Source organism: Odocoileus virginianus, chromosome 3, assembly GCF_023699985.2.
Source record: "Odocoileus virginianus isolate 20LAN1187 ecotype Illinois chromosome 3, Ovbor_1.2, whole genome shotgun sequence".
Classification (NCBI taxonomy): Eukaryota; Metazoa; Chordata; class Mammalia; order Artiodactyla; family Cervidae; genus Odocoileus; species Odocoileus virginianus.
Genome location: NC_069676.1, coordinates 93,659,236 through 93,781,131, shown reverse-complemented (window position 1 = coordinate 93,781,131; position 121,896 = coordinate 93,659,236). Strand labels below are relative to the sequence as shown.

At 38.5% G+C, this 121,896-nt stretch overlaps 2 long non-coding RNA genes across 2 annotated transcripts; one reads left to right on the top strand and one right to left on the bottom strand.

Moving 5' to 3' along the window:
• Window positions 1-303: 303 nt before the first annotated feature.
• LOC139032555 (uncharacterized) lies at window positions 304-10,471 on the bottom strand. Its single transcript, XR_011485078.1, has 3 exons — window positions 10,392-10,471; window positions 1,899-1,993; window positions 304-635 (listed from the first exon to the last, which is right to left on the bottom strand). It is a non-coding gene; the product is annotated as an uncharacterized lncRNA (long non-coding RNA).
• A 66-nt stretch (window positions 10,472-10,537) lies between these two features.
• LOC110134753 (uncharacterized) lies at window positions 10,538-86,102 on the top strand. Its single transcript, XR_011485077.1, has 3 exons — window positions 10,538-10,632; window positions 40,446-40,577; window positions 85,901-86,102. It is a non-coding gene; the product is annotated as an uncharacterized lncRNA (long non-coding RNA).
• Window positions 86,103-121,896: the final 35,794 nt, after the last annotated feature.

Below are 121,896 nucleotides of genomic sequence, written 5' to 3'. Positions count from 1 at the left end.
CAACCTGATGAGCCCACTTGAAGTCAACTGCCCAGGTAAGCGGCCATCTCCCCTGCCTCCAGGAGCAAAGTCTGCCTCCATGCCTTGCCCGCTGTCTGCCGCACGAGGTGGAGGGCTGCTCCAGGAACTTTCTTCAGACTTGTAAGCTGACCATCCATTAAACCACTGATGTCTCCGTCACTGACTCAAGGCCTTTTCTTGGGTCTTGAAGCTGGGCAGGCAGAGCGTTTAAGGGCCTTTAGAGTACAGCCCAACATGCTCCTTATGTTCTCCGGAATGTAGGATGCAATCGTGTTTTTCTATTATCTCTTTCTCTGGGAAGGCAATTAGTTCCAAGAGCTAAGCAGTTAGTGGGGAAAAAAATGAAGGTGCCCCCACCTACTCCTAATTAAGATTAAGAGAATTCCTTGTCATGTTAAGTGTACTTAGGCATAAAATTACAATCATCATGACATTAAATTCTCATTACTGTATTTCCCATGTGCTCTTTTTACATACATCCGTTGAACTGCGGACTGATAACAATCTTTTTCAAAGCCATTTCCTTGTTAACTTTTTCTCCTTACCTCTACTTCCTGCTTCCCAATGCCAACACCCCGTCTCTTCCGTTATGAAGTTTGAAACTCAAGAAGTAACTGAAAGCAAAAGAAGTCCAGGTTATTTCCCCACTAGTTTATATAGAAGCTCCCCTGGTGGCTCAGATGGTAAAGAATCTGCCTGCAATGCATGGAGACCCGGGTTCAATCCCTGGGTCGGGAAGATCCCCTGGAGAAGGGCATGGCAACCCACTGCAGTTCTTGCCTGGAGAATCCATGGACAGAGGAGCCTGGTGGGCTACAGTCCATGGGGTCGCCAAGGATCAGACCCAATGGAGCAATTAACATTTTTATGTAAGAAGAAAAGCCAAGACAGGAAAGAATTGTAAAATCACTCTCACACCAAACAGCTTTCTGGGAGTCTATTTACAGTGTGGGGAGGCCACAGTGACGGCGGAAGAGGCGTGTGCATGGCCGATGGGAGGAGCCTGGTAGGTAGTGACTCCAGAGTTATTCTGTGCAGACCCAGCAGGGGGAATCCAGGAAAGGGCCCAGAGGTTGAGACCTGCCAACCTCCCACCTGCAGCTCAGGTGAGCTCTGAAGCCTGGGAGGGCTGCAGAAGGCCTCCCGAGTCGGCCGAGGCCAGCTTCCTGACAATGTCCTGAGAGCCTGCTGCTTTCTGCTACACACAGTGCCCTTGAACTCTGCCGCCCTTTGCTCTCTGGAAAGGCTGACTTGCACCGCCTTGGACAATGGAGCCTAAAAGGAGGCATGCTGGCTTCTTTGTCTCTTTTAAAAGTCCCTTCCAAAGTAAGTCAGTCCGCAATATCATTGAGGCTCCCTCTAGGACCGTATGACAGGGTCAGCCCTGTGACAGAGTTCTGCACTGGAGACAGCAGAGAAAGATAAGAATATTTGACTTCAAACCTCCTGGTGATTTTCATTAAAAGATAAATCTGCCTCAATCTATTTTGAGCCTGGGTTTTTATAACACAATAATAAAAGGGGCAGTAGGAAAAAGACTTCATTTCATCCACCACCTTTTTCCTCGTGATTGTTCTCTGTCTATAAATGCATTTAGCAAGTCTAAAGGCAATTGGAAAGTGTGAGCATATGGTCGCTTTGCAGGCAGGTAAAATATTGTTCAATCAAGTTAGAAAATTCAAGACCTGACTCTCCCAGAGAGAGACAGCAAAAGTCAACTTACTCTCCAGCGTAGTTTCTTCATGGGAAGTGACAACATGATCAAGGGCTGCATTGTGAGCAAACACAATAAGCCGCAGAATGTCACCTACCATTTCAAAGTTATACTTCAGGGCACCTGGGAGTCTGAGAACAGGTAATTCAGTGCAGAAACCTACCGTCAGTAGGTGAAGTGTCTCTGACCCCAACGCTTAGTGATTCTTTAGGGACAGACTTCTTGCAGCAGAAGGCCTTCTGCTGTGTAGAGTCAGATCTGAAAAAGTAATAGCTCAGTGATAAAAGAATCCACCTGCCAATGCTGGAGACTTGGGTTCAGTTCCTGGGTTGGGAAGTTCCCCTGGAGGAGGGCATGGCAACCCACTCCAGTACTCTCCTCTGGAGAATCCATGGACAGAGGAGGCTGACGGCTATAGTTCATGGGGTCACAGAGTCGGACGTGACCAAGCACAACACAATAGGCCAGCCATTTCCTGGATTGACATAAAAAAAAAAAAAGCCTGACAGCATTTAAATATTAGTGTGTTTCTAACATTTTAAAAGACTAAATGCAATATGAATTATGGCTAATATTTATTGCCACGAAGCACTGGATTCCAACTAAATAAATATTTGTTGTTAGGATGATGATATCAAATCATTAAAGTATGGATAGCCTCAGAGTCACCCTGGATAGGCTGGCCAGGAAATACAAACTGACAATAGGGCATTCTTACAGCTCCGGGCATACTGGCTCTATTTTCAACAGAGTAGCTACTCTTGAAGCTTGAAGACAGGAGAAGAGGACGACAGAGGATGAGATGGTTGGATGGCATCACTGACTCAATGCACATGAGTTTGAGTAAACTCCGGGAGTTGGTGATGGACAGGGAGGCCTGGTATGCTGCGGTCCATGGGGTCGCAAAGAGTCAGACAGGACTGAGCAACTGAACTGAACTGAACTCTTGAAGCATGGATTGTTTGGCCATCGAGGATATGCTAAACTTCCCAGACAGATTCACAGCTCCAGATATACCAACGTCTTGGAACTAATTTATCCCCACCCCCATTTGAGCCTAGTACCCATTTGTTCTGTTCTAGGGGCCAGGGTTTAAGGAGGCGGAATTTAGGTCATTCAGCATATCCAGCAGACCATATCATACCCTCATATCTTCCCAAAATTTAACAGTTATGGCTTTTATTGAACATTTGAGCCACTGACTCCACTACCTACCTACTATTAATCATATGAAAACTATGTCTGTTATGCCACAAATATCCATATTTGTTTACTTAATCACTTCTGAACTCAGCCTGTAAATTCCTACTTTGAATTTTATATAATCTTTCAAAGGGTGTATAAAATTTGGCTGAACCTCCGGGTATTTTATAGATATATTTCTTTGAAAGAAAGTCATCTGAATTACATCATAGGCAACTATAATTGACTTTTTCAAGATTCCAATAATTAGACTCACAAAGTCCTGTATCTGCTGAAAATTACTAATAACGTTAAAACAAAAATAGAGCATATTCATAGTTTGCTAATAATTATTAAGATATCTGAAACAGTATATGCTGTGTGGGAAACATATTTTTTAAATATGACATGTCAGTACAATATTCCTAAATCCTCATGTGGCACCAGGTGTATCAGAGATGAAAGCATTTATTAAGTGAGTGAATGAAGCAGCAGTTCCTCTCTCTAGGAGGTTCTAGGTGGGAACATGAAAGAATGAAAGCTCAAGGTAGCTTTCATCTTAATAAGCCAAGTGTATTAGAGAAAGACAACATTGAGGGAGGTGGTATTTCAACAAGGATGAATTTTATGTGACATACATCTGATTTTAAAGCCCTCCTCCATTACTGGCAGGTTCTGTGACTTTGGGCTTATCATTTTTCTTTTTAAGCCTTATATTGCACATCTGAAAAATGGGTATAATCAAAACCTATAGCTTGCCATCGCATTGCTACTTTAAAAACAAATAAAACTTGAAAGCTAGTGGAAATCAGGGAAGAGATGAAGAAGGAGTGAACTGTAAACTTGGATTTTAAGAAATGGATAAAATCTTAGATATGTGAAAAAAATGAAGGTTGATTCCAGTTGCAGTTAAAAATAAAAGTAGAAAAAAATAAATGCTTATGTGCATAAAATAGTCAGGAAGCTATGTGGTGATATTTGGAAAGACACTGGTAGGTTTGAATAAACCAACAGTGATGATAGAACTGTGATGATTGGGCTGAGTCATGGATAATCCCCATGTCATGGTTTGTGACACGCGATGGGGAGGGATACATTTCATTGAGGAGAAGGGCATTAGGAAAGGATCAAATTGAGAAGGTGGTAAGTGAAGGGCTCCGTGTGCAAGCTGAATCACTAGAATTTTTTGACTTTAACATGCAGCTCTTAAGAGTCAGTTGAAGATATTGAATGTATTGATCTGGAGCCTAGAGGTTTTAGTTAGAGGGGTGATTGGTATTTAGGGTCAGAACATGGAGACAAATGCAACTGAGGAAGACAGAGTCCCCAAGCCCTACACGGTCAGAAAGGTCTGGGTGCCCAGAATATTACAGATAGGACAGGGTATTACATAGGATATGATTATGTCCTATGTCCTATTATGGGGTAGGATATTCCATAGGATAATATTATGCCCATATTATAAGTATTACATAGGCTACACAAATGAATTTTATGGATGGGGAGCTGAAATTAGAACTGGAACCATAAGAGATCTGCTGCTGAAGATATGCTCAACTTAGTAGTAAAATTTGAAGCCATAGAGTTTATAAAAAGTATGAGGGAGAAAGCATAGACAAAGAATGGAGACTTGACAGAAGCTCCAAATTATGTAGCAGAATGGGGAAGAGAAGCTGAAACAGGAAATAAAGAAGGCATGAGTCAACAGAGAAAACTAAGCTTAACTTCATAGGAACTGAAGGAAGAGAGTTTTAAGAAAAGCCTGTGAACGGTTACAAGACACAGCCCATGAAATTGGCAATTTTATCACAATTGAAGGCAGTGATGGAGGCTAGACAATTTGGCAGGAGTTTATAAAGTCTGTAGGTACGTTTCAAAATATTTACTGACTTTTTTCTGAAGGATCCAACATTTTTCTAACCATTAATATTCTTTTATCTTTGGGTTCAACATGAGAATATCAGAAAAACAAAGTATTTAACTTTTAATTTTGCCATTACAGTTTGCACATGAAAATGTGTTACAGATATGTATATATAAGGTTAGTTATAAATGTTAACAATTCTCTGAATTACATAAAAACTAGTATCTCCATTTCCAGCTATTCTGCTGCCAAGGAGATAATAAATGACTTGTCATATTTATTCCAGTAAATCAGAGACCAAATGGCTCTATCACTTTATATGAATAGCATTTGAAATACCTTCCAATTTGCCTAAAATAAGATATTCACTGTTCCTGCATTATTCCACAATTTATTTTTAAATAAACTATAGCAAAGAAAAACTGTGGCATGTTAAGTATAATTGCATGCAAAAAAATTGCCTCCAAGCTTATTTAAAGCATTATTCTCTCCTTTTTTTTTATTTTTTATTTTTTATTTTTTGGCTGTGCTATGCAGCTTGTGGGATCTTACTACAAGGACGGCAGAGTAAATCTGTGCCCTTGGCAGTGAAAGCGCAGAATCCTAACCACTGAACTACCAGGGAATTCCCCTCTTTTCTTCTTTAAATCAATGCTGACATAAGATTCTGAAAAGGAGAAAAAGTTCTTTCGTATATCTTGGTACCACGTGACTCAGAATAAACTCATTCCTGTGGGAATCTTAGTTTATAGATGTATAAATGCATATATATATGTATGTAGGTGTTAGTCACTCAGTCGTGTCTGACTCTTTGCAACCCCTTGGACTGTAGCCCGCCAGGCTCCTCTGTTCATGGGATTATCCCAGGGAGAATACTGGAGTTGTAGCTATTCCCTTCTCCAGGGCATCTTCCCAACCCAGGGATCAAACCTGGGTCTCCTGCATTGTAGGTGGATTCTTCACCATCTGTGCCACCAGGGAAGCCCCAAACATATATAAACATCTTTATGAATACATGTATAAATGGTGTTATGAATGTCCAATGCATATATATAAATATATGCAAACAGTTTAAAAAATCATTTAAACCATAGGTAGAATTGTGATAGGGAAAAACCTGTACTTCATTACCCAGGCCAGTACTTTCTGAAGAAAAAAAGTAACCTAAATATAAATGTTAAAATATGTCACATGAGTTGAACTAATTTCCTCATCTCCATGCTTATCGGTGGATGGATTGTTCTCTGATGAAAAAATGGTGTGACCTTCTACCCTGGGGATTTTTGCAGTAGTTTAGAAGAGCAATGCTGAGGTTAAAAAGAATTCTCTTTGAATTTTGAGAATGTTTTAAACAGTAACCACACTCATCCTCACATTCATTTGTAAGTAGTTATCAGATTTTTCAGGCTTTAGCATCCAGTGGCTTCGACTGTAGCTCAAGATGTCGCTCTGCGTGCCTCAAGGTCACTGCAGAAGTGAGCCTACTGGAAGTGAGGGCCTGTCCGTTGCTATGAGAAGTCAAGTGTTTGACTCCTGGTTCTAGCAACAATTGGAGAAGGAAATGGCAACCCACTCCAGTGCTCTTGCCTGGAAAATCTCATGGACAGAGGAGCCTGGCAGGCTACAGTCCATGGGGTCACAAAGAGTCGGACACGACTGGGCGACTTCACCTCACCTCTAGCAATAATATTTCCATTGTTACCAAGACTTTGCAAATTTTAACATTATCAATAAAATGTAACAGTATGTTTGTTGCAAAAATGCAGTAATTTTTATACTGGGTTTTCTTGGATCAACTTGAAGCTTTCCCACATCTCCTATTTAGCTCATTTCTCTGAACTTTGTGATTATTTGTTGTACTGTAGCCTATTTTCTCCATCTTCTTTTCCTTTACTACAACTGCCATCCTGACCTCTTCCCTTTCCCTCACATGCATCCCTTGAAATCTGATTAGCTGTGCCTTACATGTTATTCTCAGAAACTTCCCTCAATATGCCTCATCTAAGAGACCAAGTAGCAGGCCATAACAATAAAAAAAATAATAATACAGTATACTAACACATATATATGGACTTTAGAAAGATGGTAACGATAACCCTATATGCAAAACAGAAAAAGAAAAAAAAAAATAATAAATAACCCTTTCAAATGGCCCACCTTTTTGTAGTTAAATGTTCTAACATTGATTTCTAACATATTCTTGAAGACGCAGAAGGAATTCTTCTATCTCCACATCTCCATGATACAAACGGCTTTCTTTCCACAGTACAATTTCCAGGCACTAGACTGGAATGTTGACTTCATTCTCTCACCCCTGCCCTGACCTCAAAAGGCCAAGCTGATACTGCCTTCCCGGTAACTAATGAGAACAGAAGGGAGTTATTCAATATATTTCATCAAGGCCACTTAAAGAAAAATTTCTACTTGGTATCAGTATATTTCAAGGTTGGGGTTGATATTTTTTTGCTGCTTTCCAATTTTCTCTCCATGGATTTGGTACTCTTTAAACTGCATGCTTGCTCTTGGGATGAAAAGTTATGACCAACTTAGCATGTTAAAGAGCACAGTTGTTACTTTGCCAACAAAGGTCTATCTAGTCAAGGCTATGGTTTTTCCAGTAGTCATGTATGGATGTGAGAGTTGGACCATAAAGAAAGCTGAGTGCCAAAGAATTGATGCTTTTCAATTTTGGTGTTGGAGAAGACTCTTGAAGGTCCTTTGGACAACAAGGAAATCCAACCAGTCCATCCTAAAGGAAATCAGTCCTGAATATTCATTGAAAGGACTGATTCTGAAGCTGAAACTCCAATACTCTGGCCACCTGATGGGAAGAAGTGACTCATTGGAAAAGACCCTGATTATGGGAAAGATTGAGGCAGGAAGAGAAGGGGATAACAGAGTCTGAGATGGTTGAATGGTACCACCGACTCCATGGACGTGAGTTTGAGTAAGCTCTGGGAGTTGGTGATGGACAGGGAGGCCTGGTGTACTGCAGTCCATGGGGTCACAAAGAGTGGGACATGACTGAGCGACTGAACTGAACTGAAACTGCATGAGATGTAAAGTATATGGGAAATAAGAAGAAATTATATTTCATATAGAGAAGCAATAAATTTAAAAATATCAACCCCAAGCTGCTGCTGCTGCTAAGTCGCTTCAGTCGTGTCCAACTCTGTGCGACCCCATAGACGGCAGCTCACCAGGCTCCCCCATTCCTTGGGTTCTCCAGGCAAGAACACTGGAGTGGGTTGCCGTTTCCTTCTCCAGTGATCAACCCCAAGAGGTGGTCCTAAAACATAAATTAATTCTAAAAAGGTCTGGATGCCTCTATAAAGTATGGAACCATAACTGGGAATGAAAAGAAGGTGTGAGTGTTGCACCGCATCTCATTTGATGCGTGTGTGACCCACTTGAGCAAGCTTTTCAGAGCATGACCCTCAGAAATCCTCTTGGCAGCATGATGCAAAACAAGATGGCAGATGAAAATGGCCCTTCATTGGCTTCCCGCTTTCACTGCACTGCTGGTGAAAATAGACTTGCTAAATCACTTCAGGACAGTCGTTTAATTCCATCCTGATCAAATTTTACAGGTCTGTGATTTAAATTATCCCACGTTGTCAGCTGCAAGACTTCATCAGGAATGAATTTGTTCTGCTTGGAATCCTTAGTATTCGAGGAAGACCTCTGTGATTAGCCAAATCAAAACCTTTTAACGGCAGCCACAGTCACATTCAGACTGAATCTCTGCAGCTGACTTTTCAAACAAAACATTATCTTCTCTCTAATCAAGTCCTAAAACACATGATTTTGTTTCTAACTTTCAGTAAATAACTGGAACTGTTAGCTAGCTGCAAAATCTGAAGGAGCTAAGTGTCACACACCAACTTCCCGAGGTAAGTGAGGTGCCCCCTTTTAAAGCCACTCCTATGGCCATCCTAGGATGGGTCCTCTCATCCTAGTTGGACACTGAAAATGAAATAAGTGAGACCTTTTAGAATCCTTTTGCCAAGGGGAGCAGTGGAGGCCAAGCAACTCACGTCTGCATGAAAAATCCCAACAGGCGCACAAGAGGGAAGTCTTTGCCTGACCAAACAAAGACACATCCACCCCACTTAGCAGCTGAATCTGCTTTGAGTTAATTACCCTGCTTATTGCAGGAAGCTCCTTTCCCAGACCCTCCAAGAACCATAGCTTCTCTCCAATACCTAAAGCACTGGGCACATTTCCCTAAATCTTGATGAAGACTCTAAACGCCATCTTGCAGTTAGTTGCCTCCGTCTTTTTTTTTTTTTTTTTTAAAGCTCGTTGACTGGCATCTCCCCTAGCTTAAGCATGCATACAAGTAGAAAATTCTGATTTCTTGTTTCATGCATGGTTAGCTGTTTATTGTTATCATTTGCTGGTTGGCTAAGCTCTTTGATGACTGTAGAAGGCAAGTAAGTACCTCCAGTTTACAGCTGAGTACCTTGGTTGGCATGGAGCTGTGCTGGATGCAGGCTTGAGAGACTGGTGTTTGTTCCCAGTTTTCTGATGCTCTTACTTCTGCTTCAGAAACAGCAATTAAACAAGACATCTGACCAGTCCTCCTGGATTGTGATAGAACATCTTATGGCCCAGAATCAGCTGCCCCAGCCCCAAACAGAGTACTATTCAGTAATATTGCAGGAGACGTATTTTAAGGATGATCCTCATGGCAACTCTACTTGTAACTTATCTTTTTTTTTTTTTTTCATTAAATCTTCATATTCTCAGCCTTATTCTTATTGTAATAAACGTCTATTGGGCAACGAGATGTCAAAGGTTGTTTTTGACCATCAGAAAGGATAATAATGATACTAGTTAAGCAGTTTCTTTATTCTTTTTTTAAAAAATAATTTTATTTATTTTTGGCTGCAGTGGGTCTTTGTTGCTGTGCAGGCTTTCTCTAGTTTTGGGGAGCAGGGGCTACTCTCTAGCTGCAGCCTGCAGACTTCTCACTGTGGCGGCTTCTCCTGTTGCCAAGCATGGGCTCTAGGGCGCTCGGGCTTCAGTAGTTGTGGCAAGTGGGCTCGGTAGTTAATGGTTTCTGGGGCTTCTGGGAGCAGGAAGAGCAGTTGTGGCACACGAGCTCAGCGGCTCTGCAGCACGTGGGATCCTCCCGGACCAAGGGTCTATCTGGGGTCTCCTGCACCGGCTGGTGGATTCACCACCACGGCGCCCCCAGCCTGCGTGTCTGCATGCTCAGTCGTGTCCCAGTTTTAGCAACTCCATCGACTGTGTAGTCCGCCAGGCTCCTCTGTCCGTGGAATTATCCAAGGAAGCCCAGAAACTTTGGCTTTGAGGAGGAATATCAAAATTAAGAACTAGGAGGATCCCCTACCCTCCCAAACTAGAGGAAAATTCTGCCAGCTTGGCTGTCTGCGTATGTGCAGTGGAGTGGGAAACAAAGAAAGAAAATTTTAAAGATGGATGTGGTGCTGAACTGAGGGTCTTGCTTCCTGTAGAAAATGAAGGACATCTTAATTTGTTGTAACCCTGGGCTGTGCGTGGGACCATGAACAGCCCAGGTGAGTGTACAGTCAGGACAGCCAAGGTGGCCGTCCTCTTATTCTCTGGGTGCCCCCTACTCACCTCACTGATCTCCCGACACACTTGCCCACCGTCCAGCTCATGCCTCTTCTGATCAAAGAGACCACGAGGGGAGAGCCCCGCCCCCTGCTGGTTTCCCTGGTAACCCGGTGCGTCAACGTGACATCATTTCCTCCTTCAACTGGGACCCGCCCCTTGCACCCAGAGCAAGCCTGCTGCCATGTTTTGTCTGCCATTTGGCTGCACACCATGAGGTGTCACTCCAGGACCCTGCTTCAGACATGTAAGCTCCCCACCCATTAAACCAACGGTCTGCACCATTTCTGGCACCAGGGACCAGTTTTGTGGAAGACAGTTCTTACACAGACCAGGGGAGCCATGGGACAGTTTCAGTTTCGCCCATCACTATATTCGTGTCATGTAGCCTGGTTCCTAACAGGCCACAGACTGGTACTGGTCCTTGGCCCAGGGGTAGGGGACCCCTGCATTAAACCACTGATGTCTACCACTGATTCCAGGCTCTTTTTATTCAGTCTGGAAGCTGGACAAGCCCAGGCCTTACAGGTCCACTGGGAACAAGCCAACAATGTGATTCCCACATTAGAGGTGACAGACACATGCCTCTGCAAGTCATATTTGAAAGAGCTGTTGTTTAGGTGCTCAGTCGTGTCTGACTCTCTTGAGACCTCATGGACTGTAGCCCAGCAGGCTCCTCTGTCCATGGGATTTCCCAGCAAGAATACTGGAGTGGGTTGCCATTTCCTTCTCCAGGGGATTTTCGCGAGGGATGGAACTTGGTTCTCCTGTGTCTCCCTTGCCTCCTGCATTGGCAGGTGGGTTCTTTACAACTGAGCCATCAGGAAAGCCCCATTTGAAAGAGGAAGTGGATGATTTTGTGTGAACAAGATGTATGTTAGATTATCATTTCATGTTTGTAAAATTAGTGTGGTAAGGTTGGTGGGAAAGTGAATTTTAATTTAGAAATACTGAGTTTGTGGTGGCAAGCAGGGCATCAGAATGAGACATCTAAAAAGCAAATTGGAAATGTAGTGTTACCAAGTCCAAGCTCATTCTGCTTGCTGCACAACAGGCCAATGAATCAGGAGAGGGAGTGGTTGGGTAAAGGAATAAAGACTTTATTCAGAAAACTAGGAGCCTGAGAGATATTGGACTCATGTCCAAGAGAACCACCTCGGGTCTGGATGCTGGTTTCTTTTATAGAACAAAGATGGGGGAGTGAGGAGGTAAAATAAAAAGGCCATAAATTGTTCAGCTTGACTCCGCGAGTGTGCATTTCTTCTTCCCTGCAGCTATTCACAAGTGGGTTTGGTCAGATGTTTCCTGTGAGCTGACCAAATGTATTTTGGTTCCACCATTCACTCATGGGGGGGTGCAGGGACAGTGTTCTCGAAAAGGGGCCATTATGTTTACTTTCAGCTATAGGTAACATCCTTTTAGCAATTAACTTCTAGCAAAGCAATAGAATGCAAAGGTTAAAGTAAAAGAAACAGATTTGTTCTTCCCTGTTACAGTAGTACTGAGAATTAGGAGAGATCTATACTAAGGATATAATTTAAGAGTTAAGCATAAAGATGTGTGGTTAAAGCCATGAAATGTGATCACTGAACAGGCATTTAATACCAGTGTCAGTCATGTTCCAGTCATTTTTGTATTCCCAGTTCCTTAATACCTAGCACGTTGCTGATTGGCCTCATTGGATTAATGTACAAAAGAGTAGTTGAAGAGAGACAGGGAAGGTAGTCAGATACAGGGGGAGAAAAATTGGGTGCGTCATCTGGCTAGAAATTGAAGCCTTTGAAAAGGATTGAAATCTCATTCATCAAAATAATCTTTACATGAAAGGATACAGATTATTTCAGAGGTTGTAAACCTGGCTGTGTATTCCTATCACCTAGGGAACTTTATAAAATAATAAAAGAAAAGAGTGCCTGGTCAGATCACTTAAATTCAAATCCCTTGCAGTCAATTAGGCTTCTCTCATAGCTCAGTTGGTAAAGAATCTGCCTGTAATGCAGGTCAACCCCAGCTCAATCCCTGGGTTAGGAAGCTCCCCTGGAGAAGGGAAAGGCTACCACTCCAGTATTCTGGCCTGGAGAATTCCATGGACTGTATAGTCCATGGGTTTGCAAAAAGTCAGACATGACCGAGTGGCTTTCGCTTTTCACTTTGCAGTGGATTACAAATCAAGATTTTAAAAATACTGCTCCTCCTCTGATTCTAGGTTTCAACCAGAGGTGAGAACTACTCAATTAGATGATTTTTATGATCTCTTAAATCATGAGCATTACAACTTTTGGCAAAGCTACATTTTTTAATCTCGACTTTCCGAAATCGTCTTTGTCTACACATTTCTTTTAAATGTGTCGTCATCCTTGCAGTGTCCAGAGTCATTTTGACCCTTGTTTCTCCCTCATCGCCTACATCCCACCAGGTCAGATCCCACTGTGGCTTTCCCACAACTTATCCTTGCATTGTGTTTTGTTTGCATTTTCTTTGCTGTAGTGTGGTTCACCTCTACACTTTCTCATGCCATAGTGTCAGTTTGGGACATGATCTTGTACTTGAGTTTCTTGGCTCTGCATTCCATTACTTTCTTCCCCACCAAACTTACCTTCCCAAGCACAGGTTAGATGGTGCCACTACCTGGCTTTTGTGAATTCCTGTTACCTAGAGGATAAGAGTCCAGACTCCTTAAGCTTGCGTCTGAAGCCCTCCATGGACTAACTTCAGCCTCGCATTCCAGCCTCATCTCCTGCTGCCTCCTCCGTCCCTCCCAGGGTTCTAAACTTCAGAATGCTCTGTGTTCAAGTCTCTCTGTACACATGACCTCCTGTATGTCATCAAGGTTGCTTCTTTCCTTTATCAAAATCTGAATTTCTATAAAAGAGTTAGGCCCCAAGTCACTTTCAGTAACCTTTTTCCTTGCCTACTCAGAACTAATTCATCCTTTGCTCTGCTCTCCTGTCACATAGCATCTGTATTACAGCACTTAACACATTATGTCTTACTTTATGGTTAATTGCTTTAAACTTCTTTCTCCCACACTAGCTGGTGATCCCTCAGAGGCCAGCTGCCAAGTCTCAGTAGCTACTCCTTCATTTCATCTAGTGCTGTGCGTTATAAAGAGTTCTTAATATGGCTTACTTTTCTGGCCTGCACTGAATTGACTAGAATTATGGCAAAACTAATTTTATCTAAAAGTTTAAAAAAAAAATGCCCTAGTAACCTAGTAAACACTTTTCCTTAAGAGGCATGCACTGAGCTATAATACAGCTGATACAACTCCATTTTAAACATTTATTATTAATTTACAGTTATGAGAAGAATAAACAAATCCATCAAGTTTTTTTTTTTTTTTTTTTACTTTGACCCTGTTTATCTGTTAAAAAAGAAGCAATTAACAAAACAGATCTGAGAGAAAGTACAGTTCATCTAACCACATTGCCTTTGTTCTTTGGGGACTTAAGGTAAACCATGTTTGTGAAGTAATCAATTTGGATTTAGCCCATCTCTTTGTTAGCTAATGGATTTCTTTTTCTATTTAATAGTTATGGTAATTCTGTTATTTCTGAATAACTATGCGATTAAAGTTTTTGAAATATGACAACTCTTGAAGCCTTGCTTTTTCCCCCTTTTGTTTGTAAAATGAAAGTCAAAATTGCTCCCATTGTATTGCCTAGGTTGTACCATGCATTAAGGAAATGTTCTACTAGAAAAAATAGTAAATGACTTTCCTAGTCACATGCTTTCTGCTTAACTAATGACCCGTTTAGAGGAGCCCTAATCAATTCTTCCTTCCCTAGGCATATAGGTGATACAATGCATGGATGGAAGCTGTAGTTATAGCCTTCATTTTTTATTTTTCCAATGATTTATGGAAAATCACCTTCCTAACCTGCCTGCAAAAATACTTTTAATGAGGCTCTCTAAAGCCGTATTATAATCTGTATTAAAGAAAAATGTCAAACAATGTCTGTTATTTTTCCCTCCATATTAGAGTTTCTGTATCAGTTTGCTAGTTTCTCTGTTGTCTTGTCCAAGGACACTCATGCTGTTTGAATACAATAACTAAAAAGTAACAGTGTTACTGCCTGTGAATGAATATGTACCTCATTTGGTGAATCAAATATTCAAACATATGCTGCCATTTTAGAAGACAGAAATCTATTTTTTAATATGAATTATAACTGATCATAACAAATCATACACGGTTTTTGTTGGTAGGAGAAAGGAATCTTGAAATGTAATAATGTCTGCAGAAAGGGCATTATTTTTTTATAGCTAAATGCTGCAAACCAGAGGCAATTGAAACACTATTTGAATAGTCACACTTATTCATAAATCTATTCTTATAAAAACTCTTTAAGTTTTATATTAAACAAAATAATGTAACATTGGTAATATTTGTCTGTGTTTGGGTGGGGAGTGAAAAGAAGTGAAAGTCCCTCAATTGTGTCCAACTCTTTGAGACCCCATAGTCCATGGGATTCTCCAGGCCAGAATACTGGAGTGGGTAGCCGTTCCCTTCTCCTAGGGAACTTCCCAACCCAGGGATCGAACCCAGGTCTCCTGCACTGCAGGCAGATTCTTTACCGCCTGAGACAACATAGAGGGGAGGGAAGGGGGTTCTTTATTTGTAGCTTGCTTGTCCATTACTGTCTCAAGTAGCTACAAAAGTGAAAGCTGTATCAAGGACACTTGTCTTAGTCTGTTTGAAGTCTGCTCACACATCTGTCTTTCCTATATACTCACCTATTTCTTCATTAGTAGCCTCTCTACCCTGTCAAGGAACCATTTTCATGATTATCCTGATGTAAAACAGCACCTTTTCTCTCTACCATATTAACTTCTTTTATTTCTCTTCCTACAATTTAGCATTATATATTACATTATATATTTTAAATTTTGTATCTGTTATTCACCCACCCAAGTTACATAAGAGTAAAGTTTTTTTTTTTTTTTTCAGTCATGTTCACCACTGAGTCCTTTGTGTCTAGAACAGTACCTGACACAGTGCAGGTGCTATTTAAATTTATATGGAGTTTTGCAAAGACCTACTGTATTTGACAGGGAACTCCACTCATTGTTATGTGGTAGCCTGGATGGGAAGGGAGTTTGGGGGAAATGGATGCATTTGTATATATGACTGAGTCCTTTTGTTGTCCGCTTGAAACTATCACAACCTTGTTAATTGTCTATACTCCAATATAAAGTAAAAAAGTCTTAAAAAAAATATATTTGAGATTTTAATTGAATGAATACTAGTTATTGCTTTCAACTCTGAAAAAAAAAATAGTCACACATTCAACCAATTTTGTAAACTCTAAAAGATTTCAACTCTCAAAAAGAAGATGGCTCATAGTCCGAGAAAATGTTATTAACATATTAGGAGCATTAATATTAGAGATTATAGAAAGGGTTATGCAACACCTCTTCATGATTGTTAAATTCAGAAGCATACAGGTGCTTATTATGGCCATTTTTTACACTAGATTCTGGAGATATAAAATGTTTAAAATATATTGTTTCTTCTTGTGAAGAATATATCTCCTCAGGAAAATCATAATCAAATGAAGAAGTAAGATAGGTAAAAAAAAAAACTCAGTCCTCTGATTAAAGAAAAAAATAAAAGTAAGAGAAATATAAGGTTGGGTGATGGTACAGTCGGAGGTATGAATGCCCGTTTTGGGAGAGTTATCAGAGAAATATAACTGTAGGCAAGGCTAAGCTGGAGCTTAACATGTAGTTTCTTCTACTTCTGAAACTCTTTCTGAGAGAATTAAAAAGAAAAAAGGATAATTTTCAAGTTACTGTGAAGGAGACCACTGATGTTGAAAATGAATCTTGCCTATCCTCACTGAGAGTTGATCCAGGTATTTAAAACCTTCACTTAAAATTAATGAGCCCATTCACAGAGAAACAATTGTAATTTTGATCAATATCATAACATAGAGTAGATTTCTATTTCACTACCACTTAACCATTCACAGTTTTAAAAAGTTTCTCAGCTGAAACTTAGTATCTTAGTCAATAAAGTTATTGCTAATATATATTGAGCAAGTTAGATAACATATTAAAAAGCAGAGGCATTACTTTGCTGACATAGGTCCCTCTAGTCAAAGCTAAGGTTTTTCCAGTAGTCATATATGGATGTGAGAGTTGGACTATAAAGAAAGCTGAGCACCAAAGAATTGATGCTTTTGAACTGTGGTGTTGGAGAAGACTCTTGATAGTCCCTTGGACTGCAAGGAGATCCAACCAGTCTATCCTAAAGGAAATCAGTCCTGAATATTCATTGGAAGGACTGATGCTGAAGCTGAAATTCCAATACTCTGGCCACCTGATGGGAAGAACTGAAAAGACCCTGATGCTGGGAAAGATTGAAGGTGGGAGGAGAAGGGGATGACCGAGGATGAGATGGTTGGATGGCATCACCGACTCCATGGTCACGAGTTTCAGCAAGCTCTGGGAGTTGGTGATGGACAGAGAGGCCTGGTGTGATGCAGTCCATGGGATCGCAAAGAGTCAGACATGACTGAGCCACTGAACTGAACTGAATGAACAAGGGTTCAAGTTGCCATCTGCCCAATAAGTAGCTGGCTGTGTTTTCAATGGCTTTAATGTCTGTCACTGCAAATATTTGTTGTGACGAGACAAATAACCGAGGAGCATACACTCGCCTGACATCTATGGTGCCGTGACTCGGGTTTAACCTGGCTGAAACAACCTCCGCGCAGAACAAGCAAAGGAAAGCAGGAGCCCAACTCAGTGAAGCTCCCGCGGTAGAAGCGGACCACAAAGAAAACCCAGCACAGGAGACTCAAGCAGAAAGATCATGCGGCTCAGCCTCGGATTCCAGAAGACCTCCAGTTAAGGTAGGAGGTCCTCGCTCCTATGGCTGGAGGGACATGCCTAACGAAACTTTAATTCCTTTACAATGTCTCATTTCTTGTTTCCCTGAAACCCCTGTAAACCGGCGTGCAGCAGTGGGTGCAACTGAGGGACTCTGGAGAGGCTACTCTTTGGTATGTCCCAAAGGCACTGCTGGGCTTCCCTGGAGGCTTAGATGGTAAAGCGTCTGCCCGCAATGCGGGAGACCTGAGATCAATACTAGGGTTGGAAAGATCCCCTGGAGAAGGAGATGGCAACCCACTCCAGTATCTTGCCTGGAAAATCCCATGGACAGAGGAGCATAGAGAGTCTCATGGTCACACAGAGTAGGACATGACTGAGCGACTTCACTTCACTTCATGCTTTCAACCAATTAAGTTCAATTTATCTCTTCCTATTTGGTTCAGACTGTGGCCATGACTGCCGCTGCAAGCAACTAGGTGGCCAGACACTTCATAGGTTCTATTTTTTTTTTTCCATTAATCTACTGTGAATCCCTAGGAAAAAATAGTAATATCCATGAATTCTATTTATTGTGCAAGGGAAAGAGAACAGCCTTCTACTCTGTAAGATGATTCTGCATGACAATCAGGACTCAAATTCTTCCCACTCCCATGAGAGAAGTGTATTACCATGGCCCCATCTTTGCCTCAGTACTGCATCTTGGCTAAACAATGCCTATTTAATTTTAAAGCACTTAAAATAATGAAAGCATGTATTAGAATTTTGTTGTTGTTGTTGTTTATGATGAAAATAACTAGTCTCTCTGAAATTTTCTCTATTCAGGCAATTTTGGGTATCCAGTAGACAGTATATGTTTTAATAATGAGGATAGATGATTGATTTCCAGAATCTTATGGCCACTATTTTGTACTAACAATGAGAAGTCATAAAGAGTTTTAATTAGGATAATAAGTGAAGTGAAAGTGAAGGTGTTCAGTCATGTTCAACTCTTTGAGACCCCATGGACTGTAGCCTACCAGGCCCCTCTGTCCATGGGGTTCTCCAGGCAAGAATACTGGAGTGGCTTGCCATTTCCTTCTCCAGGGTATCTTCCTGATGCAGGATCGAACCAGGGTCTCCCGCATTGCAGGCAGACGCTTTACCCTCTGAGTCACCAGGGAAGTCTACTCAGGATAATGAGGTTAAGGCTAAATCAGACATCGCCAAATGAAGGAAGGATGAGCCAAGTTTAGGGTGCAGAAACCCAGCTGATAAAAACAAAAGTTTGGATGAGGAGATTGGTAGTAAAAAATTGAGAAGCATAATGGCTTTGAGGTAGATTCAATAGGAATTTGAAATTGATTGAGCAGGATAAAGAGAAGCAAGAAAGAGAGAAATCAAGAATACCCGCGGGGCTGACTTGAGGAAAACCAAGAGAAAACTGGTTTGAAGCAAGAAACAATGATTTAAATTTTGAAGTTGCCAAACATTAGTTGTCTTAGAGTCATTCAAATGAGAGTAATTAGTAAATAACTAATAAATCACTCTAAAACTCAGCTGTGATAAATATACAAGTTGGGAAATAAATATGACATTATGTGAAACCTTGGGAAATACTAAATGATCTGAATAGAAAACATCTAACTGGATGAGAGCTTACCTGCAGCATAACCCCAAAGAACACCCTGCACAAGTATCAAAACAGAAAGAAGAATTGCTTTAGAATATTTTGGAGTGGAGTACTAAAGAAATTCAAGAGAAAGGAATTGAAAAAACAAAAAACTGGGCATGTTCAACAGCATCATAAGCTATTGGGAGGTCAAGTAAATATGGCTTTGAAAATGTGCCTTATATTGATCAACAAGGAGACAGTAAGCATGGAATTTCAGTGTCCACTGGGTCCTGAACAGTGGAGATAAAGGCAGACTGAGGAAGGTTCATGTAATAGAGTCCTGGCTCCTTTGTGAAATTTGTCAGTGGAAAAATAGAAGGTTGCCGAGAGGAAATGTGGGCACATCACGTGTAATTTTGGATTAAAAAGACTAGGGCATGTCCCCATGTCAGTAGAAATGAGACATTCAAGAGGAGAGGTGGAGTGGTAATAGTTTTGTGATAATGTTCCTTGATTCACATTCTAAGTCTGGATAATGCTGCATAATCTGCTCCCCTTTGAAACATTCATTGTATGTAATGGTATTTTAATAAAGCCATTATGAATTTTGTGGTAAACCTATTGGATTTTATGTATCCCAGAATTTCCCCACACGAATTTGATCAAAGAGCTTTTTTTTTTTTTTTCCTACACAGTACCTGTAAATTATCTAAAGAAACAGAATTCCTTAAGAGCTTTGTGGTAAGATAGAGTTCCTGAGAGGAAAGAAAGTAATGAGATTCTGTGCTCAAGTGGAGGGATTCATCTTAGAGTAGGATGAACCCTCCTAGTGTGACAAGGTGTGAAAAAAAAAAAGTATGATATGCTCGGATTATAAGCTTGATGGTGATACATTGATAGCTACTGTTTCTCTCAAAAGTTTAAGATAATATCATAGTAACACACACAGAAATAAACTCAGAAACATACAAACTGAACTAAGCACATGGAAACCCACATAGATGTACACAAACATATGCAACATGTATATAAACTCACAAACACTGGCCCTCAAATATATATGAATCAAAAAGTGGAGATAACATAGAGCTCAGATATAGTAGAATTGTATTTTATGAAAAGGAGAAGAGTAGTGAAACAGCGCAGATGCTGGAGCCATGAGCTGCGAGCAGTGGCATGGGCACTGGAGTTACCCCACATCCAAGGTCAGGGGCAGCAGCCAGGAGGAGATACCCCATGCCCATGGTAAGGAGCAGCGGCTACACTTTGCTGGGGCAGTGGTGAAGAGATAACCCACGTCCAAGGTAAGAGAAATGCCAATAAGACACTAGGCACTGAGGGCATCAGAGGGCAGACAGGTTGAAACCACATTCACAGAAAACTAGCCAATCTGATCACATGGACCACAGCCTTGTCTAACTCAATGAAACTAAGCCATGCCCTGTGGGGCCACCCAAGATGGATGGGTCATGGTGGAGAGGTCTGACAGAATGTGGTCCACTGGACAAGGGAATGGCAAACCACTTTACTATTCTTGCCTTGAGAACCCCATGAACAGTATGAAAAGGCAAAAAGCTAGGACACTGAAAGATGAACTCCCCAGGTCGGCAGGTGCCCAATATGCTACTGAAATTGGTGGAGAACTAACTCCAGAAAGATGAAGGGACTGAGCCAAGGCAAAAACAACACCCACTAGTGGATGTGGCTGGTGACAGAAGCAAGGTCCAATGCTATAAAAAGCAATATTGCATAAGAACCTGGGATGTTAGGTCTATGAATCAAGGCAAATTGGATGTGGTTAAACAGGAGATGTCAAGAGTGAAAGTTGACATTCTAGAAATCAGCAAACTAAAATGGACTGGTGAATTTCACTCAGATGACCATTATATCTACTACTGTGGGCAGGAATCCCTTAGCAGAAATGGAGTAGCCATCATGGTCAACAAAAGAGTCCGAAGTGTAGTACTTGGATACATTCTCAAAAACAGCAGAATGATCTCTGTTCCTTTCCAAGGCAAACCAATCAATATCATGGTAATCCAAGTCTATGCCCTGACCAGTAATGCTGAAGAAGCTGAAGTTGAATGGTTCTATGAAGATCTACAAGACCTTTTAGAACTAACACTCCCATAAAAGATGTCCTTTTCATTATAGGGGACTGGAATGCAAAAGTAGAAAGTCAAGAAACACCTGGACTTACTGCATTGTGGTCAGAAAAGATGACTGGAATGATTTCAGTTTTTTTGAATTTACCAAGACTAGATTTATGGCCTAGGATGTGATCTATTCTGGAGAAGGTTCCCTGTGCATTTGAGAAAAAGGTGAAATTGATTGTTTTGGGGTGAAATGTCCTATAGATATCAATTAGGTCTAGCTGGTCCATTGTGTCATTTAAAGTTTGTGTTTCCTTGTTAATTTTCTGTTTAGTTGATCTATCCATAGTTGTGAGTGGGGTATTAAAGTCTCCCACTATTATTGTATTATTGTTAATTTCCCCTTTCATGCTTGTTAGCATTTGCTTCACATATTGCGGTGCTACTATGTTGGGTGCATATATATTTGTAATTGTTATATCTTCTTCTTGGATTGATACTTTGATCATTATGTAGTGTCCTTCTTTGTCTCTTTTCACAGCCTTTATTTTAAAGTCTATTTTATCTGATATGAGTATTGCAACTCCTGCTTTCTTTTGGTCTCCATTTGCATGCTAGAGCTAATCAATGAATATAGTAAAGTTGCAGGATATAAAATTGACACATAGAAATCCCTTGCATTCTTATGCACTAACAATGAGAAAACAGAAAGAGAAATTAAGGACACAGTGCCATTCACCATTGCAACAAAAAGCATATAATACTTAGGAGTATATCTACCTAAAGAAACAAAAGACCTATACATAGAAACCTATAAAACACTGATGAAAGAAATCAAAGAGGACACAAATAGATGGAGAAATACACCGTGTTCATGGATTGGAAGAATCAATATTGTGAAAATGACTATACTACCCAAAGCAATCTATAGATTCAATGCAATCCCTATCAAGCTACCAATGGTATTTTTCACAGAACTAGAACAAATAATTTCACAATTTGTATGGAAATACAAAAAACCTCGAATAGCCAAAGCAGTCTTGAGAAAGAAGAATGGAAATGGAGGAATCAACCTGCCTGACTTCAGACTCTACTACAAAGCCACAGTCATCAAGACAGCATGGTACTGGTACAAAGACAGAAATATACATCATTGGAACAGAATAGAAAGCCCAGAGATAAATCCACGAACCTATGGAGACCTTATCTTCGACAAAGGAGGCAAGGATATACAATGGAAAAAAGACAACATCTTTAACGAGTGGTGCTGGGAAAACTGGTCAACCACTTGTAAAAGAATGAAACTAGAACACTTTCTAACACCATACACAAAAATAAACTCAAAATGGATTAAAGATCTAGATATAAGACCAGAAACTATAAAACTCCTAGAGGAGAACATAGGCAAAACACTCTCCAACATAAATCACAGCAGGATCGTCTATGACCCACCTCCCAGAATATTGAAAATAAAAGCAAAAATAAACAAATTGGGACCTAATTAAACTTAAAAGCTTTTGCACAACAAAGGAAACTATAAGCAAGGTGAAAAGACAGCCTTCAGAATGGGAGAAAATAATAGCAAATGAAGCAATAAACGATCAATTTCAAAAATATACAAGCAACTACTGTAGCTCAATTCCAGAAAAATAAATGGCCAAATCAAAAAATGGGCCAAAGATCTAAAAAGACATTTCTCCAAAGAAGACATACAAATGGCTAACAAACACATGAAAAGATGCGAGAAATTCAAATCAAAACCTCAATGAGGTACCATTACATGCCAGTCAGAATGGCTGCTATCCAAAAGTCTGCAAGCAATAAATGCTGGAGAGGGTGTGGAGCAAAGGGAACCCTCTTACACTGTTGGTGGGAATGCAAACTAGTACAGTCACTATGGGGAACAGTGTGGAGATTCCTTAAAAAACTGGAAATAGAACTGCCATGTGACCCAGCAATACCACTCCTGGGCATACACACCAAGGAAACCAGAACTGAAAGAGACACGTGTGCCACAATGTTCATCGCAGCACTGTTTATAATAGCCAGGACATGGAAGCAACCTAGATGCCCATCAGCAGACGAATGGATAAGGAAGCTGTGGTACATATACACAATGGAATATTACTCAGCCATTAAAAAGAATTCATTTGAATCAGTTCTCATGAGATGGATGAACCTGGAGCCCATTATACAGAGTGAAGTAAGCCAGAAAGATAAAGACCAATACAGTATACTAATGCATATATATGGAATTTAAAAAGATGGTAATGATAACCCTATATGCAAAACAGAAAAAGAGACACAGATGTATAGAATAGACTTATATAGACTCTGTGGGAGAAGGCGAGGGTGGGATGTTCAGAGAGAACAGCATTGAAACGAGTATACTATCAAGGGTGAGAGAGATCATCAGCCCAGGTTGGATGCATGAGATGGGTGCTCAGGGCTGGTGCACTGGGAAGACCCAGAGGGATGGGATGGAGAAGGAGGCGGGAGGGGGGGTCAGGGTGGGGAACACATTTAAATCCATGGCTGATTCATGTCAGTGTATGGCAAGAACCACTACAATATTATAATTAGCCTCCAACAAATAAAAATAAATGGGAAAAAAAAAAAGAAACACCTGGAGTAACAGGCAGATTTGGCCTTGCAGAACAGAATGAAGCAGGGCAAAGCCTAATAGAGTTTTCCCAAGAGAATGCACTGGTCATAGAAAACACCCTCTTCCAACAACACAGGAGAAGACTTTACACATGGACATCACCAGATGTCCAACAACGAAATCAGACTGATGCTATTCTTTGCAGCCAAAAATGGAGAAGCTCTATACAGTCAGCAAAAACAAGACCTGGAGCTTACTGTGGCTCAGATCATGAACTCTTTATTGCCAAATTCAGACTTAAATTGAAAATAGTGGGGGAAACCACTAGACCATTCATCTATGAACTAAATCAAACCCATTATGATTATACAGTGGAAGTGGGAAATAGATTTAAGGGACTAGATCTGATAGACAGAGTGCCTGATGAACTATGGACAGAGGTTCATGACGTTGTACAAGAGACAGGGACCAAGATCATCCCCAAGAAAAAGAAATGCAAAAAAGCAAAATGGCTGTCTGAGGAGGCCTATCAAATAGCTGTGAAAAGAAGAGAAGCAAAAAGCAAAGGAGAAAAGGAAAGATATACTCATATGAATGCAGAGTTCCAAAGAATAGCAAGAAGAGATAAGAGAGCCTTCCTCAGTGATCAGTGCAAAGAAATAGAGGAAAATAATAGAATGGGAAAGAATAGAGATCTCTTCAAGAAAATTAGAGATACCAAGGGAACATTTCATGCAAAGATGGGTTCAATAAAGGACAGAAATGGTAGAAATCTAACAAAAGCAGAAGATATTAAGAAGAGGTGGCAAGAATACACAGAAGAACTGTACAAAAAAGATCTTCATGACCCAGATGATCACGATGGTATTATCACTCACCTAGAGCCAGACATCCTGGAATGTGAAGTCAAGTGGGCCTTAGGAATCATCACTACAAACAAAGCTAGTGGAGGTGGTGGAATTCCAGTTGAGCTATTTCAAATTCTAAAAGATGATGCTGTCAAAGTGCTGCACTCAATATGCCAGCAAATTTGGAAAACTCAGATGCGTCCATGGGACTGGAAAATATCAGTTTTCATTCCAATCCCAAAGAAAGGCAATGCCAAAGGATGCTCAAACTACCGCTCAATTGCACACATCTCACACGCTAGGAAAGTAATGCTCAAAATTCTCCAAGACAGGCTTCAGCAATATGTGAACTGTGAACTTCCAAATGTTCAAGCTGCTTTTAGAAAAGGCAGAGGAACCAGAGATCAAATTACTGACATCTGCTGAATCATCAAAAAAGCAAGAGAATTCCAGAAAAAACATCTATTTCTGCTTTATTGACTACACCAAAGCCTTTGACTGTGTGGATCACAATAAACTGTGGAAAATTCTGAAAGAGATCGGTGTACCAGACCACCTGACCAGCTTCTTGAGAAAACTGTATGCATGTCAGGAACCTACAGTTAGAACTGGACATGGAACAACAGACTGGTTCCAAATAGGAAAAGGAGTATATTGTCACCCTGCTTATTTAACTTATATGCAGAGTACATCATGAGAAATGCTGGGCTGGAAGAAGCACAAGCTGGAATAAGATTGCTGGGAGAAATATCAATAACCTCAGATATGCAGATGACACCACCCTTATGGCAGAAACTGAAGAGGAGCTAAAGATCCTCTTGATGAAAGTGAAAGAGGAGAGTGAAAAAGTTGTCTTAAAACTCAACATTCAGAAAACTAAGGTCATGGCATCTGGTCCCATCACTTCATGGCAAATAGATGGGGAAGCAGTGGAAACAGTGTCTGACTTTATTTATTTGTTTATTTATTGCCAACAAAGTTCTGTCTAGTCAACAAAGGTCCGTTTAGTCAAGGCTATGGTTTTTTTCAGTAGTCATGTATGGATCTGAGAGTTGGACTGCGAAGAAAGCTGAGCGCAGAAGAATTGATACTTTTGAACTGTGGTGTTGGAGAAGACTCTTGAGAGTCCCTTGGACTGCAAGGAGATCCAACCAGTCCATCCTAAAGGAGATCAGTCCTGGGTGTTAATTTCAAGGACTGATGTCGAAGCTGAAACTCCAATACTTTGCCCACCTGATGCGAGGGGCAGACTCATTTGAAAAGACCCTGATGCTGAGAACAATTGAAGGCAGGAGTAGAAGGGGATGGCAGAGGATGTGATGGTTGGATGGCATCACAGACTCAATGGATATGAGTTTGAGTAAACTCTGCGAGTTGGTGATGGACAGGGAGGCCTCGAGTGCTTCAGTGCATGGGGTCACAAAGAGTCGGACATGACTGAGGGACTGAACTGAACTGAGCTAAGTGAAACAGTTGCTGAAACCAGTGTCAAAGAAAGCTGAGGAACATTTCTCAGTTTCACTGGGGTCCAGGTAAAGAAGAAATAATCCTTTATATTGACACTCATTTCCTTACAGTGTAATCCCTCCAGCATCTTCACACAGTCTCTTTTGACACTTCCCCAGTGGTCCAGTGGCTCTAACTCCACTCTCTCAGTGCAGGGGTCAGGGGTTTGATCCTTGGTCAAGGAACTAGAATCCACATGCTGCAACTAAAGATCCTGTGTGCCAAAACTGAGACCCAGCACAGCCAAAAAAAAAAAAAAGCAAAACAGACAACAGCAAAAAATACCCAGCCTCTCCATAGAGAAAGAGAATGCATAATTGGGACTGCTCCAAGATTAAGGTTTCCCAGGTGGTGGTGGCAGTGCTTAGTCACTAAGGCATGTCTGACTCTTTGCGACCCTGTGGACTATAGCCCACCAGGCTCCTCTGTCCATGGGATTTTCCAGGCAAGAATACTGGATTGCCCTCTCCTTCTCCATGGAATCTTCCCAACACATGGATCGAACTTACATCTTCTGCATTGGCACATGAAATTTTTACTGCTGAGCTACCGGGGAAGCCATCATATATGATACTACCAGCAATATGATTGTGTCTATACACACAGTTGTTTATATGTTTTTTTGTGTGTTTTTTTTTTTTTTTAGTTTTTATTTATAACCATTTTTTTAAAATATTCTTAATTTGCAATGTTGTGTTAATTTCAGGCAAAATATTGTATATGTATAGGCCAGAATACTGGAAGGTATCTTCCCAACCCAGCGATTGAACCCAGGTCTCCTGCATCGCAGGCAGATTCTTTACCAGCTGACCCTCCAGGGAAGCCCATGAATAACTGGAGTGGGTAGCCTATCCCTTCTCCAGCGGATCTTCCCAACCCAGGAATGGAAGCGGGGTCTCCTGCATAACAGGTTGATTCTTTACCAGCTGAACTACTAGGGAAGCCTATATATATATATATATATATATATATATATATATATATTCATTTTCAGATTCTTTCCCATTATAGGTTGTTTCAAGATATTGAATAAGTTCTCTTTGCTATGCAGTGAGTCCTTGTTGTTTATTTTTTATGTAGTAGGGTACATCTGCTAATACCTGACTCTGGATTTATCTTTCCCCCGCCTCACCCCTGTTTTCCCCTTTGGTTTTTTCGTTATCTATGTCTGTAAGTCTATTTCTGTTTTTTTAAATAAGTTCATTTGTATCATGGTTTTAGATTCCACATAAAATCAATATCATTTGATTTGTCTTTCTCTCTCTGACATACTTCAACTAATATGATAATCTCAAGGTCCATGCATGTTGGTGCAAATAGCATTATTTCATTCTCTTTTATCATTGAGTAGCTTTCCATTGTGTGTGTGTACCTCATCTTCCTCATCCATCCTTCTGCCTTAGGTTGCTCATCCTTAGGTTGCTTCCATGAGCTGGTTTTTGTAAATAATGTTGTTACTAACATTGGGATGCACGTATCATTTCAAATTAAGAGTTTTCTCTGGACATACACCCATGAGTGGGATTGCTGGATAACATGAAAACTCTGTTTTTAGTTTCTTAAGGACCCTCCATACTGCTTTCCATAGTGTTTACACCAGTTTACATTCCTGCTAACAGTGTAGGAGTGTTCCTTTTCTCCACGGCCTCTCCAGCTTTTATCATCTGCAGACTTTTTAACGATGGCCATTCTAAATTGGTGTAAAGTGATACCTCATTATAGTTTTGATGTGCATTTCTCTAATAGTTGATGATATGGAGTTTTTAATCTTGTGCCTCTTGGCTCTTTGTATGTTTTCTTTGGATAAATTTCTGTTTATGTCTTCAGTCCATTTTCTGATTGGATTGTTCGTTTGTATGCCATTAAGCTGTATGAGTCTTTTGGAAAATAATCTCTTATAGGTTGCATTATTAACAAATATTTCTCTCATTTTGTAGATGGTCTTTCTAAAAAAAAAAATGGTTTCCTTTGCTCTGAAAAGGCTTTTAAATTTAATTAGGTACCATTAGTTTATTTTTGCTTTTGTTTCCACTGCTCTAGGAGACAGATCCAAAAGAAACACATTGCTGTGATTTATGTGAGTGTTCTGCCTATGTTTTCCTCCAGGAGTTTTATAGTATCCAGTCATGCATTTAGATTTTTAACTAATTTTGAGTTTATTTTTTATATGGTGTTAGATAATGTTCTAATTTCATTTTTTTATATGTAGCAGTCCAGTTTTTCCCAGCACACTATTGAAGAGACTGTCTTTTCCCCCACTGTATATTCTTGCCCCCTTTTACATAGATTAACTGACTATAAGTGTGTGAGTTTATTTCTGGGTGTTCTTTCCTGTTTCAGTGACCTGTGTGTCTGTTTCTGTGCTAGTACCATCCTGTTTTGGTTGCTATAACTCTGTAGTATAGTCAAAATTCAGGGAGTGTGATTCCATCAACTCTATTCTAGTTCTGTGAAAAATGCCTCTGGCAAATTGATGGGGACTGTATTGAATCTGTAGGTTGATTTGGGCAGTATGATCATTTTAACAATATTGATTCTCCTAACCCAAGAAAACAGTGTATCTTTCCATCTGTTTATGGTGTCTTCAATTTCTTTTGTCAGGGTCTTAAAATTTTTATAGTATAGGCTTTTGCCTTGTTAGGCTTATTTCTAGGTATTTTATTCTTTTTCATTCAGTGGTAAATGGGAATGTTTCATTAATTACTCTTTCTGACATTTTCTCACTAGTGTATAGAAATGCCACAGGTTTCTGAATATTAATTTTGTATCCAGAAACTTTACTGAAGTGTTAGCCCTTAACTGCTTATTGTGGATACAGATGATTTTACTACTTTTGTCTTTTACCTTTCCTGCTAGCTTTAAGTGTGGATGACTTACTACCTTTATTGTACATTTGCCTTTACCAGTGAGTTTTCCGTTTCATAATTTTCTTGTTTCTAGTTGTGGCCTTTTCTGTCTGGAGAAGTTCTTTCAGCATTTGTTGTAAAGTTGGTTTTGTGGTGGTGGATTCTTTAAGCTTTCACTTGTCTGTGAAACTTTCGATTTCTGCACATCTGAACAAGAGCCTTATTGGGTAGAATATTCTTGGGTGAAGTTTTTTCTCTTGCATCACTTGAGGTATATTGTGCCACTCCCTTCTGGTCTGCAGAGTTTCTGCTGAAAAATCAGCTGATAACCTTATGAGAGTTCATCTGTATGTCATTTATTGCTTTTCCCTTGTTGCTTTCAATATTCTCTCTTTATCTTTAACTTTGGTCATTTCAATTACAATGTGCCTTGGTGTGTTCCTCTCTGGGTTCTTCCTGTTTGGAACTCTCTCTGCCTCCTAGACTTGGGTGATTGCTTCCTTTCACAGGTTAAGGATATTTTCAGCTATTATCACTTCAAAAGTATTCTCAGCCCAGGTCTCTCTCTCTTCTCCCTCTGGGACCCTTACCATGTGAACATTGGTGCATTTGATGTCCCAGATATCTCTTAAATTGTCCTCATTTCTTTGTATTCTTGTTTTCTTTGGTTTGGTGGCAGTGATTTCCACTACTTGGTCTTCCAGCTCAGTTATCTGTTTTCCTGCCTCATTTAGTCTACAGTTGTCTATTTCTGTGTATTTCTCATTTCAGCTATTATATTCTTCAATTCTGTTTAGTTGTTTTATTTTCTAACTCGTTGATAAAAACTTCTTATACTTTATTTTTCTGTGCATCCATTCTCATCCTGAGTTCTTTGATCATCTTTACAGTCATTACTCTGAACACTTTCTTGTAGAGTCTCCACCTCCTTGTCACTAATGCTTCTAGAGTTTTATTTCTCTGTCACTTCATTTAATTTAAATTGATATTTATATTTTTATGCACATGACATGTTAGTTATGGTTCTCAGCTTTGAAGCAATAACCTTCTTCTGTAGGAGACACCCTGTATGTCTCAGCAATACTTCCCCCTCTCATCACCCAAGGACCAGGGTCTAGCTGGTCAGAGTAGGGCCTGGCCAGTGTTGCAGACTTGGTCTGCAGGCTCTGGGACTCTAGTTTTCTTTCTCTGGTGTTTGCCCCTGGTAGTGAGACTGGTCTGGAGGCTTGTGCAGTCTTCAAGGTTGGGGGCGGGTGGGTGGAGCAGGGGCCTGGCCACTGATGGGTGAAGCTGCATCTTGGCTCTCTGGTAGGCAGGGCAGTTACTAAGCACATGTCTAGAGGCAGCTGTGGACCCAGGAAACTTTAGGCAGACTGCCTGCTGATGTCTGGGGCATATCCCTGAAAAGTTTGTTGTTTGAATGGAGGCCTACCAGCTTTGAGGTTTAAAGCATGTTGGGTAGGGTCAAGTGTTGATGCCAAGATGTCAGTCCCCAGGGGACTGACATTCATGCAGATGAATGCTTTTGATCTGTTGGACACCAGTGTCTATGTCCCCAGGGTGAGCCACAACCATATACCCCTACCTTGCCAGGAGGCCCTCCTCGACCAGCAGGCAGGTCTGTCTCAGGCTCCTATCAAATTACTGCTTGTTCCCTTGGTCCCAGAGCACATGAGATTCTGTGGATGTACTTCAAAAGTGAAGTCTCTATTTTCCCCGATCTTTTTCCCTGCAATCAAGTGCTGCAGGCCTTCAAAGCCCAGAGCTCTAGGGCGTTTCATTTCCTATGCCTAACACCCAGTCAGGCTGGCCTGTCGTGGGGCTAAGTACTTTCAGAATATCTGTAATGTAATTATTCTCCAGGTTATGGGTCACCCACTGAGAGGGTATGGGATTTGGGTATATCATGAGTTCACCCCTTCTATGTCTCTCGCTGTGGTTCCTTACATCCCTAGTTGTAGAAGGTCTTTTCTGGTAGACCCCAGTCTTTTTCCTCTATGGCTTTCTGAAGTTAGCTGTAATTTTGGTGCTCTTGTGAGGGGAGCTGAGTCTGGGGACCTTCTACTCCATCATCTTGGCCAGTCTTCTTCTTGCTCATCTGCTTCTCTATATGATTCCCATACTAAACACCCCTAAAAACCCTCCCCAGAAAATTTCTCTTTATAAGTTACCATCTTATTTTTGAAGGTTTTCTTTCTTTCAAAAATAAAGTTATAATACTCTTTCAAAAAGAATGTTCAACAATTTATAAACAGGTATAGTTTTCTCTCAGTAATTTATTCTAAATATTTTAAAAATAGCCTTTGAATTGAAGACAGAGATTCCTAAACTTTTACCCATATGATTCACAGCATAAGCTAAATCCATAGGTAGTATTTCTTTTTTTTTTTTTTTCACTTTTTGGAGTTGATGGACTGTGGTCGAAGGATAGTTATTCCTAGAGTAAGAAAATGCGACACGGTTGCCAATGAGGAATGTAAAAAGCTGTGCAGTTTATTCCAGGACAGCTCTATTACAAGCAGTTATGCTCCAAGCTTTAGTAACATTTGGCTGAAAACAGGCACCATGGGAAGACAAAGGATTTTCAGATGGAGAATGGCAGTTACATTTTAGCATCTCAGAGTAAGGACAGTTGTTGACCTTTGTGGGTACCTGCCCCTGTGGCATCAACTTCCATGTGATTCCCATGAAAGGATATCCCCCCACTCACCTTAAGCTGCGTAAATCAGAAACACACTGACCAGACAGATGAGGATGAGGGCAAAATGGTTGTTTCCTTTAATCAAATTTCTGATTACCACTGGCTTATAGAAGCATGCCTTTAGATAATATGTTCAGAGTTGAACAGAAAATTTGTATTTGATTGGAACTAATCTGGATTAATCTACCTGTTTAGGTGGCTGTTTTTCACCTTGGGGTGACTACGCATGCCAGGAGGGAGCCATAGTTTGGGGGTCCTTTGCTGGGAAAAGATGGTCCTTCTCTGACCTACTTGCACATCCTTTAAGAAATATCTTCCTTTAGAAAACAAAAATGTGATTTTGATATAATAATTCCCAGAAATTCTGGGACTAATTCTAGCCAAGAGGAAGATAGGGATCTTCCCTTTTGGTGCTTCTCCAAGAGCATTTAATTCTCGAAATAATTATTTTATATGCTTTTCTCTTTAAAAATATATTTCTGTCATTCATGTAAGTTAGGATATCAGTAGTTCCTCGAATATTTTCAGAATCATTGTGCAGAAAATGATGGCATAGTGCAGCTTAATTATAGAATTATATAAAAGAATGTATTAGACCCTGGTTAAAAGTTCTAAAAATGGGAAACATTAAAGTTTCCCATTTTCAGGATGCAGAAAAATTCCCTTTCCCAGAAGTTCTATTGATAATTAATTTCCCTCTAGCCTTCAACAGGGAAATAGATTTAAGTTAATTAAAACTTTAAAAGCTTGTTAATTTCTGGAGTGTATGCTCACTGTTTATGGAACAAAAGGTGCAAACTCCACTTTGCTGAAATGGCTTTGTTTGTATTATGCATCTTCCTGGTTCATTAACCCCATTTTATGTGTCAGCATTACACTTCATTTCTTGCTCATATATGCCTGCCGTCTCAGTGGTCAGAGTTAAGAGAATGCAGGGCAGTGGGCCAAACTTTAGAAAATGACTTCATTTTCTATTTACCCAATTCTTCTAAAGCTGCATCCAGGTGGTCATTAATAATAGCAGCACTACTTCCTTAATAGAAGTAGATTAGGTGAATCAGAAGCAAATTTCCCTCACAGTCCAGCTGTAGATTTTTCTTGGAATCTACCAGCTTTGGCATTTTTCTTTAAGAGTTCTTCTGGCTGGCTTGTTACAGAACTTTGAAATAATAAAAATCTGAAGCTATCTAATATTAAAAGAATATTGACTACTTAAGAAAATCTATGGCCAGAAGGCCATATTAGTAACATTCCAATTGCTTTTTAGTCATAGAAAATGGCATCATTTTACCTCTTGGATGCTATGTTTTGGAAAAAAGCTAATAATTTTATTAAGACTCAGATTCAAATTGGGAAAAATACATTTTTTTTCCATCTCAAATATGTGAGTCATTTTTAGGCAAATGTTCTGTCTCTGTAAACATCAGACTTACTCCATGAATGATAATGATGCTAATATGTATGAAACACTCATTATGTGTCAAGAATAAGGCTAAGTGCTTATGTGGATTATGTCATTAAACTGTTCTACACGGCTAATAAGTCAGGCATTGTTACATGTAAGGAAAATTAGACTCGGAGAACTTGAGTGACTTATCCAAAGTCACATGGCTAGCAAGTGTCAGAGACAGAATTCAAACTCACAAAACTGATGTCAGATGGCACACAACCAGTCTCTTATACCATAATCCTTCTCAGTGTCTTAATAGGAAAAAAAAAAACCCAAAAAACTCTTCTATTGGAGAAAAACAAACCAGAAAATAGCAATTCTCTCTGTTTCTCTGTCTCTGCTAATTATTTTGGGGTATAAACACAACCCCAAATTGCTAATTATATACATGCAGAATCAGCTGGTAATCATCTTTATTTTTACTATAAGAAAGAGGTTTGTGTTGATTAAGGACTAGCTTATTTTGTTATCTGAGAAATAATTAATTGCATATGCCACTTAAACTGTAGACAGTATATTAAGGAGAAATATTTACTATAGTTTGCAAGACAACCACTTTCCAAAAAAAAAACTGAAAGAGATAAATATATATCCAGGTACAATTTCCAACAATATAGCTATATGTTGTTTATGAAGTGATGAAAATCAAATACCATTGGAAATAGTCATCCCACCGAGGAAAACTCACCTTTAGAATGGAAGAATTTGTGTACTGCTAATGCTGATTTAAGACTTACAAACATGAAAAGGAATCCCCATAGTGTCTGATCTAATCTTGACACGAACAGTATCCAAAAGATCTATTGTCAGTCACAGCTCAAAGCTGCTGCCTTGGGAAGAAAAAATGCTTTGATAACTCATTGTGTCAAAGAAAAGGATTTCACTGTGTGAAATATTGATTAAAACTTTAAAATAAAATTGGTATTTTCTGAAAGAACCTTGTAAAGGTAACAAAGAAAATAACAAAGAAAATCCAAAGGGTGCTTTTAAGATTGTTTTCAGAAGGGTTGATCTTTAAAGAAAATCTTGTAGAAAAGAATGTACATTACCTTTTAATATCTACATCAATATAATTTTTCCACTAACAATGACAATATGCTTTCTTCACATTGCTATTATTACTTTTTATTTTAAGGTCAAAGGACATACACTGTGTTTTTTAGTTGATAAAATAAATGCATTCCAGCCATAGGCTTTAGAATATTATTTCTCAAGGTACAAGCAAGTCAAGGAAAAGTCAATAGTGCAAATAGATATTTTGCTGTCAAAGAAGAGTTAGGAGTCTATTTAGGCTTTCCAATTGTGTAACATATTTATAAAATATTGTGATGCTATCACAACAATTCTAGGGGGAGCTTCTATTCGATTAGGGGATAGGAAATGTGATGTCACTAAAGACAATAATTGCTAACAAACTGGGACAATAAGGGCCTGATGATGACTACACAACTTAAGGGGATATTGAGAAAGGTTAAAGTCACCCTTGATAAACTTTATCATTTCAGGGAAGATGAGGGTGGAGTGGAAATAAGACAAGAAATTGAACTGAAAGGAAGAAGTTGAATCTCAGCTAAATTACTGTAAGCTCTTCAGAGTGAGGTCAGAGCAAAGACTTGTGGGTCAGGCTTCTTTGTATGTCTCCTTCCAATGACTTTTCATTCAGTCCATCCACACTTACCAGGTACCCACTCTGACGACTGATGCAAAAAGGTAAGTTAAAAAACAAGGCTTCTATTTTTTGATAGATTTCTGATGAAGCATTAGAGTGCATAAAGGTTGTCTAAAGATACCGTGGTGTTTGGAGAGGAAATGTGATAAGATGAGGCATATTGTATTGGTACAGTGCCTGGAAAATAGTAAATCATCTGGAAATATCCACTGACACCTTATCAGGACCGCTGGGGGTACTGAAACATGGGTCAGGGCCCAGTTACTTCTCAGATATTTACTGGAGTGTGTGACTGGGTGTGGGGCCTGCTTCTGCTTGGGGAAAAGAGAAAGTGAGGTGCAGACTGCAGCCCTCATGTGAGAAGTACGCCAAAGACAGTTTAGCTGTTGCAATGTGGATCACATGACTTCTGGGAAGGGAGGTGCTTCTCAGGCATTCTCAGATGCGGCACAGGGGAGATGAGGAGGAAGGGAGGAAGACACCGGGGCTGGGGCTCTGAATTGGGATCCTGACTTCAAATCCTGTGCCTGCCCCTAGCTGAGGGATCGTGGGCAGGCCGTCTAGATTCTGAATCTGTTTCTCCTCCATGAAATAGACCTGTGATTGTACGTCCTTCACTGGGTTTTTGGGCAGATGAAGAGAGCGCATTTTGGGTGCTAGAGTTGTGCTTGGAGCATGGTAGAGGTTCGCAAGCTTGTGAAACGGTTTGGGTTTGTAATATCCAGGGAAATCAAATGGCTCTCAGATTTTTTAACCTGGCATGTTTGCAACCACCACTTTTATTTTTTCTTAAAGCCACACAGGCGCAACTTGATCGACCTTATCCTGACAGGTTGATCCTTCTTTCATCCTTTTGTCAGGGCTGTGGACCCAGCATTAGTTTCTTTACTTACAAAATAAAAGGAAGCAATGATACATTAAGCCCACTCATTTAAGAACAGTCCCCATGCTTCCCGTTTTTCTTTTCCACCCCTGTTGAAATGAATGTGCTTAAAAGCTCCGGAAAATTAAGATGAAACTGTAAAGATTTTTCTTTGTTTGCCTTAAGATCTTTTCCTAGGCATTTCACACATCATTCTGCAGAGGCATGGCGTACTCTGGAGGGGGAAACAAATACTCTCAGAATACTCGTCTCTTATTGACTTGGCCTTTCAGACTATTTGTCCTTCACATCATTTGATATTGCATAGCCAGACAAATTCAATTATTTCCCTAACGCCGAGCTCTGTGACTAATACTTATGCCTTTGGGGTTCGGTCAGAAACATTAGACCTGTATGATGTGTAATACAACGTGGAGCATATATACTAGCTGTGACCTTTTATCATACATGGCGTCAGTAAACAATTTAAACACGAACACCCTGGGAGAAGGTCAGGTTAAGGATAAAAAGCTGGTCTCAAAAGAAAGGTCTTTGAGTGGTATTTAATTGAATTGGCTGCTTTACCTCAAAAATTATGGAAAATTTACCCTTTTCCCACAGGCCAGTGTACGTCTGCTCTTTGCAGTCCATGAATGTAGCTGTAGTACAGATGTGTTTAGCTGTCCCTCGAAAACCAAGGTGTTTGATCGTGTTGCTAGATGACGGTGACACTTTCTGATGTAGTAGAAAGAATATCTTTTGGGTTAAGATAATTAAGAGTGGGTAATATATATAAATGTATATTATTAATATTTCAACCTCTAACTTTCCTTATTTTCACCATTTCTTAGACTGTATTACTGGTACAACTAAATTATCTGTAGACTTAATTGTCCCCTGCACCTTACTTTTTCTACCCGGAGCTGTCCACACTGGAAGTGTAGGTGTTCACCACCAGCTATGTGTATTTCACATCAGTTTGACATTTTGCCCAGTTGACCCAGTAAGTTATAAACTTAAATGCTTAAAGCAGCCAGGCAAACAAAGTGAATACTTTAAGCAGGTGTTAGCTGCATACTGTAGGTATTGAAATATATTTCAGGGACCCATGTAATATAACATGGAATTAATATCATTTTGCAAATTGCAACCTATAATTTTTTGACAGTTAAGGTCTTGCTTAGAGCAGTTGATTTGCTTAGATTTGAATGAGAAACACTTAAGCCTGGACGTTTCAACCATGTCAGAATTCTCTGAAACCACTCTCCTTGTGGAACTGTAGCCGGGACCCAAGGGAAACTTATTTACCTGGCCCAACATATTGAAGATCTATGGTTATGGGGCTGAATTTCAACCTCATTTGATTCTTGGAATGTTGCTTATCAGAAATGGGCTCTGTGTCCTCTTTAGGCTGAAGTCTGACTCTGGTGGATCTGCATTAATACTTCAAAACATCATGTCTTTGTCTCGTAAGTTCACCATTTTCAAATGGCTGTAATGTAGAGGCTGCAATATGCTGAGATTAGATGAACGACACACTGCGGCCTCCACATTAGAGACATATGAAAAAGGTGAAAGTGTGAGACCCACGGAAGTTCTTCAGATGCACGTCACCGTGCTGAGTCAGAGGCGGTCTCAGTGAGCCACCTTTAAGGGTCCTGATGCTGCTTACTGCTCACTAGATCACCCTTGACCTCATGGATTTTTTTTTCTACTTTAATATTCTATTTAATCCTGTTTTCCCAGAAGAAAAAAAAATTGAAGGACTATAAATTTTGTTATTACATATTCTGGGCAGTTGTAATAAACAGATAAATAAAATACCAGGAAATAAATACATACTACAAGCAGTCATAATAATCTTGAAACATATTTCAGGTAAATATCAAGCATATATTTTATTCAGTTCAAATTTTCAATGATAAATGTAGAGTCATAAATCATTTCTTTGTAGAGAAAAAAACTTGTGAGACATTTTAGCAGGTGTTTAACTTACTGTAGTGTCATGAGGCTTAACTCCTGCTCAGTTACAATGCATGTGTGTGTGTTTTAATTTTTATTTATTTGACTGGGTCTTAGTTGTGGCATGTGGGATCTAGTTCTCTGACCAGGGATCAAACCTGTGCCCGCTGCATTGGGATTGTGGAATTTTAACCACTGGAGCACCAGGAGAATTCCAGCAGCATGTTAAAGAGAAGTCCCTACACTGCGTTAAAGAGAAGTCACTGGCCCCAAAACAATGCCTCTGTCCCCAACTTCCGAGGGTCCTGCAGTGGCACCCTGAACACCAGGGTTTCATGATGGTGCCCAGCAGAATCTCCTTCAAGTAAATCATTTTTGCAGAGCCTAGGGATTTACCAGCAATTTGATTTTAAAGTGCATGACAGAATTTACAGAACCTTTGGAAATATAATGATATATTGATGAAGTTTTAGAACAGTAGACAGGGAAGTGACAGATATTTATTTTCTGTTCAACCAGTGCATTTGAAGTACTTTTATGCTTTATGTATGGTGAATGAAACTCACCCTAAACCAGCATGTCAGCATCAGTTTGGTGCCTTGATCTCAAGCAATTCAGTAAGTGAACAATTGCTCTAGAGAGGAAGAGTAGTCTTATTCCAGGGGACCTTGTGGAACCCCAGGCTAGCCAAGGAGTGATATGACCTCATTTGCACACATCCTGGGACTTGTGGGACATGTGTTTAACCCCACCGACCTGATAGGAGCATAGAGGGCCAGAAGGCACACGGAAAGGAGGAAGTAAGTCCAGCATCTTCCCTCTTCCCAGTTCAGGCTCAGGGTACTCACCTCAACAGTAGAAGAGCATCACTGCTCACCTTCTCCCTCAACTTCCCTTCACCTCCTCCACCATGTCTCAGCACTGGGAGACTGCGGAAGTTTCCAGAAATGCACCCCAAAAGCCATAGTAGAGGCTCTGTTTGTCCTGGTCTAAGTGTTATATGGGTCTCCAAAGACGAAAGTCTAATTCAAATTGTCTCTGTCCTATATTTTTTTCTTTTGTTGTTTATTTGTTCTGTTCAAGTGTAGTTGATTTACAGTGCTGTGTTCGTTTCTGGTGTATACAGTAGTGCCATACAGTAGGTCTTTGCTGTTTATCTATTTTATATACAGTAGGGTGTATCTGTCAATCCCAAACACCTAATTTATCCCTACCTCCCTCATCTTTCCCCTCAGGTAGCCATAAGTCTGTTTATTCACTACTTGTCCCTGGTCACCCCGTAGAGCCTAAAAGCACATCTGCTTGGGTAAAGCTAAAGTGGTAGAAGAACCAGGCTTCACTGTGTGTTTCACCAGCGGCCTCCTCCTAACTGATTTCTGTGCCCACCTCCCCCTTCCCAGCATCAGGGACTGTCCTCCTCAGTCTAGGTTCATCTGTAGACTGCGTCTGAGTTGCTCCTGATCACCACAACAACTCACCCTGACATCATCCTGAGTTTCCTCCCCACACTCTGGCGCTGGCAAGAGTCTCACATTCCAAAGTGTTGGCTGTCTTCCTCCGCTCTCCAAATATTATGAGAATTGTCCTTTTCCTATGTCTGTTCACGACGGTTAAGAATCTAAGTTATACTGCATCTTTGTGACTTGTGTCAGCTTAGGGAGGTTGGGTGATTTAATGAGATAAGCTAAGATTTCAGGCTTAGGTAGACTTGGTTTCAAGTGCCTGTTTCCTGTGTGATGTTGATCAACTCACTGAACCTCGGTTTGCTTATCAGTAATACGAGGAGAACACACATATTTAAGTGATTAAATTGACTAGCTTAGCGCCGGCATGTGGCTGTTTATTTTTGAGGTTAATATTCATTAGAGATATGAGAGTCAGTATGAAAGCAGCTCTTTTGGAATCTGATAACAGAAGACTAAACTCCTGTGAGAACCGGTGGTTGTGTAAGAGGTTGCTTTTTGAGAGGAAGTAGAGAAGACGAAATTGTCTGTTTGCAGGTTAGTGGCACATTTTCCACTATACCCCTCCCTTCACTTCCCTTGAACACTAGAAGTAAAGTTGCTTTGAATCAAACAGTCTGGGCAGACTAGGCTTTAAAAGAATTTCAGCTGTTAATAGGAAGTCCTCCAGTTCCACCATAGGCATTCCACCGAACCGCCTTGATGTCTGAAAAAATCCCACCTGTGGGGTGACTATTTTGAGTAAATTGTGGTAGGTGCCAGCTTTCAACCCAGACATGCTGTGGAGGTGATAAAATGTTAAGCTATGATCATGACATGTCTTTTCGATGGATCAGCTGTTACAGAGCATAAGGCAAAGCCTCTGGGTTTCCCTGGTGGCTCAGCTGGTAAAGAATCTCCCTGCAGTGCCAGAGACCCAGATTCGATCCCTGGGTTGAGAAGATCCCCTGGAGAAGAGAATGGCAACCCACTCCAGTATTCTGGCCTGGAGAATCCCATGGACAGAGGAGCCTGACTGGCTAGAGTCCATGGGGTTACAGAGTAGGACAGGACTGAGTGACTAACACTTTTACTTTCACACTGTGATGAGGGATAAAGGATGTTTGCACACTCAGCTCTTGCTGCCCAAGAAAGCAAAACCCAGCAGAAGAGTTTGCATAAACTGTAATTTGGAGACCTTCTCATGACCAGTGATCGGGAATGACAGGGTCAAACTAGTGGACAAAGGACCTTCCTTTAGGTCTTGATAGTAAATAATAGAAGCCTCTTCCAGGATATTTCTCCTCCTGGAGTTTTTTTTTAAACTATGTGTTTTAAATAACTAGAAAGAAAATTTTATTGATGGTAAGGTATTCAATAGGCTTCAATCACCTGGAGAAGGAAACAGCAACCCACTCCAGTATTTTTGCTTGAGAATCCCCATGGACAGAGGAGCCTGGCAGGTTACAATCTATGGGGTTGCCGAGTAGGACTGAATTTAGTGACTGAATAACCATGACAAAAATGTATTCAATAAAGTAGATGTAAAAATACACACCTTTTCTAATATTTTTGAGCACAGCTCTATGTCTATTTCTCTGTTATGCGGTGGTACTTCAGTGATTAAAGAATTCATGTTTTCTAGCCCAAGAAGCACAACACTCCAGTGGTAGAAGCCAACACACACAAGACAAACTAAATTGCAGGTGAATGTCTGTCTCTTCAAGACCCCAGTCAAATGTCTCACCTGTCAAGTCTTAACTGACTCAAATTCAAGGTAATTTAATCACTTAGCTGTCTAAACTCTATCTCTTGCACAGGCCTTCATCCTTGTACTTAAGACACAATGTTGCAATCAGTGTGTTTATGTGGGTATCTTTCTAACTAGGCTGTAACTTCTTTAAAACAAAGGTTAGCTTTTGTTCAAATCTGTACCTTCAGTACCAAGCACAGAGTGTGCTTTGTAATGGGCACTCAGATGTTTTCTGAATGAATATCTTAATCATGTTGTGAACTGTCTTTGAAGAGAGCATAAAGAGGCAGAGCACTTACTCTAGCTGAGAGGAAAGCCTCACTGAGGAAATGACCTTCACTTGGGTTTTGAAGGATGAGATAAATTATGCTGGTATATACTCAGACAAAGCTCAACAGATTTCTAAGCTGATTCTAAATGCATTCAACTAACTTGCTTAGCGTGTCCAAACACAACCTAAGGACAGCTTGTCAGAATAGGCTAGGCACTGCTTAGGGAAATATGTTGAAGCTCCATGCAGCAAAAGTATTTATTTTTCCAGCAGGGTAAGCAAGACTTTTGGGGGGTGGAGAAACAACTAAGAATTCATTTCAATGAACTTCTTCAGTGAACACCACACTCGACATGGTTGCAGCCTTTTCCCTGGATTTCAGGGCACACAGCTGGAGTTTGCATGGGGACGTGATGCGACTAATCCTTTAATAGCCCACCAAAGGTGAGTTGACCAGCCTGCAGCATTGTGTTACATGGTTGACAGGATTTGTCACACTCCGGGTCCTCTTGACATGGAACTTGTCACTGGTTCTTTAAGTTTCTCTCCCTTCTTGCCTAGAGGGGGGGTCAAATCATCCTTCTGATATTTTCCCAAATATTTCCATGCTGGGAGCCCAATGATATGTGAGGAGATCTTGCTAAAAATAGTTAAAAGACATGTCAGGGTATTATTATGGCCAATTTGACTTGGGGTAGTCCAAGGAAACTAGATCTCATGTGAAATAAGTTAAAATAGACATTTTACTGTACATAAGAGAATGAGACGGTTGGATGGTATCACTGACTCAGTGGGCATAAGTCTGAACAAACTCTGGGAGATGGTGAAGGACAGGGAACCCTAGTAAACTGCGGTTCATAGGGTCACAAAGAGTTGGTCGTGACTTAGCAAATGAATAACAACAGCAACTGTATATCATGGCAGTTTTGAGATATGTGACTATAGAAATGATCACTCTTGGCGTGTGTCTTGAAAAGTAGCCAGTCGAAGGTCTCTGAGAATCAGTTCATAGAGGGAAGATTTTGAAAATCATAAATCTAACTGTACTAAAGATACTATGTCACTTTGTTCAGTTGAAAGAAATTAAGATTCATTCCAGTAGTGGTAGTAGACGTAAGTACATTTTAACTTGTTTTTCAAGATGTGCTACATCTTTAAGAGTTGCATTAGGTACACCATGAAAGGCATAGCCATCAATAGCTTAGATGTTCACATGAAGAGAGACTATAATTTCACTATACTGTCTGTTTATCTGACCACATCTAAATTATTTGTTTTCTAGTTACACATATGATGTTTTAAAAGGATCAAAGATCAAATGCACTGAGGAGGATGTGTCTGGAACTGAGACTTGTCTGTATATTAAGACACAGAAGGGGCCAGATGAAATAGTAGAGAACATTAAACCTAGAGAAAAAAATAATGGTGAAGATGATGATCAACTATAAAGATCACAAGCATAGCTAAAGAACTGTCATGCAGTCAGTCCAGTTCAGTTCAGTCACTCAGTCGTGTCCGACTCTACAACCCCATGAATCGCAGCATGCCGGGCCTCCCTGTCCATCACCAACTCCCAGAGTTTCCTCAGACTCATGTCCATCGAGTCAGTGATGCCATCCAGCCATCTCAGCCTCTGTCGTCCCCTTCTCTGCCTGCCCCCAACCCCTCCCAGCATCAGGGTCTTTTCCAGTGAGTCAACTCTTTGCATGAGGTGGCCAAAGTATTGGAGTTTCAGCTTCAGCATCAGTCCTCCCAATGAACACCCAGGACTGATCTCCTTTAGGACAGACTGGCTGGATCTCCTTGCAGTCCAAGGGACTCTCAAGAGTCTTTTCCAACACCACAGTTCAAAAGCATCAATTTTTCGGTGCTCAGCTTTCTTCACAGTCCAACTCTCACATCCATACATGACCACTGGAAAAACCATGACCTTGACTAGATGGACCATTGTTGGCAAAGTAATGTCTCTGCTTTTTAATATGCTGTCTAGGTTGGTCATAACTTTCCTTCCAAGGAGTAAGTGTCTTTTAATGTCATGGCTGCAGTCACCATCTGCAGTGATTTGGGAGCCCAAAAATATAAAGTCTGACACTCTTTCCACTGTTCCCCATCTATTTCCCATGAAATGATGGGACCAGATGCCATGATCTTAGTTTTCTGAATGTTGAGCTTTAAGCCAACTTTTTCACTCTCCTCTTTCACTTTCATCAAGAGGCTTTTTAGTTCCTCTTCACTCTCTGCCATAAGGGTGGTGTCATCTGCATATCTGAGGTTATTGATATTTCTCCCAGAAATCTTGATTCCAGCTTGTGCATCTTCCAGCCCAGTGTTTCTCATTATCTACTCTGCATATAAGTTAAATAAGCAGGGTGACAATATACAGCCTTGACGTACTCCTTTTCCTATTTGGAACCAGTCTGTTGTTCCATGTCCAGTTCTAACTGTTGCTTCCTGACATGCATACAGGTTTCTCAAGAGGTGGGTCAGGTGGTCTGGTGTATTCCCATCTCTTTCAGAATTTTCCACAGTTTATTGTGATCCACACAGTCAAAGGCTTTGGCATAGTCAATAAAGCAGAAATAGATGTTTTTTCTGGAACTCTCCTGCTTTTTCGATGATCCAGCAGATGCTGGCAATTTGATCTCTGGTTCCTCTGCCTTTTCTAAAACCAGCTTGACCATCTGGAACTTCACGGTTCACGTATTGCTGAAGCCTGACTTGGAGAATTTTGAGCATTACTTTACTAGCGTGTGAGATGAGTGCAATTGTGTGGTACTTTGAGCATTCTTTGGCATTGCCTTTCTTTGGGATTGGAATGAAAACTGATATTTTCCAGTCCCATGGCCACATCTGAATTTTCCAAATTTGCTGGCATATTGAATGCAGCACTTTCACAGCATCATCTTTCAGGATTTGAAATAGTTCGACTGGAATTCCTTCACCTCCACTAACTTTGTTTGTAGTGATGCTTCCAAAGGCCCACTTGACTTCACATTCCAGGATGTCTGGCTCTAGGTGAGTGATCACACCATCGTGATTATCTGGGTCATGACAATCTTTTTTGTACAGTTCTTTTGTGTATTCTTGCCACCTCTTCTTAATATCTTCAGTTTTTGTTAGACCTACCATTTCTGTCCTTTATCGAACCCATCTTTGCATGAAATGTTCCCTTGGTATCTCTAATTTTCTTGAAGAGATCGCTAGTCTTTCCCATTCTGTTGTTTCCTTCTATTTCTTTGCATTGATCGCTGAGGAAGGCTTTCTTACCTCTCCTTGCTATTCTTTGGAACTCTGCATTGAAATGGGAATATCTTTCCTTTTCTCCTTTGCTTTTTGCTTCTTTTCTTTTTTAGATGAAGTAAAACTTCTGTTTTTCTCGAATTATGGTGAAAGGGTGGAAGTTACAGGAAAATAGACTTCATCTCAAGTGCAAAGATCATGTGTGAAGATATCTAATCAACAGCAAGAAGGAATACCTGGAAAGATATCAGCAATTGTTTAAACAGAGGCTGAGAATAAGTAATCATAAATGTTGAAAGAAATTTGGGCATTAGGTGGAAATTTGGACCAAATGACCTTATGATTATTCCATATCTATAAAATTAACCAAGCAGATAATTAGATGAATTACAAGGCCATAATAATAAACATGGAATGATATCAGGCAGAAATTGACCACAGTCAAATGAAATTGAAGAGAAAGCTCAGAGAGAGAAACAAACATACAGAACCTTAATTTATAATAAAGGAACATCACAGAGCAATTAATTAAAGATAAATTGCTTTAGTATACACTATTAAGTAATCTAACTCACTATATGGATAAAAGCATGATTGGATCACTACCTATCCGCACATTAGAAATGTGCTTCCAGGGAATTCGCTGGCAGCCCAGTGGTTATGAATAGGTGCTTTTGATGCGAGGGCCCAAGTTCAATCCCTGTTTGGGGAATTAAGTTTTCACAGCTGGCACAGCTCCACCCTCCACCCCAAATGATTCCCAAGTATTTAAACAATAAATGTTAGCAGTAGCACTATAAAAATAATAGGAAGACGTGTTTAAAGGTCTTCATACCAAGAGAGGACTTTGTACATTTCAACAGCACAAAGCCTGGGGGGAAACTGCTCAACTGTATTAGATAAAATTAAGAATTTGTACCTAAAATGGATTAGATCTGATAGACAGAGTGTATGAAGAACTATGGGTGTAGGTTCCTGACATTGTACAGGAGGCAGGGATCAAGACCACCCCCAAGAAAAAGAAATGCAAAATGGCAAAATGGCTGTCTGAGGAGGCCTTACAAATGGCTGAGAAAAGAAGGGAAGCTAAAGGCAAAGGAGAAAAGGAAAAATATTCCCATCTGAATGCAGAGTTCCAAGGAAGAGCAAGGAGAGATAAAAAACCGTCCTCAGTGACCAATGCTAGGAAATAGAGAAAAACAATAGAATGAGAAAGACTAGAGATTTCTTCAAGAAAATTAGAGATAAAAAAGGAAAGATTTCATGCAAAGATGGACTCAATAAAGGATAGAAATTAAATGGACCTAACAGAAGCAGAAGATATTAAGAAGAGGTGGAAAGAATACACAGAAGAACTGTACAAAAAAGATCTTCTCGACCCAGATAATCACAATGGTGTGATCATTCACCTAGAGGCAGACATCTTGGAATGCAAAGTCAAATAGGCTTTAGGAAGTGTCACTATGAGCAAATCAAGTGGAGGTGATGGAATTCTAGTTGAACTATTTCAAATGCTAAAAGATGATGGTGTGAAGGTGCTGCACTCAATATGCCAGTAAATCTGGAAAACTCAGCAGTGACCACAGGACTGGAAAATGTCAGTTTTCATTCTAATCCCAAAGAAGGACAATGCCAAAGAATGTTCAAACTACTGCACAATTGCACTCATCTCACATGCTAGCAAAGTAATGCTCAAAATTCTCCTGGCCAGGCTTCAACAGTATGTGAACCATGAACTTCCAGATGCTCAAGCTGGATTTAAAAAAAAGCAGAGGAACCAGAGATCAAATTGACAACATTTGTTGGATCATGGAAAAAGCAAGAGAGTTCTAGAAAAACATCTACTTCTGCTTTATTGATTACACCAAAGCCTTTGATTGTGTTTTGATTCCAACAAAGGGTGGAAAATACTTCAAGAGGTGGAAATACCAGATCACCTTACCTGCCTTCTGAGAAATCTATATGCAGGTCAAGAAGCAACAGTTAGAACCAGACATGGAACAACAAACTGGTTTCATAATGGGAAAGGAGTACGTCAAGGCTGTATATTGTCACCCTCTTATTTAACGTATATGCAGAGTGCATCATAAAAAATGCTGGGATGGATGAAGCACAAACTGAAATTAAACTGCCAGGAGAAATATCAATATTCTCGGATATACAGATGACACCACCATTATGGCAGGAAGAGAAGAAGAACTAAAGAGCCCCTTGATGAAAATGAAAGAGGAGAGTGAAAAAGCTGGCTCAAAACTCAACATTCAAACAACTAAGATCATGACATCTGGTTCCATCATTTCATGTTAAATAGAGGGGGAAACAATGGAAACAGTAACAGACTTTGTTTTCTGGGCTCCAAAATCGCTGCAGATGATGACAGCAGCCATGGAATTAAGAGATGCTTGCTCCTTGGAAGAAAAGCTATGACCAACCTAGGCATATCAAAACCAGAGACATTACTTTGCCAGCAAAGGTCTGTCTTGTCAAAACTATGGGTTTTCCAGGAGTCGTGTATGGATGTCAGATTTGAACCCTAAAGAAACCTGAGCACCAAAGAACTGATGCTTTTGAACTGTGGTGTTGGAGAAGATTCTCAAGAGTCCCTTGGGCAGCAAGGAGATCCAATCAGTCCATCCTAAAGGAGATCAGTCCTGGGTGTTCATTGGAAGGACTGATGTTGAAGCTGAAGCTCCAACACTTTGGCCACCTGATATGAAGAACTGGCTCATTTGAAAAGACCCTGATGCTGGGAAAGGTTGAAGGTGGAAGGAGAAGTAGAGTACAGAGGATGAGATGGTTGGATGGCATCACCGACTCAATGGACATGAATTTGAGTAAACTCCGGGAGTTGGTGTTGGACAGAGAGGCTTGGCATGCTGCAGCCCATGAGGTCACAGAGTCAGACATGACTGAGCAACTGAACTTAACTGATTCAAAATGGACTCTGAACAAAATTGTTATTGTTGTTTAGTCGCTAAGTGTTGTCCGACTTTTTCCCACCGCGTGGGTTGCAACATGTTAGTGTTCCCTGTCCCTCTCTATCTCTTAGAATTTGCTCAAACTCATGTCCATTGAGTCAGTGCTGCAATCTTACCATCTCATCCTCATTTGCTCCCTTCTCCTCCTGCCCCCAATCCTTCCCAGCATTGAGGTGTTTTCCCATGAGTCGACTCTTCATATCAGGTGGCCAAAGTATTGGAGCTTCAGCTTCAGCATCAATCCTTTCAATGAATATTCAGGGATTATTTCCCCTAGGATTGACTGGTTTGATCTTAATGATCAGGGGACTCTCAAGGGTATTCTCTAGCACCACAGTTTAAAAGCATCAATTCTTTGGTGCTCAGCCTTGTTTATGGTCCAAATCTCATATCTGTATGTAACTACTGGAAAAACCATAGTGTTGGCTATACAGAGTCGGCAAAGCAATATCTCTGCTTTTTAATATGCTGTCTAGGTTTGTAATAGCTTTTCTTCCAAGGAGCAAGCATCTTTTAATTTCAAGGCTGCAGTCACCATCCACAATGATTTTGGGGCCCGAGAAAATAAAATCTGTCATTTTTTCACAATCTATTTTCCATGAAGTGATGGGACAGATGCCATGATCTTAGTTTTCTGAATGTTGAACTTTAAGCCAACTTTTTCACTCTCCTCTTTCACGTTCATCAAGAGGCTCCTTAGTTCTTCACTTTCTGTCATTAGAGTGGCATCATCTGCATATCTGAGGTTATTGATATTTCTCCTGGCAATCTTGATTCCAGCTTGTGCTTCTTCCAGCCCAGCATTTCTCATGGTGTTCTCTGCATAGAAGTTAAATAAGCAGGGTGACAATACAGCCTTGACATACTTCTTTCCTAATTTTGAACTACTCTTTTGTTTCATGTCTGGCTTTAACTATTGCTTTTTTGACCTACATACAGGGTTCTCCGGAGACAGGTAAGGTGGTCTGGTATTCCCACCTTTTAAAAATTTTCCACAGTTCGTTGTGATCTACACAGCCAGAGGCTTCAGTGTAGTCAATGAAGAAGTAGGTATTTTTCTGGAATTCCCTATCCTTCTCTATAATCGAATGGATATTGACAATTTGATCTCTGGTTCCTCTGCCTTTTCTAAATTCAGCTTGTACATCTGGAAGTTCTTGATTCACAAACTACTTAAGCCTAGTTTGAAGAATTCTGAGCATTACCTTGCTAGTATGTGAAATAAGTGCAAATGGACAGTAGTCGGAACATTCTTTGGCATTGCCATTCTTTGCGATTGTAATGAAAATTGACCTTTTCCAGTCCTGTGGCCTCTGCTGAGTTTTCTAAATTTGCTGGCATATTGAGTGAAGCACTTTAACAGCATCGTCTTTTAGGATTTGAAATAAGTCAGCTGGGATTGCATCACCTCCACTTGTTTGTAGTAATATTTCCTAAGGCCCACTTGACTTCACACTCCAGGATGTCATACTCCATGTACAAATTTAGTACAAATAAAACAGAATGGGAAAAGGTATTTGAAGTCCACAAATGGCAGAACAACAAAAGCTAGAATTCCACAAAATCAATAGGTCAGCACCAATAGAAAAGTTAACAAGAGAGGTTGAAGTTGACAAAGTCAGTAAGAATTTTACAGAGTAGAAAATCAAAAAAGCTAAGAAACATAAGGCAGTATTCAAATGATTGATGAGCCAAGAATTATAAATGTAAAAATTTATAATGTAATGGCCAAAAATTTAGACAGCGGGATAACACAAAATGTTGACATAGAATCTGCTGCTACTGAGAATAGATTATAAAACTCATAATGGAGAGATTCTGCTATTTCCCAAGAAAATAAAATTATGTACACCTTCGAGGTATGGTTCTAAGAAATTCTCACACATGTCTTCAGACAGATACATCAAGGTTCACAGTAGGGATATTTATAGTAATAGGGAGCTTGTGGCAACCAGAGACTGCACTGCTGGAAGGGTAGAAAAGAAAAGAAAGTCAATGCACACCATGAAATATTGTGTATGAAATGCTGAGTCCTGAAGTCCTGGATTTGAGGGACACAAAGAAAAATGAATGTTCTCAGAACATAATATTCAATGATAAAAGTGACGGTAGAGATTGTCATAGATAGTAGAATACCATTTTAGTGCGTTAAAAATACATGCATGCATTTACCAAGACACACACACCAAATACACTTAATATATTAGTAGAATGACTGCTGGATAAATAGGAATAGAAGGACAGTAGGGGGATAAATGTGTATAAACAGATAAGGAAAACAAAAGAGAGTCTTTGTATGGATCATTGGTGATAATGTACCATGAACTGAGCATAATCAGCACTCTGCATCTGAGAATCAGAAAAGAAAATAAAACAAAATCATACTTTGTTTTCAGGGAACTTTGAAACTGGTAACAACTCACACCCTTTATTCAGATCTCCTCGGGAGATAAAGGACTTCATTTCCCCGTTCTCCCAAAGTAGGTCTCAAGTCTTTACTTTATGATACATGTTGTGTGAAGGAGTTTCTTCCAACTTATGGTGTACATGCATACATGAAAGAACAGCAAAGGAGAATTATCTCTGGATTCTTCACTTTGAAACTGTTTTCAACTACACATTAAAATATTTCAATCATTTTTAAAGGTTTCACTTTTTAATGGAAGAAAAGTTTAATTTGAAGATAATATGAAACTGTTATAATAGCTTATTAAACATAAAGGATAAAAGAACTAGTGAAGCTTTAAAATGGTAATTAAAAGAGCTGATGTGTGTCTAATGCATGTATTCAGTGTCTTCTAGCAGTAAGTCATGATGATGTTAAAAATTTTGCCTATGTGTTCAAGTTACTACTATGGCTAAAATTTCTGTCTCCACCAACTGGCAAAGCCCTGTGCTATCACTGCACTGAGCCACAAAAAGTGGCAAATGCACTCAGAACACAGACACGCTGCCTGCAGGAGCCCAATCTGCCTCTTTATGGGGAGAGCCTGGAGCCTGTAGGCCGCCCCAGAATTGTGGGGGAGGCTGGAAGCTGGGGGGTGAGACATGACTTTGGCATCAAACTGAAATTAAAAGTGACGTAAATTACTTAATAGGCCCCTGTGTGTAGAGGTTGTATTCTGTTTCAGGGTGCTTTCAAGTCTACAGAGGAATTTACAGGTGTTTGCTAATCACTGACTCCCAAGTAACTACCTGTTAGATGGTGGAATAGTATCATCTTGATTTTACAGAGGAAGAAACTGGATCTACAAAGCCATTTTCATCCACATGCTAAAAGTCACATAAGTTCTTATGCTAAAAGGTGATTTGAACACAAGTTTGCTAGTTCCAAATGAGAATCATTTTCTCTAACATGATTTAAAATTTCCCTCAGACTGTAAACAGCTTCCTCAAATTATTTCCCAGTTTGAATCAGAAGTTGCATTTCCTTAATGCCTGCCATTAGAGAAAGATATACTATACCAGAAAGAGGGGCAAAGTCTGGATGGAATCATAGAACATTTTGGTAAATGCATGATCTGACATAATAGTTTCAAGCTGGATTTATATTGATTTGGTTGTGTTTTATGTTTGTTCAGTGATACATGTAGAAGGATAAAACTTTCTTTTAAATAAAATATAAAATAATAGAATGATGTTAACAGACTGATTAAACCATATACTCATCGCCTTGTCTACAACTTTAAGTACATGATTCTATTAGACAACAGTGTAGAAACAGAAAAACAAACCCTACATAAGCCTAAATAATAAATATAAAATCCATGTAAACATACAAACATTATGCTAGGATAATATTTTACATATCATAGAGATATTGACCGGAAAAAATATCATTATATTATGAATCCACAGTGTGCAGATTTGTTTGTAGAGAGGGAATTCTAGGTCACTGAAAAGAGAACGAAGAGATCCGTTAATTTCTTGAGTCGGAGTAGAGTGTCAGAATTCCCTGCTCAGAAAATCCTCTCTCCAACAATTTCCATAATTTATGATTAATTTGGTCTTTTAGCAACTGCAAGTAGCCCAGGGAATGTGTGCAGACCAGGCTGGAGGTAGGTGGAAGGGGAATTAGTTTATAAACTATTCACAATTTGGTGTCAATCATATTAATTAAATTGGGGTTTTACAAATTGTAGATGTTGACTCAGTAATGAGTCCCCATGAGCAACTTTTTTTTTTAAATAAAAGGACCATGGCCCTTTGATACAAATAAAATAACATGCTATCAGCAGAGGTATGTACACAAACATATATTAGCTTTTTGAATTTCTTAACGAAGTTCCAAATGAATGTTTCATATGACACTGTTCACCTTAGAATTCCAATTATCTGTAGAAACTTTTAGCTTCATTTGATGATTTATATCCTTCAAATCTCCAAATATAGCAGTTTCTAACCGCTGCCAAAATTAAAACATCATTTCTACTCTGGAATATTTTAAATATAGAAATAGTTGTGCTTGTATAATGTAATGTGACATGATAGAAGAAGACAGAGTTCAGAATTACACAAAAATGAAAATCCTGGCCACACTTTTTACATTTCAATTTCTTCACCTTTGAGTTTTCACCTTAAAGAGTCAGCAAGGAAAGAAATTGGATTTCCATGACATTTCCTGCATCTCCCAGGGTTTTGAGTTGGGCAGAAGTCTGCATAGCCAGGGCTGGAACCTCTTTTCTGTCACCTAGTAGTTTAGGTCATCTAACAGTTTATTCAAAAAACTAAGATCAAGGCATCTGGTCCCATCACTTCATGGCAAATGGATGGGGAAACAATGAAAACAGTGACAGACTTTATTTTCTTGGGCTCCAAAATCACTGCAGATGGTGACTGCAGCCACAAAACTAAAAGATGCTTACTCCTTGGAATAAAAACTTTGACAAACATAGTGTATTATAAAGCAGAAACATTACTTTGCCAACAAAGTCCCCCCTGGTCAAAGCTATGGAGAAAGAAATGGCATCCCACTCCAATGTTCTTACCTGGAAAATCCCATGGATGGAGGAGCCCAGTGGGCTATACAGTTCATGGGGTCACAAAGAGTTGGACACAACTGAGCGACTAACACTTTCACTTTCATGTATGGATGTGAGAGAAAGCTGAGCTGCCAAAGAATTGATGCTGTTGAACTTTGGTGTTGGAAAAAACTCTTGAGGGTCTTCTGGACTGCAAGGAGATCCAACCAGTCCATCCTAAAGGAAATTAGTCTTGAATATTCACTGGAAGGACTGATGCTGAAGCTGAAGTTCCAATACTTTGACCACCTGATGCGAAGAACTGACTCATTTGCAAAGACCCTAATGCTGGGAAAGATTGAAGGCAGGAGGAGAAGGGGACAACAGAGGATGAGATGGCTGGATGGCATCATCGACTCGATGGACATGAGTTTGAGTAAACTCTGGAGTTGGTGATGGACCGGAAGCATAGTGTGCTGCAGTCCATGGGGTTGCAGAGTCAGACACAACTAAGTGACTGAACTGAACTGAAGATTCAATATCCTCTCAGTGTTAATGCCCTCAAAATCACCAATCCATATTCCACATCAGAAATTTGTTGACAATTTTCTATTCATTTTTTATTTTCTATTGGCTATTAAACATAAACATATGTATCATCTGAAGTCTCAATATCTAGAGCCTAATTAAATTTACAAAGTTTTTAAATAAACAAGTGGAATGAGCTTGAAGAAGTGAGGTCAGTAGAAAATTCAGTTCAGTACAGTTGCTCAGTCGTGTCCGACTTTTTGTGACCCCATTGACGGTAGCACACCAGGCCTCCCTGTCCATCATCAACTCCCAGAATTTACTCAAACTCACGTCCATTGAGTCAGTGATGCCATCCAGCCATCTCATCCTCTGTCGTCCCCTTCTTCTCCTGCCTCCAATCTTTCCCAACATCAGGGTCTTTTCCAATGAGTCAGCTCTTTGCATCAGGTGGCCCAAGTATTGGAGTCTCAGCTTCAGCATCAGTCCTTCCAATGAACACCCAGGACTGATCTCCTTTAGGATGGACTGGTTGGATCTCCTTACAGTCCAAGGGACTCTCAAGAGTCTTCTCCAACACCACAGTTCAAAAGCATCAATTTTTTGGCGCTCAGCTTTATTTATAGTCCAACTCTCACATCCACATATGACTACTGGAAAAACCATAGCCTTGACCAGATGGATTAGAAATAGAAAATTAGACATCCATAAATTAAAATCTCGGAACATTTTTCAAGATGATATTTATTTTATACTTTGAGTTTCACTGGAAAACCAAAGTAAGACTCTCACAATCACATCAAAGTTTTGTTTTTATTGTGATTCTCCCTACTCCATCATCTCATATTTTCATCACATAATAATTTTAATGGCCCTAATTATGGGGCTGAGATGATTTGACTCATGTTTAATCTCCTAGTGTAATTATTTATGGTACCCTGTTTACTTTTAAATTTGATCTGTGTTGGATGATAAAATTATATTAATACCCTAACCATAACTCATAATACAAGGCAATGGCTATATTTCACTTATAGATACACTGTGTGAGGGAAAAATGGGGAAGAGTTTATAATTGCTCAGAATGGGACAGTGAAATTTAATCTTCAATGATATGCAATAAAATTAGTTCCTCAGCCATATTCAAAGGTACACCCAATTATTTATTTTGATAAAATGCTTACTCAATTTTGGGGCATGTCTACAACCAGAAAGGAAAGTAGTGAATTCTGGGCCAAATTTAGTTGGCCAAAATAAACTTGATAATTGCCTCCTTTCTCAACTGTAAATCTACAGAAGTGTGATTAGTGCAACTGCATACATGTCCTTCTTTTATAGGGACATTGGCTTCACTTTCTTGCTGAATCACCTTTAATTCAAGGTTATCTTTATAATTTGATCTCTCCATTATGGCAAAATTAGTCTTACCAAGAACATCAGCCCCTTCCCTTGATACCAAAAGGATACTTCTGATATATATCAATGATTGGAACGTTGCTACTAAGAATTATAAATTGCTATGACTGAGAAATTAAAGTCTTAAAATCTAATTACCTCAATTTGTTGTAAGTACATTAAATTATCATGAAAGGACTTGCATTGAAATCTCTAAGTACCAAGTCTTCTCTTTATAGCTAAAGAATAAGTTGCTGCTTTTCCTATCATGCCTTAGGGATATATTTTAGTGTATAGAAATCTATCAAAAGAGATTAGAAATAAAAGTTTACTTTCTATTTTCCAATCTTTAACCTTTAACAAGTATTTGGCCACAATTTTGCCAGCTTGAATGATGGTAGTTCAGGCTAATATTTTAATAATTTCATTCATTGAATGTTAATAACCATCTTCATTTTTCCTGATTTGAATTTAGAAGTCTTTTTTAGTCCTTAGCCTACTGACAGTGAGGCATTTACTTCGTATTCAGATACATAAAATTCTGTTTATATTACAAATAAGAACAAAATCTTGACATAATAAAGTAACTTGATGTATGTATAATTCTCCTTAATTCATACCCTAATGCTCTACTTTCATAAAGTTAAAAATAAAACAATTTGCCTGATTACCTAATTTCCTCAATCTTTGAGATTATAATCCATGTAGAGAGAGCAGCTTTTCAATGTTATTAAATGGAATGAGCACATCATCACTTTAATAACAAATTAACATAATGACACATTTTAAGCTTTTTTACAACTGAGAAAAATTGTGAACTAAAATTGCTTTCATTTGTTTCTCCTCTATCCAAACCACAAAAGCACTGTTTCCCTTGACTTGCTATGTAGGGACAGCTGGACCACATGGCATCCTATCAGTTAGAATGCCCGCTCCTTCTTTCTGTGGTGCCTCTCTGCTCTCGTCATGGCACAGATTCTACTCCCGAGATGGCCTGGCTGTCGATTCCTCTGTGATGGCACTATGAGGGCTCCATGTCCCTGCATTGGAAATAGCCATACGCTTAAAGCATTGAACCATGTATCTGACTTCCTTTAGAGTCTCTGAAAATCAATTTGATGGTGAAGGAGCTGGGATATTATCCTAACACAATGCCTGTTTTCATTACCGCCCTTTCTTTTTTGTTTCCTCAACACTATATACTGTCTTCCACATGTGGAAATTTGAAGTTGTATATATTTTAGGTAAATAATGCATATTTTTTTTGATAAATGGTAATATGACTCTGTTTATCTTTATTTTCCCTTTGAATTTTTATTTTTGTTACCGTGGTCTGTGAATTTTGCTGAATGATACAAATAAGATGAGACAATTAAGAACACTGATTTGTTTGACCATTTCTGCTCTATTTAATTCACCATTTCCAGCTTAACCTATTAACTCATTCTCTCAAAGTTGAGCTATTATAATTCAGTATCTCATTTAAGTTCCAAAAGCATAAAAGTTAAAACTGGTAAACTTTAAATACCAAGAAAATCTCCTCCTGAAAAGTCCAACTATGATGAAGCAAATTACTAAAGTCAAAATATAATTTAGAACATATTACAATTTTCTAGAAAGTGATGTACAATTTTGTGTGTGTGTTTGTGTGTGTATATATTACATATTTGGTTTCCTGAAAATAAGCTTGTTTCTCTTGAAAATCAGTCCTGTAACTAAATTCTTTTCCAAGTTTTTATGTAAACTATGTATTTTGCCTCTGAAGTTCTCAAAAATAATTTGGTTTCAAAAGCAATTTATGAAATATTTATTAAATTATGGCCCACTTCCATCTTTGCATGCTATACTCTTCCTTTTTTGCATTTAAATTCTCAGATAATTGAGAATATGCAATAACAAAAAAATGAGTTATTTAAGACCAATCTGAACTAACATAAACAAACTTTCAGTTCAGTCTAAGCATAAAAATACTTAGAAATCTTGCTGATCTCAGTTCCTAATAGGAACTTAAAGCTTATTTTCTTAACCACATTCCAACAACTTTTAAATGACATTTGTAGGTGCCACTTTGCCTTGGTGTTTTATATCAGTTAACATAGCTGTTTCTAAAATTTACTTTATTTATGAATTTATGAGTCTAGTGATTTTGTGTATATTCTATCCTCACATTACCAAATGAATGTTGAATAAGGTTTTAAATTATTTTCATTCTTCTTTAATTAAATGATCTCTACTATAAACAGTAAATTTGCATAAATTCTATATGCATGCAAAACAAAGCAATACCCAAAGTAATTACTCAATACTCAAATTTTTTGACAACTTCTTTATTACTTTTTGCTGAGAACTAATGTTCTATACATCAAAGTAAATTGCAAATATTGACTCAGAAGATATATAGATTCATATGTTTTTTAAAATTATACCTAAAATGAGTCTTTAAACTTTGAATAAGTATTGAAGGTATAATAAATTATATTGTCAGAAAGTTAAAGTTAGTCATATATTGATTTGAGTTCACTAATAGGGACAAAAATTAAAAATGAATAAAAGAAAAGCAGAACAAAGTATGAAAGGTTAAAAAATAGAGGATCTAAGATTAACAGTGAAGATATGGGAAATATATTAATATTTCTTGAAATCCATGATTTTTTAAAATTGTGTAATTTATAAGCACATGTATCAAATTGTGTTTTACCAATATAATGTTAATTTATATATCTGTGCATTAATTAATCAAACATTTCTTAAAACACAATCTGTATGCCTTCCACTTTGGAGGGGGTGTTAGACATGAAATGAGGAACCAATAATCTAGTGAGGTAGAAACTTTGGATAAACAACCGCTTCCATTCTTACAGAGTAGAAATAAATACTACCTGTTGACTATGTGGATCACAATAAACTGGAAAATTCTGAAAGAGATGGGAATACCAGACCACCTGATATGCCTCTTTTTTTTTTCCCATTTATTTTTATTAGTTGGAGGCTAATTACTTTACATCATTGCAGTGGTTTTTGTCATACATTGAAATGAATTAGCCATGGATTTACATGTATTCCCCATCTCGGTCCCCCCTCCCACTTCCCTCTCCACCCCATCCCTCTGGGTCTTCCCAGTGCACCAGGCCCGAGCACTTGTCTCATGCACCCAACCTGGGCTGGTGATCTGTTTCACCCTAGATAATATACATGTTTCGATGCTGTTCTCTTGAAACATCCCACCCTCACCTTCTCCCAGAGTCCACAAGTCTGTTCTATACATCTGATATGACAAACCCACAGCAAGCATCACCCTCAATGGTGAAAAATTGAAAGCGTTTCCCCTGATATGCCTCTTGAGAAACCTCTATCCAGGTCAGGAGGCAACAGTTAGAACTGGACATGGACCTACAGACTGTTTCCAAATAGGAAAAGGAGTACGTCAAGGCTGTATATTGTCACCCTGCTTATTTAACTTATATACATCAGGAGAAATGCTGGGCTGGAGGAAGCATGAGCTGGAATCAAGATTGACGGGAGAAATATCAATCATCTCAGATATGCAGATGACACCACCCTTATGGCAGAAAGTGAAGAAGAACTAAAGAGACTCTTGATGAAAGTGAAAGAGGAGAGTGAAAAAGTTGGCTTAAAGCTCAACATTCAGAAAACTAAGATCATGGCATCCGGTCCCATCACTTCATGGGAAATAGATGGGGAAACAGTGGAAAGAGTGGCTCACTTTATTTTTAGGGGTTCCAAAATCACTGCAGATGGTGATCGCAGTCATGAAATTAAAAGACACTTACTCCTTGGAAGGAAAGTTATGACCAACCTAGACAGCATATTAAAAAGCAGAGACATTACTTTGCCAATAAACGTCCATCTAGTCAAGGCTATGGTTTTTCCAGTGGTCATGTATGGATGTGAGAGTTGGATGTGAAGAAAGTTGAGTGCCAAAGAATTGATGCTTTTGAACTGTGGTGTTGGAGAAGACTCTTGAGAGTCCCTTGGACTGCAAGGAGATCCAACTAGTCCATCCTAAAGGAGATCAGTCCTGGGTGTTCATTGGAAGGACTGATGTTAAAGTTGAAGCTGAACCTCCAATACTTTGGCCACCTCATGTGAAGAGTTGACTCATTGGAAAAGACCCTGATGCTGGGAGGGATTGGGGGCAGGAGGAGAACAGGATGACAGAGGATGAGATGGCTGGATGGCATCACCGACTCGATGGACATGAGTTTGAGTAAATTCCAGGAGTTGGTGATGGACAGGGAAGCCTGGCATGCTGCAACTCATGGGGTCGCAAAGAGACGGACACGGCTGAGTGACTGAACTGAACTGAATTGAACATTTAATGATGCTTTAGATCTCAGCCTACCTGCCACTTTGTCCAGAAACTCTATTCTGAGCAACATTCCTTACCCACAGCTATCTACATCCAGGCATTTTCTTAACTCTCTTTTCTTTCTTTCTTGTATTACTTGCCACACATTATTGTAAATACTTGTGTTAAGGTTCAACTCTGATTCCTGACTCTGATTTAGAATCAGCTAAGCTTTGGGATACAAAGCTAGGATGCTTACACTTACATCCCTGTGCCTAGCACATTTCTTGACACATGGTACATGTCTAATACATACCAGTTGAAAGCATGCAAAATGGAAGAGAGAAAGGAAGAAAAGAGAAATGAAGAAGGAAATGGAAGAGATGGACGGAGGGAGGAAGAGTGACCAATTTTACATTGGAAACCTCTCTTAAGGTCAGTTGTGGGTAAAATTCTCCATTTTTCTTCATATCACTTTAATAATAATGATAGTTGGGGATCATAACAAAACTAAAATTCAGGAAAAATTATCATTCACTTCAAATGTAGTATATTGGGAAGAGGGTAATGGAGACACACAGAAACGGAAGACCTGATTCTACTTTCAGTCCATCACTAAATACTAGCCAGAGCTATAATCTTTTGAAAAGTTTAAAAAAGACTCAGTCACTACCATCAAGGCTAAAGATGTCTATATTTATCAGTCAAATATTTGCTTGAGCAGTCAAGAAGCAGGAAGATTTCAAAATGTTTTCTACCTGAAGAGACTCTAAGGGATACTATGTAAAAACATCCGGGCATTACTTTTTGATATAGCATGTCTAATGTTTGAAACTAAAATAAAACATCCCCAAGTCAGTAGTAAAATATTTATGAATTTCAAAGTGCAATGGTCATTTGAAACAGCATGCTTTCTTTTTTCGTTTTTAATTTTTGTCTTTGGAAATGTATTTTCAAAGTTTTCTACAGTGAACATATACTATATTTATACTTAGAAAAGATAAAGATGAATGTTAACAAGTGAAAATTGTGGAACTGTACCGAGCATAAAATCACATAGCAACGTGTCACATGACTGTTTTATTCGAATATGTACAACCTGGGACTCTCCACGTGGTGTTAGTGGTAAAGAAAGAACCCGCCTGCAAATGCAGGTTAGGCTTTAAGAGACATGAGTTCGGGAAGATCCCCTGAAACAGGGTATGGCGACCCACTCCAGTATTTGTGCCTGGATAATCTAATGGACAGAGGAGCCTCGTAGGCTGCAGTCCATAGGGTCTCACAGAGTCAGACACAACTGAAGTGACTTAGCTTGCATGCACACATATACACATACCCACACCTTACCAACTAATTATCTTTACCAAGGATGACATAGTATGTGTTGAATTATGTCCTATTTAAAACAGATTATCACGATTTAACTTTTTCAATTGACTTAATATGGAATTGTCACGTTCCTGTCCTTTTTGCTTCTAGGGTTTTTCTTAACTTCACTGCATTTTCTTCCAAAAATCATAATTACAATTAAAAATTGGAATAATTGGGTCCAGAGTATATATATTTTCCAGGTTTTTTAATTATATTGATACACACTGTCTAGATAGGTTGCCCATTTCATTACTTCCATGGCAAAATTTATTATTTTAATCCTTGGAGATGTTTGCTAATATGATAATAAATGACCAGTAGCTTAAAGTTATTTTCATTTGGACTTTTATTTGTTAATAGCATTTCTAAATATTATTTTATGTATTGATTAGGGGATTTTTTGGGTACTATTAGTCTATTTGCATTATTTTTATTCATATAATATATGCATTTGTGCTTCATCACTTTGTGTATTACCTGTTTAAAGTGTATTCATAAGTCAAAACTAATTTATCATCTTTAATCAGTAATACTTAAACCCATTATATAAAAATATATTGAAATATTAATTTCATCCAGTAGAAAGATTTTGATACTAACTTGACAAATTAATATATATGAGTTACAAACAAATTACTTAGATCATATTAATGGCCAAATTGTCAATAATAAGTCTATGTTTAAACTATATCATTCTGCTTTTACCTACCAGAGTTTGGGAAAATAAAACATGAATTTAACAAGTTACAAACTTACCAATAAATCAGTTATTTTTGCTGCAAGATAAGGTGACCATTTATGGTGCTTAAAAGATTTGCTTTCAAGTTCTTAAGATGCTTCTTTTGAAATAGTGTCATTGTGATTATGGCAGTAAATGGTTTAAAGTCCACCTAATACATTCAGAGTTCAACAAATTCTCTGCATTTTCAGTCTGACCCACATCATATTTATTGGGCTGTAATGACTGTGGATCATAACAAATTCAGGATGCTCTGGAAAAGCAAAACCTCTCCTATCAATAATGCAGAAGTTGGACATTAAAGTACTGTTACTATGCTATTTTATGATGTGATAAAAAATGTTAAAAGTACATAACTGTACAACTGCAAGGGTACATTTGGGCATAAGAGTGTTTTAAGTATTAAAGAGAAACAGGAATAAAATAAAGAGCAACACGGCTTTTGTGCAGGTAAAAAAGGCACGATCCATGTCACCCAGCACAGTAACTGGATGTGTGTGTATGCGTGGTGTGTGCACATGTAGTGTAATGTGTTGAGCTCATGTCTGTGTGCATGCTCAGATATGAACGCGTGCTCATGCTTGGGCTGTATGAGTTTATGTGTATTTGTGTGTGTGTGTAAAGGTGGCATCCAGATTTCATAGCTCACAGTTGAAGGTGCTAATGACATGTTCAGAAATTGAAAGGATGGATGGTGAGGGTTTGAAGTCAGAGCATGACTACTTTCCGAGAACAAAGCAGAGAGTGCCAAACCTAAGTATCCAGCATGATCAGTAAATCCCACGAGGTTCTAGACTAGTTTGTAACACAGTGCCGGTTCCTTTCATGGAAATTGTATATTTAAGCAAAACAATTTATTTTTGAGAGGTGTCTGTTAGTTTCCTACTGCCATGATACAAATGACCACCCATTTACTGTCTTAAAACAGCACGCATGTATTACCTCACAGTTGCGATGACTTAGGAGTCCAGACACACCTTAGCTGAGTCCTTGCTCAGGGACTCACAAGCTTACATTTTAAGCATCGGCCAGGCTACTTTCCTATCAGTTAGCTTGATCAGAAAAGAATTTATTTCCGAGCGTATTCAGGTTGTTGGCAAAATCTCTCTCCTTATCATTACGGTCTCGGGGTACCTGTTTTATAGCTGATGGTTGACCCCGGTGACTCTCAGCTCACGGAGGCTACCTGCAGACCCATGCCACATGGCCTTTTCCAAAGACAGTTTGTGTGGGTGCTAAGTCACTTCAGTCTGTCTGTCTCTTCGCAACCCTATGGACTGTAGCCCGCCAGGCTCCTCTGTCCACGGCTATTCACTTCTCAAGGGTAGCAGGGGAAACTTTTCTAACCTCAGGAAGGGCTGCTCATGCAAGGTTTTTATCTGATTAATTAGGCCCACCACAGATAATCCACCTTTTGATTAAAAATCAACTGATTCGGGACTTTAATATTTTCAAAGTCCACTTACCTTTGCCATGCAAGCAGCCTAATTAGGAGTGACATCCTTCATATTCACAGTTCCCACCCCTACTCCAGGGTGGGATTATACAAATGTACCCCAGGGGGGCAGGAATCTTGAGGGCCATCTTAGATTTCTGCTTGCCATAGTATCAGAACTACTTTAATTTCCTCTACAATTTTTTCTGTTGTTGTTCAGTCACCATGTCATGTCTGACTCTTTGTTACCCCATGGACTGTAGCATGCCAGGCCTCGCTGTCCCTCACCCTCTCCCAGTTTGCCCAAGTTCATTTTCATTGTATCAGTGATATCATTCAGCCATCTCATCCTCTGATACCCTCGTCTCCTTCTGCCCTCAATCTTTCCCAGCATCAGGGACTTTTCCAATGTGCCCATCTGTTCTCATCAGATGACCAAAATACTGGAGCTTCAGCTTCAGCATATATAGTTTACCCCCACCCAGTTCCTGCCTCCAAGAAATTGATTAACTAAATTACCAAGGCTATAATTCAAGAACTGTTTGCAAACTTCACAGTCGATCTCTTTCTAGCACTCTTACTTTTGTCTACCTTCATTATCATCCATTCCATTGCTTCATTCTTTGATTTATGCATGGTTCCAAGACTGATAAACTTGCACATATTGCTGGTTTCAGCTTACTGTCTTCCCCCAAAGCCCACACATTATGCCTGCGTGCTGTGTCTCAGAAACAACATGGAAAATGAGAGTAAATACTTGTCCCACAGACAGACCTGAATTTGATTTCTCCTACTTTTTATTAAAATGTGGGTAAACCATTTCAATTTTCTGAGCCTCAGTATCTTCACCCATCAAAAGAAATCATAATATTTACTTTCATTATAACTAGAAGGAGAAAAATATATAATGTATACCTCCACCTAGGAAAACATATGGCCATGCAAGAAGTGCTCAATAAAAGGAGAGTCCTTCTCTTAAGTATCCTTTGGCAGTCACTCTAGGTTTTATACAGTTCAAAGTTTGCATAGCAATAGCTTCTACTTACCAATAACTTTTATGTTGTAGATCATATATTAAGTATATTCTTCACAATGATCTCACTTAATGCTGTATTATTTCCCTGTAGCTGCTGCAACAAATTACAATAAATTAGTTGGCTTAAAACAGAAATTTATGCTCTCAGTTCTGGTGGCCAGACGTCCAGCATCAATAGCTCACACTCCCTTGCAAGACTCTAGGGGAGCATATATTCCTTGTCTTTTCCAGGTTTGGTTGCTCCAGGTGTTCATTGGCTTGTGGTCACCTCATTCCAATCTCTCTTTCCATTGTTGCATAGCTGGCTCTTCTTCTGTGCATCAAAAAAAAAAAAAAAAATTATTTTAACTAAGAAAAATTTCTTTGTGGTTTTGTGTTGGTCTCTGCCAAACCTCAACATGAGTCAGCCATGTATACCTGTGTTCCCTACCTCTTGAATCTCCCTCCCACCTCCATCACCATCCCACCCATCTAGGTTGTTACAGAGTCCCAGTTTGAGTTCCCTGAGTCACAAAGCAAAATCCCATTGCCTATCTATTTTACATATGGTAATACATGTTTCCATGTTACTCTTTCCAAAAATCCTACCCTCTCCTTCCTCCTCTCTGCCCCTCCATGTCCATAAGTCTGATCTCTTATGTGTGTGTCTCCATTGTTGCCCTGCAAATAATTTCCTCAGTACTATCTTTCTAGATTCTATATATATGCATTAATATACGATATTTGTTTTTCTCTTTCTGACTTACTTCACTCTGTGTAATAGTCTTTAGGTTCATCCACCTCATTAGAACTGACTCAAATGCATTTTTTTTAAGGCTGAGTAATATTCCATTGTAGCACACTTTCTTATCCATTCATCTGTTGAAGGACATCTAGGTTGCTTCCATGTCTAAGCTATTGTAAATAGAGCTTCAATGGTCATTTGGGTGCATGTGTTTTTTCAATTTTGGTTTCCTCAAGGTGTATGCCTAGTAATAGGATTTCTGGGTCATATGATGGTTTTATTCCTAGTTTTTTAAGGAATCTCCATACTGTGTTCCATAGTGTCTATATCAATTTACATTCCCACCAACAATGCAAGAGTTCTCTTTTCTCCACACCCTCTCCACCATTTATTCTTTGTAGACTATTTGATGATGGCCATTCTGACCAGAGTGAGGTGATATCTCATTGTAGTTTTGATAAACATTCTCTAATAATGAGGAATGATGAACATCTTTTCATGTGTTCATTACCCATCTGTATGTCTTCTTTGGAGAAATGTCTCTATAGGCCTTTTGCCCACTTTCTGATTGGGTTGTTTGTTTCTCATATTGACTTGTATGAGCTGCTTGTATATTTTGGAAATTAATCCTTTTTCAGTTGTTTCATTTGCCATTTTTTCTCTCATCCTGAGGGTTGTCTTTTCACCTTGTTTGTAGTTTCCTTTGGTGTGCAAAAGATTTTAAATTTACTTTGGTCCCACTTGTTTATTTTTGTTTTTATTTCCATTACTCTAGGAGGTGTGTCATAAAGGATCTTGCTTTGATTTATGTCAGAGTTTTCTGCCTATGTTTTCCTCTAAGAGTTTTATAGTTTTTGATCTTACATTTAGGTATCTAGTCCATTTTTAGTTTATCTTTGTGTATCATGTTAGGAAGTATTCTAATTTCATTCTTTTATATGTAGTTGTCCAGTTTTCCCAGTAGCACTTATTAAAAAGACTCTCTTTGCCCTATTTTATATTCTTGCTTCTTTTGTCAAAAATGAGGTACTCATAGGTGCATGGATTTATCTCTGGGCTTTCTGTCTTGTTCCATTGGTCTATATTTCTGTTTTTGTGCCAGTATCATACTGTTTTGATAACTGTAGCTTTGTAGTATAGTCTGAAGTCAGGAAAGTTCATTCCTCCAGCTCCATTCTTTTTTCTCAAGACTGCCTTGGCTATGTGGGGTCTTTTGTGTTTCCATATGAATTGTGAGGGGTTTGTTGTTGTTGTTGTTCTAGTTCTGTGAAAAATGCCATTGGTAATTTGATAGGGATTGTACTGAATCTGTTGATCGCATTTGGTAGTATAGTCATTTTCACAATATTGATTCTCCAATCCAAGAACGTGGAAACTGAAAGCATTCCCTCTAAAATCAGGACTAGGAAAAGGGTGCCCACTCTCACCACTATTATTCAACATAGTTTTGGCAATGGCAATAGTTTTGGCTGTGGCAATCAGAGAAGAAAAAGAAATAAGAGGAATCCAGATTGGAAAATAAGAAGTAAAGCCTCACTGTTTGCATATGACTGGATACTATACACAGAAAACCCTAAAAATACTATCAGAAAATTACTAGCACTGATCAGTACTAAAAGTCACAGGATAGAAAATCAATGCACAGAGATCACTTGCATTCCTATACACTAACAATGAAAAGTCAGAGGAATTAAGGAATCAATCCCATTTACCTTTGCAACAAAAAAATAAATAAACAATCTAGGAATAAACCTACCTAAGGAGACAAAAGAGCTGTATACAGAAAAGAATAAGACATCAATGAAAGAAATCTGTGCCTTTTTTCTGTATGCATCCTATAAGGACTGTTGTCATTGGATTTAGAACCCACCCAGATAAACCCAGGACTATGTTTTCCTTTTAGGCTCTGTAAGTTGATTACATCTGCAAAGATCCTTTGTTTTCCTAAATAAAGTATTCGTAGGTGTTGGTGATTAGAACATGGACATGTCTTTGGATCTTTTGGGGGAGCAGAGCACTGTTTAGCTCACTACTAACATCTGAACATCCCAGACTTTTAAGTATTAGTGTTAAATCATAGGAGAAGGAACTACATTTAAGAGATATGTAAGTACTTCTCCTGTGATCACATGGACAATTAGTAGTAGGACTGGAGGTGGCTAAATACACACTTCTGATTCTCAGCCTCTGGCATGAATCCATTGCTGCACATTGTTCTGGCACAAGTCCTAGAGCTCTTGGGAAGTCTTAACTGGAGGACACATCTATTAGTAAAAGAAGAAAGTTTTACTCTTTTCATTTTCCCTTATAGGAGCTTAACATGACTTTCTGAAACTGTCAGAATCATTTCTTCTAGTGAGAATTAACCTGAGTGTGGGAGTGAGACTTGAATTGCTTTAGATTTGAAGATGTCAAAGTGAAGGTCGAGTAGATGCCTATCTCGGTTCTTTAATTAGAAGATCTCAGAGTTCTGTACTAAGATTTTTAAAGCAGGGTGAATCACTTCACCTTTGTGCTGTGATCTTTGATGCTTTGTTGCTGACCCTTGTCACCACAAATTACAGTGATCAGAGACAATTTGAAAAAGAAAGTAAGTTTGGGAGTTTTGAAGAAACACATTGTCTTCCCAATTTCCCCATCATTCCATTTTTGTCTCACCTTTCCAACTAACCTGGACTTCTTCCGCCTACATATGATTGATTGTTCATTATGATAAGTGGTTGTGTAGCAGTTTATCCATGTATAGTTCTTAAATCAGAACAAATTTCTTTCCCCATAAGAGTATTATCAGATCATCTGAAAAGAGCCTTCCTAGTCTCAGCACCTAGAATTCCTTTTACATATTTACACTTTGTACATATATAATAATAATATAATTCAATGTATAAGAAATTCCACTTTTCTAATGGAAAAGTCTTAGGCTATGATCTATGAAAATTTGTGTTCTACTTTTGGTTCTGCATTAATTAATTGTGTGACCTCAACTGAAAGCCATGATAACATTTGTGCATTTTGATTATTTGCAAAACGGATCATTTCTTGACTCAAAGGATTGCTGTAAGTAAAAAATGTTATAAAGTAAATGTCGAAAATCTCAGGAAACAAAAAACGTTTTCTAATCAAACAGAAGATAAAAGAATAAGAAGCAAATGAGGTACACAAATTTAAAATCTATTAAAAAAATTTTGGAACTTTTTCTCAGTCATTTATATACAGTTATCCTGGTTTATTTTAAACCCTGGCATTCTCTGCTAATGACATTGGGGTACATGACTGAGATTTCATAAGGATCATAATGTTGTTCATGAAATATAAATTTGACTCCACTAAAACACTTCTTTCTATAATGGCAATTCACAAATTACAAGAAGTGTTTTTGGAAACTTATTCCAGCCTCCTTTTCCCCCAGCCCTTAATTTCCAAATGTGTTACAATACTTACTCTATGTGAAACCTCATCTGCCAGCCCTAGGGAGCTTTAATTCTCAGGCATTTACTTCAATAGATAAGTGGTTAAATAGTAACCAAGTGCATAGGCCTTTCCAAGAGACAGTCAAGATGTTTGAAGGAGAATGCAAGGCGACTGAAAAGTATTTAAACTCAAAAGATTAGTGGAGCTGTCCAGGGACCAAAGGGACTTCTGTTGAGTGGAGGGGATAAAGATTGGCCTGCTGTTTTCCACAGATAGTTTGCATTTAAACCATGAAGTAATTAAATGTTTTAATTTTGATCCCCATGGTGCCTCTCCTTTTCAGAGCTCAGCAGGGAGGGTGAACCTAATTGGCATCATTTGGAAGGTTGAGGGCCTAAGGTTGTAGCAAGCCTTTGTTGGTAGTTGAAAACTGACATTTTGTTTTAATATGTTGCTATACTTATCTATTCTGTTCCTTTTCTAGTTTATTAAGCAGAAATATTGTGCTTAACATACCTTTAAAATGCAGCCTGAAGTCTTCAAAAGTTAGGGTAAAAATGTGTCTATTATCTGAGAGGTTAACACTTTGTGCACCCAGGTTGTTGCCAAAACTGAGCATGTTTTTGTTTCTGATGTGATTTTGTACTCAGGGAAGGTTATGCATTATTTGTATTGTTTCACTTTACCCTGGAACATAGTCATGCATACACCCTATATAGTCTTGTCTTTTTTATTTTCTAGTTCACTAGCCTTTGAGTTACGCTCATATACTTGCAATAATTGAATAATAGCATAGATTGTTTTTCAGTTGATACAATAAGGATAGAGAAATTTGAAAAAAGATAATCTTTAAAAATAGACTTACTTATCACTGAGACATCATTTCAAAACAGTGCCTGATACGATTAAATGCTCCCTATATTTGAATACTCAGTAACTGAATGAATCTGTGCATTTTAATTTCCTGTCATGTAATGCAATATGGCACCTCTGATCTTGTCCTTTGCTCTATACCTTGAAGATATGATGTCCATGGAATGCGTTAGATTTAATGTTTAGATAAGAATATTTGTATTTCAGCTATAACACCTGTTTTTCTATTTGTATTGTGGTTAAAGGTGTGTTGGACTAAACAACTAAAGATCTAGATTTAAATATAGGACTCGTTTGTCTCAGCTGCAAAATAAATATCTTAGTGTCTTTCTATCTATTTTACAGAATAGTCATATAAGCCAAAGGAGAGAATGTATATTGTCTAGTTCAAACTCCACATGCTATCCAAATGTGAGAGATTATTTTCAGGCTAGATGAGAAGCACCTACATGAGCATTTCTGATCACCAGGAAGAAATGTGTGACAATTGATAAAAAAATAAGTATTGAAATCTTTTTCTTTCATGTGGGACTGAATAGGAGAATAGGCCTTTAAGCAGTATGTTGAAATGTTGACACATTGTTTGTTAACGCAAAACTGAGTATACAAATTGTTTATTGTTTTATAAATAGTAAGATCAGGATGGATGCTATTATTTAAAACAAAGTGATAAATGTTTAATAAACTCAAGGTTTTACCACATTCATTAATATTCAACCAACTCTTTCATCAGTTCACTGTCGTGCATAATTATTCTTGTATCTTTTACTGATTTATGAAAAACTGTGCATTGCTTTGACCCAAGTGTGAATGAATATTAAACAGTTAAACATAGTAAAGATTTCTGCTAGTTTTCTTGTTTCAAGAGTAAACAGTCTTTAGGAATATTTTTAAATGAGAAGTCAAAAAGTGATGGAAATATTAACAAGCTAAAGTGAGAGAGAAATTGAATGTAAAATATATTATTTTATAAGTGCAAGAAGTAGGAGTGCAGAACAATCTGATTGCAACTGGCAATGTTTCAAGTCAAAGTGGCTTAAGGGAAAAATTGTGTGGAGGGGGCATTATCTGTATGACAAAACTAAAATGTCTAGGGATACTCAGTGAAACTATGAGCCATACCTTGCAGGGCCACCAAGATGACAGTTCATGGTGGAGAGTTCTGACAGAATGTGGTCCACTGGAGAAGGGAATGGCAAACCACTTCAGCGGTCTTGCCTTGAGAACCCCATGAACAGTATGAAATGGCAAAAAGATAGGAAACAGAAAGATGAGCCCCCAAGATCAGTATGTGTTGAATATGCTCCTGGGGAAGAGCAGAGAAATAGCTCCAGAAGGAATGAAGAGGCTGAGCCAAAGCAGAATGGTGCCCAGTTGGGATGTGCCTGGTGGTGAAAGCGAAGTCCAGTGCTATAAGAACAAGAGGGCTTCCTTCGTAGCTCAGTAGGGAAAGAGTCTGCCCACAACCAGCAGACCTGGGTTCGATTCCTAGGTTGGGAAGATCCCCTGGAGAAGGAAATGGGAACCCAGTTCAGTATTCTTGCCTGGAGAATCCCATGGACAGAGGAGCCTGGCGGGCTACAGTCCATGGGGTTGCTAAGCGTTGGGAATGCCTTAGTGACTAGACCACCACAAGAATAATACTGCATAGGAACCTGCAATGTTAGGTCTAAGGAATAAGGTAAACTGGATGTGGTCAAAGAGGACCAAAGTGAACATGGACATTTTAGGAATCAGTTACCCAAAATGGATGGGTATGGGTGAACTTAACTCAGATGACTGTTATATGTACTACTGTAGGCAAGAGCACTTGGAAGAAAAGGAGTATGCCTCATAGTCAACAAAAGAGCATGGCGTGCAGTGCTGTGGTGCGATCTCAGAAATGACAGAATGACCTCGGTTCGATTCTAAGGCAAACCATTCAACATCACAGTAATGCTAGTCTATGCCGCAAACACTAATGCCAAGGAAGCTGAAGTTGAACAGTTCTATGCAGACCTACAGATCTTCTGGAATTAACACCAAAGAAGATGTCCTTTTCATAATAGGGGACTGGAATGCAAAAGCAGGAAGCCAAGAAATACCTGGAGTAACAGGCAAGTTTGGCCTTGGAGTACAAAATGAAGCAGGGCAAAGGCTAACAGAGTTTTGCCAAGAGAATGCACTTGTCATAGCAAACACCCTCTTCCAATAACACAAGAGACAGCTCCATACATGGACATCATCAAATTGATTATATTCTTTGCAGCCGAATATAGAGAAGCTCTACACAGTCAGCAAAATCAAGACTGGGAGCTGACTGAGGCTCAGACCATGAACTCCTTACTGCAAAATTCAGACCTAAATTGAAGAAAGTAGGGAAAACCACTAGATCCATTCAGGGATGACTTAAATCAAATTCTGGTCAATTATACAGTGGAGGTGACAAGTAGATTCAAGTGATTAGGTCTGATAGACAGAATGCCTGAAAAACTATGGATGGAAGTTCCTAACATTGTACAGGAGGTGGTGACCAAGACCATCCCCAAGAAAAAGAAATGCAAGAAGGCAAAACGGCTATCTGAGGAGGCCTTACAAATAGCTGAGAAAGAAGTGAAGCGAAAGGCAAAGGAGAAGGGGAAAGATATACCCATCTGAGTGCAGACTTCTAAAGAATAACAGGGAGAGATAAGAAAGTGATCAATGCAAAGAAATAGAGGAAAACAATAGAATGGGAAAGAATAGAGATCTCTGCAAGAAAATTAGAGATACCAAAGGAACATTTCATGCAAAGATGGGCACAGTAAAGGACAGAAATTGTAAGGACCTAACAGAAGCAGAAGATATTAAGAAGAGGTGGCAAGAATACACAGAAGAACTGTACAGAAAAGGTCTTAATGACCTGGGTAACTACGGTGGTGTGGTCGCTGACCTAGAGCCAGATATCCTGGAGTGTGAAGTCAAGTGGGCCTTGGGAAGCATCACTACCAACAAAGGTAGAGTAAGTGATGGAGTTCCAGTTGAGCTATTTCAAATCCTAAAAGCCGATGTTGTTAAAGTGCTGCACTCAATATGCCAGCAAATTTGGAAAATTTGAGACCTAGTCCTAGGCCTCAGGACTAGGAAAGGTCGGTTTTAATTGCAATCCCAAAGAAAGTCAATGGCAAAGACTGTTCAAATTACTGCACAATTTCACTCATTTCACTTCACATGCTAAGAAGGTAATGATCAAAATATTTCAAGCTAGGCTTCATCAGTATGTGCACCAACAACTTCTAGATGTACAAGCTGGATTTAGGAAAGGAAGAGGAACCAGACATCAAATTGCCAATGTCTGTTGGATCATAGAAAAAGCAAGAGATTTCCAGAAAAATATCTACTTTGTTAACTACACTAAAGCCTTTGTGTGAATTATAACAAACTGTGGAAAATTCTTAAAGAGATGGGAATACCAAGCCACCTTACTTGCCTCTGGGAAACTTGTAATCAGGTCAAGAAGCAATGGTTAGAACCAGATATGAAAGAACGGACTAGTTCAAAGTTGGGAAAGGTATACATCAAGGCTGTTTATTGTCACTCTGCTTATTTAATTTATATGCAGAATACATCACATGATATGCTGGGCTGGATGAAGCACAAACTGTATTCAAGATTGCCAGGAGAAATATCAACAACCTTAGATATGCAGATGATACCACCCTAATAGCAGAAAGCAAAGAGAAACTAAAGAGTCTCTTAGTGAAGGTGAAAGCAGAGAGTCAAAAAGCTGACTTAAAACTCAAATTCAAAAAACTAAGATCATGGCATCTGGTCCCATCACTTCATGGCAAACAGATGGGGGGAAAATGGAAAAAGAGGCAGGTTTTATTTTCTTGGGCTCCAAAATCACTGCAGATGGTGCTGCAGCCATGAAATTAAAGATGCTTGCTCCTTGGAAGAAAAGTTATTACAAACCTTGACAGCATATTCAAAAACAGAGACATCACTTTGCCAACAAAGGTCTGTATAGTCGAAACCATGGTTTTTCCAGCAGTCATGTACAGATGTGAGGTTTGGACCTTAACGAAGGCTGAATGCTGAAGAATTGATGCTTTAGAAATGTGGTTCTGAAGAAGACTCTTGAGAGTCTCTTACAGGAAGGAGATCAAGCCAGCATATCCTAGAGGATATCAACACCGAATATTCACTGAAGAATTGTTGCTGAAGCTGAAGCTCCAATACTTTGGCCACCAGATGCGAAGAACTGACTCGTTGGGAAAGACCCTGATGCTGGAAAAGTGACGGCAGGAGGAGAAGGGGATGACAGAGGCTGAGATGGTTGGATGGCATCACTGACTCAATGAACATGTGTTTGAGCATACTCTTAGAGACAGTGAAGAACAGAGGAGCCTGGTGTGCTGCAGTCCACGGGACTGCAGAGTCTGACATGACTGAGCAATTGAACAACAACTAAACTTCTAGGTAAAGCATAGTACAGCTGGATCCAGAGGCTCAAACAATATTGTTGGAAAATTTTCCTTCTCCATATCTTGGCCCTGCTTTAATTTGTGTTGGCTTTATTCTCGGGGAGGAAATCATTTTGGTTCCATCATGGCCACTGGCAGGCCAAGACTTACTCCCAAAGTCTAGCATACTGAGCCAGTTTGCTTTACTGCCAATAGTTCAGGCAAAAGCTTCAAGGTCAATACCCATTAGCTGTGATTGATCAAGCCTGGTGGTTTACATGTCTGCCTCTGAATCAATCACCGTGGGCAGTGCAGGGTGGGGATCTCATGGGCAAGTTTTGAATGATGTGCCTGGTTCCAAAAAGGGAGAGCAGTCAGGCTCATTGAAACTACCTGACCAGAGAGTCAAGGAAATGAGCAGCTACACAAAGAGAGGAAATCAATGCCAGGGAGGCCAAATCAATACGTGAACTCTGCAGGACGCGGTACAGCAGTGAGGAAGCATTCAGAGGATGTAGTGAGGGGCTGGAGAGAAGGGGTTGTGAAAGGAAGGACTGAAGCGCAGCAGGAGAGCATTGCTCTATTCAGGAGGACATCGAATCCTCCAGAAAATTAATAATCTTGGATATTGGATCACCGTAGACTGGATATTGTCAGTTACTTGCAAAATACTCAGAGCAGAGATGATAAAAGAGCAACTGAAACATTGACACAGTTAAAATGTGAGTGTGCCATTTCTTGGGAAGAACGTTTGAAGACTTCTGTTTCAGGAACTTCCAGGTCAAAAACTAATCTCACTGTTATAGTACTGTTTGTAAGTAGAGACATATTCACGTCATCCCAAACCGTTAGTGGCACTAAGGAAGCTAGAAGTAAATATGACCAGAAGTGTAGTGACATATTTGAAAGAACGGGTTCTGAAGTCAGGCTGTCTTCACTTGGGATTTGATTCTTAGCTCTTTTCTTTGCTGTATGTAGGACTTTGGGAAAGTTACTTAAGGTAATTGTTCCTTAGTTTACACATTTAAGATATGTATATAATACCAAAACCTACTTACCAGGATATGTCCAGAAGTGTGAAAGGTCTGAAAATTTGATGCACTCTCAAGCCGACAAACCATTCTGCCAGAGTTTTACGGATGCTGATATAAAACGAGAATCTCCCAAGTCAGAGCCAAAGAGCTTGATGATTCATGACACATGCCATTTCTTCTTTCCATCAAAGCCCCACAGAGTGACGTGGAGGGGCCTAGGTGGATGCTACACATATCATGGATTTATATCATGGCTGAGGACCACTGAGCATTAGAAACTTGAGTTTTGTACAATCTGCTGCAAGCAAACCTGTCTGATATTTGTCTTGGAGGAAGATATGATCTTCATAGTACTGGAGAAGAAAACAAACCAATTCATTTCTCGGGAGGGAGACACAACACCTACTCAGTTCAGTTCAGTTGCTCAGTCATGTCAGACTCTTTGCAATCCCATGGACTGCAGCATGCCAGGCTTCCCTGTCCATCATCAACTCCCAAGCTTGCTCAAACTCATGTCCATGGAATCGGTGATGCCATCCAACCATCTTATCCTCTGTTGTCCCCTTCTCCTTCTCCTCCAGCTATCAATCTTTCGAAGCATCAGGTTCTTTTCCAATGAATCAGCTCTTTGCATCTGGTGGCCAAAGTACTGGAGCTTCAATTTCAGCATCAGTCCTTCCAATGAATATTCAGAATTATTTCCTTTAGGATTGACTGGTTTTGTCTCCTTGCAGTCCCAGGGACTCTCAAGAGTCTTCTCCAATGCCATAGTTCAAAAGCGTCAACTTTTTGGTGCTCACTTTTCTTTCTATCCCAACTCTCACATCCATACATGACTACTGGAAAAGCCATAGATTTTACTCTGTGAACCTTTGTCAGCAAAGTAGTGTGTCTGCTTTTTAATATACTGTCTAGGTTTGTCATAGATTTTCTTCCAAAGAGCAAGCATCTTTAATTTGCAAAGTAATAGAGGAACACAATAGAATTGTGAAGACTAGAGATCTTTTCAAGAAAATTAGAGAGATAAAGGGAACATTTCATGCAAAGATGAGCACAATAAAGGACAGAAATGGTATGGACCTAACAAAAGCAGAAGATATTAAGAGGAGGTGCAAGAATACACAGAAGAACCATACAAAAAATATCTTATTGACCCAGATAACCACTATGATTTGATTACTCACCTAGAGTCAGACATCCTGAAAAGCGAAGGTAAGTGGGCCTTAGGAAGCATCACTATGAACAAAACAAGTGAAGGTGATCGAATTCCAGTTGAGCTATTTCAAATCCTAAAAGATGGTGCTGTGAAAGTACTGCACTTAATATGCCAGCAAACTTGCAAAACTCAGCAGTGGCCAAAAAACTGGAAAAAGTCAACTTTTATTCCAATCCCAAAGAAAGCAATGCCAAAAAATGTTCAAGCTACCGCACAATTGCACTCGTCTCACATGCTAGCAAATTAATGCTCAAAATTCTCCAAGCAAGGCTTCAACAGTACATGAGTTGAGAACTTTCAGATGTTCAAACTGGATTTAGAAAAGACAAGGACCCAGAGATCAAATTGCCAGCATCTGTTGGATCATAGAAAAAGCAAGAGAATTCCTGAAAAACATGTACTTCTGTTTCACTGACTACACCAAACCTTTGACTGTGTGAATTACAACAAACTGGGAAAATCTTAAAAAGATGGGAATACCAGGCCACCTTACCTGCATCCTGAGAATTATGTATGCAGGTCAAGAAGCAACAATTAGAACTGGACATGGAACAATGGACTGGTTCCATACTGGGAAAGGAGTATGTAAGGCTGTATGTTGTTTCCCTGCTTATTTATCTTATATGCTGTGTACATCATGATAAACGCTGGAATGGATGAAGCACAAGCTGGAATCAAGATTGCCAGGAGAAATATCAGTAACCTCAGATATGCAGGTAACACCACCTTTATGGCAGAAAGCAAAGAGAAACTAAAGAGCCTTCTGGTGAAAGTGAAAGAGAGTAAATAAGCTGGCTTAAAACTCAGCATTCAAAAAATGAAGATCATGGCATCTGGTCCCATCACTTCATGGCAAATAGATGGGGAAACAGTGGAAACAATGACAGACTGGGCTCCCAAATCACTGCAGATGGTGACTGCAGCCATGAAATTAAAAGACAGTATCTATATTCCAAGCTTTTCCCTACACAACACTTCTGAGAATGTAAACAAGGGCAAAAGGACAACTATTATCTGTAGATACAAGAAGCAAAGAAGTGCACGAGACCCATAAAGAATCCTCTCCCAAAAATTAATAAATGTATTATTAGTATAATTATTAAATGCATTTAGAAGCTATTATTGTAATTATATATTTTGTTCCATCATTTTAACTCTCAGATATATCATTTATAATCATATCTGATTAGTCTAATTCTTGTAAAAAGATAAGTAACAATTGTATAGAAGTTCCCAAACATCCAGACACACACAGAATTGTGTCTCACAGTAAGTCCCTTAGGAATCATCATTTATTTATTCATTTGTCCTGTTCTTAATATGCCTCAACTCAGACTTGGGAATATTCCAGTTTTCATTTTTTTCCCATGCTGACTGTACTTTGTTTTAAGTAAGACTTTATTATTAAAAAAATACTTTCATTTCCTCAATAGTTATGGAAGAAATATTGTGCATTATAAAATGATAATGATAGCCACAACACTAATCTAGAAAACAATAAAAGCCCACATTATCTCTGCTTAATACTTTTTGTTAATGCTTTTCTCTTAACATCATAGGGAATTGCTTTACACAATTAAATTACAAAGTTATAGATAGAAAAGTTGAGAAATGTAACCAACAGGAGAAAGCTAAAAATTATCTTGGGAAGAAGTGAAGTTGTAAAATGAAAAATCAGAAAAGAAAAAAAAAAGTCAATGATAAGATAAAGCAGGATATACACCTGAAGCAAAATAGCTTTCACTAGTTAACTATAAATTATGATTCATTTGGTTTTTTTTTCAGTAGTAAAACTAAATTTTCAAAATCCAATATGTGTAATCATAGAAAATAGAAAATACCTGGAAAGAAGAGTGTACACCACAGTGTAAAGGTGGTTAAAAGTGCAAGTAAACTCAAACAGCCCATCAACAAACTCACCAAGGGATAATCCTCTAGCTGACAGTGAAATGGTTTGAATATTCTGCCAGAACACCAGATGCTGCTCTGTTATAATCAAGGCAAAATTAAAATTAAATAAAGTACTGTGAAAGAATCTGTGGCCTGTAGTATTTACTTTGATGGGTAGAATATTGTGAAATCCGTAGTGAGAAATCGAGACCTGTTTTACAAACAGGCATCACCAACTTGATGGGCATGAGTTTGAATAAACTCCAGGAGTTGGGATGGACAGGGAAGCCTGGCGTGCTGCGATTCATGGGGTCACAAAGAGTCAGACACGACTGAGCGACTGAACTGAACTGAACTGAACTGAACTCTAACTTTCTTAGAACCAAACTGAAAATTAGAAGATTCCAATTTATCTTGAAGATTAAGGGATATGATCTCCACTGGAGGCTTCTTTAATTCTGTTCAAAATTTGGTAAAAGGAAAAATTTTGTTACAAAATGGCTCTTTTTTGGCTCATCTCTTATATCCTAGCCAATGCATTATTACTTAAGTATTTAAAAGATCTTATCACTGACCACTTTCATGTCATGAGCATGAGAGAATATGATTGATTTTAAAGAGCAATATTTTTATATTTTGATAATAATTCCATGATACCATTTTACCATGGCTATATAGATTAAAATGGCAATAAGAAACCTGTTAATCATAATCAAGTGTATCAATTTCCTCAATATTTGGGAAAAGGAATTTACAATCTCTTTTAATCCTTTTTAATAATTTAAAACAATCCAAAATTACTGAACTTACATTTATATTTTGGGGGGAGATAGAGAAAAATGAAAGTTGGATTGGAGAGCGTTTCAGTTCAGTTCAGTTCCATTCAGTTCAGTCACTCAGTCATGTCCGACTCTTTGTGACCCCATGGACTGCATCACGCAGGCCTCCTTGTCCACCACCAACTCCCACAGTTACTCAAACTCATGTCCATCGAGTCGGTGATGCCATCCAACCATCTCATCCTCTGTCGTCCCCTTCTCCTCCTGCCCTCAATCTTTCCCAGCATCAGGGTCTTTTCCAATGAGTCAACTCTTCGCATCAGGTGGCCAAAGTGTTGGAGTTTCAGCTTCAGCATCAGTCCTTCCAATGAACACCCAGGACTGATCTCCTTTAGGATGGACTGGTTGGATCTCCTTGCAGTCCAAGGGACTCTCAAGAGTCTTCTCCAACATCACAGTTCAAAAGCATCAATTCTTCGGTGCTTAGCTTTCTTTATAGTCCAACTTTCACATCCATACATGACTACTAGAAAAACCATAGCCTTGACTAGACAGACCTTTGTGGCAAAGTAATGCTTATTAATATGCTGTCTAGGTTGGTCATAGCTTTTCTTCCAAGGAGCAAGCGTCTTTATTTCATGGCTGCAATCACCATCTGCAGTGATTTTGAAGCCCAAGAAAATAAAGTCTGCCACTGTTTCCACTGTTTCTCCATCTATTTGCCATGAAGTGATGGGACCAGATGCCATGGTCTTTGTTTTCTTAATGTTGAGCTTTAAAATACCAAAAAAGTGGCAATCTCTCTCCAAGCAAATTTTAAAACATGTCAGGGATTTGGTGGTTGAATCTTCCCAATCCAACTTCCTTGTCCAAGAAAACAGATGAAGAAAGCAGATGAATTTTAGAGGCCAGTTTCATGGTGGCAAACAGAAGTCAAAAGTTCCAGAGCAGATTGAACAGAAGCAGATTTGGAGAACGGCTATGGTTATAGGTGTGAGGCCCTCAGAGTGAGACCCCAGTAGGAGTGAACCAATCTGTGTGCAGACTCTTGATGACCGCCCAGGGATGCCCCATTGGACCACATTTGTTGAACCAGTTGCTGAGGTTAGTATCCAGATATCACAGATGAGGCAAAACCTGAATCAATCTCCCTTTTTAACAAAATAAAGAATGGATCTTCCCTTCCATCATTCCCAAAAGAATCTAGAAAATATAACCACAAACTCAATATGTCTGTGTGCTCAGTCATGTCCAACTCTTTGTGACCCCCCTGGACTGTAGCCCACCAGGCTCCTCTGTCCATGGAATTTTCCAAGCAAGAATAACTGGAATCAACATAAGGGCAAAAAAAATTGGTGTCTCTGGTACTTAGCAATAATGTGGAGACTGAAAATTCATTTCCAGTTGCTGCCTTAAATTTTCATCAGATAAACAAATAATCATGTTCGGGTGTAATTCTTCCTTACATCTGTCTGTCCGCCATGTGGATCACAAGCCTTCATATTGCTTCAAGTAATCATGTTTGTTTATTCATTCACCCATCTATCCATTAATTAACTAATGCAGAAGACAATTACAAAATGCATATTAAATGTTATTGTGGGCTTGCTCATTGATGACTGAGGTAGACGTCCTTCGCTCATGGAGAATATAGTGGGTAAACATAATGATTAGTTCTCCTAATAAGGTGCTCTTTTCACTCCATTTCCTCTTTTCTCTTCTCAATCTCTTAAAAATTGTCCTCTCTGCTCTAGGATAAGGTCTGTGCTCACGCAACCACAGCTGGTAACTGCTTGATGTCTAAACTTATCTTGGGGATAATGTAGTTGCATTTTAACTGGAACCGTATCGAGATGATTATTTAACCAGAGATTTGCGATATAGCAGTATCCTGGTGCAAAATAGTTGCATCTCCTTAAACCAGGTTGCTAGATGTTCGCTTACCCTACTTGACTCTTGACCCTACCTAATTGAGGCTTAAATTTCATATTGCTGCTCATACTTTGTAGAACTGTGCCTGGCAATGTTCGTTACAACAAACTGAACTGAAATTAAATGCTAAAATGACTACCTACCTAGTATAGGTTCTATTCAAACCATAAACCACTTAGAAATATATTAAGAATTAGAATTTTAATTTATTTTCTGCTCTGGGTACCTTGTAAGCAAAATCTTAGACTAAGAATTATGGCTTACATATATATAACAACAGGTATTTCTTTTGGTTTGATTTCCTGAATTGTTTTAAGTGTCTTTTATGATAGATAATTTTGACTCTAGAATTCTATTTTGTAGAATACAATTCTCTCAGACAAAATGAATGCACACACTAAGAAAAATACAAGTTTTAAATTATTTGATAGGAGTAAGCTATCGTTTTCCTTCATCAACAATTCTTTATCAAAAGTTTACTGGTATGTAAAAGTCAAAATGCATCTGTACACATATTAGAGACACTCTAAAAAAAAATTGCCAGGATGGCTACATTAGCCAAAAGCACCTTGTATAAAAACTTACCTTTATTTTGAACATCTTTTGTTCTTATGACCTCTTTGTTACTCCCCATCTTCGTATATGTTACCTGAAATTTATCAGTGAAATAATGCCATGAAAACAAGACTACAAAATTTCTCTTGGAGAAACTGGAACTTCAGGTGGAAAAATGGTTGGCAGACACCCCCCTCCAAAAAAAGAGCCCTAATTCCACTTGCCTCTCAAAGTCTTTCATAGATTTCAAAATTAATTTTCACAAGAAAATTGAGGGAAAAAAAAAAGAAAATTGAAATAATCAGTGGGGCTAAAACAAAAGAGATTCATTCACTTATTTTTTTTTCCATTTATTTTTATTAGTTGGAGGCTAATTACTTTACAATATTCTAGTGCTTTTTGTCATACATTGACATGAATCAGCCATGGATTTACATGTGTTCCCCATCCCGGTCCCCCCTCCCACCTCCCTCTCCACCCGATTCCTCTGGGTCTTCCCAGTGCATCAGGCCCGAGCACTTGTCTCATGCATCCCACCTGGGCTGGTGATCTGTTTCACCCTAGATAATATACATGTTTCAATGCTGTTCTCTCGAAATATCCCACCTTTGCCTTTTCCCACAGAGTCCAAAATTCTGTTCTGTACCTCTGTGTCTCTTTTTTCTGTTTTGCATATAGGGTTATCTTTACCATCTTTCTAAATTCCATATATATGCATTAGTATACTGTATTGGTCTTTATCTTTCTGGCTTCAAAAAATGGGCCAAAGAACTAAACAGACATTTCTCCAAAGAAGACATACAGATGGCTAACAAACACATGAAAAGATGCTCAACATCAATCATTATCAGAGAAATGCAAATCAAAACCACAATGAGGTACCATTACATGCCAGTCAGGATGGCTGCTATCCAAAAGTCTACAAGCAATAAATGCTGGAGAGGGTGTGGAGAAAAGGGAACCCTCTTACACTGTTGGTGGGAATGCAAACTAGTATAGCCACTATGGAGAACAGTGTGGAGATTTCTTAAAAAACTGGAATTAGAACTGCCATACTAACCAGCAATCCCACTTCTGGGCATACACACCAAGGAAACCAGATCTGAAAGAGACACGTGCACCCCAATGTTCATCACAGCACTGTTTATAATAGCCAGGTCATGGAAGCAACCTAGATGCCCATCAGCAGACGAATGGATGAGGAAGCTGTGGTTTATATACACCATGGAATATTACTCAGCTATTAAAAAGAATTCATTTGAATTAGTTCTAATGAAATGGATGAAACTGGAGCCCATCACACTTACTTATTTTTTAAACATTTTTTAACGCATTTTTTCAGGGACTATTATTGGAGGTGCAAGGGATATGATAGCAGAAAACAAAAAACAGTGCTTGCATTCACAGCACATATATTTTGGAAGAGGAAAGGTTAACTAAACATTTAATAAAACATCCATCTTTTCACAGTGATGTGAAATTCTGAGAAGTGCTTATAACAGGAGGACTTGAAATATTGAGCCTAAATGATAAGTATGAATGAATCACACAAAAAAGAGGTATTGTACTTTCTCTTTAGAAACATCATAGTCACAGCAGATTTACAAATGTTTCCACTAATAGCCCCTTGTGCAAAGGAACATTAATTTACATTGCAGGGACCTGGGAACACAGCCAAAAGCTTTTCTCCAAAAGGAAGTTCTCAGTGCCTTAACCTACTTTAGACTAGGGCAGCCTCACATTTCAGTTTGACCTGGGTCATCCTAGTTTAGGCCTATTGTCCTGGCTTAAATTTTCAATAGTTCATCAGTTTACCTTCAGAAGTGTTCTTGTTAGGACAATAAGTTATACTGCCAACACTTTTTTACACTCATATTTTATCCTAAATTTCCATGGAAACTTTTCATTGTATGCTAAAATAAGCCTGTGTTATTCTATATACTAGTAGGCAATGAGAAAGATAATGCTCAAGGGGAAATTATTGGTCTTAGACAAAGGCATCTGAATAAACAATTTCAACAGACTATTTAAGTACATAATTTAAAACTGGTTTAAATAATGCCAAAAGCATAGCCTCTTCCTTGACGACTCCAAGAGAGAAAAAAATAGATAAAAACAATTGACCATAATTGCAAGAATTCTAGAAATAGAAAACAGAGAAGAGGAGGTAGCTACACAGATATCCATGACAAGGCAATGTGAGTTATTGTCACTAATTTTTAAGAATAGCATCTTTGTGTATTTTTCTTAACTTCTCACTCATCTCATGGGCTTTCCTGGTGGCTCAGTGGTAAAAAAAAAAAAAAAAAAAAGTCTTCCTGCAAAGTAGGAGACCTGAGTTCAATCCCTGGTTTGGGAAGATCCTCTGGAGAAGGGAATGGCAACCCACTCAAGCATTCTTGCCTCAAGAATCCCATGGACAGAGGAGTCTGCTGGGCTAAAATCAATGTGGCCGCAGAGTCAGACATGACTTCAGTGACTGAACAACAACAGCAGCAAACTTTTCACAGTCACTGATTTATTCTCTTGTTTATTCATTCAGCAAATGTATCGAGTGGCCACTCTATATGTCAGTTCCTATTCTGTTGAAGCTGTTGAGGATGTGCTGGGGAATAGCACAGAAAAAAAAATCTGTCTCCATTGAGCTTGTTAGTATGTAAATACTTCTTTAATCTAAGAGTAATTTATAAAATAGCTAAAATAAATTGGTAGTGTACCATGTATGTGAAGATAGAAACAACATAGAGGAAACAGTAGGGTCAAGCCAGGGAAAACGAGGTCAGATTGGCAGTATAGGAGAAGATTTCCTGTGATAAGTTTTCAACTTGCCTCTGGGATTCCCAAAGCCAAAAGGAAAAACAGAGTTTCCATCCACATACACACCCACACACACACACAGAACTGAGATAAAAACACTAAGAAAAACTGTTCAGTGGCTCCAAACTCAGGTCCACAGAGCTACTACCCTTGAGAGTAAAGCAGAAAACTTGATAAAGTATAAATTCTCAGGTACAACCCCTAGTATAATGCTTCTCAGGTAGTGCTGAAATATACTCTGATATGGGAATCCATGAGATATTGGGCACCATTTCTTCAATTAAAAAATATGGAGCAGGTTTCATATGAATGCAGAAATTATTTTTAACAAGCCAGAAAAAAATAAACATATAATAAGTATATATAATTATATACAACATAGAAAATGGCAACCCACTCTAGTATTCTTGCATGGGAAATCCCATGGACTGAGGACTCTGGCAAGCTATAGTCCATGGGGTCACAAAGAGTCAGACATGACTGAAGCAACTAAGCACGCATGCATATATATTAGAAAATTATTACATATGATTACCCTAAATTTGGATACCAAAACGTGATAAGAAAAGCCCTAAGTTGGACAATTGGAGACTTGTTACTATAAGAATACAGATTTTAAAGTTAAAACAAATACTACAACCTTAGTCTAAAAATATTCTAATAATTCATGAAAAACATGCAAAGTGTTATTTCTGGAATGTAATAATGATAATATTAAACAAACAATTATTAATATACTTAATTACATTGGTAGGGCAAATAGAATTATCATATTTTTTCATTATTAAAGAATTTATATAATGAAAACTAGCTCCAGATTAAAGAAAACCAAAAATCCTGCAACACACTCACATATATTCCCTTCATTAACAACCCCCCAAAGTAGAAGGCCCACTACATGAACAGAGAGTCTAAAGAAGTTTTACAAACTATCATCTTTTCATCAAAAATGACAGCAGGAATTGAGTGCTTAGGTGTATGAGGCACAAGGCAAATGATTTATATTCATAATTTAATTTTAAAATTGAACGTAAAACATTTTACAGTCCATTGTTTTGTTGTTTCCAATTTTTAATAACAAAATTAGAATGGTAGAGACAGAATTTAAACTTATTTTTAATAATCATCAAAGCATGAATTCATTAACAGTTTATTATGTTGAGTTAAATCTGTAAGAAATTGAAATTAGATAGTGAAGATGAATATTTATGAAATAATACTAAAACAGAATATTCCTTTAAAATATGATAGTGAAAAGATTTCTGAAAAAAAATAATATTCAAAGTAAGAAGATAAACAATGCCTTAAAGGGCAAATAAAACAAACTGAGGAAAATATTGTGTTTACTTCTTAAAGTCATTACCTTTAACATTTAAATGTTCTCAAATATTAACATATGAGTTCCATATTCCATTAGAAACATTTTAACAATTAGGAAATAAACTGGTCAATACAGTTGTAGACATATTCAGCTTCACTAGAGGCTTAAAGTATGAAAATTAAAAGAAAAAGATGTATTATTTTTGCCAATAAAATATTTTATGGAAGAATGAAGTGAAACAAGTGAAATATTTCTCTCATATGTCACTCATAAAAATATATATTTGTTGTCTTTTTGGAAGTGAGTTTGGTGATACATATCAAGTATCAGAAACAATTTCTTCATTGTCTACCTAGTGATTCCACTTTAACTTATCTGTCCTAGTGAAATAATTTGAAATGCACTCAGACTGTATACAAGTACAATGATTCCAGTGCTACTTATGATAATATAAAAATGAAAATAATCTAAGTACCCCTCAAAATACAGAAAGTTAAAATGTTTGCAAAGAATAAAGAGCCTCTTGAAAGTGAAAGAGAAGAGTGAAAAAGTTGGCTTAAAACTCAACATTCAAAAAACTAAGATCATGTCGTCAGGTCCCATCCTTCATGCAAATGGGGAAACAATGTAGATAGTGGCAGACTTTATTTTTGGGGGCTCCAAAATCACTGCAGATGGTGACTGCAGCCCTGAAATTAAAAGATGCTTGTTCCTTGGAAGAAGAGCTATAACCAACCTAGACAGCATATTAAAAAGCAGAGACATTACTTTGCCAAAAAAGGTCCATCTGGTCAAGTCTATGGTTTTTCCAGTGGTCATGTATGGATGTGAGAGTTGGACCATAAAGAAAGCTGAGCATTGAAGAATTGATGCTTTTGAACTGTGGTGTTGGAGAAGACTCTTGAGAGTCCCTTGGACTGCAAGGAAATCCAACCAGTCCATCCTAAAGGAAATCAGTCCTGAATATTCATTGGAAGGACTGTTGCTGAAGCTGAAACTCCAATACTTTGGCCACCTGATGCAAAGAACTGTCTCATTGGAAAAGACCCTGATGCTGGGAAAGATTGAAGGCAGGAGGCGATGGGGACAACGGACGATGAGATGGTTGGATGGCGTCACTGACTCGATGGACATGCTGTGGTTTGCTTAATCACTGTCATGTCAGACTCCTTGCGATCCCATGGACTGTAGCCCACCAAACTCCTCTGTCTGTGAGGATTTTCCGGGCAAGAATACTGGAGTGGGTTGCCATGCCCTCCTCCAGGGGATGTTCCCAAGACGGGGATCAAACCCAGGTCTCTCGCATTGCAGGCAGATTCTTTCCTGTCTGAGTCTCCAGGGAAGCCCTGATGGATTTTGACTAGTTTGACTAGGCTTGGGGAGTTGGTGATGGACAGGAAAGCCTGGTGTGCTGCAGTCCACGGGGTTGCAAAGAGTTTGACACAACTGAGTGACTGAACTGAACTAAATTGATAATGTTTGTTGTTTTCCCATAGGCCAGAATGCTCCGTAACCTTCAAAACCTGTTAGCAAGATTGTGTAATACCTTAGGAACACAATTTTTTTATTAGGTGAAAATAAGCATAATCAAACTTTGTACAGAATTATTATTTGTGGACATAATCCACATGATGTGTACAGAGTAGTCACAAATTTGAGGAAGGAAAAACCTATACACTCACACTTATTGACTCCATAGTGGAAGTAACTACAACAATTCTAATATTAGCCATTTCTAAAAGTAGGTTTCAGAGTAATTTTACACTCCTCTTTATACTTTCCTAAATTTCTCATATGTTATACTGAAGTAATTTTATGATCAGAGAAGAAAATTTACAATCAGAGAAATTCTGAAATACACGTACTAGGATGTCACCTCTGTCAAATGATTAATAAGAGCACCATGTCTATGTCATTTAGCTACTCAAATTTTTATTTTAATAGTATACACAGACATTAGTGACACAGAAGTACTAAGAGGACTGATTTTTAACTTACTTGAAGAATTTTATATCACTTTTATTTGTGACTGATACTACTGGTTTGTCATTAGATACAAAGAGGCACCAATGATTAGCTGTCAAAAAATCTTTGCATTTCTCTTCCAGGAACACTTCAAAAAGAGCATTGCTCTCCAAGATTAGACACACCATCAAATTTGCCACTTCTTGTCAATGAGATGTATAAAGTAAAATAATTGTTTTCCTCTTGTCTCTACAACTGGGCCTACGTTAAAGAAAAAAAATGAAAATTGCCATAAGCACAGAGATAAACACTGTATATGAGCATTTTATAAAGACATATATCCTTCCAGAATTCAGCTCTCAATAAAATTCTACTGTTGCTGTCTCAATTGTGTGCAGGATGTGTTTTCTTAAATGGCCACATGAGGTGTGATAACATTTGAGAGCAAATCTTTACAATGTTTTCCACAGCTAGCCAATTTACAGACCACTGAAGGAGGAAGGAAATTGGTTAACAGTTTATGTCTTTAAAAGCCATCAGCTCTGTATAGATATTATCCTCAAGAAAAGGAAATAGCACCTGAGTAGCTTACATGGAACCCAGTTTTTCATTTTTCACTGTGTAGTTGGCCTTTCTTAAATGGAGAGAACTTAAGAGAAATTTCTCTATGTTCCTTCCTGGGTTGTCTACAAATAACTTTGGTTAAATACTGTAAAAGAAAAGCTGGCACAGAGCTAATCTTCTAAGTGACAAATCTGCATTTTCAGTGTAGTCACATTTAGTCAACAGTTTATGTGAAAGCATGCATATTAGAAGTGTGAGAAGAATTTCTAAGTATGCAGAGAAAAGCCTACTGTTTGCCAGACAGTATGATAAAGCCTATGGAGGATACAAGAGACATATAAGGCATGCCTCCTGTCTTCTGTGAGATTACAGTTCATCTGAGATGATGCAAATTTATTGAATGCTTTCTCTCGTCCTGGAGCTGAACTAAGCACTTCACAAGATTAGCTCACTTAACCTTTAATAATATCTTGAAATACATATCATTATCTCTGTCTTACAAATGAAACTGCCAAATTCCAAGAAGTTAAGTATTTTGCCTAAGATGGTATATTGATTAAGGGGCAGATTTGGGATGTGAAATTCTGTCAGATTTCAAAATCAGTGGTTTTAACACTATGCTTACCTACCTTATCCGAACAATTTGTACAAGATTCCACAGTCACTTACTGTCTAAGGCTGGTCTTTACCAGCACTACTCTTTTACTAAAATATAAGGCATTTTTAAAAAATGCATACTGTATTAAATGCTATTTGAGGCAGTTCTATCCCTCTGGCTAGAGACATGGATTTATTGAATCTCATATAATTTATATGCATTATATATAAAACCTCATTTATATGAAATTAGTGAACTCCATATATGCATACATTGAGTTTTTGTTGTATACTCTGACCTGGTATCCTACGATTTTTTAGGTTGTATAGCCTTTGACTTTGTGGATCACAACAAATTGGAAAATTCTGAAAGAGATGTGAATACCAGGCCATCTGACCTACCTCTTGAGAAATCGGTATGCAGGTCAGGAAGCAACAGTTAGAACTGGACATGGAACAACAGACTGGTTCCAAATAGGAAAAGGAGTACATCAAGGCTGTATATTGTCAAGTGCTTATTTAACTTATATTTAGAGTACATCATGAGAACACTGGACTGGAGGAAGCACAAGCTGGAATCAAGATTTCCGGGAGAAATACCAATAACCTAGATACACTGATGACACCACCCTTATGGCAGAAAGCGAAGAGGAACTAAACAGCCTCTTCATGCAAGAGAAAGAGGAGAGTGAAAAAGTTGGCTTAAAGCTCAACATTCAGAAAACTAAGATTATGGCATCTGGTCCCATCACTTCATGGCAAATAGATGGGGAAACAGTGGAAACAGTGCTGACTTTATTTTGGGGGGCTCCCAAATCACTGCAGATGGTGACTGCAGCCATGAAATTAAGGGATGCTTACTCCTTGGAAGGAAAGTTATGACCAACCTAGACAGCATATTAAAAAGCAGAGACATTACTTTGCCAACAAAGGTCCGTCTGGTCAAGGCTATGGTTTTTCCAGTGGTCATGTATGGATGTGAGAGTTGGACTATAAAGAAAGCTGAGCGCCAAAGAATTGATGCTTTTGAACTGTGGTGTTGGAGAAGACTCTTGAGAGTCCCTTGGATTGCAAAGAAATCCAACCAGTCCATTCTAGAGGAGATCAGTTCTGGGTGTTCATTGAAAGGACTGATGTTGAAGCTGAACCTCCAATACTTTGGCTACCTGATGCAAAGAGCTGACTCACTGGAAAAGACCCTGATGCTGGGAGGGATTGAAGGCAGGAGGATAAGGGGACGACAGAGGATGAGATGGCTGGATGGCATCACCAACTCAATGGACACGGGTTTGGGTAGACTCCGGGAGTTGGTGATGGACATGGAGGCCCGGAGTGCTGCAGTCCATGGGATCGCAAAGAGTCGGACACAACTGAGCGACTGAACTGAATTGAACTGAGGCTATTGTTTGCTAGAGGTCAAGTCTTGAACCAAAATTGTTTCAGTATCTATCTTTCCCCTGATACGTCAGCTAAGGTCAGCTAATCGTTACCTGCTGAGTCTCAAAATTCATCTACAAAAAAAATCATGATCTATATAATTTGGGTGAATTATTATGTGTGGAATTATTATTACACCCCTGATTAAATTTCTACTGTCAGTTTTAAATGACTAAATTTCTTTCTTTTCCTGATGAGTTACATTTTTAGGATTTAATGGCATTTTTCTGCTATTTAATATGTTATGACTTGCAACTCTTTGCTAAAGTAATTCCTGGAAAGGAGTTTATTTTTTAATTATAGGAATGTTAACCATACAGAGATTTGGGTAAATTGCAACAGAAAATTTCATTGTACCTATTCCAATATTCTAGCAGTATTTATGAGCATTTTGATTATGTTTGACATTTATTCACCCAGGGTACCGTTTAATACTTGAAACAGCATAGTCTGTAGGGCAAAGCAATGACTTTATGATAAAACGACAAACTTATACTAGACCCTTTATAACTCAGGGTGGTAATCCAAATAAGAGAACTACACTGGTTTCAGATCTTAGAGTTTACATCCCCGTTCCTCTCCAAAATGGGTAATGGAAATAGCTCTTAATTGTTCTCAAAAGGAGAGCTAATAAGTATTAATGCCAGTTATGTGGAACTAAAAATCAAACTTGCAGGTTAACTGAGAAGAAACGTGACTTCTTTCCAGAAAAACATTTGACTGACTGAGGCAACAGATGATAAGCTACAGTACGGTCTGGGAGTCATTTATAAGTTTCCCAACATGGTTGTTTGGAAGGAGTCAGAGACTACAATGCTATCAGTCATTTCACACTAATATCCTAATCAACCAAAATGTATTTGACGCATTTGACAATGACAGAAACTCTGCCATGAAGATAAAATCACACTTCATTTAAGAAAAAAGAAACAACTCTGTATGGAAACACGAGATAGCATTCATTTTGGTAATGGAGAGGGCTCTTTTCATTTACTTAAATAGGCTTTGAAACAATTTTATTTAAAATTCATATCTGTGGCAAGTGTAGTAATTTCCAGCCAGCATAGTCAGTTGTTCAATGCAGGCGCTACATAAATCTGCTCAACAACATAAACACACTGCCTCAGAGCGATCTCACGAATTGAATAGCTTGTTTCCCAGAGAGAGGAAAGTATAGCACAAAATTAATAGTGCAGCTACTGTATCTCAATGGGGTACTCCCCTCAAGCTTGAATCGCTGCGGAAGAAGAGATGTTAGCAGAGCTGATTTTAGTGAGTCTGAGAGCAAAAACGCCTGTGAACTCAAGAGAGAGGAAAAGGAGAGTTGATTTGCAAGCATGTAGTTAATTAGCCAACTTCACAGAAATGAAAGTCATGTAAAAGGCTAATTAAGTGAAATTGATGTGCATGATCTCGGTCTTTATTTTGAATACAGCTGAATCAATCTCTGAGCCAGAGAATCCGGCTCCAGAAACACATTTCTTTGGGACTGATAAAAGAGGTTGATTTTGGCTGTCCTTAAAGGTATGTTTTTCATGCGCTGGTGGTTTGCCAAGCCCAGCCATCCACGTCAATTCTTTCTTAGGAGACATCTGCTTTATGTAAGATTGTCAGACACATTGAAAGTATGAAACATTTAATACTGACCTCATTTTAGTATCTGTCTAATTATAACTCCCCATGGCCTTCGCTGCATTGCTGAAAATGCTATGAGTTATAATTTCACCCAAAGTTGAAAAATCCAGCATACACTATAGGACTTTGTTGCGCACCTTTAAAATTTATGTCTTCATGTTTCTCCTAATTGATTTAAAGTTGAACGTTCTCTCCTTCACTTTGCATATATGAAAGGCATATCTGAGAATCCACAAGGTAAGAAATCTTTCTAAGAAAACTTGAAAAGATTACATATTGTTTTAATGTGACCAAATCAGCTTCCAGCAAGTTTAACTTCATATAAATCAGAGAAATGAATAAAAGAAGAATGGGCAATGCTTAATATCTTTAGTAATTTATACATCTCAATTTTTACAGATAATAGAGTAAAATCCAAAGGAGGTTCCAACAAAGTTGGGAAGAACTATTTGAAAAATGTTTTAAAAATAAAAACGGTGACTGTTAATTGAGTATTGTCTATAGGCTAGTGACTATGCTAAGTACACAAAGACATTATCTTACTAAATCTTGATTAAAAAAATCATCTATGAAATTATAAGTCCAATTTTAAGGCAAATTGGAGTGTGGGAGAATTTAAGTAATTATGTAAGATCACAGAGTCAGTAAAAAAAAAAGAAAGAAAGAAAGAAAGACTTCAAACTCAAGTCTTTCTCTGAAGCCATGCTTTCAACCATAAAAATCTAGGCTGTTAAATATAAGAACGTTTCTTTCCAAGGGCATTTTCCTAAAAGACTCTCATTTGGGGAATTTCTTAATGCCATTTCTTTAGCAAAGTCCAGGCTACTGACATATGTACACTCTGGTACAAAGTATTGGATATTTTAGCCACTGCTGTTATTTTCATGAAATGCAACTAGTAGATATTATATTATTATTGCTACATATTTGCACCTTAAAGATAGGTGACTAGATGAAGTACTAGAAAGGCTAAAGTACCCTTTTGTATCTTTTCATTAATAAGAGCTTGAGAATTGAGTCTGTATTTCATTAGCTTTAACTTATATATACATATAATAATATATATATTTAACTAATATATAACTAATATAGTATATTTATAATATATACCTTCTTGTCAAGCTTAATAACTGACAAAAGGATTTCTTATAAGATTGGAATTCATACACTTTCTCAGTAGGGTCTAAGCTATGTTTAACTGTGGCACAACTTGTCTGGCAGATTGACTGGATGGATAGGCCAGAAGTACTTTTTGCATGAGGTGCAAAGAGTCCTTGAGAAGAATTTACTTTGAGAGGGACAGCTCATAATCGTGCACGATGAGAAAGCCTCTCATAAGCCTCTTGTAAGAGAGGGGGGCAATTCAAAGCGCTGCATGGTACCTGTCACTCAAAAATGTCCTCTGATCCATCTGTTACGGGCCCAGGACGGAACTCCAGAAATAGTATGGCTGAAGTACAAAGCCTGTAAAAGAAAAACTCTTCTAAAAGCTCAGGAAGATGTTGAGGAGACATCATACACAATGAAGAGTATAATACGCTCACAAATACAGTTCCAGTATGCTGACTGCTCTCATGTACGTCCAAGTTTAGTGCCGTTTTGACACATCGAGTAGACATCCATGTGGGGACAGTCACAGGACCCAGTGCCCAGATGCTTCACTCGATAACAGGAACCTCAAGAGTAGTTACGTCTGTAATTTGGTAGCAGCAGGAATTAATATGAGTGGTGACAGGTGTCGCCAAGTATCGAATCGCATAGGACCCCTTGGCACAGAAGGCAGATCCCTAGCTGAGGACACTCTCAACTACGACACTGCTGAGAAAACTCCTTAAATGCATAGGGCGATTTATTAAATGGGGTCAGAGCAGAAGAGTATGGAGAAGGAAATAGTATGCACTAATCTGAATGGTGAAGAAAACTGTTCTTCTAAAAAATATTTACTGAGGTTGATTTGCAATGTTGTATTAATTTCTACTGTATAGCAGAGTGATCCAGATAACTTTGTCTCTCTTTGTATTCATGTGCCTTATTTATAGTCATCTTACTAATTACATGTCTTTGATTTTATTGTTTAGAATATCTAGCATTAGGTCTAGGTGTGAATTTTAAAGGGTCACTGCCTCAGAGGATCGTGTAAACATTGGCCTTGTCTTTACTGGCCTCACCTCACTCTGGGCCATGGAAGACCTCCTTGCCATGCTCCTGATTTAAGTGGAATGCTTTTGAAATTTTACCGTTAAATATGATGATTACTTAATTTTACCATTAAATTTGATATAGGTTTTCAAAAGGCACTTGTTACTTAATTAAGAAGGGTATCTGGTATTTTCTGTTTGCTATTAGTTTTTTAAATTAATGTTAAATCCATACAATTGCTTTTTCTGTGTTGTATATTTTTGCTTTTTAAATCCAGTCCACATAATATATTACATTAATAGATGTCTATAATGTCCATTCATTGTTACATTCCTGAGCTAACCTCCTTTTCTGCAGAGCTCAATTCAAATACCGCTTTTGATCTGTCAGACAGAAATGACTTCCTCCCTCCTCTAAATTGCTACCACACTGTATTTTCTTATTCTATATATTTTAGTACATTCTACCTTGTATTATATTCAAACATGTGCATGCTGTTTCTCCTGCTGCAATTCTTCCTCAGAATGAGAAGAAGAATATTCTAAGCCAGAGAAGTTGAAATGGACTCATCAAGGTCTTCCACTTAAAAAATATTTCTAAGACTCAGTTTCCTTTTATATAGAGAACTTGATGCATACCTTCCCTGCCTTACAGACATTTTAAGTATCTAAAGGAGATATATTAAGAATGCACGTGTGTGTTTGTGTGTGTGTGTGTGTGTGTACTCAGTTGTGTCCAACTTTGCAACCCCATGGAGTGCAGAGTGCCAGGCTCCTCTGTCCATGGTATTTTCCAGTCAAGAATACTGGACTGGATTGTCATTTCCTCCTCCAGGGGATGTACCTGACCCAGGGATTGAAGCCACATCTCTCGTGTCTCCTGCACTGGCAGATGGATTTTTTTTTTTATCACTGTGCCACCCGGGAAGCCCTTCTATTGAGAACAGTATTCTGTAAGTGGAGAAAGCTTCGCAGAGATCATTTTTATTATTGATCAGTAAGCTTCAAAACTCATAAAAATTTCACTCAGTATTGGCTCTACCTGGAGATAAAAATTACCTTGAAAAATTCTTCAGATTTCTATTTAATACCATGTGGTGACTTGTGGCTCACCACACAGTGTTTGAATGCCGTATACTCCCTGCGAGAGTTGACAGATACAACTAGTGCAAACAGATCACTGTTCTGATTGAATCTCAAAGATTTTTTTTTTTTTTGAGATCCTACTGAGAAAATGATCTTGAAAGAGAGGATTTATGAAAGGGGTGAAAGAAGTTTCCAAATTCTAAAAATTTCCCACTCTTTCTATATATATACAGAAAACAAACTTTGGATAACAGCACATCAAATATTACACAAAGTCCGGGTAGAGTAAACCCAGGATATTCTGAAGCTTGCCCAGCATCTCTGTCCAAAGCCTTGTACCAGCAAAAGTGGAACACAGGGCCAGCCCAAATTCAGAGTGGGGAAATAGACTGCACCTCCTGGGCAGAACTGCACATTTATACTGCAAAGGACATGAGCACAGGGAGGAATAGAAAGTTGGGGGCACTTTTGCAAACCACTGCATCCATCCATAGCAAAACTCTCTCAAGCAGGTTTTAGATATGGTGACAAAAAGTCAAAAGCCTAGGAGGCTTCACCTCATCCTCATTTGATGATTAAGAGAGTGACAGCCACAGGGTTCCAACACCCAGTAGGCAGTTGTAAGAGGAGCTTTGGTGAGAATAGTCTGCTCTGCCTAACCTCGCACGTGCGAAAGTGAAAGTGAAGTCGTTCAGTCGTGTCCGACTCTCTGCGACCCCGTGGACTATAGCCCACCAGGCTCCTCCATCCATGGGATTCTCCAGGCAAGAATACTGGAGCGGGAAGCCTTTCCCTTCTCCAGGGGATCTTCCAGCCCAGGGATCAAACCTGGGTCTCCGGCATTGGACGCAGACACTGGGCTTCACCGTCTGAGCCACCAGGGGAGTCCTCCTATGTGGAGTGAGGTGAATGTGGCTAGATTTTTTCTGCCTGCTTTGTGGGAGATAAGGAAGGGATAAGACAGTCCAGAATCAAGGCCTGCTATTCAGCCACATGGCAAGAGGCAAGCTCCAGAAGCTGGGGCTAAAAATTTCACATGAAAATCATCCAGATAATGCTGTTTATACACATAGAGGTCTACACCATTAATAGGTTACCTATCAGGCCCTGATTGGATATAAGAAATAATTTATATGATCTCTAGCTCCAGACTAGCTAAAACAATTGACACAGAGATCAACAGAGAAGGAAAAGATAGCACACAGATTCTATTGTTCTGAGCCGCTTCCCTGGTGGCTCAGAGGGTAAAGCGTCTGCCTGCAATGCAGGAGACCTGGGTTTGATACCTGGGTCAGGAAGATCCCCTGGAGAAGGAAATGGCAACCCACTCCAGTATTCTTGCCTGGAGAACGCCATGGACAGAGGAGCCTAGTGGGGTCCATGGGATCGCAAAGAGTCAGACACCAGTGAGCGATTTTCTATTGTTCTCCTTCCTCCACCCCCCACTTCCTACACACACACCATAAGGTCAAGTACACTACTCCATATATGCGGGGGGAGAGAGATTTTCATCTTGAAGTGGAGATGTTTTGGAGAGGGAGAGGACCCTGAAAACTGAACATTTACTCAAAAGAGACATAAGTGACCAAGTTATCTGGAAAGGAAATGCACATATCAGAAGAGATTGAGACATCACTGTTTGGCAACTTGAAAAAAAAATACTCCCCAATGATTGGGGGATTAAAATGATACTAAATACATAAAATATAAAATATCAGGTTTCTTTGCACTTCAGAGAAGTAAGGAACAGTTCTTGATTTTGTGGAGGCTCTGCTCAAGAGAATGAAACAAAATACATAATGTCTGCTATGTATGCTTACTGAAGACTGCAAGGTCTTAAAACTGCTACATCGTCAGCTTTGTTGTAAATTTGCCTCCAATATGTGCCTGCGTGCTGCTTAGTTGCTCAGTGGTGTCCTGAGAACCTACAGACTGTGGCCCACCAAGCTCTCTGTCAACGGGATTCTCCAGGCAAGAATCCTGGACTGAGCTGCCATGCCCTCCTCCAGGGGTTCTTCCCAACCCAAGGATCAAACCCATGTCTTGTATGTCTCCGGCATTGGAAGGTAGGTTCTTTACCACTAGCGCCACCTGGGAAGCTCTTTTAAATACAAGAGGTTTTGGACTTCCCTGGTGGTCCAGCGGTTTGGAATCCGCCTGCCAATGGAGGGGACGAGGGTTCGATCCCTGGTCCAGGAAGATTCCACATGCTGCAGGGTATCTAAGCCTGTGCATCACAGCTACTGAGTCCATACCCTGGGGCCCGTGCTCTGCAAAGAGAGAGGCTACTGCAAAGAGAAGACCATGCACGCAATAAAGACTCAGTGCAGCCAAAAATAACAATGACATTTAAAAAACAAACTGCTTTAAAAATAAATAAATAAATAAATACAAGGTGCATTTATAAATGTACCATCATCACTCTTCTATGTTTTTCTACAGAAGTATTTCTGTAATAGGTCAAGGAATACTTGTACTAATCAGGTGGCAAAGCAAAGATATATTAAAGAGTTTAGAACGGAATGCGTTCCTGCAGGTAAAGTGGCTATTTACTTCCTTTTCTTCTGAGTTCACACAGACAGGCTCGATTGATAAGTCTTGAAGGGAAACTATGTCACACATGTCTTCAAAAGCCTTGAAGATTGAAGTGCTATATCCTGGCAGCAAAGCCAGGTGAATGGGGTGGCTGAAGCCCCCAGGATAGAGAAACCTGAAAGTTTCCTGAAGTTGTTAAAGAAATATCACTGGCTGTCTCCACAGATTTACTGTTTTCCCAGCTTCTCAAATCCAAACATGATGTCAGCTCCACAAGAGATCCCTGACGCTCATGGTAGATTTCTCCTCAGCTCTCCACAGCATCTCCCTGTGAGCCTCAGGACCTAGTAGAACAGTCAACTTCCCTGTTCTACTCTGGTGAGCCCCTTCTTCCTCAAAACCTGGTCAGTCTTTCATGATCCTAGAGGCCAAACTGTGTTGATGACAAACTTTGTGAGCTGAGTTTAACCTACTGAATGTTCAGGTCTGGTCTTAAACATGAAATAGGGTCATCTGTCACTAGACTGCCCTCAACATTCCCAAAGAAGGATTGCATTGTTTTAGTCAAACCTATACTGAAAAAAACTTTCATGACTCTAGTTTTTTATGATTTAATAATTAACAAACCATTATTCATTCTTTACCTAAGTCATTTGATTTTCCTATTTATATGCAAAAAGACTTTATCCACTTGAATTTCATTCTCTGCATTTCTTGATACTTAATAATGTGTCAAGATTTTAATTGTGGTTTGACATCATTATTTTGTATTCAAATATTTATATGAAATGCTCCTGTTTAAGACTCAGTAAATTTAAATTTAAAATTTCAATTGTCCTTATTTAGGTGCCACTTAATTAGTTTTTTAGAATTGCAGTTTATAATTATGCATGCTAAAAATGACAAGTTTTCGTAGTCTCCCGGTTGACCAACAAAACAACTCTTCCTATACATTTCATCTTTTTTTTTCCTCACTAAACTATGAAAACTACTCAACTATTTGAAATTTATTTTTCAAAATTTATTAAAGTATAATCTGAGATTCCAACCTTCCGGGATGTCATGAACTCACTCTAAAAGTTTCAGAGAGATGAGAAGATAGCTGTATATCATTTATGGAGTGTTTCATACAACTTCTTCAAACTGCAATTTTTGGCAATTTGCTCATGAAATTTCAACATTCTTCTTTGGTAGTCAAAGACTATATTTAGAAAAACATAAAAGTTGAGTCTGTCTTATGTAAGAACCCAGTTTTTGTGACTGAAGAAATATTTCCTAAGATATATTCCATGTGTTCTACAGCCATGACATGATCTTTTCAAAAAAAGAAAAAGAGAAAAAAGAAGGTCTACGAAGGTGCAGAGAGAGTCACAGTAAATCAGCAGATCCACACGCATATTCATGAGACCCTGAGTTTCTTGGCAGTAAGGAAACATCCTACCTTGTAATTCTTTTATGAATATATTTAGCCAGAAATTTCCTTCCAAACTTTTTATATAAATTTTTAGTACCCCAAAGAAATACTATTTCAAGAGGTAAACATTGTAAAAGTTTGGTTTTCAAGGTTCTTCTAGCTTTAATAGATGACATATGTCTCTGAAAGCTCTACTTTCTCCAAAAGTGGATTTCCTAGTCTGGAAACTTCTGGATGAAGAGGTTCATCCTATCTGGCCTTCTCTCTCTTTTTGCCTGCACAGAAGCAGTCCCTGCTTTGGAGCTGCTCAGTCATTAGGAGGAATGGGTCACCCATACACGCATCTTCTTGGCCTCTGGTTAGAGTCATCTCCTTGAAACATGCTCCCTCTGCTCTGTGCAAGAATCACATCCAAGCCCCAGGCCAGCACATGCTCCCAAGGTCCATGGCAATCTTCAATTCTACTCGGGCTCTAGCTAGGAGTGCAGAGCTGGAGATCCTTCACCCATCACCACCACTACCTAGCCAGAGCTGACTTTGAGCTCTGCAAGAGAAAAAGCATTCCATTTAAGACAATAAAAAGGTCTGCTCTTTGGTAACCTTCCACAGGTCCATAGATGGTTAGGCTGCAAACAAGCAGGACAAGTTCAAAAGGAACAACTATAACTGAGAAGGTAACCCATAATCAATCCACTTATTTGGTGCAATAGCTACTAAAGGACCCATTGTCACAAGCTGGAAGGAGAATTTCTCTCTCCTGTGGAGCTTACGTTCTATCCCAGGCTGCACAGAACTCATGGTAACTGACCATTCTCTCACCCTGTCTGGCTGTTTGTCCAGCCACCTTGGAATCCCCTCTCCCTCAAATATACTCTTCAAGGAGACACAGTTTACTGTCTACTACCTACATTAAAGGCACTACTTTGTTTAGAGTTAACACATAATAAAAGTTTGACCCCCTTATTCAATAAAATTTAATCTAAGAAAAATATACCAGAGTCTATTGAAAATCTTCCATTTTTAAGTAACTTAGTGAAAACTAGGTTAAATAATAAAGGAAATATATCAGCTTAAATGAATGAAGTGTTTTAAAAAATATGTTCTAAGTGAGGCTTAATTCGGAAGCTCGCCAATGTTATGAAATACCAGTCTCTTTTCCTTCTCTTTCTTTTTTTTTTTCTGCATATCAACAACATTCTTTATATCCTTCTCTCTTTCTAAAAATGTGTTCAACCTTTTTTTTTTTTTTGTAATTGAAGTATACTTAATTTACAATGTTTTGTTAGTTTCAGGGGTACAGCAAAGTGATTCAGTTATACATACATATATATCTATTTTTTAAGATATTTTTTCCCTTATAGGTTATTACACAATACCGAGCAGAGCTTTACAGTAATATACAGTAGTTCCTTGTTGGTTACCTGTTTCATATATGGTAGTGTGTATATGTTAATCCTAAACTACTAATTTATCCCTCCCCTCCTTTTCCTTTTGGTAACTGTAAGTTTATTTTCTATGTCTGTGGGCTTACAGACATAGAAACTGTAAGTTTGTTTCTGTTCTGTACTAAGTTCTGTATATAAGTTCATTTGTATCATTTCTTTTCTTTTTAGATTCCACGTATAAATGAAATCATATGATATTTGTCTTTCTCTCTCTGGTTTGCTTCATTTAGTATGATGATCTCTAGGTCCATCCATGTTATTACAAATATACTGAGCATCTTTCCACGTGCCTGTTGGCCATCTGTATATATCACCTTTAGAGAAATGTCTGTGTACATCTTCTGCCCACTTTTTGATTGGATTTTTTTTTTAATATTGAGCTGCATGAGCCATTTGTGTATTTTGGAAATTAACACCTTGTCAGTCATATCATTTGCAAATATCTTCTCCCATTCTGTAGGCTGTCTTTTCATTTTGTTTATGGTTTCCTTTGCTGCACAAAAGCTTTTGAATTTACTCAGGTCCTATTTGTTTAGTTTTATTTTCATTACTCTGGGAGGGGGATCAAAAAAGATACTGTTGCAATTTATGTCAGAGTGTTCTTCCTATGTTTTATTTTATGAGTTTTATAGCAATCAGTCTTATATTTAGGACTTAAATTCATTTTGAGTTTATGTTTTGTGTGGTGTTAGAGATGGTTCTAATTTCATTGTTACAGTTTCCCCAGCACAACTTATTGAACAGATTGTCTTTTTTCCATTGTATATTCTTGCCTCCTTTGTCATAGTTTAATTGGCTATAAGTGTGTGGGTTTATTTCTGAGCTTTTTATCCTGTTCCTGATATATACATATATATTGTGCTAGTACCAAACTGATTTGATCACTATAGCTTTGTAGTATAGTCTTTAAGTCAGGAAACATGATTCCTTCAGCTCTGTTTTTCTTTCTCAAGATCTCTTTGACTATTTAGGGTCTTTTGTGTTCCATACAAATTAAATGTTTTTTTGTTGTTCTAGTTCTGTGAAAAATGCCATTGATAGTTTGATAAGGATTATACTGAATCTATAAATTGCCTTGGGTAGCACAGTCTTTTTAACATTATTCTTCCAATCCAAGAACATGGTATGTCTTCCCATCTGTTTATATATCTTCTGTTTCTTTCATCAGCATCTTACAGCAATTTTCAGAGCACTTGTCTTTTGTCTCCATAGGTAGGTTTATTCCTGGATATTTTATTCTTTTTCATGTGATGGTAAATGGGATTGCATTCTTCATTTCTCTTTCTTACCTTTGATTGTTAGTGTATAGAAATGCAAGAGATTTCTGTGGATTAATTTTGTATCCTTCAAGTTTACTAAATTAATCAGCTCTAGTAGTTTTCTGGTAGCATCTTTAGGATTTGCTATGTATAGCATCATGTTATCTGCAAACAATGATGGTTTTACTTCTTTTTCAATTTGAATTTCTTTTCCTTCTTGTATTGCTGTGTCTAGGACATGCAAAATTCTGTTGAATAAAAAATGGTGGGAATGGACATCCTTATCATTGTTTTCTTTTTGCCTTAAGTCATATGTGTTCCATTATAAGATAATCATTTCATGGTAAGTGATTTGTGATCAAGTTTCAGAAACCACAGGCTTTATCATTATATTAAGCAGGATTAGTAAGAAACTCACCTCTCCTGAAGATCATACAATAGTCTTAAGCTTTATTTTGAGTGATTCAACCAGGCTGTTTCCCCACACCCCAAAGCTGAAATAATGAACGCCTTGGGTCATGATAACTAATTACAGCTAACAAGGGAAGGATGGGGCTGAATGATCAGGAATCGGTCTACTCAGGCGATGTAGGCAATGCCATTTGAATCATGCGATCAGCTTCTTTCACATGGGTGAAAGGCAGCAGGAGCTTCAGAGGAACCACAGTTGTCAACACACACACATACACACACTTAAAATTCATATCTCATGAAAAATGAAAACAAATCCGAGAGAATTAATAAACATTTCACTGGATAAGCCAAGCCTCAGAAAGTCTGCCGCACAGAGTTCCCCTCTACCCCAGTGAAGTCATCTGTCCCACACTCAGAAGGTGCTGAAAGTATAACCTGTAATGAGTTGTTTTATACCAAAAACATGCCCTTTGCATGGGCCTCTTGTCCTAAAGGAGCAATGCGCAGGTATGGAAAATGAGGAGAGCCAGTCAGATGCTCCTCTTGTCTGTTCATGTACACTGTTTACTGCTGGAGCTGAGACGCTTCAGAGTGCAAGTGAGCTAGAGATGGAGCCGGGAGTTCCCACGGACGTCAAAGTCAAGAGTGACAAGAAGCCATGAGACAGAGAACGCGTAAGGTTAGAGAGGGACGCCTGGCCTGAATGAGAGGAGCTCAGGATGCACAAGAGAAGAGATGCAAAACTGTGGGAGAAGGGGACACACAAGGGGCCACATTTTAAGGATCCCCGATCCCGAAGGCTTTCAGTTCCAGTTTCCGTGAGAGCAAGTCCACTTCTCATTCTGAGATCCCTGCTGCTATTGTTGCTCTCTGTATGTTCTTTCACGGCCACCCACCCCTCACATGTGGTATTTCAAATGAGTTTCTGTTCCATATAAATAAAATAAGCAAACTGAAAGATATATTATGAAAAGACTCTTTGTTTAACCTAATAGTTCACTATGGGGTTCTTTGGAAAAAAATTTTTTTTGCATTTCTGTTGCTTTAAAATTTAACTTAAAAATTTACTTGACATGTCCATAAGTAATTGCTTAGAAAGAGATGGACCATAATACATATTTTTAGAATGTATTCTTTTAGATTGCCTACCAGAATTGTGAAGAAGGAAACTTTCTTCCCCAAATATATTGGCCTTTGCTAATATGAACTAGAGAGCACAGCAAAGCCCTGGGCTAAAGATACCGGTAGGCTGGGGATATGTGACTCCTACTTAAATACAGGCTGACTGACTCCCTGGTTGAGTCAGAGAAAGTTGAAATGACTATTCTCAACATGTTAAACAGGGTTGCTGATCTTCTTACCCACTTGTTCTTGAATAAGTATGAGCTCTATTTCTCATTTACAAATGATTTTAAAAATCCCTTTACATGTAAATAACTATTGACACTTCTGAATAATCATTATTAAATTTAAGAATTGAATCCAGTTTAAAAATCTTCATACTACCATGATCTATGAAGCCACAATTACATTCTGAAAATGAACTGTAAAATTCTTTGATACTCTTTTTTTTTCTGAAAATAAAATGTAAACTTAATAAGTTCATCTGTCTTGCCAGAAGAAAAGACCATTGATACACTGCTCTGGGTCAGTATGGAAATTTGCCTAGAAGCAGGGGTTCCATGCTTTTAATTGACCTGCCAGTTTGAAATCTTTTCTTGACAACTGCGACTTCCAGCAGAGTTGAAAATACTGTCCATCTTGAGCTCAGATGGCATATATAATCTGAAGCAATATGGTGTCCAAAATAAAACCCCTAAGATGAGAGGAAAAGTTATGAATTTTTAATGAAAGAAAAAATAATCTATAACTGTTAGATTCAAACCATTTGGATTTAAAATATCCTCTCCTGTCTCTGAATTACTATTGCCAGGGAAATGCTATTGGTTGCCTACATTTTTTAGAGAATAAATTTTCATTTTCTATGAGAATCATAAACCCTTGATCAATTAATGTAAGTTAACTTGTAAGATTTTTGATGTAGAAAAAAAGTAGGCCCGATACATTACTTCAGGCTGACTCTCTCAGACACCATGAGAAGTTTCAAAACTGTATGTTGAAAACCTCTTGGTCCTCTGATGAGATGGGTGCTTGGGGTAGGGGTGGCAATATTCATTCACTCATCCTTGCAGGTAAATCACCTTGATTTTCCTTAGGGACTAGCCTGCTCCAATCTTAGACCTAGTAGTTTTGATAGTATCAACACCATCCTTAATCTAGTAGTGGACGTGGGATGTGTAGGTGACCAATCAGAGAATCCATGCCTCTGGTAACAGTGATTGCATCAGGGAAGAACAGATGAGCTACTAAGAGCCAGGAACACACACTATTTGAATCTTTTCTAAGATTACTCAAGGGGAACATTTTCCGCCTACCATCCCTCCCTTCGCCCCCCTCTCTTTCTTTCCTTCCTTCTCTTTCTTTCTTTACGTTATTGATATTTTGTTTCTGGATTTGAACTGTAGAGACATAAGCCTAAACTGCTGGCATACATACCACTACCCAAAAAGGAGCTTCCTTAAGAGTAGACATAAGACAGAGCAAGGCAAAGCCAAGAAGTGAAAAAACTTGCATTAGTGATGTCGTTCAAGCCTCTAGATTCATCCATGCATAAAGTCAGTTCTACTTTTGAATGTTTATTTTATGTAAGTCAGTATGTTTTCTCTGTGCTTAATATAGATTGAGTATGTATTTTTGAACTTGCAAATTCAAAAGCTCAGTTTACATCAGCTACAAACAGGGCATATGATATTCTGATGAAAACTAAAAATATATTAGGTGTTCTTATGATCATGCTTTCTAACCTTTAGCATCACGGACATTAGTATCTGACATCATATCCAGAAATAAAAATGAATTTATAACTTACCAAGCAGAACTGATCCAACTGCCATAAATGTGCTCCATTGGATTAACACTGTTTCTGGATGAACTGCTGAGAACCTATTTGGCCCTGGAAGAAAAATAGCAACAGCAATTAGGTATCTATGAAACTAATGCCAAGAAGCCCCAGTAGCTGCAAGATAACAGATAAACTCTCACCATCCCATTCATTAGCTACTGTAGTGAGTGCCAAGGCAGAAGGGAGAAAGATAATTGAGTCATTCTCCATCATTTTTAGTCTGCCAATTACCACATGTACAAAAGCAAAATAAATAATAGATCCGGTTTTCGTAAAATGTGTCAGTACTTCAAGAGCCTCACCTTAAGTTGTGTGAAACATATATACTTTTGGCAGAAATAGCCTTTGAGTTACTCTGCCTTGAAACCAGCTGTATTTGAGCAAGATCTGGAAAACCCATTCAAAGGCACTTGATTGAAAACACTTTCCACTCAGATGAACCATTAGCATTAATGAAAACCTATAAATCTTCTGTACATTTCAAATGAAAACCACCACAAATGCTTAACCACTGGTCTTGACAGGATATGCTTTGTGGAGTCTGTGATGGGAACTTTGGGGAAAAGCGTAGAAAGAAAATGTTAGTCATCGTGCACACAATTATAGGTTGGTGACTTAATGCTAGAGTATTTAGTGGGAAGGGGGAACAGTCACGTGTTATTTATTTGGCCAAATTCTGAAACAAAAAAAAAATGTACATGAGTCTGTTTAACATGTTCCAACCCACACTGGACACTAAACTAAGCTCCACTTACCACAGGAGCCTCAGGGGGGAATCTGTGATGGTGGTGTTGCCAGCGTCTGAGCAACACCAGGGTCTAGTAGATCGAAGACCACTCATTTCTGTCTGTAAGAACAAGAAGAGTTCCCGCCTCCATTCATTAGCCATGGAGTAATTCTCTCCCACTTCTGTTTGTACCATTCTTACGTGATGCCCCACTGCCAGCCTAGAAAGCTCTTGGAGTAACTTCCAGTAAAACAGACAGCACATCTGTATAGATCTTCTTTAATATCTGTAGTCTTGAATTACAGAAAATAAAATCATCTAAGAATTCATTTCACCGGGTTTCTAATCCAGGAGCAAAATGGGAGGGGAACTCTCAAACATTTGTGAGCAACAGAAAAATACACACCACTAGATCAAGAAAGGTCCCAGTTGACTGGAATGCTTGGCAGATATGATGCTTTCTTGGGATTGGTAAGATGTATTTGAACACATTTCCATTTTATCAAACTCTCCGGAGAGAAGATAATTTTTGTTTTTTAAATATCCTTGAGGTCTCACACTTTGTACTATTTGCTGAGAGTTAGCAAGATCTGTTGGCTGATACATTTAGATAGGTCTAGGGGTCTAACATCTGAAATAGGATTATCTCGGTAAGTATACTGTTTGACTTATATTTTCTTTTCCAATGTGTACAAAGCTATTTAGTGAAGAGATCAACTGAGTTCTAAATTAATTAATTGAAAAAGTATTATTTATGTCCCCTTTATATGCAAGATATTATGGTAGATGCTTTTAGGGCATATAAAGATAATTGTAAACTAGCATGGCTCTAAATTTATATTCTAGTTGGAAAACAAAACCTGGACACTGCAAATATTAGCGATGATTGCTTCAGTGGTTGGAGACACTGCTAGCATTTGAGAGGAGGGACAGCGACACCAATGACTTCAATGCTGAGAAATTCCGCATCTCTACAGATTTTTCAGTGTCCAAATGGAAATATAGTTTAAAGGTCTATTTATAATCATATGAATCTGGGCTTCTTTTATAAATATACACCAAGATTTTTTGCATGAATTTGGTTTATGTTAAATTTTCTATTTTTAATATGCAAATGAAGGAAGGGCTGTACTTTATTTCCTTAACTTTACCAGGAATGGTTCATCATTTCAGAAATAACATTCCCAAAGGCAAAATAGTATTTGAGCTGCCAAAACCACATATTTTCATATTTGTGCCTTTTGAATCCGTAGGAGAGAGATAGTATAGGATATATACATTTGTATCCTTGTTTGAAAGTGTTAAGAGCATGAAAAATTCAACAATTGTTAGAATACTCCAAATTTTGTTTTATTAGTACTGCCCATAAATAAAAATATGAATCTTATGTCAAGATTTTTATTTTCTGAATGAAGTAAAAAATAAAAAAATACCAAAATTAAATGGCAAATTTTCAATGAAATTTGGCAAGGCTGAGTGATATTTTCTAATTTTCTCCAGATCAGCTTGTAATTTATCTTGCTGTTTATCCCATATTCAGTTAAAATTATTTCTCATCTTTCTGTTTTCTAATATATCTTAACTAATTTTCTGTCCGTGAACATATATACTAATACTTATTTTTGTGTTAGTATCTAATAATATCTCTGTTTTGATTTTCCAATAATTTATGTACAAAAGGTTTCTGATTTTTGTTTCTCTAAAATCAAATCTTTCTTGATTATAAATAGGTGAAAGAATCCAACTACTTCATTAAGCCATCTATTGAGATTGTGCCTAAAAATTTACATATTAAAATATACATAATTGCATTTATTTTTTATTTATCTTTTAGCAAGATAAAATTATATTTTATATTAAAATTTTGCAATTAGGTACATAAGCATATGGCTTTTTATTCTGAATTCTGTATTGGGACAGTAAAGAGATCATTTGAAAGGACTGAGATCCACTAATTTCGGGTTTTAATGAAAGTTAAATGTGATGATATGTGTAATGTGCCTACCAAAATAATTGATATGCAATATGTGCTCAGTAAATATAAAATCTCATGAGATGAGATGATCCCTCCTGACTCTAGCAGGAAATATCTCAAAGACCACACTGATGGAAGTGCATTTCAAACAGAATATTTAAAAAAAGGAAACAAAGAAAAACAAAGAGAATGTGAATCATGATTGGGTTGGCACAAGTAGAGGCAGAAGACATACTCAGTGGGGAAACGTTTGAGCGAAGGTGTAAAGATTCAAAACCAAAGTGATAGCATGTTTAGGGAGAGGCCAAGCCTTACCTAGCACATAAGGTATTAGTCAGTGAGCATCTATATGCGAAAAACTGAAATATTAGGCCAGCCATCCCAAGGAAACATCAAGAAAAGAGAAAAGAGAGGAGGATCTGAGGGTCAAAATTTAGATGAAAATAAGAAAAAGCTGTTAAGAGGAAAATTTAAAGTATAGATGGGGGGGGGGTGGCGGTAATCATAGAAGTTTCTTCCTTGTAAGAGAGCAGAACAAGGTAAGCTTTATCCACAAAGAGTTGGTGACTTAGCCATAGATAGAGGGCATTACAGAAAGACATGAAAAATTTAAAAGATCATGTCACGGGAGTTAAAGAGAAGAATCATGCCGTAAAGACCTGAAGAGCTGTTGCTTAGAATATAGACCACTGATTCTAAGCAGTGTACAAGGGTATAGGGACGAATTATGATGAAGGCTTCCCTCATAGCTCAGTTGGTAAAGAATCTGCCTGCAACGCAGGAGACCCAGGTTTAATTCCTGGGTGGGGAAGATGCCCTGGAGAAGGGACAGGCTACCCACTCCAGAATTCTGGCCTGGAGAATTCCATGAACTATACAGTCCATGGAGTCACAAAGAGTTGAACACGACTGAGCCATTTTCACTTCACTTCACTTCTCAGTATAGTAAAATCTTGAATTCCTTAGTCTCCTTTGGCAATTTTTGACTGAAATGCCAGGTGAAAAAAGAAAGCAAAAAAAAAAAAAAAGTGAGTTTAGTGACTGGACCAACAGGTTTTAATGAGAATACATTTGGAAGAGGTTTGTCCAAGTTGGTCCTTGTCAGTTCACAGGTGAAAGTGAAAGTGTTAGGCATTCAGTCGTGCCCAAGTCTTTGCAATCCCATGAATTGTAGCCCACCAGGCTCCTCTGTCCATGACATTCTCCCAGCAAGAATACTGGAGTGAATAGCCAATCCCTTCTGAAAGGGATTTTCCTGACCCAGGGATTGAACCCAGGTTGCTTGTATTTCAGGCAGATTCTTTACCATCTGAACCACCAGGGAAGCCCCAGTTCACAGGTTAATTACAGGGCGAAAGAAGCAAGGGCCTTCTCCAACCCCATGTTCTTCAAGAACAATATGGATCAAGAGTTCTCTGAAAAGGGGAAGGAGGAAAGCATATCTTCTTTCCATTTCCAAGAATACACCTGACCAGTCCTCTCGTTTAGTTAGAGGAACAGTAAAGATAAAAATCTTCATGGCATCAATTCAAAGGACTATGTTGTGAGAATTAATTCCAAGGTCTAAAATGTCCTTTGAGTTCCTTAGAGATGTTATACATATATAGAATGTGTGTATAAAAATATATATGTAGAAATGATTGCTAATGAAGTTTGCTTTAATTGTATGACATCTATATGTGATCTGCCTGTTAACTGGGACTAGAAAAAAACTATGTATTACAATAATTAATACTCTAATAACAACTGCAAACAATTTTATAGGACCTTGTTGTTTCACATTTTTACAATACCAATAATATTTTCAGGTAGTTTCTTTTTTAAAATAACTAATTACTTTTTAAATTGAAGAATAGTTGATTCCAGATAACTTAGCCTAAATTAATCCTCTGAGATAAGAAAGCCCAAAGACCTGGCTAATATCACAGAAGTAGAGAGGGGAAAAATCCAGAAGACAAAATAAAAATAGAAATTTATTTTAATTCTTTAATTGCAATAAAAACAAAATAGCAAGTAATATCCTAATAAATTATCCTGACATAGGCTAGCTGTTTTACAAATGTTAACTCATCTGATTTGCATACCAATCCTGGAGGCTCAGCTGGTAAAGAATCTGCCTGGGATGCGGGAGACCTGGGTTCAGTCCCTGGGTTGGGAAGATCCCCTGGAGAAGGGAAAGGCTACCCACTCCAGTATTCTGGCCTGGGGAATTCCATGGACTGTATAGTCCATGGGGTCACAAAGAGTAGGACACGACTGACTGACTTTCATTTTGACTTTTTTTTTTTCCAGCTTTACAAGGAGAAAATTAGCCTCAGAGAAAATTAGCCTCGGGTTGATTAGAGTCTAATAATGTAACTTAGAGAACTTGGCAAGATAAGGTCAGAACTTGGGTTTGTCTGCTCGTAAAGGTCAAGTCCTTTTCACAAGACTGGTCTGGAAGGAGACAAGAAGGTTATTTGTAGAAGATACTGTTATCCTTAATTAGAAAACCAGTTTGGAGTGAGGCCATTCTATAAAGTGCTCAGTTGTGTCTGACTCTTTGAGGCCCTCTGGATTGTAGTCTGTCAGACTCCTCTGCCCTTGGAGTTTTCCAGAAAGAATACTGGAGTGGGGTACCATTTCCTACTCCAATCTAGCCCATGTCTCTTGAGTCTCCTGCATTGGCAGGTGGATTCTTTACCACTAGCACCACCTGGGATGCCCACATTCAGTAAAAGGCGGTGGCAAAAATCATATCATGTAACTGGGAGCTTTGCTAATTAGTGAGATTCAAAAAGTGAAGAGATACCCAAATAGTAAAAGGGCTTCAGATGCATATTTGCCAAAATGAAAGGCAAGTGGCCTCTATGCTGAATAAAATACAGCTTAGATACTGGTACCTTAATAAAAATAGGAGTTTCATTTGATGAAAAGGTCTGAAAAGGCAATGGATTGATTCCATTCCAAGGGGCAGCTAACAGAGTGGCTTTGGGGGAAATCATTCCTAAGTGCATTGGGCTGCTTCTTGCTTGCAGGACAGAAATTACTGACTATTGGTTAAAATGCCATGTGAATTCATTTTCAGCCTCATTTATCCTCTGGCTGAGCATAAAAGCAATTTCAAAGGGAGAAAAAAATGGCCCCAATATGTGTTGCCACAAATCTTTTGAGAGATGAGAAATGTTAGCAACTGGCATAATTTAATTCCGGATTTAAACAACTATATCACTATTATAGTTAACAGTTCTGGGTGTGTATATTCTCAGATTCATAAAAAAGTGTATTGTTTAATATTACATTTGAATTATTTCTTTTGGTACCTAATTTGCCTACAATTCCTCTGGAACAAGACAGTATATTTAAGATTTCCTCTGGAAATCTCACTAGGGCCTTATCTGGATAATCTCATTAATTCTCTTTTCTAATTAATGAATCTCCCCTCCACTCTAGGAATAGTTGTTTACTGTTGTTGTTGTTGTTTTCTTCTATGACACCCCTGGATTAAGTGACAGTTTGTTTCATTACTTAAAATAATTTCACTATATAAGGTGATTCTTATGAAGATTAAACAATATCTTAAAATTCTGATGAAGCAGGTATACTTATTTCAGCAACTAAAAATGGGTGAAAAGTGACATTGCAGTGACATCCTGTGCATATTTCATGTAACTTTCTAATAGTGAAGTAAATTAGGACACATCCATTCCAGGGTGATTTCATGGCAGTCACAGAAGAATCTCTTGGGTAGGATAATGTTGCTCAATTTTTGACTTGATCTAAGTTAGACTCAGATGACTAATCTTTTAATCTCAACTTAACCTCACAGAACAAAAGCCTACTTCTGTTGGGCTGGTAAAACACTTTACATGAACTTTTGTTCTTCACACCTTGTTCTGCACTGCAGTGATGGAAAGGACTGAAAAACTCTTGACTGTCAAATTAGGATGAAAAACAGAGAAATACCATTATTTATATTGTTTGTACCTGTACCTCCAAGTTTGCTTCTGTAGTGCTCTTTCTTTTTTTAATGAGGACTGTAAATTGTTTTCACTTTTTATTATTACAGTCTTTGAACAATCTGAGAGATAACTGTAATATTCCCCAAAATGAATGTGTGGCTCCAGAGAAAGTAATTTAACTATTCAATTATTGGACATTAGGAAAGAGATTCTGGTGTGTACTGATTGAGGTGTAAGTAATCACGGCATCACATTTCTTTTGGACAAGTTTACTTATCTTTTTTCTGAAGGAACACATTGTACAGTGCACCCTGGGTCTCTGTGTTTAAAAGCCCTGGTTAAAAAAAAAAATAAAAGCCCTGGTTAAATACCAAGATGCCAAAATGATAAGTAACATATGAACTCCTGAAGTCTTCTTGTGTATGTTAGTGACAGACCAAAGGGAAACATCTGATTCACAAAATGCAAATAGAGAGGTAGCTTCTGCCTCAAAAACCAGGTGTAACTCTGTCTATTCACCCTACATCATCACAGACTGTTGGTCTGTGTAGAACAATGCTTCAAATACACTCTCATGATAAAAAATAAAACTAAACAAGCCTTTATCTAGTCACTTGGCTATAAAAATCTTTAAAGGGAGACTTTATAATCTCACATTTCCAATTTTGTAAACAGAAGATATTGGGTTTAACTGAAACTTTTCTTGCTCTCTCAGATCATGACAGTGAGGATTACTGTGTCTAACAGACATATTACTGTGTCTAACAGACATGGTCACTCAGTGATGTGTCAAATTCAGTTTTTCTATCTTCTTTGCTATAAAGCCGTGAGTCGTTCATTCTCACATATTCATTCTTTCTTTAGCTAGATTCCTTATAACTTAAAAAAAAAAAGATTTGGACATGAAGATTTTAAAAATAAAAATAAATTAGTATGAGCCAAGAAATAAAGACATGATGGTTTCTCTCAGTTGAGCTCTGTGGTTCTAGATTGACTCTTTGGAAATATTTCTCTAACAAAGATGAATTGAAAATTGATTCTTTTGTTTTTTAACAGTAGAGAAAACCAGGCAATACTCATGAAATAATGATGTTTGGGATACTGGAATTAGGCAGCAAAAGTGAATTCTCCCTCAGATCCAAGAAACAAATGACATAAGTTCAAAAAAAAAAAATATTGGAGAATAGTTGATTCACAATGTCATGTTAGTTTCAGGCATACAGTAAAGTGAATCAGTTATTGTATACATACATCCACTCTTTTTTAGATTCTTTTCCCATACTGGCCACACAGAGTATTGAGTTCCTTGTGCCCTAAGTAGGTCCTTATTAGTTTAAGGGCTCCCCTGATAGCTCAGTTGGTAAAGAATCTGCCTGCCATGCAGCAGACCCTGGTTCAATTCCTGGGTCAGGGAGATCCCCTGGAGAAGGGATAGGCTACCCAAAGAATCCACCTGCAACGCGGGAGACCTGGGTTTGATCCCTGGGTTGGGAAGATCCCCTGGAGAAGGGAAAGGCTACCCACTCCAGTATTCTGGCCTGGAGAATTCCATGGACTATATAGTCCATGGGGTAACAAAGAGTCAGACACGACTGACTGACTTTCACTCCCGTATCTGTTTTTGATACAGCAGTATATATATATATATATATATATATATATATATATATATATGTTGCTCTGAAGCTCCCAGTTTATCCCCCCACTACTCAGTACATTTAAGAGAGATCGATTGTACAGTTGTAATAAAAGCCCTTGAAATCCTTCTATAATATTTAAATTTGCATCAGCCAATATTTATTCTGATAGCTGATGTGTGCTGCATAGTTACCAATATAAGTCTTCAGTGGGTAACAATTTTGGAGGAACCTAAAAAAGTCCATTTAGTATTGAATAATGTACCATGATTATTAACCTGGTGTGAATAAAATCAGGGCAGGACTTCCCTTCACAGGTCTAGCTGACATAATGCTCTTAATAGATAATAATTAGACTAATCGATGACAATCTTTGGACTTTACAGAGTATGATCCAATGATGCTGAAAGATGTCTTCCCAGGGAAAATCATTAGGGTTATCAGGTAATAATGCTGAGAAAGATACAGTGGCTGAGAGAAATTCTAATATTCAGGGCTGGCAGCAATGCTTTTGTACCACTTATGACCTTTGGTGCATCGGTCCTGCTCAAACTTTGAGCTGAAGAGCCAGGAAATTGTGCTTTTTTACAGTGTCTTTATCCAACATGCCTCTATTCATTACCTTATTCATTCCACAAATATTAATTGAGGGTCCTATGTATGCCCGTACTGTGCTGGATAAGAGGGAAAAAATAATGAACAAAAACAGACCTAGATTCTGAAAACTAAAATTAACCTTCTTTACCTTGAAAAATGCTATCTATAAAATTAAATAGATGAGTAATTAGTAATGATTTCAGATTGGTGACAGCTTCAAATACTACATGTTTCTGCCTGGGGAGAGCAGGCGTGGAGAAGGAATTGTACCACTATGAGGTGCTTAAGGGAGAAAGCTAATCCATGATCTGCCTCCTGGTGGATTCCTGAGGGTGTGGGATAAACAAATGACTCTCCTTATTTTACTCAGCCTAATGTTAAAATATAAATAAAATATATATGTTAAGAAATCAGTGTTTTGTCATAGGGCCTAACAAATTGAAAAGAAGTTTTTCATTTTGATAGTTCACTATATTTGTTATAGGCAGCAAAACTTTACCAAATTTTATGGCATTGTAACAAAAATTAGCCTAGTTGTAGTTGGCTGTTGCAATCATAAATTTTAACAATATATATTTTGAAAAAATGTATATAGCCTGGAAGTAAAAGTTCATAAAGTGGTACCAAATAATACTTACTCATTAAATATACCACTCATAAAAGAGCATATGTTTATCACTATGGTATTATAATGAGAATCTATTCTTAACAGTTTATCCAGGTTTAGGATATGTAGAAAGCTACATAAATGTCATTTTGATTATGTACACGAATAGTGGAAAGTGCTGAGAAAGAAGTATTTCTTTCCTAATCAACAGTATCACTATACCATAGTTTCTATAAAGACATGGTCTGGGGATTCTATCCTAGCTTAACACTCTGGCTTTATTTATTGTCTGCTGGTTTTTCTACTGGTTGTGTAATATGAGGACCGGCTTCTTATTAAACAGACTACAGGTTGAGTCATGGTAACAGTGAAGAAGAGCATACTTAAAAAATATCTCTTCTCCCAAGGAAGTTAGAGGAGTCTAGTGGGGCAGTACCACAATTTTTCGGGTCTTAATTGATTAGAAAATGGTACAAATGAAGAGAAACGGAAAGTTTTATGCTCATCACTCTTCTGTTTGTGGTTCTCAACTCTACCTTAATGGGTAACTGCATGGTCTTTGATATGGGGAACAGGTAGACTACAGTTATTTTTCTTAGATTTTGTTCACACTGGTGAATCATGATTGCAAAAGTAAAACCTTTCAATAAAGATGCCTAACTGAATGCAATGTAGCTACCTTGACTGAAGAAACTCATTAGAATGCACAATAGTACTGAAAGAAACTGCTGAGTATTTTGGAGCACATGGTCTCTGACACAATGAAATGTGGCTCTGGTGACAAGGAACAGTGTTTGAATCACGGTCCATGATGTGAAAACATCACCCAAATTTACCTAAGATCCTTCATGTGACCCACATCATTAGTTTAATGAAACCTGACCCATCAGAGCAATTGTCTACCTGCACTAGAGAGAACTTGCTTAACTCTCTGGCAGTTCCACTGGGTTTTACATTAATTAGTAAGATCCATATAATTGCATATTTCATAATTGATTCTGACAAAACATTCATACAGGTACAGGCAAAATATTGTCTTTGGAACTTCACAAATCATTAGACACATCTTCAAAAATAGAACTTATAGTCAAATCATCTGCTTCCTTGAAAATAAGGGTGATGTCATATTGACCAATCCAGATTCCCAGAAAAACCATACTAATGGCATCAAGTTAATACAAATTTAAGTTTTAAGCTGAAAATCAGCTAGAGAAAAATATTTAGTCTTATGCTTTTAGATGATATGAATAACTATGAACCAAAAACTAGTTATATAGTCTTATACATGTAATAAATAAATTGTCTGACTACCAGGCCAGACTGAAAAATGTTCTATTATAGATTTATTCTTTTTTTTTTTAGCCCTGAGGAACACCTACTCTGGTGGTGGAGAGCGAGGCTTCTGCTTTGTGAATATGTGCACTTGGCACAGTGAAAATTAAATAACGATATTTTAACAGAGCAAACTGAGTCTATGTAGTGGACTCACTGGTTGTCTCATAAAGAAAAACAAGATATAATAACAAAGAGCTTGAATGCCTGTCAAAGGGAAAGGGAGGTTTACAGTAGAAGTTCTGTCATTAATGAACTATGTATTTAAGTCAGTCACATTTTTAGTTCTCTGTCCTTGCACGCATGCATGCTCAGTCACTGAGACATGTCTGACTCTTTGCAACCCCATGGACTGTAGTCCACCACACCTCTTTGTTTATAGGATTTTCCAGGCAAAAATACTAGAGTAGGTTGCCATTTCCTCCTTCGGGGGATCTTCCTGACCCAGGGATCAAACTGGGTCTCTAGGTCTCCTTTGTTGGGAGGTGGATTCTTTACCGCTTTACCACCTGGGAAACCCAAATAAATAATATCAAACATCAGTCTTGAGACTTTATCTAGCATATAAACATAATAAAACACAATAAAAGAATACAATAAAAGAATGTACACAATAAAAGAAATGAGAAATACGACTATCAGACAGGAAAAAAATCAAAATAAATATGGTCAGACATGTTTCCATAAATAGAAAATCAAGAAAAAAAGATCAAATATATAAATAGTAGGTATATAAGCTAATAAACAAATTAGAGTTTTCCATATAGTAGCAATAGGAAACTTATAATAAAATAATAAATCTCCTTTTCCATAATACAATATATAAAATAAAGAATAAATTTACAAGAACTGTGCAAACCTATATGATGAAAACTATAAATCATTACAGAAGGGTATAAAACCAAAATAAATTTGAAATCATATATTACTTCTGAGTGATAAAATCTAAGATCACAAATGCATTAATTATCATCAAAATAAACTGTGAACTTAATGTAATCTAATAAAAATTCAAGAAGATTTGGAAAAGAATAATAAGGTGAGATATGCCACGTGTGTGCGCTAAGTTGCTTCAGTGGTGTCCGATTATTTGCGACCCTATGGCCTGTAGACCACCGGGCTTCTCTGTCCACGGGATTTTCCAGGCAAGAATACTGGAGTGGGTTGCCTTGCCCTTCTCCAGGCGATTTGGCTGACCCAGGGATCGAACCGTGTCTTGTGCGGCTCCACTACTGCATGCAGATTCTTTACCACTGAGCTACCAGGGAAGTTCAAGATATGCCACACTAGGTACTGAAATGTACTCCAGAGCCACAGTAATTAGGTGGGAGGCTCCCAGCTCAGGAATGGATAGAGAGTTCAAGGAAACAGAATAGAATCCAAAAATAAGCTTTAAGTTAATTTTCATCATTTTGAAAAAGTTGATTCTATTTTCGCCAGTTTTCTCACTACTTTTATGAAAGAGACAATTTTCAGAGTTTCTTACACTACCATTTTCACAAACATATTTCCTTCAATGCAGTTAAAAATCAGTTTTATAAATGTTGGTTGTATCTATGGAAATCAATAGAGTAGTGATTTAAAAGTTCTAAATGCCATATATACTCTAGAAAGTACTCATGCATTTAGTTAGATCATGGCACCCAGTCCCATCACTTCATGGCAAATAGATGGGTAAACAATGGTAACAGTGGAATACTTTATTTCCTTGGGCTCCAAAATCACTGCAGGAGGTGACCACAGCCATGAAATTAAAAGACTCTTGCTCTTTGGAAGAAAAGTTATGACCAACCTAGATAGCATATTAAAAAGCAGAGACATTACTTTGCCAATAGAAGTCCATCTAGTCAAAGCTATGTTTTTTCCAGTATTCATGTACGGATGTGAGAGTTGGACTATAAAGAAAGCTGAGCATCAAAGAATTGATGCTTTTGAACTGTGGTGTTGGAGAAGACTCTTGAGAGTCCCTTGGACGGCAAGGAGATCCAACCAGTCCATCCTAAAGGAAATCAGTTCTGAATATTCATTGGCAGGAGTGTAGCTGAAGCTGAAACTTTGGCTACCTGATGCAAAGAACTGACTCATTGGAAAAGACCCTGATGCTAGGAAAGTTGAGGGCAGGAGAAGGGGACGACAGAGGACAAGATGTTTGGATGGCATCACCGACTCAATGGACACGAGTTTGAGTAAACTCTGGGAGATGGAGAGGGAGGCCTGGTGTCCTGCAGTCCATGGAGTCCATTAATTTCTCTTATTCAGTATCTTTATAAAATATTCACAAAAAACATTTATTTTACCTTAACTTGCTTCTTTGTTGCCTTAATATAATACTGTATATGAAACTCATTAGAAAATGTATATGTATTATAAAGTTGATGTTACTAACACACTTCAGAGTGTTTTCTGCTGGACATAAGTATTAAATATCAGATAACACTTTTCTGAAGAGAAGGACCATGATGCCCAGCTCTCAAGCAAGAATAAAAAGGATTCACTTCAGCTGCATTTTGATGGTAGCAATTTAGAGTGGGTGATGCATTAGTTACATTTATCATAAAACTAATGTCTGTGGAGGACTGTTTTAGCAACTAAAAAAAGAAATGGGAAGTAGAAGAGGATCTATAATAGCTTCTCATATCTTTAATAATTGTTCAGATATTTATTATTTAATAACATAAAAGAGAATTACATGAAAGATTTCAGTATCCTTCAAATTCTCTTTTACAAGAGAGTGAGACAGAGGGAAAAAGAGAAACAAATTTTGAGAAAATACCTAAATATATTTTGGGGGATCAAATATTGTATCATGCGATATCATGACCTAATTAGTAAATTTTACTTTGCAAAATTTAAACATTATTTTATGAAAAAAACATCTAGAATTTTTTATACTTTTTCCTGTCATAAATTGATCTAAAAAATTGTGAAACAGGAACCCTAAAATTAGTTGCAAGGAAATAACTATAATCGTTCCACAGATATTATTAGAAGCTTTTGAGTAAATTTTAGTTTTCAATTATCTATCCGTATAATATGTTCAAGATAAAGGTAAACCCAATACAGCTAATCTGTTGATTTTGGCCACCTTAATAATCAGTGTGAATTGCTAAACATGAAAGCAATTTGATTAAAAATCTGGAAAGAAAGAAATTGACCATATATTCATGACTGATGTCTACTAGTTTTAATAAGCAAAAAAAATTGGTGATTTTCATTTTCTTCTTAATTAAAACAAATTATGTCTGACATTTTCATTGATGTGCCATATAATCATCTAGGAATATTATATCCCAATCCAAAATTAAGTAAGGTAAAGTGTCGAAAGAGAAAATGGCACACTAGAGGTGGCAAAAACAAGCTCAAAATCCCAATAGTGAATTGAGACACAGAATAAATGAGAGACCTTTAAAGAGCATTTACTCAAATAAACAGAATATTAATATTAAAATTTCATTCCGATATTTAAAAGAGGGTTTGCAGAGTAGTGCAGGCAACCTAGGCTGAAAGTTCACATACCTGCGTTCTAGACCTAACCTTCTAGTGATTGTGTGATTTGGGGAAAATCATTTAACACCTCTGTAAAATTATTCCGCAGCTCAAATGATGAAGATTTAAACAGAATAGTTGTACACCTGTAACTGTGATAAAGTTTTTTACGTTTTCTTCAGCATTGCCTCATCATCTAAAACGTCTTCCAGGGCTAAGGTCTCTGACATAAGTCTTCAAGCCTGACAATCATAATTAACTAAGGTATTTAATGTGAAACATTTAAAGAAGTTGTGAAGAACAAAGAAAAGAAATATCTACTTTCAGAACATATCTTCTTGCTTCTCAGCAGATCTTCCCTTCAATCACACCAAATATGATTTCCATTTTAACTATCCATTCGTTCTATAGAACCGCAATAATCAGAAGATGAATTTTCTTTTGGTTTGCAGGGATGTTGATTTCTAATAAGACATCTATGTAGTAAGAGGGGCTTCCCTGGTCGCTCAGATGTTAATCCGCCTGCCACGCAGGAGACCTGGGTTCGATCCCTGGGTCGGGAAGATTCCCTGGAGAAGGGCATGACAACCCACTCCAGTATTCTTGCTTGGAGAATCCCATGGACAGAGAAGCTTTGTGAGCTACAGTTCATAGGGTCACACAGAGTCGGACACGACTGAAGTGACTTAGCATGCACGCATGCATGTAATAAGAGGCTCAGTTGGCTTCACAGGGTTAGGTTATTGGAACACCTAAGGGGCTTCATGTTTCTTTCTCCTCAAGGGCCAAAATGCACGGTGTGCTGGAGCTAACTTCTACTGGCAGAGAAGCACTAAGTGTGCCTACCTCTTTCCAAAACTGGGCTCAGTAGCATCATGTGTTAGAGCTTAAAATCAGCCATTGTGGGCGCATTGACACAAGGGAAATCAGTGAACAACTACTAATTAGGACATTTGGATGGAGAGAGAGGAATTATGCTAGGGGAAGCCCAGTTGTTACAAAATTAGTCTTAAACTTGTTGAGGAAGACAGATAACAGGTGTCCTGTTTTTGAAATCAAAATCTCCTACCCAGGAGCCTCAAGGCAAATTGACCCTCTAGCTGCTATGTCCTCAAAAGGAAGCATTTCTTACGTTACCTCTAAAGTCAAGTGACGGCAGAGAGACTCCGAAGAGACCGAATTCTGAGAAGGCGACAGGCCGGTTAAACACGGGTTCACTCAACGTTCTTGCCCTTGTGGAATCCTAATCAGTGAGGGGCATGGAGGAGAGGAGAGAAAGTTGACAGTTTCCTTCTGTTCTCTCCCTTGCCCTCCTCTAGGCGAGCGCGGGGTAGCTCAGCAGTTTCCCTGCCTCTTTGGCTTGTCCTCGGGATTTTTATTGGCACCATATGGGGATTTAGGGTAAGATGAGAGAAGAGATAGTAGTTAATTGACTCAGTTCATTTTTAATTGATTGTTAAGTCTATAACTTAATAATTACACTATTTTTGAAGGACTTTTAAACTTGCCATAGGGCTTATCATTGCCGTAACTACAATTCTCATATTCTTTGTCTTATGAACATAATATTAGATTTGCTAAAGTAGTCCCCACCCTCATCATAGGAAGAACTTTTTTTAAACTAGAGGAACATCTTTTGTGAGTGATGCTGACAGGTAATGGGAGGATTCAAAATCACAAGACCAGATAATGTATATTTTCATCCTAAATTTTCATTTTTCCCCACAAGTTGCCTCATGTTAAGAGTATTAAAATTAAAATAACTCAGAAAATCATAGTTTTAATTAAAGCAGCATTAAATATGGTTTAAAAATCTGTCCTCCTTCAGTTGTTTTCTGTCCCTGGTGGCCAAATGGACCCTATTGTCATTGTGTGTACCCTTAAGAAAGAGGGACAAAATGGAACCCCACAATGTCATAGCAGGTACGAAATTTCAGACCTAAAGGCCCTTCATTGAAAACAGCCTACATCCAGTTCTCTGATGCTTACATCTGAGGGATGTGCAATGGATGTGAAATTGAATTGGGTAAAAAAAAAAAAACAGGAAACTAAAGGAATGGAAGAGGAAGAAGGAATGAGTCAATTAATAATCTTGCACATTAATAATTTTGCACTTACCACATTCTTGACTCAAAAAGGAAGAAATGTTTAAAAAGCTCTCATGTAAGATCTGGCTGCAGCAACCAAAGGAAGCGTGTGGAACACCGGCACCCTGGTCAATATTGCCCTCAAAGAGGCATTATTCTGAGTGGCTGATACAGAATTCGAATTTGATAGGTCTTGAATAAGGTATAATCACTTTTTTTTATTCTCTCCTGTTAAAACTTGGAGATGTTTATTAAATTTCTTACAGCCATCTGACTCTAAGCATAATTCTAAAAGGGACTTGCCTCACGGTTAGACATCTTGGCTTGCAGTAACTTTTGATTCACCCTTGGAATCCTGGTGATGGATTTTTTTTAATAGGCTTTATTTTAGTTACACTTAATGGACATAAGAGGTCTGAGTTCTGAAATGGTTTGGAACTTTTAGAAAAACCGATTAAAGAGAAAGATCATTTGTGTGGCACCGGAGAGGCACACGGCCGGTCCTGAGAACTCTGAGAAGTGCCCAGAGGTGCTATGGAGTGAGACTCTCACTCTGAGAAAACAACAGTTTTGCCGTGAAAGCCTCAGGCACTTAAGAAGGAACCAAGAGCCCAGGCAGAAAACGCTGTGTTTCCCTAGATAGCAACTGAAACCAAAGAAGCAGTAACGCTTCTGGAGGGAAAGTATCATCGTGACCTAACTCAAAAGAAGCAGGACAGAAGCTAGTGTTTGGGGGAAGGGCTGGGGAAACGGCCATGGGCTGGGGACCCCTGGGTGAAATGGACTGATGCTTTAGCTCCAGTCACCTGACCTGAGACGTTTTACATCCCCGTATAATTTCGCTTGCTCTCACTGAGTTTGTAACCCAGGCTTCCGTTGTACCGCAGTAGTTTGCGCGCTGTGTAGACTGGCTGTGTGTGAAGCGCGGTAGGAAGTACCGTGGGGTAGGTGAACAAGGAAGTAACAGAATCCTCAGGAAGTCATGAGCCCAGGGGGTGGAAGCTACCGAAGCTTCAGGTGGGAACCCTCGCGTGCACCAGCGCCCGTGTCAGCTGCCTCCGACTGACTGCAGACGTTATGGAGATGCAGTTACGATCTATTTAATTTGGGTTTAGTGAGATGTATATATCTCTGGTTTGCAGTCATTTCCATTTATAGTTAAGTGACTGCTCATCCCAGTGTCAGAATGACTTCCAGAATCTACAACCACTGTGCCAATTCCCTTGTGTCCTGAAAGGGCAGAGCCCAATGCAAAATTCATAACCTTCACTACCGGTGATGTCTGAATACTAATTGAAGAATAAGCTTCATCATGACAAACCACATTTAATCTTAATCACTACCCAAGACACCTTGAGATACCTAAAATTTTAGAGTTCTTATATGAAAGGAACTTAATAGAGATTTCTCCAAATTTTAGGATACTTTTTAAATTAAAAAATACACATATGTAAATAAATATATGTATATAAATGTATGAACACACGTATATATAGTGAATCTATATGTCAAACAGCCCTTCTAAAGATAAAAAAACTAAATTATCCATCTCTTGTCTCTAAGGAAAATAATACTACAAACTGTTGGCAAATAAACAGATATTCAAAACATGTGCATCCAAAAAAGTAAAGGAAAACATTGTATCATAAAGGTGTGAGTTAATAAATGAAGGTATGTTGATCTCCCCCCACATTTTGTGCTGTTTTGGGTTGTAAGGCACAAGTCTCAGATGCCTCTTTCGGAAGAGGCGCCCTCCTTTTCCAGCTCCTGGGAGCAGTGGTTTCTGTCAGCTCACAGTTCCTTTCCAGGAACTGCCCTGCCTGAAGGGAGCTGCCCTCCCCAAGATCATGCCCGCTTCTGAGGGCAGCCCACATCCCAAACCATCTGGCTAATCGGGTACCCGTCTCCCAGGCCCTCGCCTGGGAGGGTAATTCCAGCGCCAGAGCTCCACGTCGCGGTTGCTGGGGTCCCTGTTGAGAACACAGAACCTTTCAGACTTTCCTTCTCTTACTGATCCTACCGTTCCCGCCCCCTGACCTCACAGTGGCTCCTCCTTAGGATACACTTCACAACTTTCCTACACAATCATTTCAAGGTAATTTCATTTCAGACAGTGATATGTTTCATGTTTTCATTTGTCATTTTAAAAATTTTGCTCCCCATTCTAAGTAAATGTTTCACCTAACCTGTCTGTGGTCGGAGTGTGACCACCAGCTCCTGCAGTGGTATTCCTTCACTGCAGGGTCTTTCTTAGTATCACCTAA